The 143,199-nt window shown below is 47.6% G+C and overlaps 7 protein-coding genes, 2 long non-coding RNA genes and 1 pseudogene across 10 annotated transcripts; 7 read left to right on the top strand and 3 right to left on the bottom strand.

The window, feature by feature from the left end:
* Positions 1–34,136: 34,136 nt before the first annotated feature.
* On the bottom strand, positions 34,137–35,879 carry LOC120698278 (ubiquinol oxidase 2, mitochondrial-like). Its single transcript, XM_039981814.1, has 4 exons — positions 35,499–35,879; positions 35,249–35,377; positions 34,643–35,131; positions 34,137–34,529 (listed from the first exon to the last, which is right to left on the bottom strand). Exons 1-4 carry the CDS (start codon positions 35,823–35,825, stop codon positions 34,470–34,472), a joined length of 1,005 nt encoding a protein of 334 aa, XP_039837748.1. The 5' UTR covers positions 35,826–35,879; the 3' UTR covers positions 34,137–34,469.
* A 33,392-nt stretch (positions 35,880–69,271) lies between these two features.
* Positions 69,272–71,193, top strand: LOC120653557 (proline-rich protein HaeIII subfamily 1-like). Its single transcript, XM_039931278.1, has 3 exons — positions 69,272–69,398; positions 69,494–69,497; positions 70,593–71,193. Exons 1-3 carry the CDS (start codon positions 69,272–69,274, stop codon positions 71,191–71,193), a joined length of 732 nt encoding a protein of 243 aa, XP_039787212.1.
* Positions 71,194–83,659: 12,466 nt separating this feature from the next.
* Positions 83,660–86,265, bottom strand: LOC120698272. Its single transcript, XR_005684781.1, has 2 exons — positions 85,946–86,265; positions 83,660–85,320 (listed from the first exon to the last, which is right to left on the bottom strand). It is a non-coding gene; the product is annotated as an uncharacterized LOC120698272 (long non-coding RNA).
* A 5,978-nt stretch (positions 86,266–92,243) lies between these two features.
* On the top strand, positions 92,244–104,725 carry LOC120698262 (annotated as a pseudogene).
* Positions 93,440–94,501, top strand: LOC120647456. Its single transcript, XM_039924258.1, has 2 exons — positions 93,440–93,484; positions 93,773–94,501. The coding sequence occupies exons 1-2, from the start codon at positions 93,440–93,442 to the stop codon at positions 94,499–94,501; spliced, it is 774 nt and encodes a 257-aa protein (XP_039780192.1).
* Positions 104,726–104,928: 203 nt separating the features above from the next.
* LOC120651685 (serine/threonine-protein kinase RHS3-like) lies at positions 104,929–106,881 on the bottom strand. The gene is made up of 2 exons (XM_039929266.1): positions 105,992–106,881; positions 104,929–105,823 (listed from the first exon to the last, which is right to left on the bottom strand). Exons 1-2 carry the CDS (start codon positions 106,723–106,725, stop codon positions 104,929–104,931), a joined length of 1,629 nt encoding a protein of 542 aa, XP_039785200.1. The 5' UTR covers positions 106,726–106,881.
* A 4,772-nt stretch (positions 106,882–111,653) lies between these two features.
* Positions 111,654–113,341, top strand: LOC120698250 (plasma membrane-associated cation-binding protein 1-like). The gene is made up of 4 exons (XM_039981788.1): positions 111,654–112,025; positions 112,151–112,240; positions 112,421–112,508; positions 112,658–113,341. Exons 1-4 carry the CDS (start codon positions 111,912–111,914, stop codon positions 113,077–113,079), a joined length of 714 nt encoding a protein of 237 aa, XP_039837722.1. The 5' UTR covers positions 111,654–111,911; the 3' UTR covers positions 113,080–113,341.
* Positions 113,342–117,187: 3,846 nt separating this feature from the next.
* Positions 117,188–118,120, top strand: LOC120698244 (nucleolin-like). The gene has a single exon (XM_039981775.1). The coding sequence runs from the start codon at positions 117,404–117,406 to the stop codon at positions 117,788–117,790; it is 387 nt and encodes a 128-aa protein (XP_039837709.1). The 5' UTR covers positions 117,188–117,403; the 3' UTR covers positions 117,791–118,120.
* A 1,919-nt stretch (positions 118,121–120,039) lies between these two features.
* Positions 120,040–133,475, top strand: LOC120698232 (probable anion transporter 5, chloroplastic). Of its 2 annotated transcripts, none has more exons than XR_005684777.1 (15): positions 120,040–120,506; positions 120,830–120,975; positions 121,469–121,568; positions 122,076–122,128; positions 122,504–122,578; positions 129,140–129,220; positions 129,296–129,354; positions 130,083–130,183; positions 130,634–130,749; positions 131,239–131,275; positions 131,438–131,533; positions 132,284–132,425; positions 132,509–132,561; positions 132,884–133,017; positions 133,102–133,472. XR_005684777.1 is itself a non-coding variant. In XM_039981763.1 (15 exons), the coding sequence occupies exons 1-15, from the start codon at positions 120,099–120,101 to the stop codon at positions 133,210–133,212; spliced, it is 1,665 nt and encodes a 554-aa protein (XP_039837697.1). In that variant the 5' UTR covers positions 120,043–120,098; the 3' UTR covers positions 133,213–133,475. The 2 variants fall into 2 exon arrangements, 1 of the variants encoding a protein (XP_039837697.1); XM_039981763.1 differs by having other exon boundaries at positions 120,043–120,506; positions 132,931–133,017; positions 133,102–133,475.
* Positions 133,476–140,791: 7,316 nt separating this feature from the next.
* LOC120698223 lies at positions 140,792–141,511 on the top strand. Its single transcript, XR_005684775.1, has 2 exons — positions 140,792–141,197; positions 141,300–141,511. It is a non-coding gene; the product is annotated as an uncharacterized LOC120698223 (long non-coding RNA).
* The last annotated feature ends 1,688 nt before the right edge of the window (positions 141,512–143,199 follow it).

Here is a 143,199-nt window from a genome sequence, read left to right as displayed (position 1 = left end):
TCCAGTCTTGACAAAATTCTTGCTTGTAATCAGCAAAGCAGTCGAATTTGGCTTGGGCGGTCGTGACCAGCCTCCTTCTATGTCAGACCCGGGGCAGCGAGACTGCTCACAGGCGTGCAATATTCTAGAGTAAGGGATAGTACATGGATATACCTTACCCTATTGTAACTACTCGGATAGCAGTAGAACTAGTTGATGTACATGGAAACTACTCGACCTCATTGGAGTATGACTCTAATAGTACTCGGCTAGGACTTTCCATGTAACCCTGTCCCCCCCCCAGATTATATAAGGGTGGGCAGGGACCCCTCCAAAACAACGATCCCTAGATCAACACCTAAGGCAATACATGTTAGACCTGGGGCGGCAAGACTGCTCACCAGGACGGAATATTCTAGAGTAGAGAGTAGTACATGGTTACGCCATACCTCTTTTGTATCTACCCGAATAGGAGTAGAACTAGTTGACGGTCTCGGGAACTAGCCGAACCTCTCGGACTAGAATCCTAACAGAACTCGACTAGGACTTCCATGTAACCCTGCTCCCCCAGATCATATAAGGGCGAGCAGGGACCCCTCCAAAACATTGAACAATACCAGAGGGAATACAAACCACCACATAGGACGTAGGGTAGCTCCGGGGGCCTGAACCTGTCTAAATCCTTGTGTTCCTTGCAACATTGCGTTCTGATCTCAGCGAGTCCCTACTCATAACCACTCTCCTCGGGATACCTCTCGGAGAACCCGACAGTAAAACACCGACAGCTGGCGCCCACCATGGGGCCTCTCACCAACGATCGTCAAAAGAATTCGATGGCTTCTCTCGACGACAATCCTGTGCTTGAAAAAGGCACTTCCCTTTGCGTCGGCTCCTGGATCTTCATTGCCGACCGATCAGGCGGCTTCGAAAGCTGCTCAATCAATCAAGATCCTCCAGAAGTTTCAGAAGCTGCAAAACAACGATAATTTGACGAATTCATCGATCAACTCGAAGAAATCGGATTTTCGAACCACAACAATAAAGCCCGAATTCGACGCAATCAAAGCCAAAACACTCTCCGAATTGGAAGAGGACTTGGAAAAATTATTGGTAGATTCCAAGCAAGAAACTTCCACGAACGGAAAGACCACACTTTCCAGTTGCATCCGCGTTGCTGAACCAAGTCTTCAGAAGAAAAAGTCAAAGGCTAACTTCAAGAAGTCTACTCGCAAAAAGAAGAAGCCGAAAAACACTTTTTCAAACATCGATGATATTGATGAAAAGATCGAGCACTACCTCCAGAAAGCTGAAGACACGTTCGGCGTCAACACTTCTCTCGAGGAATTCTCCAACCAGTGGACTCTCAACTCTGCAGAGCTAGAACAAGACGAAGCTTTCATCAAATACCTCGAAAAATTGGACGAAACAATTTCCGAAGATGAACTAGCTGAATGGTCACACGACATTGACCTATTCATGGAAGGATTATCTAATCCCGACAAGCTTGAAGCTCTCTGGGAACAGTCTAAAGCGAAGAAGCTGTGGGATGACCCGCACAGGTCACTGGATCAACATCTATCGCAACACCACCCTGCAGAAGACTCTGTGTCGATTGAGGACTACATGAGTCGCTAGTGTAACATTGTTCAAACTCCAAATTCCCCTACCCCCAAGAAGATCACCGCATGCCACAGAAGAGTTCTTCAGAAAAACAGGACAATTTGGACAAATATGACAAATTCATAAACAAACTGTCAGTTCGAATCGAAGGCGGATGGCCCCTAGCGGACCAAATCCCATACGACGAAGACCTTCTACGACACACCCTGGGACTCCCTCCCCGAGTCAAGCAAGACAAGGAAGCCTACCTGGCTTTGATCTAAAACATTAACCGACTTGCACTACAACCCGATTCGGACAAGAGGACCGAACCCGACAAGGGGTCGATTTCCACAGTCACTATAAAAGGAGAACAACAACCCTCAATTCAGGAAGGGGGACAGCAATTCTCAGAAGACGAAGAACTACCATTCCAGCAAGGCTTCCCACTCAAAGAAGATATCGTCAATCCAAAAATTCGCAGCCACAATCGCAAAATTTTCATGGCCTTTCTCTCAGACGCCACGAACCAAAAAGCTAACTCCACAACATTGGAAGACCTAGACTATGATGATTTCCTTTCTGAACTAGAGGTGAATGAAGCAACAACAACTGGCTGCGAAATTCCTTCACCTCCACCAGGAATCACAGTCACTATTCATCTGGACAACAAGCCGAAGATGATCCTCAAAACAGAGCACCATCAACAACTCGGCGACTCCTTTGACTATTCCCACAGCGACTTACACAATGTTATCAACATTGGTCACAACACGAAAACAGTCATCATTAACAAAGGGGAAGACCATGAAGAAGTCGAAGCCTACAGTCCGACATCCAACTATCGGATACTCGATGTCTGCGGGTACAACTCGCGGAAAAGGCGCCGTGACAAAGCAGCACCTCCTTCCCAACCAAAGCAGTCGAAGATTGATTCCACTCACCAGAAGATTCACTCAAGATGCTTCATGCACCCCAAAGGAAAGCACTCGAGTTTCCAATGCATCACCCTTCGCAAAGCACTCGGAGCACCTCCAACTTCTGCCAACAAAGACAACATAGAAGAGAGCCAATACGAGCAATATCATGTCTAACAAATGAAGACAAATGTGCCAGTTACATATTGGAGTCATCTATAGGGCTTACCCCCGGCCTTACACCCAATAAAGGCTAGGATGGGTTCGCCCGAGCTCTGACTCGAGTCATCTATTGGACTTACCCCCGGTCTTATACCCAATAAAGGCTAGGATGGGTTCGCTCGAGCTCTGACTCAGTTAACAAACCACTCGTACTGGCAACCGAGTCATCTATAGGGCTTACCCCCGGTCTTATACCCAATAAAGGCTAGGATGGGTTCGCCCGAGCTCTGACTCGAGTCATCTATTGGGCTTACCGCCGGTCTTATACCCAATAAAGGCTAGGATGGGTTTGCCCGAGCTCTGACTCAGTTCACAAACCACTCGTACTGGCAACTGAGTCATCTAAAGGCTTAACCCCAGTCTTATACCCAATAAAGGCTAGGTTGGGTTCGCCCGAGCTCTGACTCGAGTCATCTATTGGGCTTACCCCCGGTCTTACACCCAATAAAGGCTAGAATGGGTTCGCCCGAGCTCTGACTCAGTTCACCACTCATGTTGGCAGAAGGCAAATACTCGAACCGATCCTTGGTCTCACACTCAATAAAGGCCAGGATGGATCCACCCTAGCAAAATTCTAATATAAAGAATTCGAGTGCTTCAAATTTGGATGAAAGAGAAGATTTCGTCGCCGGAGACATGTGCTCCCCCCTCCCAAGGGGTTACTTCTTCAGGAGTCGATACTCCATCAGTTACTCCCAGCCCCATACGAAGTATGTTTGGGATGCACTTTATATGGATGGAAAGATAATTTCAAGGAGCTTCCAATTGCACTGGTTTGAAGCCCAAATTCATTCGGAGTCGACGGGAATCGTCGAAACAAGTGAACGTCCAGAATCTGTCAAGTTGTTGCAACACCGTCTTTTGGGTTGTTGGCCCATGTACCGTGTTGGCCCAAGTGGTGAACGCCCCCTTGGCCTCCACCAGCAACCCTAGGACGTCCCTTAGGATATAAACTCAGTAGCCATCATCTTTTAGACTAGGGTTTTGTTTAGTTCTAATTTTCCTTGTGAAACTGAGATTGATTCGTTGTAACTGTGGCGACAAGACCTTTTACAGTGATCTAGGGCCCCCATTCTTGATCTCCTCCACTGTGTCAATTAGTCCTTTGGAACTAAGTTCTTGAACCCCTATTTTACGGAGCAGTGGTGTAATCAAGTTGTGCTTGGTTGATAACCAACGGAGCAGTGGTGTAATGGTTGCATGACTTCGAATCGTGCCGATTAGAAGCCGAATCACCAACGTCACACACTCCACCAATCGAATTTACCTCTACCTCTCGGAAGATCGGGCCTAGTCACATCAACTGGCAACTGGTATCAGGATTCCAGGTTGCCCGTGAGGTATTATCGTGTTTTTCCCCCTTTAGATTCGTTTTTGTTCTACACCCATAGTCCACAAAAAGCCCTAAAATTTTTTGTTTCCGCTGTCCTATAACCCTTTTGTGCCACACAATTTTTTAGTTCAGTTTGCTTTGCTGAATTTTAGTCCCTTGTTGTGTCGTTGTGTTTGTCGTGTCTAGATCTTGTTCGTGGTCTTTAGTGTCAACTCTGGTTTTTTAGTTTGCTGGTGCATGTGATTGTTGCACACCATATTTGATTGCTTCAGTTCTGAAAAAAAAAGAGAAAAAGGCAAAGAGGTGCTAATAAAAAGGAAAAGAAAAAGCCGCACCAACAAGAAAAAAAAACAAAGAAAGCAAAGGCAGCAAAGAAAAAAAATTCAGAAGTGCTTGCATCCTTTTGTGGTCTCGTGGTGAGTTGTTTTGTTGTTTGCTTGAACTAGGTCCAGGACGGGTTTAGGCTGGCGACATAGACAATCTTGGGATTACTTTTCAGTCTTGCAATTCTGAGTTGAATAATTGTTATTCCTTGCTACTATATTGTGCCTACCCAAAACTACACATATACTTCTATCAGCACAGGTTCATCTTGCAACTGTTACATCCACGCTGGACAACTGATTGTGCCGCCTATTGGCTTTGGTAAGAACACTTGCTAGACGGTGGTATACTACTTGAGATATTGCATTCCACTTTCACCACTACCTAGTAGTTGTTACTTGATAGGGATAATACTTTTGTGTTTTCTTTTGCTATCTTCTAACAATGACAGGTTCTTCGTATCCACCAACTTATGATGGCATTGGTGCTAATGAGTACATAGAGTGGGAAGTTGCTATAGATAACATATTTGCTACTCGCTTTATGTGTCCAAGGAGGAAGGTAAAAAATGCATCCAGTGTTTTGCGACATTTTATTTTATCTTGGTGGGAGTCTTTAGATCCTTCAGATAAACCTCAAACTTGGAATGATATGAAAATTCTCATGCGAGAAACCTTTATTAATACACCTCCTACTTTAAATTAATATGATGAGGTGCATAACTTAGAGGATCAGTCCATTGTTGTTTCTCTTGCTACGCCTAACCTTTTGTAGGATGCTGATCAAAACCAAGAGGACAAGAATGATGTAACATCCCGTAATTTTTACGGAATGTTATATTTTCCAAAAATACGAGTTTTCAAAAACTTTTTGTGTGATTGTGTCATTAGCTAGAATAATATAAGGTTGCCTTCTAATTCTCTCTAAATTCCTAGAAAATAAAAGCTTTTTAATATAAGGATCATATTGTTAGAGTGATTTATTTGGATTTTATTTGGAGTTATCGAATCTACCCTGTTTAAAATTATTTGTTGGAATTTATACAAATTGTTTTTAAGCTTGATTGAAAATGTGTGGATTTCAAGTTTGAATTGAGCCATTCAAACTTTGAAATCAAATGCTAATATCTAACTCTAAACCAGTAACCCCTAACTGGACCTAAACCTGCTAACCAAACCCAGCCCACCTAGCCTACCCAGCCTGTTGCCCTCCTCAGCCCGTTTCCACGCCAGCCCAGCACCACCGCTTGCACCGGCCTACCCTGCTCGCCTTCCCACGCCCAGCCCGTTTTTCCCGCTCCGGCCCGTTCAGCATGCCCCACGCGGATGGCCAGCCCGACACCATCACCCCAGCCCATCACACCCGCGCGCCTCCAGCCCAAACCGCCGCCTCGCATCTTTCCTCTACCCGCTGTCGCTGACAGGTCTACCCCACCTGCAGCTTTCCCCTCCCCTGTTCTTCTCCTCCGCACAGACGACGCTGCCCTGCTCCGCTCCACCTGCTCGCACGCGTGCCTCCGCTCCGCGCCAAGGAGGGCCAATGGCCTCGCCCGCCACGCCAGCAAACGCCCGCGATGCCCGCCGCGAAGCGCGCTGCCCTGTTCCCCTTGCCTTGCGTGCCAAGCCCCGCCGCGGAAGCCCTAGATGGCCACCACGTCGCCCCGCGCCACGGCCATCACATCACGACCGTCCCCCTCGGCGTCCGTGCTGCCGTGGGGCACAAGCCACCTCGCAGCGCCACCTATAAAGCCCCATCCGGCCGCTAGCCCTAAACCCTAGCCCGGGGAATTCTTTTCCCCATTCGTCGCCACTAATCGAGCCCAGAACCGAGGAGAGGAGAAGCAGAGGAAGGTGGGAGAAAGAAGGGGAAAGAGGAGAAGGACACCGCCGCCCGACGGAGCTTCGTCGAGCCAGCGCCCGTATGCCTACACCGCCGCAGCTGCTCGGCACGGCACCGCATCGAATCGCCATGGCCTCACCTCGCCTCTGCTTCGCCGTGTTCTTCCCCAATCCGAGAGGTAGGTCGTCGTTCCGCCACTCCTCGCCTTTCCCTTTGTGTGCTGCCGGTGTGCCTCTGCCGCCGAGGAACCTCGTAGCAAGCCCCCTAGGACCACCCACGCCCGTCTTGTGCAGGAGCCCCTCGACGCGCCGCCAAGGAACCACGCAGCCCGCCGCCTCCTTTTCCCAGCGCCACCGTGGCCACTTGGCCGCACGGCCGCACGCGGCCTCGGAAGGCCAAGGACCCGTGCGCGTGTGCGCACCCCCGCGAGCCCAGAGCAAGGCCGCTCCTCTTTAGCACTGGAGCCTGCCCAGCCCGCGTGGCGACCGTTCCGCCGGCCTTGGCCACGCGCCACGCTTTGCCGTGGCTACGCGCACATCGCACGACATCGCCTCATGACCTCGCCGCCATTGAACCACCGTAGAGCAACCCTTGGGCCCTCCTATCCCCTTGTGTGTGTACCTCGCCAGCAAGAGCCCGTCGCCAAGCGCCGCCGCCGTAACCCGTAACCTCGCTTGCGCCGCGCGTCACCGTGGCGGCATTGAACCTGGTGCGCGCTCACGCCGCATTCCACGCACACGCGCACACACTTTTCCACTCACACACACACACACACGCACGGCGCCCTCGCTGCCGCACGCGCACGCACCTATGGACCGGAGCCCCACGCACGACCGCGCCCATGCCAGGCAAGTCCCGGCCGCGCACGAGCACCTTCCACCCTCACCCGAACCTTACCAAAGCACCGCCGCGGACCTGGGATGCCAGGCCCCGCGCGCACACGGCCCTGCACATTCCCGCTTGCCGCACACGCCGCGCGATGTCGTGGCGTGGCACGTGCTGGTGCCTCGGCGATTTCCCGCCGAGCACCCCGCGGGCGTGCACGCGCACACCTTCGCCGTGTCGCCCTTGGCTCCGCCCTAGCCTTGAGCCGCCGCCGTGACCCTGTCCTGAACCCGCCTGCCATAGACCCGCTCCGCCGTCGCCGTCTCCGCCTCGCGGACGCGCACACACGCGCCAGCCGCCGCGTCGCCACGAGCCCGTGCCTGTCCGGCTTCACCTCGCCATCGCCGCCCGAAGACCCCGCCGCCATCGCCGCCTAGAGGGCGCACCATCGCCGCACCAAGCCGACAGAGGGAGGAGCAGCCGCCGACCCACGGGCCTGCGCGGTCATCAAGGGAAGGAGAGAAGAAGGAAGGTGGGAAGAAGATGGGCCGCCAGAGACCGATCCGGCCCAGCCAAGCGAGCCGGCCTGCCAGCCAAAGCCGATGCCGAGCCGGCCTTCCAAGCCGCTTCCCGAGTCAGCCCATGAAGCCGTGGACCGAGCTGAGTAGATGGGTTGTCGAGCCGGCCCGACCAACCTTTGAGCCCAGTACTGCTTCAGCTTCCTTTTTTTTCTTTTTCCTTTAACCAGACCTGACACGCGGGGCCCACTGGTCAGTGACCCGGTGCCGCTGACATGTGGACCCCACTTGGACGTGGACCCAGTTGACCGTTGACTTGGTCAATGTTGACCGAGTCAACGCTGACGTCATCAAAGGCCATGATGACGTCAGCATTTGGCGGACCCCGTGCTGACGTCAGCAGGACACATGGCACTCTTTGGTGCTGCCACGTGTCACGCTGTGTGTTTTTCTTTTTCCGAAAACCTTTTATTAATTCCAGAAAATTATTTTAAGCTTCAGAAAATCATAATAAATCAACCGGAGCTCCGAAAATTATGAAAGAAGTTTCATAATTCTTCTAAAATCATGATCTACGCGTTAGAGTAGGTCTTGTTTTGAGTTGGATCTTATTTGGGTAATTTTGTGCATTTTTGCACTTTGGCCCCTATAGTAATATGTAATTACGATTAGGTCCTGCTGCTGAAGAGAAGACCGACGACCAGGACTACCAGGAGTCTCAGGAGTTCTACGAGGAGCACCCAGGTTCACGCCCATCTATGATTTGAATTTCTATTTAGAAATTGCTTGCTAGAAATGCTAGTGCTCTACTTGTGTGTATGTGATATAAGCCTGCACAGCCTCCTTACTCATCCTATTCCTTGTACCCTATGACTCCTTGATGGATTCTTGAATGCTTTGGCTACTATGTGAGAGATTGGGTATGGGAATGCCATAATATGATAGTCTTTCATGCTTGAGGAGCCAGAGATAGGGCTTTTAGCGGGGGCAAGCTACTGGCCGGGAATGTGTTTTGGGCATATTCTGGGGAGCACCTGTGACGGGTGCGGGAAGAGAAGAAAAGGAGGGGCAATACCTGTTATGGGTGCCTTTGGCGGACCACTGCGGAGGACCGCGTGAAGAGTGCTTGCCCCGGCTCTTATGGACATATGCGGTAACTATGATTTGTGGGACTTTGTAAACGTGCACACCACTTATCCATTATGTGGGTGGACCCGGTCCGAACTAGCTATGCGCGTCACCAGACCTGTTAGAAGAAGGGTACGTGCGGGGGAGGCCCGATGCGGGAGTAGCATGGGCCTTATATAAACTCTGGATGGCAAGGGGTGGGGCCACACAACTCCAGGGCAACCTCTTGCGAGAGGATGCATCCCAACCTGGGGGGACAGGATGGTGTCGTAGAGGTTAGTCTCGTTCTCAATAGACCGGTGCCTCGGAGTCAGTCGGAGTTGTCTGCTGGCTAGCGACGGGGCGAGTGGGTACAGGTGTACAACCCCTGTAGGGTGAAAACTATATGTATAGCCGCGTACTCGGTCATGTACATTCCTACTCTTCTGTTACTTCATTTAGAGTAGTAAACCCAGCTTTCTACCTCCCTCTAGTCCACTTCCCCCTATGGAGTCAGCTGAGGTGCAGGGAGAGGGAGTTCCTGCACCGACCTGGGATGGGTGAGAGACATGATTATGGATATGAGTAGATATTTATATACTTGTGCTTGCATAGGAAACCTCAGCCTACCCTTGGTTACTTTTTATACCTTATTGCATCCACTTAAAGCTTGCATATGGATGGTGACGTGAACCTATCCCGTCCTTGGGGATAGTTTGGCAAGATGCAGGATCCGATCAGGAGTTCGACGCCAACACCGACGGATGGTACGACTGAAGCTTAGAAGCCCGTGCTACGCTCAAGTGCTGCCTGTGGAGTTGAAGTTCGAGATGAAGGATGGCCTGAAGACCAGCTACCGCTTCCGTTTTCTGTTTGATCCATTTAGCCCAATGGCTTGTAATAAATTCGTACTGCAGATCCTATGGATCATGTAATAATTAAATCCATGTTTGAACCTGTTTTAAGTGAGTATGAACTGATTTACTGCCTGAAATGAGTTCTGTATGTGATAGCTACAGATCCAGGGACTATCACGATGATACAGGGATTCGGGTTCTTCTTTCGAAAACCCGGGTCGTTTCAAATGACATGGAAGAAAATGAGGAGCTCACATCCTCATGTGCAAGTTCAGAACTATCACTTCACAATGCACCTATTACTACAACTGCAACATCCACGAAAGGTGAGAATTCTCTTGATGTGCTAAATTTTTCCACCAATCATGCTATGACAGAGCAACTATTAGGGGGACCAACTCTTGATTTACCGTTGTCACAAGATGATTTGCTTCATATTCCCTACGATAAAGATGACTTACCTAGTCATGAAAATGAGAGCACTGAACCACACATTTTTGCTGAATTTACAAATGTGATTCATGTTGCTAGTGATACAGATGAGATGAAATTATTGTCTTATTTACATACCTTGGGCTATATTGAATTTGATGTTTTGTGTAATCTAAGTAATTTAAAGGAGAAACTTTTTATGTGTGCAGATTGGCCATGGTTCTCTAGACATACATATCATGTTATTGGCAAATATAACAATAAAGGACAATATTTGATACGTCAGGTTTACATTTGTGCAAATCTGAATTATTCTTTTGTTGTTCAATATTGTAATCAACTAAGTGGATCCGACCCTAATAATATTCATACGCCATCTATTCCTATGCTGCCTTTTGTTAGTACTAATCTTTTGCAGGATAGTATTGACAAAGCTCATGTGGATTCGGATCAAGGAGCCTAAAGGATCAGTTTTGAGTACAATCGGCGCTGAGGACGGCTTTTCTTTCAAGAAGGGGAGGATGATGAGAGCACGAAGCCTTCGGATACGACCATTGATTATAAGGTGAGCTCGTTCCAAATATATTTGTCATCTGGATTTGAGAATAAATTACTACCTAATGATTTAATTATTGTTAGAAACTATGGAGATGATGAATAGGATGTTGGGGAGGAGTTTGGAGGTGTGGTGGACCAGCAAGGGCAGCCAAGCCGAGTTGGAGGCCCAATCCAAGTCGAGTTCGAGTCTGCTTCGGAGTCCAGGAGCAGCACGCACCAAAATCAACACCCAGGCCGCATATGGAGTCCGTTTGGGATGCTCTTTATATGGATGGAAAGATAATTTCAAGGAGCTTCCAATGGAACTGGTTTAAGGCCCAAATTCATTCGGAGTTGACAGGAATTGTCGAAACAAGTGAACGTCCAGAATCTGTCAAGTTGTTGCAACACCGTCTTTTGGGCTATTGGCCCGTGAACCGTGTTGGCCCAAGTGGTGGACGCCCCCTTGGCCTCCACCAGCAACCCTAGGACGTCCCTTAGGATATAAACTCAGTAGTCACCATCTTTTAGACTAGGGTTTTGTTTAGTTCTAGTTTTTCCTTGTGAAACTGAGATTGATTCATTGTAACTGTGGCGACAAGTCCTTTTACAGTGATCCAGGGCCCCCATTCTTGATCTCCTCCACTGTGTCGATTAGTCCTTTGGAATTGAGTTCATGAACCCCTATTTTACCTTCACTTCATTCATACTTGCAATTTCAGAATGCGCGTTTATACCTTCTTGCTTGTGTTCTTCGATTCGCTTGCAGGAAAAGCCTTCTCGGCGAGGTCAATCAAGTTGTGCTTGGTTGATAACCAATAGAGCAGTGGTATAACGGTTGCTTGACTTCGAATCATGCTGATTAGAAGCCGGATCACCAACGTCACACACTCCACCAATTGAATTTACCTCTACCTCTCGAAAGATCGGGCCTAATCACATCAATACCAACCTTTCTTTGTTCACTCAATGTCAAAGGCACGACGAATCGGGTAGCTGGGGCTAAGGGACATGTGCCTTGCGGCCCTAGAGACGAGTTCTCTACCCTCAGGAGTAAAAACCTAAGAGACATGAGCTCCCCCTCCCAAGGGGTGGTAACTCCTTCGACTACCTCGAATACAAACCTTTCTTTGTTTACTCAAAGTCAAAGGCATGGCGAATCGAGTAGTCAGGGCCTACGGCCCTAGAGATGAGTTCTCTATCCCCACCCACGAGGCGACAATTGATCGACTACTACGGCACTCGATCTTCGGATGGGGCAAGTTCCCTATTTCCCAAGAGGAATTCTTCATCCATGAGGCGACAATTGATCGACTACTACGGTACTCGATGGGGGTAAGTTCCCTATTTCCCAAGAGGAACTTCTTCATCCATGAGGCGACAATTGATCGACTACTACAGTACTCGATCTTCGGATGGGACAAGTTCCCTATTTCCCAAGAGGAATTCTTTGTCCATGAGGCGGCAATTGTTCGACTACTACGGTACTCGATGGGGGCAAGCTCCCTATTTCCCAAGAGGAACTTCTTCGTCCATGAGGCGACAATTGATCGACTACTACGGTACTCGATCTTCGGATGGGACAAGTTTCCTATTTCCCAAGAGGAATTCTTCGTCCATGAGGCGACAAATTATCGACTACTTCGGTAATCGATCTACGGATGGGACAAGTTCCCTATTTCCCAAGAGCAATTCTTCATCCATGAGGCGATAAATTATCGACTACTTCGGTACTTGATCTACGGATGGGACAAGTTCCCTATTTCCCAAGAGGAATCCTTCGTCCATGAGGGGACAAATTGATCGACTACTATGGTACTTGATCTACGGATGGGACAAGTTCCCTATTTCCTAAGAGGAATTCTTCGCCCATGAGGCGACAAATTATTGACTACTTTGGTACTCGACCTTTGGAGGGACAAGTTCCCTATCTCTCGAGAAGATTTTTTCTCGTCTATGAGACGACAATTGATCGACTACTTCGGTACTCGGCATTTGGAGGGACAGGTTCCCTATCTCTCAAGAGGATTTTCTTGTCCAAGTGACGACAACCAATCGTCTACTACGGTACTCGACCTTCAGAGGGACAAACTTCCTACCTCAAGAAGATACTCTCGACTATAAGACAACAACATGTCGACTACTACAGTATTCAATCTTTGGACGGGATAAGGTCCCCATCCCCAAAGACGAGACAAGCTCTCAATTAAAATATTCCTCACACGAGAAGACCTGCCCATTGCTATGGCTCTCAACAAAGAGGATTCAACCATCCACTAGGCAAGAAAAACCTCGACCACTATTCGAGTGACTATGGGAAAAGATCTCCTTTTCCTAAAAGGAAACATTCGACTACTATGGTACTCGGAGATGCAATCCAACAAAGCCGACGACAAGCTTCATAAAAAGGCAATCAGTCAAACCGTCGACAACTCAAGAGAAAAAAGTACTATACATACAAATGTTAAAAGTACTCAAGTGGACTAACACCCACACAAAAGCCAAGAGGATATTACAACAATTGTTTAAGCCTCAGGCACTGGCTCCAAGCTACTGATAACCTTATCAGCAATGGGTTTCATCTTTGCAACATATTCAAAGAATCGCTCCTCCGAATAGGCAACGGCAACCCCATCGCCAATAAAGGACAAGTTCACGAAAGGGAGAAAGGACTTAACTAATCCCTATTAGTGTCGGAGAAGAAGCTGCTGAGCCGCTGGGGGGCTTCACGAAGGCGATCCAACAAACTCTTGCCACCAGCTTCCACATCCTCGACCATGTCAACGACTACTTGAGCCGCCGCTTCAAGATCAGCCAGCTGCTGAGCCTTCTGATCACGATCAGCTACCAGTTCCTTGATCTGCTTCATATCGCTGACCATTTGCTTATCAGCGTCAGCCTTGATCTTCATCAGCTTCTCCAAAGCATCTGCGTGACGATACATAATATTGGTCAGATCAGTCACCTCATTATCCCTTCGCAACAAAAAGCTTTTAAGCTCTGTCAAAGCAAGAAAAACATGAGCACAGAAGAAAACTACTCGAAGGACAAGCATCAAAAAAAGGAAAAGAATACCTTTCTTTTCCTTGGCAGCAGCCTGGGCCTTCTCCTGCTGTAACACCTCAGGTGTTTAAAAATAATTAGTAAGGTCTTTAACCCTATAATCATGCATAATAATTAAGATTAAATTAAATAATGCCATTCTTGTATATCTACAAATGCATGTGTATGTATGTGTACATGTGTATGTGTGCAAGTATAGTGTGACTTTGAAACTTTCATAAATAACTCAAAAATGGCTAGTAAAATGCATCTACACATCCCTATTCATATGGTCTACAAAAGTCTAGTTGACATAATGATCAAAGTAATAATGACTCCACATGAAATGACAAATAAATTGAATCATAGTTTCTGAAAATTTAAAATAACTTTCAAATCATTGCTCGAATGAATTTTGGCCTAAAAGGAAAGTTGTAGGATTTTGAAATTTGAACAACTTTCGTGTTCAAACTTTTTCGAGCTTCCATGGAAAATTTTGAGAAAAAACGCGAGTCAAACCCGTTGACCTCTCTTCTCTCTCTTTCTTCCTCCTCTCGCTCCCTTCACTGTTTCTGCACGGCAGAGAAGAGCAGCAGCGCTAGCGGCGCTAGGCCTGCCGCCACTCGCTATGCCGTCACAGCAGCCACTGCCGGCCATTAGTGCCTCTCTTGCACGCCCCGCTGACCTTCCCTCCCATCCCATCATTGCTGTGCCCCTGCTCGGCTTCGATGGCACGCCGCAACGCCGCCATAGCGACAAATGAGCCCGGCCACGCACCTGCCCGAGCCGCTGCTCACGGCCGGCCTTCAATGCCGCGCGCCATCGACACCCCCGCACTCCCTCCCCTCTCCCTGGCCGCTATAAAGGCCAAGCCGAGCCTCGCACGCGCGCACCAGAGCTCACCGCAGTCCGCCATGGCCGGCCCCTAGCAGGTCGCCGTGGAGCTCCCCTCTGCAGCCTCTCTCCTCCCCGTTTACTTTGCCACCCCTCGTTCCCGCTCCTCCCCTCTCCATTCCACCCCAATCCAAGCCCCCACTCCCCTCCCTGCGCCTTGGACCTCCGCCGCCCACGCCATTGCCGCTGCCGAGCACCACCCCATTGCGGAGCCCCCTCCTCCACCCCACCTCGTCCCAAATCGACACCCCAAACACCTTCCCCACAGCCCACTGAAGCTCCCCGACCCGCTCGCCTCCGCCCAAGGCCGTCGGAGTAGCGCAGCCGCCGTCCGCCCCTGTTCTACCACCGACGACCCCCGTCCGGCCATCCCCGACCCCGATTCGACCCACCATGGGGTAGCCCTCGGTCTCCCCTTGCTGCCCCACCTCTTCCCCCTCGCCGCCGGCGAGCCTAGACACCAGAAAAGGGCCGGCCCCACCCACCCCTTCTTCTACCTCCGGCCAAGGACCTGGTTGTGATTTGTTTTTAGGTCCCAGGGGGTTTTGCGCTAAACTCAAGGGCCTGTCTGCAAATCTCATTTTTCAGTTTTCGGTTTCAAACAGAGAACTTGTAAATTCGTTTACAAATCGTAGAAAAATCAGAAAAATGCAAACTCAGCTGTTCTGGAATCCTTGTGACTAGATCTACAACTTTTGTTATATACACTTTTTCATTTGCTCAACATTTTTTGCTTTATTTAAAATACAAAGAATAGGTCGATTTATTGTATCTCAAGTTCTTTGCATGTTCTAGTAGCCATCTTTGGCCAGTGAGTTAGACACTAGAAGTTTAGCTTTGTGTAAAAGTTCCATAGTCAGTTATCATGCCTAGCTATAGGTTTATTTAGGTCTTGCTTTATGCCTAGGTTAAGTAGATTGATTTTTTCAAGTTTTTATGCTACGTTTCTTCAGCTACAAATTCTACAGTATATCTATGCCATGGTATAGTTATAGTAGAAAAAGTTTGTTATTTTTAGTTAAGTGTAACTGGCCCAACAAATTAATAGCATGAGTAAATGTGCTAATTTAAGAAAAATAGTTCATGCACATGTAAAATTCTAATAATTTTTATATGGGTTAACATTGAGTATAGAACCATGCTGGTAAAATATGAGGCTCTGGAACTTGGTATAACTGTTTATAGGATTTAAACATGATTAATGTAGCATTATATTGTCCTATTTATCATGCTCTATTACTTGCTCCTTTAAATATGAAAAATTTATAGTATACTTACCATAAGTTTAGGAGCACTCAGTAAAAATTGTAGCATCTTTACTTGTATGGTTTGATCTGTATAAATAAATCTTGACCCTAGCATTAGCTGATTAATGTATTTTTAATACTTAATATGATCAATGAAAATAGCTGAAAATTTTATGGTAGGTTTTTACTTAAGTAATCGGCTCTCCATAAAAATTTCATCTTCAGAAACTATACCTATCATCTGTTTTGAATATTCCATGCTTGCACTTGAAAATAATCATTTCTAAAAATAACAAAACCCTCACTTACTTGATGAGGTTAGTCAGTTTAAGTTAAACCCGATAAACAACTGCCCCAGTGAGTTATAACTAAATTGTTGTACAACTTTATTTGAGCTTGTTGGAGTGCAAACTTGTAGCGGAGTGCTTGATGTTTCTTTTCCAACAAAAACAACTCATGCATATGCATTTCATATAGATACAACTACTCTCGCCAACGGTACGTACGAGCTGGTGCTGGAGTCCGAGAGTGAGCAGGGTGAAGCTCAAGTCAATCTAACTGAAGCCACTAAAGACCCGAACCAAGTTTCAGAAGAGCCCAAGGCTAGCTACACTCAGGAAGACAAGCCCCGGAGCATGACCTATTACCTTCAACTTTATGCCACTTATTGATCTATATACTTGTGCATTTAAGTTTACAGGAGTTGACTGAAACCTTAGTAGCATGATCCTAGGTACCTATGTTTGAACACTAGTATGTGTAGGTCGCTAGATAGCTATGCTAATGATTCGGTAGAAGTCGAGTGATTTCCTGTCATTCGCGAGCTTATAGGAGTTGAATGTCTACTACATGCTGCAATCATAAGGTCCATGGGCGGGGCTATGGTACTTGTGGATGCCCCGTCTATTTAGTGAAAAATGTTAAGGCCGCAGTGTGTGGTAGTGGTGGTTAAGCGTTTGAACGTACTAACCACATGCAGAGAATATGGTAATTGGTAAGCTTAAGTACCCGATGGAACCGGCCGTGGAACATACTCCCCACTGTCTGGTCTTTGTTCACGCACGGGTGCAGGGCACCCTAGGACGGTGGGCCTGTTCCATGCCCGGGGGAAAAGGGGAAAAGTTGCGTGGGTGACTTCATTCCCCATGCGTGTGTTTAGGTCTGTCTGGCCAGGTTAACAAATTCGATTCGAATCGTTCGTTTCTCGCGGATATTGAGACTGTTTAACCCTTTTGCCACAAAGAGTAAGAAGTGGAACAATGATGAGGAGGAATATGGTTGAATGATGAAAAATAATTGTTTTCCACCATGTATGTTATTGGAAAGATGCTCACTTAGAATGGTCAATTGAACTAGAATTTTGAAGCTAAAATTGGAAATTAAGGATTTACTCTTAGTTGCTTTTTGGCGAAACAAACCCCTCCAGCCAAAAGCCTTGCATGTCTAGGTAGTGGGCTAAGTATACCCATAGTCGGGTAAGCCTTGCGGAGTATTAGTATACTAAGCCTTGCTTGTGGCACAACTTTGTTTTCAGGTGATACGTTTGAATATCAGATAGCTAGCTTGACTTGGCCGTGTACTTTACCTCCTGGTTGGTCGGTGGAGTGGAATCCGACTCCGGCCAACGATGACAATGCCGAGTGATGTCATGTAAAGGCTTCATCATGACATCTTGTATCGTCATTTAGAACTCGCTTTATTTCTGCTGCAATTGAACTCTGAACTACTTTAAGTTTGACTTTCAAGTACCTTTCTAAGATTTCGAACTCGGTTTGTAATATTAAGTTAAGACTCTGTAATGTAATATACTTTTGAAATGTTGTACTCTCTGGACTCACCTTCGTGTGAGTTGCATGTAAGCTTTGGGTTTCGAATGCAGCTCAGGTGGTTTTATCGGGACTTTACCCGACTGGACTGTCGGATTACTCTGTTTGAAGTGCGTGTTAGCTGGGATTACCTTTATGGTGATGGTTAGCGCACTTGAGCCGGATTAATTCGGGCGGTTTTGCCACACCTGCAGCTTGGAAGCCTTATCCTTCAAAGCAGAATTATCCTGCTCCAAAGTCTCAACCCGGGCCTCTAGTAGCCTGACCTTCTCTGACTGCTCATGAGAAAACTTCTCAAGAGCAGCCACCTTCTCAAGCTGCAACTCCTGGTCGGCTGTCAACTAGAGACCCTCTCCAGTCCGCCGAAGGAGCTCGGCCTGCTTAGCGACTTGTTTGGCCAGACACTACCAACAAAGCACGGTCAAGACAAAGTACTCGTTGACTCAACAAAAGTACCCGAGCACAAGAAGCTACATACAGCTAGAGCAGAATGACAGCCCAGAATCTCCTGGGCTACAGTAGTCGATCCCTCAACTGGCTTCTCCGCCTCCTATTGTGATGGCTCCAGCGGAATCGGATCAACATTTGCCGCAGGCGGAGGACTCTTCGGCCGATCCCCGGTCCGCTTGTCTGAAAAATGCAGAGACATCAGCGAAGTCCGATAGAAAAAACAGTCGATCGCAACTCACATTGACTCACTAGTGCCAGCAGCAGCAGACTCCTTGCCCGCCTCCCCGAGGACCCGATCCGCCGCCGAGCCAGCAGCGGAATCAGCCAATCGATCCCCCTCTTTCGGCGAATCCAGAGGCAGCCGAGCAATATTTTTAAGGGAACCAAAAATCCCTTTCTCCGACTCATCAAACCCAAGAGCATCGGGATTGCTACAAAAAGAAGTACTCGACACTTCAACAACAAAATCAAAGGAAAACAGAAAGCAGTCGATCAACAATCACACTTACTGAGAGGAGTGTTTGATCACAAACTTCCTCAGTTGAGTAAACTCCGGGACCATACTCAGCCCCGAAGCACTCTGTCCCTTAGCAGAGCCACTCCCACCGGACTCAGCCGGCGCTGCGGGAGTCGAGATAGCCGGGCTCACAACAGAGCCCACCGCCTATCTCTTGGAAGGAGAAGGAGGCCTAAGAAGAGGAAAAGCCATCAAAACCAAGCGCAACACCCCAGAAAAGTACAACCCGTACTCACATGTCACTACTCCCAGTAGAAGCGGCGCTCCGCTTCCGAGTCCTCACAGAATCAACGTCTGGCTCATCCTCCGCCCGCTCCTGGACATCCGATGCCATCTGACTAGCCGAAGGACCTGCAAAAAAGATACAACTGTGATCAAACAAGGATCCAACGGCAATTTCAAACCAAAATAAGATAAAGGAAGTCAGATGCACACTTGAGTCAGTATACGCCAAAGGCACATCCTCAGGCAGCGGAGACCTACTCTGATAGTTTTCGGGATTAATCTGCATGAAAGATACCAGATCAACTCGACTACTCGACAAAAGTACTCGAACTACACTTCAGTAGACTACTTGAAATAGTACCTCCCGAGGACGCCTGACAGCACTGAAAGTCCCAGCAACATTGGTCGTCCCTAGCACATTCTTCAGCAGTTCCAACACCCGATCCTTCAGCTCATCTTCAGTAATCTTGGTTCGGGTATAACGGGAAGGATCCGCCTCTCCCGTATACTGAAAGCCTAAATTGATCCGCCGCTACAGCGGCTGGATCCTGTGCATCGACCAGTGCGCAATTACAGAAGCACCGCAGATCTGGTGATCCACCTTCAGCCTCTCAATCTCCCCAAGGAGAAAGTTAACCTGATCCCCCCTCCCCTTGGAATTCCAACTCGCTCTCTTCATAGGAGGGCCAGGATTGCGAAGAGGAAGGGAAGAAGAAATGTTCCTAACATAAAACCACATCGACTTCCAGTCGATGACTTTGTCACTCAAATCATAAGGGATGTACTTGGGTTTCCTCCCTTGGCAGAATTGCAACCCAGCTCCCCCAACTACATCTACCTTCGAATGGTTCGGATGGGATTTCAGATGAAAGAAATACTAAAACAAGTCAAAGTGGGGCTCGATCCCCAGGAAAGCTTCGCACAAGTGGACGAAAATAGAGATGTGGAAAATGGAGTTAGGGGTCAAGTGATGCACCTGAACCCCCCAATGGAAAAAGGAGGCCCCGGAAGAAATCAGAAATAGGAAAACCGAGGCCCCAAAGAACATGAGGAAGGAAAACAACAGATTCGTTCCCTTCCTCATGGGGAAAAGATTCCCTTGCAGATCCACGCCAACGGATCACGCTGCGGGGTTGAAGAAGATGCTTTTCCAGCAGATTCAAAAGGTGGGAGTCGGAGCACTTACTTGACTTCCACCCATGGACCTCTCCCTCGCCAACGGCAACATCGTCAACTTCCCCTTCAAAGCAGATCTCTTCGGCGCCATGAGAACGAGTCTCTCTCACCTCACGCTCGGGGGGCTAGCGGTGGCTAGTTTCTTGCGGCACTCGAGGGCGAGAACAGATAAGTTCAGTGACGGAGAAGAAGAAAGATGAGGAAGCGTGCTAATCCTAGATTTACTCAAGAGGTTAAATAAACAAAGCCAGTGGCAGTATGGTAAAATAACAAGAAGCCCAAAGGACAGGCACCGGTTTCAGAGTTATTTCAGCCAACAAATCCCGGTTTTCTCCACAGAAAGGGCGGAACAAACACAAAAACAGAAATTTCCATTCAGGGATTACATTCCAACAAAGGAGAATACACAGATCTCAAGGGGTTTCACCACTCGAAACCACTCGATCTCAGCTACAAAGAGGACAGCCCAAGGGCTGATACAAAGATACAAAGTTCATTACTCCCAAAAGGGAGTAACCTAGATACATTGAAGGAGGAAAAGGCTTGTTGTAAGAAGATATGGATGGATCCAGAACATCGCAAATCCTCTTCTTGCATCTGCTCTTCTCCCTGATATATTTTGCAACAAAAACAATGCCATCTCTCCAGAAGCCATCGGGGGAGACAACCATAGTCCCCACCCGAAAAGGCTTCGGACACGGCTTCCACCAGCTCTCTATCAAGACAACTAGGATGGTTGCGATGTGAGGAGCAAAGGCGGCAGCCTAAGAGAAAACAAGTGTTTGTGCTGCTCGCAAACACTCTTCTAGCACCTACAAGGACAAATCAAGTACTCCCATCAGGAGGTCAAGTACTCTCAAGCAAAAAACTCCACTTGGAACCCATCGCTACAACTACAAAGATTGAGGAAACAGGTGCCAGAGACACTGCTTAAATAGGAGAAGCAATAGAGCCGCAGCGCAGCCCGTGACAACCAAAGGCAAGGAGACTCACGGGTGAAACAGAAAAGATCTACAGTAGTACTCGCCACGTGAACCCACGGGCAAACAGTACACCGCACTGCCACCTTTTCAGAAGATTCGCTGCAGCACTGATGAGCTCAGAAAAAATGTAGAGGACACGATATTATCTCCTGGACCCTTAACCCCAAATCACATATTTGAATTCAAGGCTCAGGGGCTGCGGAATACGTGTCATAAAAGGTAACTTTTTTGAAAAAGCTCCTGATTTCAAACAAAAGGTCAAAGAACCCAGATGGCATCTGATCCTCAGCCTGATTCATCGAATCAAACCAAGGCTTGGGGGCTACTCAATATGGAGCGCGAGTACATCGCGCACCATATACCAAGACCGACTCAGGACTTGAGCACCTCACAGCCTCGACACAGCCGAAGAAGCACTCGAAAGACTACACAAGCACTCGAAAGACTACACAAAGCACTCGATGGACTCCGAGGATGGACAACCCGCTCCAGAGGTATCCGAAACGTTCGACTACATGAACAGAAGTCCAGAAGGTCTCAGAGTACTCAAAGAACATCTTCAGAAGCGCACGACGCCTGCAGGACTCGACTACGAAGACCTCAGGGGGCTTGTCAAACCTGGGGCAGCAGGACTGCTCACCAGGATGGAATATTCTAGCGTAGGGAGTAGTACATGGTTACGCCCTACCTCTTTTGTATCTACCCGAATAGGAGTAGAACTAGTCGACGGTCTCGGAAACTAGCCGAACCTCTCGGACTAGAATCCTCATAGAATTCGACAAGGACTTCCATGTAACCCTGCTCCCCCAGATCATATAAGGGCGAGCAGGGACCCCTCCAAAACATCAAAAAATACCAGAGGGAATACAAACCACCACACAGGACGTAGGGTATTACGCTCCAGGGGCCCGAACCTATCTAAATCCTTGTGTTTCTTGCACCATCGAGTTCTAATCTCGCCGAGTCCCTACTCATAACCACTCTCCTCGGGATACCCCTCGGAAAACCCGACGGTAAAACACCGACAATACAAACAACCACATAGGACGTAGGGTATTACGCTCCGGCGGCCCGAACCTGTCTAAATCTCTATGTTCTTTGCACCATCACGTTCTGATCTCAGCGAGTCCCTGTCTACAATCAATCTCCTTGGAGTATACCTCGGAGAGCTTGGCGGTAAAACACCGACAGCTAGCGCGCCAGGTAGGGGTCATCGCCAACGATCGTCGAAAAGAATTCGATGGCACCTCTCGACAACAACGTGATGCCTACCAATGTGACACCTCAGTTATCTAGCTTTTAGTGTATGAATGATTGTGTGAAATTAGTGTTTTCTTTGTTGGACAGTTCAAAAATTTTAGTGCAAAATTAGGGGCATTTTTGTAATTATGAGAAATTACTAGCCCCTTTTTTCAAAAAGTTTTATTTTAGGTGGTATTTTCAAATTTGTGAAGGGCTTTTTTTTGCGTATATGCTAGTAATCATTACTTGGCAGCTTTATTGCATTTTAGCCCAAATTTGGTGTGAATTTGCAATCAAAAAGTAATTTTCCTTTATTAAATAGAGTTCCTTTGAAATTTTGAAAATTTTTCAAAATCCTTTGATCCAATGACAATTTGCACAACATGAAAGTTGTAGATCTTGAAAAACTGAACAACTTTCATTTTGGGCACTTTTTCATTTGAGCCCTAGATCAATGGGAATTTTTAGTTATAGACAACCCCCTACACTATTCTGTATTTGCAAAATGATCCCCCTGTTCATCTTCAACCTCCCGCACCGCCGGGATTCCTGCTGCGCTGCTGCCGCTAGTTCCCTGCCGCGGTCTGGCCCTGCACGGCCGAATGGAGTGCCACCAGGGCTCCCCAAGCCTCTCCTGGCCCTACCTCATCCCTCTGCTGGCATCCTTCCCCCTCTTCCACGCCGCACCGCCGAGCCGCCCCTGTTTCTTCCCATCCGGCGAGCGCGCCGCCACAGTTTCGCCAGCCCGCCGCCTCCAGCCGCTCTATGTGTCACGCCTGGAGCACCCCGTCACCTCGAACCGCCTCTTGCTGGCACCAAATGCTCGTGCCACGCCACTCGAACACCTCCTCCGCTTGACACATCGCCGACTGCCATGGAGAAACCACGCCGCCGCCAAAATCGCCCCTTCGGCAAGCCTATCTCCCACAAAACCCTTTTCCCGTGCTCATCCTTCCCGTATTTGGCCTATAAAAGGCCAGGCCAAGCCCCATCGCCGCCTTCCTCCAACTCCGATGAGTCCCTGCCACTGTGGATCTGCCGCTCCAAACCCTCCCTGATCCCCACGACCTCCCAGTTAGCTCCACCTTGCTCCCACGAAGCTCGCTAGCCCCTTCTCTTTGTTAATCCTTCACCGGAGCGCCGCCATCGCCGTTCACCTCTGCCGCCATTCCCTCCTCCCCGCCAACGAAGCTCCTCCGACCACCCCGCATTCCACCCAAGCCACCCTACAGGTGCGCCTTGAGCTCCTATAGCTCCCTGGGCCCTCGGCCCTCGCCGCTGGCAAGCTCCCTCACCAGAATCCGGCCGACCCATCCCCTGCTTCTTCTACCTTGGTCCAGGGACCCAATTGCAATGGATTGTAATTCTTCTGAGGTCCTTTCTGAAAAAAGACCTTTCCTTTTTATTCTTTTCAGTGAACTTTGAAAAATCCTAGGAAATTGTAGAAAAATCAGGAAAATACCAAACTAATTTTGTTTTGTTCCTTGTAAATAGCTCTACAAGTTTGATGTTGTGAAGTTTTGCTGAAACTTTGTGTATCAAACTCTAAAAATAGGATTAGCTAGAATCCCTTTTTAATTGTATTTAATGTTCCAAAAATTATTTTGCTTGTGAGCTTTTGACCATATGCTCTTTAGAGTATGTCAAGCTCTATAAAATTTTCTACACCCATTAATGAACTATAACTTTTGTTTTCAAAATTTTCTTTCTATGTTTTAAATTGTGTCTATAAGAAATTATTTACATAATTCTTGTGGATTGTTTTAGTGAAATAAAAACTCCTTTTCCATGTCATTTTATGAAGTTTCACTATATTTACTTTGACTCTATAAACATTTGCCCAATAAAGTAAAATTATTAAGATTAATCTTAATATTTACTTTATTGATTTTTTCAACTTTATAGTGAAGGAAAGCTATACTTAAGCACCTCACTATATTTTCAACTTTTGCATTTCATATAGAAGTCACCCCATTAGCAGACGGAACCTACGAGCTCATCCAGGATCCAGACCGTGATTTTTCTGAAGCTCAAATTAATACTGTGGAATTAACTGAAGACTCGAACTTCAATTCGGAAGAACCCCAATATACTGCCTCTATAGACACCTCTACAGGCAAGCCCCGGTGCATAATCCTATTAATTCAAATTATGCCACTTATAGTTACTTTTTATTTGTGAATTTAAGTTATTGGAGTTGAATGAAAACCTTAGGTGCATAATTCTAGCTTCCTATTAATTGAACACTAGAATCTGAGTTCGAATAGATGCTATGCTAATAGGACCGGTAAAAGTCGAGTGATTGCCTGTCACTCGCGAGCTTTATAGGAGTTGATTGTTTATTTTCTGTAATCACTATAAGGATCATGGACGGGTTTGGTTATAAGCTTCATATTGAAATCCGTCTGTGTTGATGAACTTGATAAGGCCGCAGTGTGTGGTAGCGGTGATTAAGCATTTAAAAGTACTAGCCACATGCCGTGAATTATGGGTAAGTGGCAAGCTTAGTAACTCCTCGGCCCGGCAAATGGACATACGCCACACTCTCTCTTAGAGATAGGAAGTTAATTTATAACTAAAATTTATTTTATGTTGCACAACAAACCACGGGTGCAGAGAAGAGCGGTTCTCTTGTAGTCGGGGAGAGTGGCGCTAATCCATGAACCGGAATGAGAAGCAAACGGTTGTTTGGGAGTGACTCAACAATGCTCCAAGCGTGTGTGTTAGGTTTATCCTTGCAAGGTTGGAAATTCGATTCAAAATCATCCGTTTCTCGCGGAAATTGAGACTGCTTGATCCCTTTGCCACATAGAGTAAGAAGTGGAACATTTATGATTCATAATATGGTTGAATGCAAATAAATCTTCTACCATGTTTGTGTAGATAGGTGCTTACCTAGACTGGTTAATCCAACTAGAACCTAAAAGCTAAAATTTGAAAGTAAGGATATACTCTTTGTTGCTTTTCAGCAAAAAAAACCCAGAGCCTTCATAAGCTTTGCATGTCTAGTTAAAGGGCTATGTTATACGCCTAGACGGGTCAGTCTTGCTGAGTATTAGTATACTCATACTTGCTTTTAACAATGTTTTCAGGAATGCCTTCTGATGATCACAACAATATTATGACTTCGCCTAGTGGTTTACCTACTGGCTGGTCTATGGAATGGGAACCTTCTACCAGCTATGGTTCGAATGAATGATGTCATGTTCGGGCTTATTATGACATCACCCCTATGACGTTGTGTAATATCGTGTTTTACTTTCCGTTGCAGAACTTCCCTTTTATACTTAGTTTTCCTTTGAAATAAATCTTGTAAAAGCTAAAGCTTCGGCTTACTAGTTACAAAACGCTGATGTAAATTACACCCCTTATCTATGTGATGAAATATTGTGGAATGTTGTATCTCTGACTCGCCTTCGTGCGGGATGTATACTTGTATTACAACCCGGTATCAAGTGGTTTCATCGGGATATTACCCGACATACCAATGATTATACCGGTTGAGGTGCGTAGTGCACTCAAACTGGTATATTTCAAACTGGTTCTGCCACAACCAAAGGCACCACCTTCTACGTCGGCTCTTGGGTTTTCGTCGCTAATGGCTCGGGTGGCTTCGACAATCACCTGATCGACCCCAGTGCACCAGAAACATTAGAAGCCGCACGACATCAGGAAGGCAATGGCTTCATTGACCAACTAGATGAGATTCCACTCCCGGTTCACGTCAAGGAAGCCCGGAATCAACCCGATTTCGACGTAACCACACCTAAAACCCTTTTCGAGCTGGAAGAGGACTTGGACAATCTTTTGGAAATTACCAGACAGGACGCCATCGTTGACCGAGAGGACCCCACGTCTGAAACCCAACAAGACCCTGTCCAAGACAGCATAGAGCTCCCAGCCAACACGGTTTCGCCCATTACGATCGAGAATTACCTCAAGGATCTAATGGCAATTCCGCGCCCACGAGTAGACAACTCCGAACTACTCGACAGCATTGATCATGTCTCCTCTAACCTCTCAGATTGCATCAATCTCGTAGAGTCAACTCTCCGCAAAAGAAAATCAGGCATCAAGCACAAAGAAACTAGTCCCCAATCACCAAAAACGCGCGACATCTTCTCGGGCCTTAATCGCATCGATGACAAAATTGCTTACTGCATTAAACTAGCAGAGGATACGCTCAACTCAGGGCGTTCCAGCGAGCAGGAAGAGCCAGGACTCATCAACCCATGGGCAATAGGAGAATACAACCCACGAACTGTTCGTTCGGGTACTATTTCCCCTGAGGCTAACTTGATTCACTCGCTGGGACCCTCCAGTGAGGACACCCTCCCAGAACTATCAGACATTGATCGCGACCAAGCATTCATCGACTACCTCGATGAACTTGACGGCCCAATCTCTAATGATGAGCTCGCCGAGTGGTCAGACGACATAGATCTTTTCATGGAAGGATTGTCAAATCCTGACAACCTCGAAGGACTCTAGGAACAGTCAAAAGCTAAGAAGCTTTGGGATGAGTCTCAATCTAGATTGCCAAGTTGACTGGATAAGTATCTGGCAACAACACATCCTCCTGACGACTCTGTTCTAATCGAAGCCTACATGGGGCGATGGTGCAACACTATTCACCAAACAACGAGTGACAGCCAAGACCCGCCATCGCCAACACCTGCGTTGCACCAACACATGCCATCGCTATTTTCTCCAGAAGAACTCGAAAACTTGGAAAAATACAATGGCTTCATGAACGACCTTTCCATCCGAGTAAAGGGAGGATGGCTTCCTCCAAACACTCCCTCGTATGATGAAGACCTTCTTCGCCACACCCTCGGACTATCACCCCGTATAGGTTCAAACACCAATTTCTGTCCTGATTCTGATAAAAATCAGGGGGCTTGGATTTCCAAAAATCAAATCCAATTCAGAGAAGGAAACAGAGTCCAACCAGAACTCTAGTCTCTGCAACCCTTTAAAAAGGCCCCTCCACGGACTGAAAAGGGAGAACAGGCTACAAGACCGCTAGTTTTCAGAAGACGTGGAACTCCCGTTCCAACAAGGTGTTCCGCTGCAAGAAGAAGACGACGACCAGAAGACCCACTTCAAGGACGCGAGATTTCCATGGCAATAATCTCTGAGATCTAGGAACACAACGACGACCCCATGGAACGAGTCGACCTCATCAACTACAATTCCAGCGACTACGACGAATTCCTCTCGATGCAGAGGCTACTGAGACAGAAGCCGTAAACTATGAGATTCCATCACTTCCTCTAGGTGTCACAGTCATCGTGCACCTGGATGATGAGCAGAACGAATTGAAGAAGATCCGCAATCAGAAGAGATGCATGAGGCGTCGCCTTCACAATAGAGCATCGTCAATAACTTGGCGACTCCTTTGACTACTCCAACAGTGATCTCCGCAACGACATCAACATCGGGCGTGATGCCCGCACAGTCATCATCAATATAAGGAAAGAACGTGAAGAAGCAGAAGCATACAATCCAACTTCTAACTTTCGACTACCCGACACCTGCGAGTGCAACTCGCGCAAGCGCCGCCATATCATTCCTACACCCCCTCCACCACCAAAGGAACTGAAGATTGACGCTATCCACCGCAGGCTCCATGCTAAGTGCTTTCTACACCCCAAGGTAAAGCACTTGAGTTCCCAGTGCATCAATCTGCGCAGAGCCCTAGGAACACCTCCGCCTCCTGCCGATGAGGGCGCAAGCGCATAGTGAAGATGGAACTCATGTTCCAAGTTACCATAAGTTTTTATCGCGACTAGCTATTTTTTTCTTGTACCGTATACAAGGGCCGATTTGCACTACCACCAAATGTTTGGTTGGGTTATGAAACACCTGTATCGAGTCAAGTGTCTACAAATTTCTTATCAAATACAAGGGCGTATTTCACTACCCCCAAAGTGTTTGGTTGGGGTATGAAACACCTGTATCGAATCTACTTCAAGATGAGATCAAGTACTTTATCCAAGTAGTAGTCGGTTGGGTCAAACCAACTCAGGGCCAACCCCCGGTCTCTCCGATGAAAAGACTAGGATGGGTCAACCCGAGTTAGGTTCAAGCCCCGAACTATTGTCAGAATCATGAAAAGTTTTTGAATAAGAGGATCATCGAATGCTTTATGCTCAAAAAGTCGACGTAACAAAAAGAAGGATCGTCTTCACGCTACTTGATTGCACTAGGCAAAGCGCTAAACCCTTCAGGGCTTAGTGAAATCGGGCCAAGCAATCTTATACTACTCGATTGCACAAGGCAGAGAGCTAAACCCTTCAGGACTTAGTGAAATCGGGCCAAGCAATCTTATACTACTCGATTGTACTACGAGAGCGCTACACCCTTTGGGGTTTAGTGAAATCAAGTAGTCAATCTCTTACTACTCAATTGTACTACGGGAGCGCTAAACCCTTTGGGGTTTAGTGAAATCAAGTAGGCAACCCTCTACGGCTACTCGATTGTACTACGGGAGCGCTAAACCCTTTGGAGTTTAGTGAAATCAAGTAGGCAATCTTCTACGGCTACTCGATTGTACTACGGGAGCGCTAAACCCTTTGGGGCTTAGTGAAATCAAGTAGGCAATCATTTATTACTAGATTGCAATAACAGAGCGCTAGATCCTTAAAGAGTCAGTGAAATCAAGTTAGGCAGCCTTATACTACTCGTCCGACATCGGCAGTTTTGTACCATTCGACTACCACGGTACTCGACAGATAGCCAAGAAAGGCATGCATCAACATACAATGGTATCAACTCAAGCCGGACGACTTACTCGACTACTTGTGACCTCTTCTTGCAAGAGAACATACTGCACAGATAAGTCGAGTGCTTCTCATATTCATATTACACATAACATATTTTTTGCCAAATTTCTCAAATTCTGTGCAGGACAAATATGTTCATGACAACAAAGAATATTACAACACAACTGTTTACGCCTCTCCATCTGAGGGCTGCTCCAATGAACACATAATCTTATCATTAATGGGTTTTACCTCCGCGACATATTCAGAGAATTTATCGTCTGAACATCCCTCAGCTAACCCATCGCCAATAAGAGCCAAGTTTGCTGTAGGCCAAAATGATTTCACTAATCCTAAGGCATGAGCCAGATATTGCTTTGAGGTATGAGACAGGAAGCTTGTGATCTTCTGGGGAGCTTCATGAAGACGTTTCACAAGAGTCTTGTCACCCGCTTCACTCTCCTCAACCATCTCGACAATCACCTGAGCTGCTGCCTCTAGATCGGCTAGTTGTTTAGCCTTAAGATCCCGATCAGCCGCCAAGTCTTTGATTTGCTTCATGATATCGACAAGCTGCTTATCTGAATCAGCCTGGATCTTGGTCAGCTTCTCCACAGCATCTGTATGACGGTACATAATATTCGTCAAATCGGTCACCAATTCCTCTTTTGTTACTAACAATTTTTTGAGTTCTGTGTGAATACAAGACGACTATAAGTATCAATACACAGAATACAAGGAGACATCGACTACTACGTGGCTACAAGAAAGGAATATACAAGGGAGTTACCTTTATTTTCCTTTACCAAATTCTTGTTCTTCTCCTGCAGTTTGTTGCTCCTCTCTTCGAGGACGCTCTTGTCTTTTCCTAGAGTATCCACTCTAGTCTGCAGGAGATCAACTTGTTTCTTGTGCTCGGCCTTCAGCTTCTCAAAAGCTTCTTGAAGATCTGCGGCTTCCTGGATTTGACATTTTTGATCCAGAGAAAGCCGCTGGCCCTCTTCAGCGTCTTGAAGTTTCTGGGCCTGGGAAGCAGCTTGTTTGGCCAGTTGCTGCAACAAGGAACTTGTCACGAATACTAATCATCTGATAAAAGATAAGTACTCGATAATCTAAGTACTTACAGCCAAGAACTTCTGACTTTCTGAGATTTTCTTTATACAAAAATCTGCCCCTTCTGTCGACTGCTTTATGTTTTCTTGCAGTTGTTTCTGCTTAGCTTGGTCGACTTCCAGAGCAGCTTCAGTGGATTTCGGCAGATCCACCAACTACACATCTGCAAGAATTAAGGAGTTAATAAAGGATGTACAAAACAAGTCGACTCCTACAAGACATCAACTCCGAGCTCTTACCAGTATCTGCAGAAGAAGTCTTCTCTGCCGTGACTTCCTTTCGCACACCCGTGGGAGTCTGCTCCGATTGGCCAGAAGGAGTATCCCTGGCCTTTGGCTCCGATTGAACTTAAGTGATTGGAGGATCTGGCAGGACCTGGGAGACATTATCGACTGGTTTAGTGGTCTGGGGATCTCCCAGATCCACAACCCTAAAGTCGGCGGGTTTGCTATAAAAGATAACAAGCATCAGAAAACAAGAATCCAACTAATGGTGATATAGCACGAATCAGAAAGGATTCACTTACTGAGTGGATTTCTTGACGGACAACTTCCTTGTCCTCAGCAGCTTGGAGACGACAACGGTTGTCCCCGACTGACCCTACTCTTTCGGCATCTGAACAGAGTCAGTCATCGCGCTACCCCCAGGGCCGAACTGGGCGAACGCAGCAGGACTGGCAGCCGAGCTGCGCCTCCATTTTTTTGATAGAGAGTGGGGCCTATCAAGCATAGTATGATTAGATATCAAAGCATGCTCTTTGGTATTCGAAGCCGGAATATATACTTGTCATCTCCATCGCCACCAGTCGACGGCGCCTTCCGCTTCCGTGTCCCCGCCGACTCGACTTGGGGCTCACTATCTGCCACATCATGTTGGGCAAGTAGAGTTCGGCTCCCAACATCATCACCGCCACCCGAAGGACCTGTCCATGCATCAACAACATATGGATCAAATTCAGTCTAAGTATTCGAAACAAAGGGAAACAAAAGCAAAGCTTTTAGATGCACACATGAGTCAGCATGTGCGCCAGGCACAACTTCAGGAAGAGGAGGCCTACTCTGATAATTTTTGGGGTTAATCTGCATGAAAAGTTCCAGATTAACATGACTACTGGAATGTAAAAGTACTCGCTACTCAATACAATTCGACTACTTGAACAGTACCTCCCGAGGACATCTGCCGGCTTTAAATGTCCCCTTGATACTGGCCTCTCCAGTAACACCCTTCAGCAGTCGATCCACTCAATGCTTGAGATCAGCGTGAGAGATCTTGAATCTAGTATAGCAAGTGGGGTCCTCTTCGCCGGTGAATTGGAATCCCAGATGCACTCGCTGTTGGAGCGGTTGAATCCTCCGGAGCGACCAATGTGTCACCACCGAAGCTCCGCTGATTAGTTCTTCTTCTTCAACAAATCTATCTCCCCGAGGAGAAAGTGAACTTGATCTACATTCTCCCCCTAGAATTCCAGCTAGCCCTATTAACCAGAGGACCAGCGGATCTTCGGGGTAGGGAAAGCGACTGGTTCTCGACATAGAACCAAAGGTCCTTACAGTCGATAACCCTATCAGGCATCTTATAAGGGATGTACTTTGGACCTACACCCTGACGCAACTGTAAATCCACACCCCCCACTACATCTATTTCGGATTCACTGGGATGTGGTTTCAAGTGGAAGAGGTGTTGGAAAAGATCAAAATGGGGTTCGATCCCTAGAAAAGCTTCACATAGATGAACAAAAATGGAAATATGAAGAATAGAATTTGGGATCAAGTGATGCACTTGAGTCCCCCAGTGATGCAAAAGACCTCGGAAGAAATCAGAAGTGGGGATTCCGAGGCCGCGAAGAACATGAGATTGAAAAATCACGGTTTCATTTGGTCCCTTATGCGGAACCAAATCTCCTACAGATTTTCGCCAGTGAACCACTTCACGCGGCTGGAGAAGATTCTCCTCTGCAATACCTAAGAGATGGAAGTCAGAGCACTTACTCGCTCTCCATCCCTCGGTCTCCACTTGGTCAGCCACACCGCCCGCCTTTGCCTTCCCCTGGACCTTCTTGGGCACCATAAGGATGAGGGGAGCAAACCCTATTGCTTCACGCTCGGGGGCTAGCGGTGGCTAGTTTCTCGTAGCAAGAAGAGGCAAGAGCAGAGGAAATGGCGGCGGCGGACTGAACTATGCTTGGAAGCGCACTTAACCTAGGTTTAACCGAGCGGTTAAATAACCTAGGTAATGGCAATTTTGTGAATATCTGGAAGCCAAAGGGCCACGCGCCAGTTAAAGAGTTATCTCAGGCGATAATTCAGGGATTTTGCAACAGAAACCAATCTGTCCCGGAAAATCAGAATTTTCTCATAAGTATTAGCACTTTTCTGAGATTACATTCTGAAAAAAGGAAGTACACAGATCTAAAGTACTAAAACTACTCGATTCTACTCGAGGTAGCTTACACAAGATACATCAGCCAATGGCTGTTAAAAAACCTCAAATCTTGTTATTCCCAAGAGGGAATAAACTTAGAACATTCAGGAAGAAGAAATTGGAAGAAAGAAAGACATGCAATCTTGAGAACATCGCAAATCCTCTTCTTGCATCTTGAAAAGGAATTTATCCTTCTTCCTGATATATTTCTGCAACAAAAACAATGCCATCTCCGGAGATGCCATTGAGGGGAAAACCATTCAGAGGATTCCCACAAGTATGACACCACTAGTCTGCTGCAACCTCTGAAACTCCATCTACCTCTGACCACCCAGGTACAAGATGCCTATGATGGTTCGGATGTATGAAGCAAGACCGACGGCTAGGAAGACAACAAGTATTCTTGTTGCTCGCAAATACTCTTCTAGCACCAGTTTCTAAACAAAAAACTACTCCTATTAGGAGGTTGAGAGCTTTCCAAAGAGAAACTCCAACTAAGAGCCATGGTTGCTAGGGGGGAATAACTCTGGAAGCAGCCTCACCCGTTCATTTATAGACAGGGGTAAGCTTCTGAGCATGAGCCTGGGACACTATAAGACAAGGCATTCACGGGTGGAGCAGGATAGATTCCATCTACAGTATGCAGCATGTGACTCTTATACAGATTCACTTTATCTCAAAAGTGACTTTATTCGAAAGATCACATCAGGTACTTTCGATGTAAAGATAAAAAGTATGTCACGACTTTGGGCCCTTAATTCCAAATCATGAGATTTAGATTCAAGGCTCGGGGGCTACTAGATATGTGTCATAAATGGCATATTTTTCAAAGGTAATTTGAATTTCAAATGAAGATTTGAAAGAATTTTGAAGACTAATTTGACCCTCAGCCTGATTCTATGATTCAACCTATAAGACTCGGGGGCTACTCTATATGGAGCGCGAGTACTTCGCGCACCATATATGAATGAAAGAAAATTCGGGGCGTGAGCACCTCATATCCTCGATGCAGCCAAAAAAGTACTCTGAAGACTACTCGAAGCACTCGATGAACATAAGACTAGGTGATGAACTCCATAAACAGTCGAAGCACTCGAAGACGCCTTTAGAAGCACTCGACGCATGCAGGATTCGACTACAAAGAGCTCGGGTGCTTGTCAAACCCGGGGCAGCGGGACTGCTCATAGGCGTGGAATATTCTAGAGTAAGTGATAGTACATGGATATACCTTACCCTATTGTAACTACTCAGATAGCAGTAGGACTAGTTGATGTACATGAAAACTACTCGACCTTATTGGAGTAGGACTCTAATAGTACTCGGCTAGAACTTTCCATGTAACTCTATCCCCCCAATATTATATAAGAGCGGGCAGGGACCCCTCCAAAACACAATGACTTTCCATGTAACCCTGCCCGCCCTTATATGGTCTGGGGAGACAGGGTTACATGGAAAGTCCTAGCCGATTACTAGTAGAGTCATACTACATCATAGTCGGGTAGTTTCCTAGTACATCAACTAGTTCTACGCCTAACCGGATAGTTACAAATAAGGTAAGGTACATCCATGCGCTATCCCTTACTCTAGAATATTCTACGCCTATGAGCAGTTCCGCTGCCCCGGATCTAACAGGGGGTGACGTTAGATTCCCTGCACTGTATTCTATGGTATTTAGTTTGAAAATCTTCGTAATCAAACAACAATTAGAATTCTAAGATAATAGAAAAATTGAAACTGAAGTTCGTAAAGTCGTAAACTTCTCAATTCTTAAGAGAAATAGAAAGCTTCACATCTCAAATATGGCATAAACTAAACTCCCAATATATACATTGATTTAGCTCAAATCGACGTCAAACGAAGACAGAGAATCAAACTCAAACAGAAGCAGGAAGCTCAAATCGACGTCAAACTAAGACTGGGAATCAAACTCCAAACGAAACTAATATACACAGGAAAGGAACAGGCAGATCTTGCAGGTATGTCCGGAAAGAGCAACGATCATTGCGTCCATCCGAATTTATTCAGTTTCTGACACGCCTTCGTGGTTTTTACTAGCTAGCTCCTGGTTCTTCTTTTCTCAGTGGTACCCTATCGGCGCCGCTATCTCCCGCAGCGCATGCCCCTGGTGATGGATGTCCTGCACGCGTTCCCGTGCAAAATTCAGAAAAAAACATTGCACAACGATTAGCGGCAGCGCACACCGTACCCCTGGATGGTCGGATGCATATGTTTGGTACGTAGCTAGCTTACCGATGCGTAGTGGTTGACGTCGCGGTGGTGCGCCTCGTCCGCTCGGACAACCTTGACGACGTCCCTGAGCGTCGCGCCGGCGGGGAGGCGCCAGTAGTCGATGGCAATGGCGGGCGCTGGCACGTCCTCGATCTTGCCGGCGTCGATGTCGCGGAGGAACTCGGTGTAGGAGTGCACGGCCTCCTCCTCGAGGTAGCCGACCATGCGGTGCGCGGTCGCGGGGGAGAGGAGGTAGGCAGCGAGGTACGCGTGGAGGAAGACGCCCTGCACGGCGACCACGAGCGCCCGCTCGTGCCACCGCGGCTGGGACACCTCCATGAAGGTCATAAGGTGCATGCGCTCGTTCTCGGCCTCCTCCAGCAGCGCCCGGATCCACCCGCCGCTCTGCTCGAAGCGCCGCAGCGACCGGAGGTGGAGCACCGCGCCGGCCACCATGCCAGGCACCGCGGCCACCGTCTCCAACATCATCGCGCGGCAGCCGTACCTCCTCTGCGTGCGAACATTATTCATTTCGAATTTAGTGAAGAAATCGTTTCGATTCGGGCGGGGGGCTGTTTGTAGTTTGGCAAGGGAGACAGCAGCTAGGCAGCTAGCGGTAGCGGGTACCTGGAAGAAGATGTCGGTCGGCCAGCGCATGGCCTTGACCGTCCACCGGGCCATCTTGTCCCCCAAGGTCACCGGCTCGTGGTGCTTCATCAGATCGATCGACACGTCCGCCTCGTAGGCGTCCCAAGGCTGCAGCCAAGAGATGCATCGGCCGGCCATGGATGAGTTCCACGGTGAAAAATGGAAATCGTTACAATTAATTAAACGGCACGAACTCACGACACGGCTGAAGCAGGACGACAACACGTACCCTGAAGCACGACCACTTCCACTTGGTGCCGTCGTCCTTGACGACCCGGGTCGGCGACACGCCCCAGTAGCTCGCCGTCTCTTTCTCGTGCTCCGTCTTCTTCTCCTTAGCGCTCACCGCCGGCTCCATGTCGAAGCTGCTGCCTGGCACTGGCGCCGCCGTCGCCGCCAAACGGGCGCGTGCTATGCAGTGCGTAGGCACCGCTGGGGCGCACATGGACATGGGCGAGTGGCCGGCGACCGACCCCATCGAGAGAAGACGCGATCCCGAGAGAGTGATCGTCGCCGCCGACCCCGCGGCACGCCGCGCTGACTGCAGCATGGTCATTTATTTCCTGCTGCTGCGGTGGTCTGCCTAGTTAAGACCAACTGTCTTGTCAATTGTGGTGTGGTCTAGAGATCAAGAGAAGGGGTTTATATAAGGCCGTCCAACAGTGGGCGGCGATTAAAAATTAATTCGCAGTCGCTGGCGATTCTTTCGTCGCCAGCTCATGAGACAGCGTGGCCCGTGCTGCTCTGTTTTTACGGCTTTGCATTGGGTTGTTGATTAAAAGGTTATTGAAGGGGTAGTCTTTTACGTTACCTCATTGTGTCGACATGGTATAGCTGAAACTGGAATGAGATGGCCTTTTCGAAGGGGAGCGAGAGAGATTGTAGCTGTCAAGTTGGCAGCTGGCCTGACTGGGGCCCACATGCAATTGCCAATTGGAGTTAGTAACATGAAAAAGGTGCATTCCTCTCTCTCCCTATTCTAATTTTACAGGATTGCTAGCAAATAATTTAAGCTTTCCTCCTCTTTATACTTGATTTTTTGGTGCCTTGAATGTGTGCCAAGATTGTGCTTAGCAATGGTCGCTAGAAGTCATGCATTTTAGATCATCCAATACATGAATTTTAATTTTCTTCATATCTTAGTTACAATCAGTTTGTAAAAGTTACTATTACTTTGTATGGAAGTTAAGACCAATTTCATTTACTATCGGTCATCTAATTAAATGGAACATTCGGGTATTGAGGTCACCAATAGCATTTGGTCCTTCTCTTTTACAAAGCCAGATCAAATCTTAGTTGCATCTCTTAGGGCCTGTTTGTTCAGCTATAGATTAAAAAAACAAAATATATGTATAGATAGCTAATGACCTCTGAAAGCTTGTAGATCTCAGATTGCTAGATTGGTATACGTTTATCTTGAGCAGACTACAGTTTCATGATTTTGTGGGACACCCAGACAGGTTCGTTTTATTTAGTGTCCTATTGACCAAATTTCCCATTACAGTTAGGGGTAGATTGTTATAATCTAGTATTGTAGGTAGTGTCGGTGTTTGTTTAAGCTTTGGATTGTGCAACTATAGTCTAGCATTTGCAAGGGTAAAAAAAAACTGAAAACCGCAAGAAAATTGGAAGGCTAAAAACATATATAGGTATTATAAACCATTTTTTGGGGAAAAAAGTAGGTGTTAGAAACCCTAAGATACGTAGGTCTTGCATTGGCAATGGATAAGACTAATAGCTACTCTTCGATAACGATAAGCATATATATATAAATTGCATTTATACATCTTTTGGGTTGGTGCTAGGGCATATTTTTGGCTAAAATGCCACACACCTTTTTTGTAAACCATGTGTAAAATATGGCTAATGATTTAATCACGACATCTTAACAAGGTTTTATTACCAAAATGAATTAAAGTATAATGTGTTGGGGTAAAAGTGCGGTGAGTCATAGTTGTGGTAGAAAATTGAACAGCCTAAGAGATTGTTGTTTCGTTTGACGAAAGAATACTTCTATTATTTTATCTCACTATCTTAGAAAATCCCTTGTGGCAATGTTAGAGTCGCCACAGGACGTCTTGTGTGACTGTTTGTATAAAAATCTTAAGGTCAAAGATACTTCTTTATTGGCTCCCTTATCAAAGCTTAATGCATTCTTCATTCTCCTCGAGTATGTACTCTCTTCATCTAAAGAAATAATACAATTCTAATTTTATGGTAAGTCACAATATTTTAATTTTAAGCAAGTTTATAAAGAAGAGTAACAATTATGATATTCAATAAGTGTTATTACATTTATCATCAAATACATTTTCGTTGTATATACCTATATATCTCGTGTTGTACTGTTGATACTATTATGTGTTCTTTATAAACTGCATCCAACTTATTAATGTAGTTTGATTTAGGATAATAGTATAATTGCACTTCTTTTCCGAAGGAGTAAGTGCGTCACATCAGCGATCTTATAAATTCATATCTCATATATATGCATGAATCGTAGATGGCGGCTGCAGAGACCAGCAGCTACCTTGCATTTGCATTGCTGACGTCGGCGATGACAATTTGTGAGAATGCAGAGCTGGGGACGGCAGACCACCGGTGACAGGAACATTCCAACAAGAATCGTATTTTAGTGCTGATGCTTGGTGATGACGGCGGTTCTTGATGGCTCTCGCCGTCAAATGATGAACAAAAAAGATAAGTACGTACCGACGAACGTAGAAGAGGAATGGCATATCGTTGGACCGGGTTCTGTTCACACTAGCTGCGTGACCAAGTGGAAGGTACATTCGCATGGTTCAGCGCATCTCGTTATTGTATTGTATTTGGAAGACTTCTGGCAGGTCAAATGTCAATAACCTAGAATAATCATATACTCCTCCCTCCTTCCATTTGGACCACTTTATGTTTTCTAAATTATGTATCTAGATACAGTATATATCTAAGTAAATTAATATTTAATATACTAAAGCTCCAAGAATCGGAGTGTTTCCGTGAATCGTGGCCCCACGTGGGACCCACGCACTGTTTATGCGGGTCCCACATACTATTCAGGTGGGACCCACATGGGACCCACGCGCTATTCAGGCAGGACCCACGTGGGACCCATGTGCTATTCAGACGAGACCCACGTGGAGCCCACGGTTCTATTAAGTGAGCCTTTTTTATCTTAAAAAAATTATTTTCCTTCTATTATTTAACAATACAAAATATATTTAACTACTTCCTACAAATAAAAATAATAACTAAACTTTGTTTACTACATTCACACGTGGTAGTTCTACTACTTTTTGGCTTTGGGTTTCCCTTCGTAAACTCACAAAATATACTTGAACTGTTCATTCATTTCTAATCTTTTTTTTCCTACTAAAGTAATCACAAAATATTCATTTTCTCGGTATAACTAGAAAAATACCATGATTAAAAGAAGTTCCCTACCATGAATTTTAATTTGTACTGCACGCATTACATAGAACAACTAGAAATGTAAGATAATATAATCTCTTGTTCTCGCGCGTCAAGAGAGAACTGATAATTGATGTTTGGCACGTGGGAGAGGCATGGCACTGCATAACGGTAGACAGCCAGCTAGTACATCATAAACAACGTGCGGAAGTAACAAAGTTGAGTACCACTTGGTGCGCCAAGCAACATTTAGTGATAACAAAAATTTAAGTTTATTTTATTGCCCATTTGCGCCACGGCTTTAGAAACTATTTATTGGCCATTTGGCAGGCAACAATGTTCATTTTTTATGACGCGCCCACATGATGGCACTACTAGAAAACGGCTTACCGTTCTCCGCCAAAAATACCAGCAGCTGTTCTAGCTAGCCGGTACTCAGAGAGGGCCTTTGGCACTAGGTCACCTGCTAGGTTCTGTAAGTATCGACTAATCTCTAGATTAATCTTTTAAACACAAATTCTGGGCTCAAACTGGGTGAACCTATCGCACCATGTCGCCCATTAATCCGCTAACCGTTGGATCCAGCGAGCTCACGATATGGACTGTTCGATCAAAGTGGGCGTGAGCATATCGCCCGTTAAGGCGTGAACCCGAGTGCTTCGCAAATCCCTGCGACCTCCCTACGTCATCGACCTCGTCTGGTCTCAAGCAATCCTTCCAGTGGCGGCGCAGGGCGGGAGTCCAGCAGCGGCGTAGGGTGGGAGTCCAACGGCCAAGCAATGCAGCTGTTCTTCTCCACCGACGGTCCTCCCCCTCCACCTACCATCAGTTAGGAGGAAATCACAGCTCAAAAGTCACCATCTCTCTCAGCAAGACTATTGACGCAAAATCTGGTCACACACACGAATGCGCTAGAACGCGCAGCAAGATCGTCAAAATGATCGACACCAGCAGCTACTATGGGCAGACCGGCTATGCCGACCGGTCTGACCGGTTCAAGCAGAGAAGCAGCAAAGACCTAAAACCTCAAGCTCGGGAGGGACCCGTCGGAGCTTAAAGATCTAGGGTTACTCTGAGGTCGGCAGGCCACTCAGAACACCCTCGAACGCCGTAGAGACGCAAGAAGAACAGCAGATAAGGTTGGAAAAGCTAGGGCTTGGAGAGAAAAGTAAAGGATAATGTGTTGAATCGATTGGGATTACCCACAATCGGCCGTGACCCTTCATATATATAGGGTGGGGAGGAATCGAAATCCTAATTAATTTTATGTCAAAATACTACTCCTAACTCGGACTGTATTGTCTGGACCGGTCTGACTGTTGGTATTTTGCAACGTTACGAATAAAATCCGCAAGCGCATGGATACCGATGTAGCTTTCACCCAAGAGTATTCTAGGGTATCGTATCCACTAAGGAACGTGAGTACGCTATCTACAGGTTTAGGCTCATCCAAGGACACAAACGCCGGTGTGGAGAAGACAGAAGAGAGGACTTTCTGTATCTAGAATCTATGCCAAGAAGAAGAGATCACGTCGTCGTTATACTTCGAGCTAAAGGTGTCGACCGGCTTATACAAGCCGATAGCTCCTAAATGATGCTCTATCCAATATCCGAAAGTGGAGGATTACTAAAAGGCTCGAACAGGGCTGTCACCACCAGGCGGCTACCTCTACAAACCGTGGGACTATCAGACAACTGAGTGGTATAGTCCAGCATAGACACCACGTCTACGCCTTTCCCTACTAACCTTAGCCCTGGCCAAGATTACCGTTTTCTATCCGGGGTCTTAAGCTAAGATCAAATGCTACTTGCTAGCATACACATCAACTAATATAAGGCAGAGATGATAACTTGCTATCTAAACTCTAATTCCAGATAAACAAAGAAAAAAAGTCTCGAACACTTACAACCGAATAAGCATCCATCGAGGTACAAGCGGAAAAGAGTGCCGACAAACCCGGCACTTTCCCCGACTCCTCCTCACTCTCCTCCTCTTCTTCTACACCTCCTAGTCTACCTAAGCATCTAGGATGAAGGCCTCAAGCTCCAAGGGAGGAAGGGTGATTTGAGGGGGTGAGATGTGTGTGTGTTCATTCCTCTACCCCTCTCCCCTTGTATTTATAGGAGGGAGCCACGGGGTGAGCTGCAGCCGAGCCTCATCAAACCGCCATCACCAGCTAATAAGAGACCTCCACGTGGAACCTGAAGGCGGTGGGGCCCACGGGTAGGTCGGCCAGCCTACTTGGTCGGCCGGCCTCCCAGTGGGCCCACCGACCTTGCATTTTGGCCTGTGGGTCGCTTCCTGGGCCCACTTGTCAATGGCATGAGGTTTATCTTTTATCATGTCGGTTCCTTGCTCTGGTGGGCCCTATACTCCATATTCTGACACGTGTCGCGTCCTGATTTGCCGGAACATTGTGTCTTGGATTAAACCACACCATTATGCTGCTAAATTAGCTCAAAATCACCTGCACATATTCTAGAACATCATCTATGGAATCTGTTAGTAATTAAATCTATCCTAGCATTTATTCCACATTTTTGTTCCTTTTTGTGCAAGAGTTGATGGTCAAAATTGGTCGTTAGTGACCGTCAACACTAACCGCCCTAGCCAACCGGTTTGACCGGTCCGGGTCTGGGTGAAGTCTTCCCGAAGTCATAACTCTCATCTGAAGTCCAAATCGGGCATTCTATATATGCATTTTGATCGTCTCGACTAGAGTTACGCAATAGTGAAGTCAAATTTGCATTTTGGCAAAGTCACCCAGACCGGTCTGACTGGTCCATGCATACCGGTCAGACCGGTACGCCAATCGTGCCAATTTTAGTTGTCAACATATGCCCCCCCTGTTTTTTGGCAAAGCTTGCGTGCCAAAAAATAACCTTCTGAACCAAAATTGTCTAAGGACGATGATTAACAATACATCGGCCATTTATTTATGCTACGGCCGATAAAAATTATCAGCCATGACTTGCTTTAATTCATGCTGATGGTGAAACAACTTGCTTCGGCCGCCACACCTTCTTTATAGTCGCTGACCTTACTGGCACAACCTCCGCTTGTTGCTCCACTGACTCTTTCTTGCGCATCCGTTGTAATCTTCTCTTTTGGGTGTGAGATAAGCCTGAGGGACACCACCTCGGCTGCAAACACTTGATATCTTGTGTTTTAGTCTTCTCACTCCCTTCATCATTGGTAAGTACACTTTTTGACCAGATTATTGTCAACAATAATCAGTCTTTGTGATGCAACATAATTTGGATATGTATAAGAATATTGAATGATATATGATCGCATATGCATTCTACTATAATCCAAAGGTGAATAACAGCAAGGATTTGGCCAAAACCATGGAGTAATCAATCCAAATAATAAGTATGGTGCAGCAGCACTGTTACCTTGATGTAGGCAAGAATTCGGTTGGTCTTGAGGTTTAGGTGATGATTTTGCATTTTCAACATGCCCCCTGCCTTTTGATGAGCTTTGCGCATCAAAGAACAACAACCAGAACTAGCACTTTTCTAAGGATGATGCTTAACACAGAACACCTCGGTCAAAAATAATTCTAAGGGCGATACTCATATATCGGCCATCTCCTTCTTCAAGAACCTTGCCATGCTCATTGTCAATCCGATGCTCAACAATAAAATCTGCTACAATTTGGCCTTTCATAGATTTTTAAGGTTCACAAGCCAAATCACACTTAACAAGTATATAAACACATTTGCCGATTCTTCCACTCAAATCGGCTTTCATAACATATGCCTAACCGGCATCGGTTTGAAGTGCTGTTATGTACATATTCGTCTCCACCTCAATAAGACATCGGTTCATATAAACGACCCGAATACAAGTTCACCACATTGACCTCCATATTGCTATTTTCTGGTGATACTTCAAAATCTACCAGTTCCTCATCATCCTGTGCTTAAGAAACTTATGTCACTTCTTCACCATGAGGAGCCGAAACGGGTGCCACCGATTCGGCTTGTTGCTGAACTGCAGACTCAACCGGTCTGACCGGTTGCTTCAGGCAGTCAAACCGGTCGGCTATACCGATCAGATCAGTGTTAGTGATGGTTAGACTGGTTTGTCCAGGATGTGCCCCCCTGCATTACAAAACATCGGTCTTTTTGTATGAAAAATACCTTTTGCACATAATGACCTGATGCCCATTGTTTTAGAGTACCAATCCTGCATGTTCATGTCTAAATATCTTCAACATCGAGCCATCAGATACCTCTACATGCTTTCTTACTGAAAATTTGCAAACTTTCTAGCTCGAATTGAAAAAACTTCTAATTTGGCTTTATTTGCTAATGTTAGATCTTTCAACTGGCTCAAGACCTCAAACATAATCAAAGTTTTGAGCACCATTTGCAAACTGATCTATTGAATAGAAACTTCATGAGGTAGATTATCATCTGCCAATATTTTGCCCCCCGTGCACTAAAATGTTGTTGAGCTCCATATTGCCGCATTCTTGGTGTAGCCTCATAATCCACTAGCTCCTCGTCGCCTTGTACTGAGAATGCTAGCGGTGTCTCTCCATCGTAAGGAGTCGAAACAGGCATTGCCAATTTGGCCTTCTGCTCTGCTGCAACCTCAACTGATCTGGCCGGTTGCTCTGGATGGTCAGATCGGTCGGTTGTACCGGTTAGACTGGTCGCCTAAGGCAGTTTGACCAGTCATGCTGGCCGGTCAGCTGCTTTGACCCTCCATACCTTGCCTTGAGGGACTAAGGGTCTGTGCTGGTTGAATTGTTCATCCCTCAGTCTCACAGACTCCTGCTCCTTCTTCTCTTGAAAATGTAAATGCTGTAGCTTCCTCTTTTGAGTACAAGTCAACCCTGGAGGACACCACCTTGGTTGAAAGTACTTTGATGTTGAACTACTGCTGCTGGCCTCATGATCATTAGCCATGATCAGCCTCTGGACAGAAGGATTGACCGATTTACCAAAAACCATCGGTCTTTTACTCATATCTTTAACTACCACCTTGACATCGCCGATTTGCACAACATTATCGGCTATGGTCTTCTCTGGGCCAACCTGCATAGGCTGTGCTTCCTCTTTCTTCTTCTCCTTGACACGATATTCTTGTCTCGAAGAACGAAGATGAGCTGGCCTCTGGTGAGACCGGTCTGATCGGTTTGCAACCGGTCTGACCGGTGTAGGCTGCCGCCTCTGACCTGATTGGTGGGGTCCCAATCGGTCATGCACTGGTCATGTCAACCTGTCAAATACAAACCTCTTCCCCTCTGATGAGATGGTGGATGCGACATCCGATAGCATTGCATCCAAATTCCCTCACGGTCTCCTGCAAGACATGGAAAATCCAATGCCGATGATGCCCATGGCATTGTAGCAAATACCTTCTGGGGAGGGAACAAAGATGTGACATCACCTCAGCGCTTATTGGGTCCTCCCCAAGGAGAGCCTGGTTTTCCTTGATGCTGAGGTGACCTCGGTCTCCTTTTTAATGAACGATCGTTTGGAACGGCCTTTGTGTACTAGTTTAGTAACTGATCAAAGGTGGGCTTCTGCTTTGCGAATTTCCCCAACAACTTTGTTTCATTAACCTTCCAAGTACCCACTTCCAGACGCTTAGGCTTGAAAGTCCTCAGACGGCCCCGAGTAGGACTGGTCTAGCCGGTTGAAGCAACCAGTCTGACTGGTTGTGCCTGAGCAGCAAGCCGACTCGTGTCTCGCAAGGAACTCTCTTGCCCCCCGGGTCTTGAAGTTTTGACTGTAATTTTTAGTGACTCTTTACCATCAGGAGTCTTCCCCAACATCACTTCCTTGGCCAGAATCTTGTCATTGTCATTCTTCGGCCTTGGTTCACCAATGATAATATTCTTTCCTTTTGCTCCTTCGGCTTATTCCGGCTGAATGAGTACCTTGATATTATCCAGACCAATGGTATGAATAGGGAACAACACCTTGTCAACTTGCATCTCATGCAAAGCTAATCGCCCTTCATTAACAAGCGATTGTATACGTTGACGAAATATATTGCAAACATTAGTTGCATGAGAAGAAGAATTATGCCACTTGCAATATGCACGCCGCTTCAACTCCTCAAGCGGCGGTATGGTATGAGATAACTTGATGTTTCCACTTCTAAGCAATTCATCAAATATGCGATCACGCTTAGAAACATCAAAAGTAAAGCGATATTGTTCTTGCCGATTCTTTTGAATCGGCTTATTCTAATGGCCATATGAATTCAGCAACATAAACTTCTTTTATCTCATCGTCCGAATCAGATTTACAATCAACATGCATGTTGGACTTATGAGTCATATGACTTTCTTTCGCATTTTTAAATCAATATTCCAAACTTATGGCTTTGACTTGCAAGTGATTAACCAAAAGAAAATCAAATCCCACGAGTTTCTCCTTATAATGCAAAAGCAAACCATCAAAAACCAAGCCAGCCAAATCTTTTTCAGAAATCGTCAAATTGAAACACTGGTTTTTAATGTCTTTAAATCTTCTAAAATAGCGAGAGATAGTTTCATCTCTACCCTGTCTAACCAATGTCAAATCCGACAATTTTGCCTCATTGTCCCCATTATAAAAATGATCATGAAACTTACATTCTAACTGATTCCAAGATTGAATAGAATTCGGGGCCAATGAAAAAAACCAAGAGAAATAAGTTTCAGTAAGAGATAAAGAAAACAAGCGAATGCGCAAAGCATCATGGAAACTAGCTTTTCCCAGTTGAACAATATACTAGCTAATGTGTTCCCAAGGAGTTCTACTATCATCACCACTAAATTTCACAAAGTCAGGAACACCCCAACCAGTAGGATAAGAAACCAAATCAAATTCAGCGGGATATGGTTTTTGGTACAATCTAGAATTACCCACATCCACACCAAGTTTGGTTTTCATCCCACCAGCCAGATCTTCTTTTAACTTAGCAAGATCGGTTTCATATCTACCGCTCGTAGATGCTTGTGTTGCAGAAGTAAGATGACATGTTATAGTATCATCTTCTACCTGAACCGAACTTATTGGTGCACGCCCTAAAGGATCTTCATGTACATTATCAAAAATCAGTTCATGTGGAAAACCAGATTCCTGCGAAGGGAAAGGCGGAACAAAATTTGTCAACTCATTTATTCGGCTGGGGGTTGCCAAATGTTTGACACGAAAAATATATATTGCGGGCATGCCAGTGTACTAAAGTACACAAATAAATAAGGGACAAAGATAGAGAACAAGTATTTCATTAATTCTTTGATCAACAAAATTTCAAGTTCCCTTCTCGTAATGCGCACCATAGCCATGAGGGCCATTCAACTCAAGTGATGTGGTATCATGGTTCCTGGGGCTTCGGAAAGCTCCAGTTACTCCGCAAATTAAATCCGCGGGACACCTCCGATTAAGCTGCGCCTGGTCATCGTCTTTGTCTTTGCTTCACTTCTTCCATGCATAACATGTGGATGGATGATGTATGTAGGTGCAGGTGTTGGCGTGATCCACGGCCTCGTCGGTCTGTGGTGCCATTGGTAGCGCGGCTTGCTCAAGCTGCGCCCGCCTTGTCGTCCGGTCTGGTCGGTCACGGGGGACGTGGAAAACATAGTTGGTGATTAGCATATGCATGGAGGAGAGGAGCTAGGCGCCGGCGACATCGTATCGCAGCATTGTTGTGTATGAACCAGTTGTGAATTTAAACTTGGTGGCCTTGCACGCGCGATAACTTGAAGATGCAGTGCTCGTGCGTGTGGAGGACTCGAATCGCTTTAGCGCAGCTAGGCAGTCCAGTGGACGGCTCCGGCAAGCAGGCAAATGGCCGCGAATACGCGGCGAGATGGACGAGACCGCGCCGGTGCGCCGGCGGCCAACTCCGTCGCAGGTTGATGCTAATAGCTGATATAGTAATCTCGTCATTTTAGGCAGCACAAGCATGCAAGTTAGGCACGAATGCATTTTGCTTGTCTTGGTAGTGTATGGCCCATGCACGTATACTTGTTTGCTACTCCTTGCAACTAATGACGTGAAGTAACTCTAGGTGGCTAGAGCTTCGGCGATCACTCCTGCTCTTGTAGTTCTTTACAGGTGCTGTGTTCGGCTCCCCCGTAGACTCCATGGGGCGCGGCGGACTCGGCGGCCGCCGTGGACGGCGAGTAATGGTTTCAACCAAGAGTTACGTTCAGGGCCGAGTGGCCGACGAACGCCGCGTTGATGCCGCCGGCTTTGGCGCCGCCGCTGCCGGCATGACCCTTCTTGGACGTGGTGAGCTCCGGCAAGCAGGCAAGTGGCCGCGAGTATGTGGCGAGATGACAGACCGCGCTGGCGCGCCGGCGGCAAGCTCTGTCGCAGGTTGATGCTAATAGCCGATATGGTAATCATCATTTTGGGCAGCACAAGCATGCAACTTGGACATGGATGCATATCTTGCTTGTCGTCGTACGTGCATGACCCATGCACGCATATTCCCGAGCTGCTCCACTGCTGTCCCGTCGACTCCACGGGGCGCGGTGAACTCGGTGGCCGCCGCGGACGTCGAGTTGGCCGATCTCCAAGAGTTGTGCTCAGGGCCGACGAACGCCGCGTTGGTGCCGGCTTCAACGTCGTCGCTGCCGGCGTGGCCCTTCTTAAGATGCTAAGAATGGAGAAGCTCCGGCGACTCGGCCACGGCCGACGTTGCTGGCTTTGATGTTGTAGCTGCCGGCGTGAGCCTCCTTGAACGTGATGGGCTCTGGCACCGCTCCGAAGATGCTAAGGACGGCGAAGCTCCAGCAGCTAGGCCGCGGCCGGCCGGCGTCCGCGTCGATGTCGTCGAGCTGGCCGATCTCCGCGGGCTCGGGGCCGGGTAGGTAGACAGCGGAGCCAGGCGTCACGAGGTCTTGAACTGGCCTAGACGCACGCCGTTGCAAGTGACGATGACGACCTCCACGACTCGGCGTCGACTCGGGCCGCGGCGGCGGTCATACTCCATGACGGCATCTCCGGCTCACAGGTTGCACGAGCGATTTCACCTTAAGCTCTCCCTAGCTGGCCATGCATGCATGAAACTTGGAGAGGGAGAGAGAAATGAATAGTGTTTTTAAACACCTGTGCCGGCCATGCTCAACTCCTCCGTGCGGCAGTGACTGACTGCCCCCGGCGCTCTTCCCGGCATCGCCGTGCACTGGATTGAGGTGGCGATGACTTCTTCTCTTTTCTTTGCTTGTATGTGGTGGATGTGGTGGATGGTTTCCGACAACTAGTAAGGTGCACGTGCCACACGTGTTTTAAAAATTCGTTAAACAAAATTTATATTGATAAAAAGTTAATAGATAATAGTTTTATTTTTGTAGAAAAGATGTACACATTGTAATTAAGGAATTTTTAAAATATAATCAATATCTCATATGGAACTAAGCCCCTCTCAATCATGGTTCATATGGTAAGGCCCTATTGATTGACCCATAAAAAATATAGTTGCTCAATTATTCAATTACTAATAAATTGTTTATTTTTATTTATTTCCTAAATATAGAGGCAATCAATTACCATCTCATAAAAGACTCTAAATCAACTACCATATGAGTTTTTCCCATGTATCTTATTTCTTTCCCAAAACATAGAGAACCAGCTACATGCATGTTTATATCTTCTGTTTATATCCAATATTCTAGACCAGTATACACACGTTTTTAACCAAACAAAATCAAAGAACATACAGTTCATTAAGTATATCATGTGGCATGCCCAGAGGCTGCCAAATGTCACTGACTGTGTTTTTCTTTTCCAAAAATCATTTATTAATTTCAGAAATAGATTTAAGCTTCAAAACTTCATAAGAAATTAACCGGAGCTCCGAAAATTATGAAACCAGTTTCATAATTTTTCTAAAATCATGATCTACCCGTTAGAATAGGTTTTGTTGTGAGTTGGATCTTATTTGAGCAGTTTTATGCATTCTTGCACTTTGGTTCCTGTGTTTATATGTAACTACGACTAGGTCCATACGAGGAGTGGATCGATGTCCCGGACGACCAGAGGATCCGGAAGAACGTACCAGACGACCAGAAGCCCCGGAGGACCAGGAAGACCATGAAGAGTTACTAGCTTCACGCCCATCTACGACTTGAATTCCTATTAGGCATTGCTTGCTAGAATTGCTATGGCTTTACTTTGTGTGTGTGAGATGAACCTGCATGGCTTATTTGTTTACCATATTCCTTGCATACCTATGTTACCTTGATTGATTCGTGAATGCTTTGGCTACCATGAGAGTGAATGGGTATGGGAATCCATGATATGATAGTCTTGGCATGCATGAAGATCCACCATATGAGGAGCCGGTGATTAGGGCTTTTTAGCGGGGGCAAACGACTGGCCGAGGATGTGGATTAGACACATCCTAAGGAGCACCTGTGGCGGGTGCGGGACGAGGAGGGGCAATACCTGTTATGGGTGCCCAAGGAGAGGCGATACCTGTTATGGGTGCCTTTTGGCGGACCACAGCGCGAGGAGATGCTTGCCCCGGCTCGTAAGGATATATGCGGTAACAATAATTTGTGGGACTTTGTAAACGTGCACGCCACTTATCCACTATGCGGATGGACCCAGTCTGAGCTAGCTGTGCGTGTCACCAGACCTATTAGTAGGATGGGATATCATTGTGAGGGGATGGTTCAGGTGCTGGGGTGGCACTGGCCTTGTAGAACTCCGAATGGCAATAAGGGGGAAAGCCTCACAACTCCAGGGCGACTTCTTGCGAGAGGATGCATCCCAACCTAGGGGGACAGGATGGTGCCGTAGCGGTTAGTTTTGTTCTCAGTAGACCGGTGCCTCGGGTTCAATCGGTCGACGGATCGGCTGGCATCGGGGCGAGTGGGTACAGGTGCGCAACCCCTGCAGGGTTAAAACTATACGTATAGCCGCGTACTCGGTCATGTACATTCCTACTCTTCTGTTACTTCATCTAGTTTAGTGTGCCTTGATATTTCTACCTCCCTCTAGTACCACTTTTCCTGCTCGGATAGCAGCTAAGGTGCAGGGAGAGGGAGTTCTTGCACCGACCTGGGCTTTTGTAGATGTAAGTTGACCTGTGCCGGTATGGCCGTGTCGAGGAGTTATGGATGACATATATATATATGCTTGCATAGGAAACCTTATCCTATCCATTGGCTACTTTTATACCTTATTGCATCCACTTAAAGCTTGCATATGGATGGTGATGCGAACCTATCCCGTCCTTGGGGATAGCCTGGTAGATGCAGGATCTGAGCGGAGGATCAACCAAGACGACGAAGGATGAAGCTAAGGACGGTTTGTGCTACGCTCGAGTTTTGCCTGTGGAGAGGAGACATCAAGACGAACGATGCCCAAAAGACTAACTACCGCTTCCGATTTCTGTTCGCTTCCCTTCAGCCCAAGGGGCTTGTACTCTGAATTTCATATTACAATCCTCTGGATTATGTAATAATTAAATCTATGTAATAATTTTTAACATTGTATGTCTATGATATCTAATTGAAATGAGTTCTGTATGTGATAGGTACTGATCCAGGGACTATCACGACGATACAGGGATTCGAGTTCTCCATTCGGAAACCCGGGTCGTTTCACTTCATATATATAGGGCGGGGAGGAGTTGAAACACTAATTAACTTCGTGTCAAAATACAACTCGTAACTCGGACTGGGCTATCTGGACCGGTTCGGGTCTTGGTCAAGTCTTTCCGAAGTCGTAACTCTCTCATCCGAATTTCAAATTGGACGTTCTGTATATGCATTTCGATCGTATCGACGAGAGCTACGCAATGGTGAAGTCAAATATGCATTTTGGCAAATTCAACCAGACCGGTCTGACCGGTTCATGCATATCGGTCAGACCGGTACGCCCAGTCGTGCCAATCTTGGTTGTCAACAAAGACATGAATAACAGTTCTCACCAAAATAATTAAAGTGAGTACCATTATCTGTTGCCAAGATCCACATTATGAAGCAAAGATTTGTGCAAGGGCTGAAGGGCCACCTGAAGAGTGCGATTCAATTATTCATTCACTAAATTAGATACTTTGCAAAAAAAATCTCAAAATGAGTTTCTACCATGAACTGTCAAACAACATCCTTTCAAGATGACTGGGAATTTCCTGGGGAAAAATGGATGTGATGTTTGTTTGTATAAATGTTCTCTAGCTTTTGAATGGTCTTGAAACCAATTTGCTACTGGTAAACTAAATTGGTTACCATTTTATTCCTGCCATATCATAAAATTTTGTCATGTAACTTTATGCAAATTCCACTAAAGGTTTCATGTTTTGTCTTTTTGTTTTTAGATGTGTGGGTACTGCTTTGATGCTTTTGAATATAGATCAATCACAAACCATTCCCATGAAGGGATATGGGTAGAGAAAACAAAACTTTTCTACCGCATAAACCAGGATCGTTGTAGTTATATGAGATTACCACTAGACGCGCGGGTGCGGAACTTCTGTAGCGCGTTGATGTAGTCAAACAGATCCTCGCCAGAGAATCCCACGAATGGTTCGTCCTTTGTGCCGCAGGTGCAACACCTCCAAGGTATCCACATGTATGGGAAGAAGTGTCGCACTTCAGACTGCTACGTCCGCAAGCGCAATCGCGAGCGTAGGCGCGAGAGGAGGAGCGACCAGCAGGGTAGGGAGAACTGTAGCACATGGCTACTGTATCGGTGGCGCTACTGTTCATATGTGCTGTAGCATGCCAGCCCGGTTAGGGCTAGGTTTGCCCCTGCCCTGCCCCTCCCTCGCTTATATAGCCCTTAGGGCGCCCCCTTTTGTGGGCCCCTTTAGGCACCCCCTAATGGGCTTTCCAGAGGCCCATTAGTGCACCTAAGTCCAGTGTAATTTGGATCTCATCCTTATCAAGCTTCTTTCCCTTAAGTGTGTGACCCTATAGGTTCATGTGCACCTAAGTATGGCCCAAGTACTCCTACTCGGCCCATTAGTTGCAGTGGTCTCTAGCAAGACGTGCCAACTCCTATGCCCACATAAAAATCAAACGAACCATCACAACATTATGTACATGCCATTCCCTTTTCCTCACGATATTTGGTCTAGCTCCAAGCTGACCTCTCTTTCTCGATGCCGTGATCCAGAATTCTTGGTTAACATTTAACCCCATATTTCTCTCAAATAGAGAGGGGCAAATCCCATCTTGATCAACCATACCTCACTACATGCTTCTCGAGAAACCCAAAAGCTACCTTTATGATTGCCCAGTTACGGTACAACGTTTGATAGCCCTTAGGTAGGTCGATTCACATCTTGAGAACATGCGTTAATCTCAGGTCTAAGGACAAAGCGTACACATTGTGTAAAGCGAGAACTATGTCTCATGTTGGGTCAGTCGAGCCACATGTCACACATGTGCCCACATTATTGGTTTGACATCTCCATGTCTATGACTTGTGAAACATAATCATCAACCAATACATGTACTACTCTAATATTCATATATGTCCTCACATGAACTCCGACTAGGGGCTTCTTTTAGAATAACCATACAAGTAAAGAGTCTCACAAACAATTCACATAATTGTTAATCAATACAAGTAACCACTGTTAGATATTCAATGAACACAATACAAATCATGGATATTATGGAATTACAATGATTGCCTCTAGTGCAAATCTCCAACAGTCTCCCACTTGCACTAGAGTCAATCTAAAATGTATCTAATACCCATTGCTATTATATGCGCCTCATGCTTAGGTTGTGGGAGAGGTTTCGTTAACGGACCTGAGACATTCAAATCCATGTGTATTTTGCATATCTTAATCTCACCCCGATCGATGAACTCTCGAATGAGATGAACTCGCCGCATAACATGTTTGCTCTTCTAGTGATTCCTTGGTTCCTTTGCTTCTGCAATGGCCCCACTGTTGTCACAGTAGAGATCCAATGGGCTAGAGGTATTAGGAAACACACCAAGCTGAATAAGGAATTTTCTTATCCAAACACCTTCCTTTGCAGCTTCCGAAGCTGCGATGTACTCGGCCTCTGTTGTAGAATCGGCCACCGTCTCCTACTTAGAACTCTTCCAGCTAACCGCACCACCGTTTGTTAATAACACAAAACCTAACTGGGACTTTGAATCATCTTTGTTGGTTTGGAAACTAGCATCGGTGTAACCCGTTACAACGAGCTCTTGCTCACCTCCATAGACTAGAAACACATCCTTAGTTCTTCTTAAGTATTTAAAAATATTTTTCACAGCTGTCCAATGACTTTCACCTGGATCAGACTGATACCTGCTCATAACGCTTAGAGCATATGAAACATCTGGGCGAGTACTTATCATTGCATACATGATAGATCCAATTGCTGAGGCATATGGAACCTTGCTCATGCGATCCCGCTCATTAGCTGTCGTAGGACATTGAGTCTTGCTAAGATGTATGCCATGTAACATAGGCAAGAAACATTTATTTGCCTCTTCCATGTTGAACCGTTTCAACACTTTGTCAATATAAGTATCTTGGCTTAATCATATAAGCATATTTGATCTATCTCTGTAGATCTTAATGCCCAGAATGTATGCTGCTTCCCCTAAATCCTTCATCGAAAAACTGTTTTTCGATGAAGTCTTTACGGACTCAAGCATAGGAATGTCATTTCCAATCAGCAATATGTCATCTACATACAGGATTAGAAATGCAACAGAGCTCCCACTTTTCTTCTTGTGCACACAAGCTTCTTCTTCGTTCTTGATGAAACCAAAACCTTTGACCACTTCATCAAAATGAATATTCCAATTCCGAGATGCTTTCTTCAATCCATAAATGGATCTGCGAAGTTTGTATATCTTTCCAGCATTGGTCGGATCGACAAACCCTCGAGCTGCATCATATACACGTCCTCGGTTAGATTTCCATTAAGGAAAGTTGTCTTAACATCCATCTGCCATCTTTCATAATCAAAATATGCAGCAATAGCTAGAATAATCCGAACAGATTTAAGCATCGCTACAGGCGAGAACGTCTCGTCGTAGTCAACTCCTTGAACTTGTCGAAAACCCTTTGCAACAAGTCGAGCTTTATAGATGTGAACATTTCCATCCATGTCTTTCTGTTTCTTATAGATCCATTTGCACTCTATGGTTTTGACACCATCAGGCGGGTCAATCAAGTTCCAAACTTGATTTTCTCTCATGGATTCAATTTCAGATTTCATGGCTTCTTGTCATTTCCCGGAGTCAGGGTCTGCCATCGCTTCTGCATATGTCGCAGGCTCATCATTGTCCAACAATACTAATTCCCGCGCTGCGCACAGCCTTGCCGACCTTCGTGGCTGTGGCGGTGCTTCTATTGCCATAGGTATCTCAACTTGTTCTGCTACATTAGCATCACTCGTAGAGTCTAGCCCTCCGAACTTGGCTCATCTCGAACTTCTTCGAGTTGAACTGTTCTTCCACTTTTCTCTCCTTTGAGAAACTCATTCTCTAAGAAAACTCCGTTCCGAGCGACAAACACTTTGCCCTCCGATCGGTTGTAGAAGTAATACCCCAAAGTCTCCTATGGGTATCCCACGAAAATGCACTTATCCGATTTGGGTGTAAGCTTGTCTGACTGGAGTCGCTTGACAAATGCTTCGCAACCCCAAATTTTAAGAAAAGACAAACTAGGAGTCTTCCCAGTCCATATCTCATATGGCGTCTTAACTACGGATTTAGATGGTACCCTGTCTAGTATGAAAGCTGCTGTTTCTAGAGCGTAACCCCAAAACGATAATGGTAGGTCCGGCTGGCTCATCATTGATCAAACCATGTCTAATAGAGTTCGATTACGTAGCTCAAAAACCCCGTTCCTTTGAGGTGTTCCAAGCGGCATAAGTTGTGAAACAATTTCACAACTCTTTAGATGACTGCTAAACTCGTGACTCAAATACTTGCCTCCACGATCCGATCGTAGGGCCTTAATTTTCTTGCCACGCTGATTTTCAACCTCATTCTAAAATTTTCTGAACTTTTCAAAAATTTCAGACTTATGCTTCATTAAGTAGATATATCCATATCTACTAAAATCATTAGTAAAAGTTATGAAGTATTGAAATCCTCCTCTGGCTGTCGTGCTCATTGGCCCGCATACATCAGTATGTATGAGTTCCAACAAGTTTGAAGCTCTCTCAGGAAAACCTGTGAAAGGTGTCTTAGTCATCTTTCCATGCAAGCAAGCCTCACATGTCTCATATGATTCAAAATCAAACGAAGTTAGAAGTCCATCAGAATGAAGCTTCTTCATGCGCTTCTCACTTATATGACCTAGACGACAATGCCACATATTGGTAGGATTAAAATCATTAAGCCGAGGCTTCTTAGCACTTATATTACAGATAGATGAATCATCAAGATTTAAAATGAATAGCCCATTCTTAATGGACGCAAAAGCCACAAACATTCCATTCTTAGAGATCACACAACCATTGTTCTCACTCGCAAATGAATAACTATCCTTCATCAAACATGAAGAAGATATAATGTTTCGACTCAAACTAGGAACAAAATAACAATTATTTAACTCCATGACGAATCCTGACAGGGGGTGAAGTTGCATCGCCACCACAATCAACACATCAACTCTTGCATTGTTGCCCACACGGAAGTCAACTTCTCCTCTTCCAACGCTTCTACTTCTTATCATTCCCTGCATCGAATTGCAAATATGAGCAACCGATCCGGTATCGAATACCCAAGAATTGATAATATAAGAGTCAACGAGAAAAATATCTGTAATGTAAACAGCAAGCGTACCTGATGCAGAAGTACCCTTACTTCCATCTTTCTTCAAAGATGCTAGGTAAAACTTGCAGTTTCTTTTCTAGTGACCAGGTTGGTGACAATGAAAGCACTCCTTGTCTGCAGCTAGTCTAGATTTAGCCTTGGGTGCTAGGTTTGTCTTGGGGTTCTCAACCTTAGCCTTGCCCTTCTTCTTCCAAGAAGAACCTTTCTTCTTGAAGGTAGGCTTATTCTGGACCGCCAACACATGGCAGCCACTAGCACTTTTCTTGATGTCACTCTCTGCTGTTTTGAGCATGCCACATTGCTCATTCAAGTCCTTTTCAACCCCGTGCATGTGGTAGTTCGAGACGAAGTTCTCATAGCTCGGCGGTAAAGACGCAAGAATAAAATCAGTGCCCAACTCTTGGCCAAGTGGGAAGCCCAGCTTCTCCAATCTCTGTGTGTAACCAACCATCTTGATTACATGCGGCCCTACTGCTGCGCCTTCTACTAGCTTGCACTCGACAAAGGCCTTGGACTCTTGGAACCTTTCAGTCCTAGCCTGAGTCTAGAACATGTCCTTAAGCGCCACGATCATATGATGCGCCTCATGGTTTGTCTCGAACTGCATCTGCAGTTCGGGTTCCATGCAACCAAGCATAAGGCAACTCACTTCAAGATTGTTGTCACATGCTTTCTTGTAAGCATTCTTGACAGCAATAGTGGCATCATCAGCAGGCTCTTCTGGTAATGGGGTATCCAGAACGTATTCCTTTTTCTCAGCCCTGAGAATGATTCTCAGGTTGCGGGTCCAATCCGTATAGTTAGTCCCATTCAACTTGTCCTTCCCAAGGACAGAACGTAAAGTAAATGATGAGGTGCTACTGGGTGCCATGGATCTACAACAAAATAGTAATGCAAAATACTAAGATAAAATATCCATGATGAAGTAAATTAAGGAACAAAATTTACTCCCACTAAAATCAACATCCGTCTATTGATACTTAGTGATTCAAGACCCACAACTAACACATCTACTAGTGAGCTTTTGCATCACTGCTAGGAGACGAGGTAGATCGGTAAGCAACTCCTTGCTAATCACATCTCATATGACTCTTGTTGTTGGGTGACATCTCTATGTCTGATGCCCAACCTTTATGCCCCAAGGTCCTTAACCGTTAAGATGACCTTGTCAAGCTAACCAACCCTTATGCGTGTGAGTATCCGATACAAACCTGTCTAGCCAAGGAAGACTGACGGTGCCTTAGTTTCATAGACCCACCATCAATCGTACATGACATGGGACAGTGCAAGTTTTAGTTGGTAGGGCATGATAACTTAAAATTTGTGAGGGGTCGATCGTTCTACTTCTACCGTATGCAGAAAACTTATTATCGCATGTGGAAGTAAAACGACAAGAACGACAAGCATATAGTTGTGAATCAGTATGACCCATGTTCCCATGGTGATCTTCCATCTCCATAGAACATGTTCACCATGTTGATCTCCATCTCCATGTCCCATGTGCGCCATCCTTCGGGCGATGAATCCTCCAAGAACTATAACTACCTCAATCTAGTTACATTGCTGGAATGGATCATCACAAGTAGGCGCGCAAGCCATTACACAAATTGGCAATACTCTTGGCTCCTGCCATATTGCATTAATCATGACACGCAGATCATGAAAATTACATACATGCATCACATATACATAAGGGTCATACCGATCACACATGATCCTGCCAAAAACAAGTTAATCGTTTACGACGTCTAAACTTGAATCGCAGAAAACTCGATCTTCCGAGCCGAATTTCACAAATCTAAATTTAGCGAAACCGCCACTAGCTATAGTTATGGCTGTAAAAATCGCCACAATTGTAAAATTTTCTGTCGATGAATTTTTATATAAAAATCGCCTCAATCCGAGTTCGTATGCAAAAGTTATGGCTATTTTACCGAACAGCATATTTTTGCCTCTCTTTTCCAACCCGGTTGGCATATCCAATCTGCCTCATGCATCATATGCATCTGGTGATCCATCCCCGGTTTCGATTCGACCAATCTCATTGATCTCCTCCTGCTGTGACTGGATTTATGTGTATCACTTAACTCAAATGGCGGTTACCCGACAGGTATGAGTAATTCGTTACATGACCATCACAGCAAGGACACGAAACAGGATTAGGGTTTCATCTACACCATGCATATCTCCATATGCACACATCAAAATCTATAACGATGCAGCATCGGCTCTGATACCACTGAAGGGATATGGGTAGCGAAAATAAAAAATTTCTACCGCATAAACCAAAATCACTACAGTTATAAATCACGGGATTACCACTAGACGCGCGGGTGCGGAACTTCTGTAGCGCGTCGATGTAGCCGAACAGATCCTCGCCGGAGAGTCCCACAAACGGTTCGTCCTTATGCCGCAGGTGCAACACCTACAAGGTATCCACACGTACGGGAAGAAGCGTCGCACTTCGAACTGCTAGGTCCGCGAGCGCAACCGCGAGCACAACACCTACTGTTCACAGGTACTATATCGCAACAGTCCGGTTAGGGTTCGGTTTGCCGCCGCCCCCCTCCCCTCCCTCGCTTATATAGCCCTTAGGGCGCCCCCTTTTGTGGACCCCTTTGGGCACCCCCTAACGGGCATCCCAGAGGCCCATTTGTGCATCTAAGCCAAGTCTAATTTGGATCTCATCCTTATTAGGCTTCTTTCCCTTAAGTGTGTGACCTTATAGGTTCATGTACGCCTAGGTATGGCCCAAGTACTCCTACTCGGCCCATTAGTTGCAGTGGTCTCTAGCAAGACGTGCCAACTCCTATGCGCACATAAAAATCAAACGAACCACCACAGCATTATGTACATGCTATTCTCTTTGCCTCACGATATTTGATCTAGCTCCAAGCTGACCTGTCTTTCTCGATGCCATGATCCGAAATTCTTGGTTGACACTTAACCCCAGCATGGTCATGCATGTCTTGATCCAATCACTCGAGGGGTCCAAAGATATCTCTCTCAAGTAGAGAGGGGCAAATCCCATCTTGATTAACCATGCCTCATAGCATGCTTCTCGAGAAACCCGAAAGCTACATTTATGATTGCCCAGTTACGGTACAACGTTTGATAGCCCCTAGGTAGGTCGATTCACATCTTGAGAACATGCGTCAATCTCAAGTCTAAGGACAAAGCGTACACGTTGTGTAAAGAGAGAACTATGTCTCATGTTGGGTCAGTCTAGCCACATGTCACACATGTGCCCACATTATTAATTTGACATCTCCATGTCCATGACTTGTGAAATATAGTCATCAACCAATACATGTACTAGTCTAATATTCATGTGTCCTCACATGAACTCCGACTAGGGACTTCTTTTAGAATAATCATACAAGTAAAGAGTCTCATAAACAATTAACATAATTATTAATCCATACAAGTAACCACTGTTGAATATTCAATGAATACAATACAAATTATGATGTTGAATATTCAATGAATACAATACAAATTATGAATATTATGGAATACAATGATTGCCTCTAGGGCTTATCTCCAACAACCCAAGCAGGCTGCTCCATTTCACTCTATTTTAGAGGCAAATTTCAGAGCATGTCCACATGTACAGCTCCAGTTATAACAGACCATGCAAATTCCTTAGTCTAGGCATTCAATTAGGTATATATTATTATTTGTAACCATTTATTCATACAAATTTTTTTATCTTAATTTTTTTATAATGAACTTATTTCTCACTTCATCACAGCTGGTAACCCGTTCTTAGCACATTTGTCTACATTCAACATATTCAAATAAGTGAATGATGTAGTAAAATTGAGAGCTTCAAGTTTCTTAACAGAGCTAGTAGTTCATACCTGATATATGTAGTGCTAGCTACAAATGGTGAAACGGAGAGAAATACTGGTACCTCAAACCAACTTACAGCATGAAGTTTGCTAATTTGTGTTATCAAGTACATATATGCTGTCTGTCATTATGGCTAAAAAAATTCTAGAAATACGCCAGGCACAATATCAAATTCCAAGGAAGATGCATACTCAAAAATGGCACGGCAATGTCGTGCCTAGGATTTTCTAGTATATTTAATTAACCAGCATAGTATTCTTTATGTACTATCTAATTTATATTGTATGGTGTAGTATGGAGATTAAAGATGCCGAAAAGAAGGATGACAGCATTAGGTGGGCTTCATGAATCCCCTGTTTATGAATGAGGAAAATTTATAGATGAAATATTAGGAAATGTGTATTAACATGTACAAAGTCATAACTGCACAATATTATAAATTCTATATACTCATACCCTACAACTTTAAGTAAGTGTTGATTGACTAGTAGCTCTTTTCTCCTAAATAAATGTTAAGTCTAATCTATGTACGTATATATGCTTGTATAACTATATGTGTAGGTTTCATTGGATTTTGCTCGTACTTGCATGGAGTCTAGCAAACATTTAGTGTTCGACTCAATCGAACACATCATAGACTCATTGAACAGGTAAGTTTAATTTGCATAATAAAATCCTTTGTATATTTAGATCAATTAAGCATCAAATATATCCTCAAGCGCTGGGTGTGGAAAAAATTGTGAAAAAGAACTAAGGTGGCGGTCAAAGAAAAGATAATTGAACGTAAGAATGAACTTTCCAGTATATGGGTTCGCTAATGTTTTGCATATCTCATTTGGTGTTCTCCGGTACTAATTTGTTTCTCCTATATATAGTGTTCGTGATAAGAAGGAAATAATTAGTGTGGGTACTACGTATGTGATTATATGCACACTCTAACCCATTGCAGGAGGGCTATGATGGAGGACCTAAGTAAGGATGGCAATAGTTCGGTTTCGGGACTAGCGATTTTGGGTTCGGGAATGATTTCCTACCTACGATTTTCGGGTTCGGGCCCCGAAAAGTTTCGGGTTTGGTTTTCACCCGTGGATACCCAATGGATATCTGTTTGGAACAAAAACTCATGTTTTATAGTATATCCTAATAATAACTTGTTTACTTAGATTATTAAATTTATTCTAGGTTGATTTAGGAAATTATTTACTATTTATTGCCTCTTTTTATACATGTGAATGTTATATATATCATGTATATATTTATATAAAGTACTTATTGCTCTTACTATATTACCATACAAAACAGGTTTCGGGTATCCAATAGGGTTTCGGGTATCCGCGGGTTTCGGTTTTGGTGATGGATTTTCACCCGAATCGGTGTTCGGGGCGGGTTCGGGTTTTAAGTTCGGGTTTCGGTTTTGGGTGCCCAGACACTCCGCCCGAGCTGAACCCGCCCCGTTGCCATCCCTAGACCTAAGAATACATACAAACCGAAGTCCTAATTATACTGATACGATGAATAAATGTGTTTTCCCTGTTATAAATGTTGTTCCTGCCAAATTTTTAAAATGGGATTCTCAATTAATTCATTCAGATCCAACGCTCAAATAACAATGTATATGCAATCCAATTATATAACCAATTTCTACCTCAATAAGAAAAGAGTAAGGGTACATCCATGCTACTGTTCTTACAATAGTTGGAGTTCGTACATCAATACATTAATTGGGTCTTAAGTTCATACATCGATCAATACTTAAGTTGGGACAAGTTAAAATCCACAAGAAAAAGATAGGGTTACATCCATGCATATTACAAATTTCATGCTACTACTCCAGCCCGCTTCTGCAGATATGCAAGATAGTTAAGGTCTCCAATCGTCCAGCCTAGAACTTCATCAAAATAAGCTGGAGCACGGACGAGTACACTCTCCTCTGCTTCCTAGTGATAGTCACATTCAATACTATATATATCGAACAATAGAGTGTTAAGCTGATTTGGCCTGTAGAAGGTAAGTTTTGCATGGAACTTCAAACCTCTAATGAAGAATGTTTGCTTGGAACTTCAAACCTCCTCTGATGAAGAATGTCTCTCCGCCCATGTAAGTTAAATCCAACTTTTCCAATACTTGATCCAAAATCGCCCAAAAGCTCAGTGCCGCATAGGTAGTACCATAGAGGAGATTCTGAAAGGTGATAATAACGTTATGAAAGCTTAAAGATGTAGCATAACTAAAATTAACAATGATAAAAAAAGAATATCTTAGACCCAATTTTGTTGATTAAGCTGACAAAGCCTCTCAGCAGTCTGAATAACATTGCTTTCTCTCAAATTGAGCTACTTAATTCGAAAATATAAAAAATCTAGCACAAAGTACCCATAATCATGAAGCTGTTGTAGGCAGGCCTCCACGGCTAGCCTCTCATAAGTTACCCAAATGGGTGCTACTCCATCCATTGCGGCAATTGAAACCATCAGGATGTCCTCTCCTGGTGCCATATGTTCGAAATCTATGTTTCGAACAGGTATTTGGAAAGAGATGTGTACTCTTTTGAAATGAGGTTGACAAACAACCTCAATTTGCACCCCAGGAGTAGGACCACCCAAACCTTCGACTATATCTTTAAGCCATCTAATAAGGTTGATATACTGCATTGTATCTGAGTAAATTTAGAAATTATTCATGCATTCTAAAAAATATATTAAAAGAAAGAATGAATATTATAGCATTGGAAATTGATCCGTGCATTCGATTACCAAATGGCAAATCAATTGCGCTATAAAAGTGTAGTCCTGTACATTTAGGCAACGGGTCCTCCACCATGCCTCCACGGCCGCCACCGTGACGGCCACCACCACGAAACATCAAGCTTTCAAAATAATGGACGAAAATTTACAATTGCATATGGAATCGAAATAGTAGAAGGTAACAATTTCTAAATTTACTGCCGTCTACCTAAGCATTAAATTTATAACACAGATTGAAATCCACCACACGATTGGTTTTGTTGTCCTGACATCTTACTAGATTAAAATCTCCACTAAAGAAGACTAATCGAAAAAATAACTAACTAGTTCCCTAAGGAAGACTAATTCAAATTCCACTAATGCACTAATGCACATTTTTCACTAATTTTCACTAACCGAATAAATCACTAAGTAGTTTTAACACTTTCACTAATAACATTAATGAAGAAAAGTAAAAAATAAAATAAAGAAACTCACCTTGTTGACTCGCCATGGGGAGGTGCAGCGTCGGTTGAGGAGTGAGAAGGGGCGGCGTGGGTGGATGAAAGAGGAGGGGCCAACGCGGGTGGAGGGAGGATGGAGGGTGAGGGGGATGGGGAGGGTCGGCGCGGGTGGAGGAGGGAGGAGGGGCCGCGCAGGGAGAGGCAAGCCTTCGGTACGGGGAGGAGGGCGCCGTCTGGTAGGAAGGGACTCAAAATTTTGGCAGCGTAGCAGCATCCGAGCGCAACTGCCAAAAATTTTCAAGTCCCAGGCTCCTCCCCCATATTTATAGGCAGCATTTCCAGGGGCGGGTGGTGACGTCACCCGCCCCTGGAAATCCATTTCACCTACCCTTGGAAATAGATTATGGGGACAGGTGACGCCCCCACCCCCTACAAAGGATTTTCTTTTTGGTATGAAATATTATTTAAATTATATAATATAGCAAAACACAGCAAAAAAATTAAAAATTATACAAAGGGTTATTGTGACCTATAGAACATAAAAAAATGGAAAAAGTCTATATTGTCTCCCTCAACTATCACAGAAGTTAGATTTTCCTCCCTCATCTACAAAACCGGGTACGCTGCCTCCTCGAACTACCCAACCCGGTACAAACATCCTCCCTTCCCGGTTTTGACGCCGGTTTCATCCGATTCAGTGCCACGTTGGATCTGACGGGTGGGCCCCGCTCACTCCATCTCCTTCCTCTCCCCCTCCCCTTCCACGTGGATCTCTCATCCATTCTCTCTCTCCTCTATCTCTTTCCTCTCTCCACCTCCCCTTGCACCGCTGGCTGGCTGACCGGCCTCTACCCATCTAGCTCACCACGAACCCGGCGACTCGTCCCCGCTGATGACGACACCCAAGCGCGGAGACGACGCTCGTTGCGGTGTCCGAATCCGGCCCGAACAGGCGGTACAGGGGTGGCCATCCATCGCGGGTGCGGCGGGGACGCGCAAGTCATCGGCGGGGTCCGACTGCAGCACACGGTCGCCGACAGGAGGCGCGGCAAGGACACAGCCGGGGTGCTGTTGCGGCCGGCGGCAACTGGCGTGACGGAGTAGGGCCCCGCCCCTGGCGGCGTGGCGGTGGCGGAGCAGGGCCCCGCCACCGGTGGCGTACCTCGGCGGCCACGGCGTGCCATGCACGGCGGCTCTCGAGCTCTCCAACCTCGAGCTTGGTCGATCTTAGCGGCGGCGCTCGAGCTCTACGGCTTGGAGCTCAGTGGATCTTGGCGGCGGCCTCCCTCCTCGGCGCCTCCGTCCCAAGATCCGCCACGCTGGCTCCGGCCCTCCTCCGACCGGACCCTCCTCCTCCCCTGCTCTCCTCAGCCCCGCGCCACTGTGCAGCCTCTGTCTGCCCCTACCTGCTCCTCCGCCGCTCCGAGCTGCGGTGCAGATCTGTGGCAGCGGCGGCTGTGCGGCTCTGCTCCGCGCGCGCTGCTGCTGCCGGCGGGAGGAGGCTTGGATCGGGGCGCTGTAGCTCCGCCCCGCCGCGCTCTCGGCGGCGGCCCTCACGGAGGCGGGGCGGCGGGCGTGGGCTGCGCGAGGGCGGCCGCGCGCTATCCGGCGCGTGGCCACGCGTGGGCGGTGGAGCGCGGCGTGGCCCTCCCCTGCTCCGCTGGCGTCGATCTGCGCGAGCTCGAGCTCGATGCGATGAAGAGCATGTGCATGTCCCTAGCGCTTCTCACTGTGGCATTGGGGAGCTACATGAGCTTGCTCATCTATGCCACGTGGACACACTGACAGCGACTGGCGGGCGGCCCGGGTGGATCGCCGACGACCTCGACGAGGGCCACCTGGACTACTTCTTCTGGACCATGGCAGCGCTGTGCATGCTCAACGGGCTCGGTCGGGGATGCCGGTGCCTAGATCCGATGCGGCGCGGGGATAGATATGCCGTGGGCCAGGCGCCCACCGGAGCCGGGTTGGGCAAGCAAGGGGCCCCGAGCAGGCAAGGTGGCACGGGCTCACACGGCTAGAGCTGGGCGATGGAGGGGCGGTGGCGCAGGGAGGAACCGGCGCGGGGCCGCCACCCGAGGTCGCCGGCCGCCGCCGCGCCCCATTGGGGAAGAGAAGTGGAGAAAGAGAGAGAAGGGAACCTGACATGGAGGGGGCCCACCTGTCAGATCCGACGTGGCGCTGAATCAGACGAAACCGGGGTCAAAACTGAGAAGGGAGGATGTTTGCACCGGTTTGGGTAGTTCGAGGAGGCAGCGTACCCGGTTTTGGAGATGAGGGAGGAAAATCAGACTTTTATGATAGTTGAGGGAGGCAATATAGACTTTTTCCTAAAAAAATATGATAAGCATCTTTCAAGCCATACTTTGTGGTTCTTGTGCCCTATAGAACACAAATTTAGATTAAGAGTGTGTTAATGTCTCTATATGGCTCTCCCACAATAGTATCTCATACTACTCAAGCCATACTTTGTGGTTCTCACACCCTTAAGCATTAAATGTCGTGAAATATGCTTAACATATTTTTTTCTTGTTCTATAGGACACAATAATCTTAGGGTGCAAGTTTCACCTTTTTTTGTTTTGTTGTTTTATTTTATTTTATATATTTTTCAGATTAAATTTAAAAATTATTTGTAGCGACGGGTAAAGGGGTCATCCGCCCCTAGAAATCGATTTTTAGAGACGGTGACACCATCACCCGCCCCTAATGGGGCCATTATCAGGGGCGGGTCACGACGTTACCAGTCCCTAAAAAAATATTTCCTGAGGCGGGTCGTGGGGTCACCTGTCTAAAAAACATTTTCAGAGGCGGACCACTACTACAATACCAACATTTCATCTATAGGAATGGGTTATTTTTTGACCCACTCCTGAAAAAAAACGATGTTGCTACACATCATTTTTGTAGTAGTCTAAAATAAAATAGGATTTGGAAATAAAAAAGAAAAACCATTTGCTACCGGTTGTAAAGGCCAACCAGTACTAAAGGAGCTGCCAACTTGCGTCAACATGGAAGCCCCTTTCATATCGGTTGGCCTTTCCAACCGGTATCGAAAGGTGCCTTTAGCATTAGGAAAAATACCTGGTGAGGAAGACAGAGACTTTCAGGCTTGGTCTCCTAGCACCGGTTGGGGAACCGGAACTATACCTGGTTTCCAATCGGTACTGATCAAGGTTTTTCCAGTAGTGTGGAAGATAAAAAAAATGGTGCTCAAACCATTTTACCAAACCAAATAACCCGATCGAGGAACAACGACCTCGTAGCATGGGCATAGCACAGATCTGCTTTGCAAACGACACTACTGGAAAATACAAATTTAGTACTTGTTAGAAATTTTTAATAGTATCGTATTCGACTAAAAGTGCTGATCTTTGCTACCAATTGCATGATCCAGTACTAAAGGGTACAATATCCAAAAAAAATCAAAACAATATTTCAAACATAGAAAGAGATTTGTATTTGAAACAGCCAAAAGTTACAAGTCACACGATTTTTCGTGCTAAATATGCAGACGTGTGGTGATGTAGTCTTCAAACCCAGGACCTCTCTTGTCTTACACGTAACTTTCTTACCATCCAACCTATACAATAAATATGACTTGAAAAAGATATACTTTTATTTTGAATTCACCCGTGAAGAACCTTTTACGTACTAGTTAGTGTTACCAATCAATAGTAATAAAGATCTCTAGAGCCTTCCATCCACCGCAATTCCCACCGTTATTTTTACCGTGGATGGAATGCAGTTTCTCTACTAGTGTAGCTAATGATTTTAGGGCAAATTCCGTCCATGCCATCAGCTAAACTTCCAATCCCGTGTACGCCACCGAGAAGACTCAAATTCCGTGTACGCCATCCGCGCTAAAATTTGCACCTGTGAGAGCCATCGCGGTTCAGTCGTCCGTTACTCCGTCATCTTTCCTTCTCTTCTTCCAGGCAGAACAGGACACCCCCTCTCTCCCCCCGGCCCTATTCTCCACCTGTGCGTGTGCAAGTGAATCGAGCCGGTCCTGCTCCTCTCCGCCGGCGGCAGCAAGGACAAGGTGGCCGTGCTCCTGTCTGCCTAGCACAGGAGGCCCCTCCGCTACTCCGGCCACCACCAGGGCCCGCGATGCGCCACCACCGCCTCGAGACCCTGCCGCGCGAGCTCCACCAGCACGCGAGACCCCGCCGGCCCGCAACCCCCTGCCGCCGCGGGCTCGAGCTCCGCCCCAAGGGCGAGCTCCGTGCGGGCGAGCCGCGGCCAGCTGTCGCGAGCGTGGGCTAGCCACCGCAGGCCGCGCGCGAGTGCGGGCGAGCCGCGGCCGGCAGCCGCGGGCGTAGATGAGCCACCGCAGGCCGCGGGCGAGCCGCGGCCGGTCCCCGCGCCCCTCTTCGGCGAGCTTCGCAGCGGGCGCAAGCACCGCCGCCGGTGCGAGCTGCCGCGGCTGTGGGCGAGCTCCGAAAACAGAGGAGGCGGCGCGACCCGGCAGCGGCGAAGGCCCTCGGCCCAGCAACCCGCCACCTCCCTCCTTGAGGCCACGCGCCTCCTCTCCTCCCTGCTCCCTCGCCCGCGCCCGGCCCTCCTCCCGCCCTCCGTGCCCACAGCCGCGGGGCAGGAGAAGGAAGGCGAACTGGCACGGACCCAGCTGCTCCTCGCCCTCGACGCACTCCGGAGGTCCGTGCTCGACTCGCTCGCGGCGCTCAAGCAGCCCGCGCTCGCGCTCCTCCTGGCTGGCGCGCTGCTCGCCGCGGCGTCCTATCCGGCCGGCCACCGAAGGAGGGACGGTGACGGATGACTGAACGGCGATGGCTCTCACGGGTGCGAAGTTTAGCGCGGATGTCGTACACGGGATTTGAGTTTTCTCGGTGGCGTACACGGGATTGGAAGTTTAGCTGATGGCATGGAGGGAATTTGCCCATGATTTTAACATCAGGAGCAGTAGCATGCATAAGCATAATGTAGTTCAAAAGGGAGAAATGATGTTGAAAGTGTAATCGATCATAAACCTAAGTCTTCCTTACGAAGGCTAATCTATTTTATTACCATGCATAGAGCAGGTTGAGTTCTCCACCAATACGCGTGTAACTGTGCCCCACCTTTTACTTTTTTTTAGAAATATGGGGTAGCAAAACAAAAATTTTCTAGCGCATAAATCAGAATTACTGCAGTTATAGATCACGAAATTACCACTAAACGCGCAGTTGCGGAACTTCTGTAGCGCGTTGGTGCAGTGCAGATGGAAGTCGGCAGTGCAGTTGCGAGATCCTCCTTACGTGCGGCTCTTCCTTGTGAGCAGATGTAGCACCTCCAAGATATCCATACGTACAGGAAGAAGCGTCGCGCTCCGGCTGCTAGATCCGTGAGAGCGGCCTAGGGCTTCGGGGCGGCCAACAAAGGGGGCGCTACAGTACCGCGGATACTGTTCACTGTGTTGCCTGGCCTCGGCCGTTTTGCAGCATGTTGCAGATTGCTTCCGTCTCGGGCCGGTTGATTTTGACATCCTCCTGGGCTTGGCCTAACGTGCTTGCAGGGCGAGGATGCGATGTGCATGCGGGTGTTTACGGCCTTAGAGCAACTCCAGTCCAAGCCTCTACTTGAGCCTCTACTCTAAATTTTGAGGGTTTAGAAAGAAAACAAACTCCAGCGGACCTCTTAAATAGACTCTCATTTTAAATGAGCTCTCAAATTAGCACCTCAAACCCCTGGCAATAGGAGCCTCCCATCTCAATGCCCCCCCCCCCCCCCCCCCCCCCCGGCGCCAGCCCGTCCCCCGACGAGCCGCCGCGCCTCCTCATCGCCTGCACCTCCACCTCCGCCCAGCGCCTCCTCGGGCGTCCTCGGCCGCGCCTCCCTGTCGCGCCCGGCCGCGCTTCCTCGCGGCGTCCGCGGCCTCCGTGTCGCGGCGTCTCTGTCCGTGGCTGCTCGGGAAGCCCCTCCGCGCCGGCGGCAGTAGCAGCGCGTCGTCGCTCCGCGTCTCGCCCCGCGGCAGGCCGGCCAGCAGGGTGGCCGTCGTCCGGGCGTCGTCCGCGCAGAGCCGGCCAAGGAGTGGGCGACCGCGGCGGCGCTGGTGCTGCCGGAGGTCGCGGAGGCCGCGCAGCCGGGGATCTCGCCCTCTCTCAAAAACTTCCTCCTCAGCATCGTCTCCAGCGGGGTCGTGCTCGTCGCCATCCTTGGCGCCGTCGTCGTGGTCTCCAACTTCGACCCCGTCAAGCGGGGCTGAGCTCCACCACAAGCAGGAACGGCAGCGGCACCCGGCCGCCGTGCCGCGCAGCCACTGCGTTGCCGCCGTGGCCATGGCGCGGATCGATGAGGACGGGCCATGTGACTTCGCCTCCGCTGCTGTGTTCCCAAGGAGCAGGAGTTGCGCCGCCCCCGGGACTGGACGTGCCGCCGGACGCAGGGCCAGGGTCGCCGCTCTTGCCTCCTGATGATGTTGAAGCTTCTCCCTCCTCGTGTCCCTGTGATTGATTGATCGATGAACAAAATTTTCCTTTGTTTTTTCACCGAAACTTGGAATTGATCTGAGCTCACCGACTCTTGAAGAACAAGCAGGGAAGCAAGAGGCAAACGAAGAGAAGAAGAGCAACCGCAGCAGCAGCTTTCCTGCTCCGGAAGCACGAACCGGAGAAGGCAAAGAACACCCACCTCAAGCTGCCATGGCGACTCCGAAACCAGACCAAATCAGATCAAAATGGCAGCAACCGCAAGCATCGCCAGCACTTCCGAACTAAATCACCGGGCCCGTCGGTGGACAATCGCAAACAGGGACAAAGTATATTCAAGGACGAACAGGGACAAACGGTTTCAAGGGCTTGGGGTCGCTCACCTCGATAGATGGGGACGCGGCACCGGAAGTTCGAGCAACAGCAAGATTCTGATGCTCCAGGGCGGGAGGTCGCCGGATCGGGACGCGGGGGCCGCGAAGTTCGAGCGACGGGCGGGAGGTCGCCGGTGGCGGCGCGTGAGGCTCTGTCGTAGCTGCGAATCTTGGAATATTGGGTTGGATAGGGTCTTGGGCTGGAGTAAGAGTTAATTTTGGGTCTCTATTTTTTGCAGGCCAGTAAGCAAATGAAAAAAATAGGGATCCAATATGCATGGTGGGCTGGAGATGCTCTTACGGGGACGTGTGCAAGAGGTCAGTCAGTGTGTAATACATTTTTCGGTTATACGCGGCAGTAGAAATAATACTCCATCCATTTCAGATTATATTTTGTTTGATTTTTTATCTCAAATTTGATCACTCATCTTATTTAAAAAATTTATACAAACATAGTCAAATTTAAATCAATCTTGAAGAACTTTTATTATCAAAGCAAGTCATAACAAAAGAATGAATATTTCACATAAATTTTTTAATAAAACGAGTGGTCAAACTTTGAAGTAAAAAAAACAAATTATAATATAGAATGAATAAAGTATTTAGACTCGGTCTCTTTCTAGATATTTCCAGCACCGCTCTTACCATTCGTCTCATTCAAAAAGCACTACTACAAAAACGATATGTAGCAACACCTTTTTTTCCTCAACGGGTCAAAAGATAACCCACTCTTATAAAGGGAGCGTGATTACTGTAGCAACTGATCCGCTCCCAGAAAAAAAAAGAAGGAAGTTCATAGATTTGAATGGTTGCATCATGCAGTGCAAATCGTGGCAATAGAAAGAAAGGAAGATTCAGTCAAAATACGTACTTACAGTATAATCACGTGTTGCACTTGGCTTTATTTTCCCAAATTACATAAATTATAATATATAAAATTCCTTGTGCGAAAGGGAAAAAAAAAGAAAATGGGACAGCATGCCCTTGTTGCCAGTTCGTTCCTACTTAATCTTCTTTGTCGCCTCTATCTCTACCTAGCCTATTCTTGGATAAAGAGACTGGTCAGAAGGCATCTATTGTAGTTAGAGACAGCATCTATTTATCAGATTTTGCATAGCATATAAATATAGCAAAATAAAAAATTTGTACTCCCTCCGGATATTTTTTAGATGTTATATTTCCCTGGTCTACATAGACCAAGGAGATGCCGCGGCTCCAGAGCGGAATATTCCCGTAGATTCTGGGATGAGCTCGCTCCAAAAATAGAGCCGGACGAGCTCGCTCCCGTCGGACGGCGTGAGCTCCGTCTCGCTCTCGCTGGGTGCTGTCCTCGCGTAGTCGTCGCTGCCCGCCGGGCGCCGCCGCCCTCGCGCGTCGCCGCTGCTCGCCGGACCGCACCTCCCCTCAGCTCGTCGGCCGCGCCGCCCCCTGCGCGCCAATCCGCCCTCGGCCGCGCGAATCCGGATGCCGCTCGTCGGGCCGCGACGCCCCTCGGCCGGCTGCGCTGGCGCTCGGCACGCGGTGCCGCCCCTCGACCGGCTGCGCTGGCGCTCGGCAGGCGGTGCCGCCCTTCCGCAGGCCGCACCGCCGCTCCGCGTGCTCGGCCGCGCCGGCCCTCCGCAGGCCGCGCCGCCGCTCCGTGTACCCCGCCACGCCGCCACTCGTCGGGGCAGACCGCGTCGGGCCCCGGCCGGCCGCGCCGCCGCTCGTCTGGTCCGGACGCGCTGTCCCCCGGCAGGCCGCGCCGCCTGTCCGCCTGCTGCCAGGACTCCGGCAGGCCGCGCTGCTGCTCCGCGGGCCGGGCCGCACCAGCCCTCCGCAGGCCGCACCGCCGCTCGTCGGGAGGATGCGCTGTCCCCCGGCAGGCCGCGCTGCTGCTCCGCGAGCCACAGGCCGCACCGGCCCTCGAGAAGCGACGGCGGCGGGCAGCGGCTCTTAGGAACTGGAGTGGAGGGAGAAGGTAGTGTATGACAGGTGGGCCACACAAAACTGAGTGGTTAACGGAGCGAGAACAGGTAGATCCTTAGAATGGAGTCATTTCATACTACTCCGCTCTCCAACTAAACATACCCTAAGAGCATCTCCAACAGCTCTATTATCTTGGGTGAGTTAGCTGAAAAAAGAAAAGAAAAATAAAAAAACTTCATCCAATAGAAATTCTATCTACATCATCTTCTATTCTTGTTTTCTATTCAGAGGGTGTCACTGGACATCTTTGCCTAGCACTGAGCGCTAGCTATTTCTTTTTGGATTTTGGAAAATCTGTTGAATTTTATTTCTTTTTCGCTAGCTATTTCATTTTATAGAATAGTTATATCAAAATATTAGTTATTCATAGATACAAGAGTTTTTGGAGATGCTTTGAATCTCTCTCCCCCGGAATTACTCTCCCTCGATTACTACTCTGCCCAATTAATTCTGCATGCCAGCATGCAAAGTCCGTCGCTTGGCCTCCCTACATGTTTTTTTTTAGCAAAGAGCGTGCCCACACTAACTGCGTCGTCTCGTTCCACCCAAGCGTTACAGAGGCAGACACAAATACAACATCCTTTTCCGACGTTTTTTAAAAACGAAATACGACATCTAACAAACCGGAGGCAGTATAATGGATTGTCTTTACACTTTAAAGCTATACCTTTGTAGTAGTTCTGTGCTATTGTTAAATAGAGAAGACACATACTCCCTCCTTCCCTGTTTATAAGGCATACACGTATATCAAGATTCAAACCTTGTCATCTTTGACCAATAATTTGACTATTAAATTTTTATTTTTATAATGCAAATTTCATATGATTGGATTCATAATCAAATATATTTTACAATGATTATAAGTTTATAATCAAAAGTGATATAATATATGATAAATAAATAGTCAAAGTGTTGTTTAGAAGACCGTGTCATGTTCCACCATGCCTTATAAACGGGGAAGGAGGGAGTATATACAATGAGTGGTTTGGGCTTGCGATTATATTAAAAAGTATAATGAACTCAGGCTAGAAAGTAGAACTAGGGATGTCAACGGGGATCCGATCACCGCATGTAATTTTTCTCTATTAGAGCTTGTTCGGTTGATCCTCTCAACAAGAGAATTGAGGAGGATTGAAGGGGATTGAAATGAATTTTGATTTGTTAGGGATTTAATTCTTTTCAACCTCCTAATTCTCTTCAATCCCCTCCAGACGGAACAAGCCCTAGGGATGGGATCTGGAGAATTTCAATGGGCCAAAAACCACTTCCCCGTCGTCAGGTATGTGGAGCAGGGTATGGTCTAGCAGACACACACTCGGCGGTCGATTAGCTCGATCTCACCACCCCCAGAGCGCTGCAGAAGATGTTCCACACTAAGCCCACCACTGCCACGCAGGGTTCGTCACCACGGAACGCCACTAAATGAAAAACGAAATTAATTTGGATCTGATCTTTGGGCTTACGTGCGGAGGCCCATTGCGTATTGATTTGGGATAAAATCAATACGGGGTGAGGGTGCTGGCCAGTCGTTGTGACGGCCCAGATTCTTCCAGAGAGGTGAAGATAACTAGTGACTAAAACTTTACATGGAAATTATCTAAAAAAAGCCCTTCACATGGAAAAGAACATTGGACGCAAGAGAAGTGAGGAAATAAAAAGTGAACATACCCTCTTACTAGAATTACAACTATATAAATTTTGGCCCAACAACTCGAAATTTGGGTATGCATCCATACGTGTTCATGCCGGTGCTATTGGAACCGGCAGTGGAAGCTATGATCCCTGCCGGTTTGAACTCAGCCCAGTGGTGAAAATTGAAACCGTCATCACCGCTGGTTTTAAACTAAACCAGTGCCAATAGTCTTGGTCATCACCGTTGGTTATATCACAAACCCACAGTGATGATAGGGTTTCACCGTAGGTTCATAAATAGGCAGCAATGACCTACCCCATTACTATCAACCCTGATCCAACACTCTCCGAAACTGGCGGTGAAAGGGTTTCACAACCTGCGGTGATGGGTCCTGCAGTAGTGTTGTACTCTCTAGGGTGATGTTGTTTCCTGTCTTGGGATCATATCCTTCCTGTTTGGGATCTCCACACCGTACCTTTTCTCATACTCCATTCGTTCCAAATTATAAGTCGTTTTGGGTTTTCTAGATTCATAGATATTATTGTGCATCTAGACATAATATATATCTAAATGCGTAACATCATTTATGAATCTAATAAAACCAAAACGACCTATAATTTGGAACGGAGGGAGTAGTACTCAGGCGCTAACGTATAAGCAGTTGAAGTCATCAGAGAGATTCTATCTCCAGTTTCCTTATATATAATCATATTAAATATAATATTGGACATACCTTACCAGATTTACTAGTAATCTTCGCATAATATCTTCAAATACCATATCCCACATATATTCGGGCCCTTTGTGTATATACCCTAATATATTCCTATATTAACTTGTCACTTGTTTAAACTCAAGTGTCCATGCTGTCAGCCCATTAGATGTGCCAATATTATAAAGAAAAATGAAAACAAAAGAGCAGCTACTAGCTAGTCGGACTGATTGATGAATTAGTAGTTTAGCATCATATTTGCCCTAATCTTGAGGGATATATTTATGTCGGGTCCAGATTTTGACAGGTGGTTGATGAGTGGAATGTTATAGGAGGATGACAACTGTGCGTGCGTAATAAGGCCTTGACCAAAGGCTTGATGACAACGGTCATTTTGTGCCCTCCCTGCTTTGCTGGTCCAAAAACGGCTGATTCACGGCCCCATTCTACGCCACACATTTTCCTGCTCCTGTTCAGCGCTTGGAGGGGTTGGAGACCGCAGCGATCTTGTTGAGCGTATATGCAACTATTACTAATTACTTAGTCGCATATTCCGTGTCGTTATCAAAGTCGTCATCTTGGGCCCTCAGTCTTTGTCCAGTCTTCACACACCAGCGAAGCGAAGTCGCTGTTCAGTTTAGTTAGGTTTCTATAATCCTGTCTACTCGTTTTGTGTCTTACACTTAACATTGGTTTATGTCTTTCGGCTCTAGGTTTTTTTAACTGAGAAGCCCAAGGACATAAGATACTAATACCGTCAATAGGGCAATATATATGTCACCATTGTTTACATATATAGGTATGAAGCCAAGTAGGGTACGGTCTAGCAGTGGCGGAGCTAGGGTATAAATCAAGGGGGGGGGGGGGGGGGGCAATTCCAGGCTAATGACTAGTTAACAGTTATATATGCAAGGCCGTAGTAAGCGTGCTATAGTTCTCCTAAACAAATATATTTGATTGTGTCATCGTGTGTGTAGGCAGTAGGCACACCTTCATATGTATATATACTTGTGAGTTTGTGATCCACGCGAAAGGTCGTGCTATAGTTGCCGTATTCATATGTAGAAAAATAACACAACTAATGAATGTAAGAGTAATGTGTGTGAGAGAATGTATATAGTCATGAAGAACTTGCAGGTGTGCTCTCTAATTTAGACATGCTCACATGCATGCAGCCACAGGGTCCTTTGAAAATTGTTGAACACAAGGGGGGGCAGAGCCCACTTTGGCCCCCACGTAGCTCCTCCAGTGCGGTCTAGGGCAATATTTCCCCACTCTAATTCAGGGTGGCAAAATTCCCGTGGTACCGGGGCTATGCGGGGATCCACCCCGTTAACGGCAGCGACGGGGGCACATTTTTCCCTGCGGGGGACTCGGGGCGGGGCGGGGGGCAATTTTACGCCGTGGAGGCCTATGGGATCTGAAATAGTACCTAGTCCATGGAAAACTCGGCCCAAGATGGGTCCAATTGGGAACCCTAGAAGCCTCACGCACAGTGCATCCTGCGCCCGCTCCTTTCATCGCCGCACCCCAAGCCTCCCGCATCCCGCATCCCGCCGCCCCGCTCCTCTCCTCGGCTCCTCGCCGCGCGCCCCAGCCTTGAGCCACGAGCTCTCGCCTCCTCCTCACTCCTCTCCTCTCCTTGCCGCATGCCGCCCTGCCCTCGAGCCGGGGAGCTCTCGCCTCCTCCACACTCCTCTCAACTGGCCGTCGGCTGCTGCATACCTCCCGCCCTACCTCAAGCTGGATCCGTTGACCGGGCGCACTACACCCCTGCTCGCTGGGCGCTGCGGCCGTTCACTGCCACCGTTCACCGGTGCCCGCCCGACGCGTCAACCCCAGCTCCTGGACACCACCGTACCTGTGCGTCGGCGCTGCAGCTCGCCCGGACGATGAGGCTGTGCGTCGGTGTAACACCCTGAAAAAAAAAGAAAGAAAAAAAAGAAAAGAAAAAAATGAAAGAATAGTCGGCCCATCTCTTTCTCTCTTTTCCTCTCTCCCCAGCCGGCCCAACCCACCTCTCCTCCCTCTCTCTTTTCTCCCTCCCGTTCGGGAAGCAACACCTCTGCAGTACTGCCCCCTCACTGATGTGTGGGGCTGGACCCACACATCAGTGACTCAACTACGGAGGATCATCATGGCCCGTTCGGCACACTCACCGGCCCAGCACCCAGCCCCGCCTCCCTCCTTTCTCCTGCCACCGACAGGTGGGCCCCACCTATCGGGCCCGTCTCCTACCTCCAGCCCGCCCCTTTCTTCTCCCCCACTACGGCAAGCGCTGCCGCCTGCCCGTGTCTCCCGCGCCCGCCGCCTCCCTCCTCTCTGAGCCCACCGCCCTCTTCAATGCCCTTGATGACCGATATCACTCCTCACCTCCCCTCCACTCTTTCCCCGGCCGTAACTGTCGCAGCCATAATGGCCATCAAGGCCGGCCATCGAGCTCCGCCACGCCCCCTCTTTTGCCGCCCCTTCTCCTCCCTCATTCCCTCTATAAAAACGCACCCCCGAGCTTCAACACGCCCTTTTCGCCACCCCCTGCTCCTCGCGCCCGCACCGCCTGCAAGCACTTTGCCACCGCCGCTGCCTTGCACGGCATTGCCGCCGATCCGCCGCTTGGCCGCGCCCCTATCGCCCACGACCGCCGCCGGAGCTCCACACCATGGTGAGCTTCGACGTCAGCCCCATTTCCCCCTCCCTCACTCTCTCCCGTGGGCGAGATTGCTCACCGGAGTAGCCTCGCCGCGCCTCACCGTCGTGCACCATCTTCGCCGCACCACCTCGCCCTCCCAATCGTGCCATCGAGTTCACCCTCTCTCTCCTCGGCCAAACCCGAGCCAAAAAGGTGGCCGGAATCGCGTTCTTGCGATTTCCGGCGAACCGCCGCCACGACACTCGCCGCCGGCGTCTAGCGCCGCCACCGAGCCGCTGAGCTACTTGCTCGAGCCAAGCCGAGCCGCCAGCCGCTCCCGAGCCGCCCCGCCAAAGCCGCAACCTTTCGAGTCAAGCCGACCCAACCACCGTGAGCCGTCCGATCGAAATCCGACGAATCAGGATCTAACCAAAGCCAATAAAACCCATACCGGTCAACACTCCACCTTTTTGCAAAAGAGCCCTTATGTTTTCTTGAAATCAACATGCACTCCACCGCAGTTCTAAACTATTTACAAAATAGCCCTTTCTCTTCTGTTTAAGCCCATGATCTTCTTCAAAATAGAACCCGCAGTCCATCACTTTGATGTTTTTCAACCTAACCCCTGTATCTTTAGTTCATTCATGTTTTAGCCCTTAGTTTTCTTCTGTTAGCCCTTGTAACTTTCAAATCTTTCACAGATAAGCCCCTGGAACCTTGTTTTAGCCATATCTTCCTCATTTTAGCTTCGTTTTCAGCGATTATCGCGCTCATGCGATCCTTGCATCATGCTCAACATCTTTATCACCTTATCCTTCTCTGTTTGTACTATTTGTTGTGCTATTTTCTTATTTTGTGTACGTTTTGCTTGTGTGATCGTGTTGACAACGTGTCTTTCAAGGAAAATCAAGAGCTGCAATTCGAGGAAGAGACACAACAGTTTGGTGAGGAAGTCAAGTGGACTTCTCCCCCTGCATAATCTATTTTGTCCCAATAACAGCATGATAATTCACTTTACTTTATGTATGTATTGCATAAACTTGACGGGATGCCTATTAAGGACTTACCTAGTCTTTTACTCATGAAACCTTGAACACCGGGTTTATCTTTCTTGTTGGGTAGAAATGCTTAGATGCTTTATCTTGGGATGGTTATGATATAATCTTTGGAATGATAAATAGATTTTAATTACATTGCTATATCTGGTTAAATGCAAGATCACTTTCTTTAATTGGAACATGGAGAACCACCCAAGAAAACCATACAACCACAATTGTCACATAGCGCTGACCTTAGCCAATTAATTAGGCATGTGGTTAACTGATAGCCTTACCGAAAGGGCAAAGAGGGGGTCGGTGTAGGGGGTTGTAGCCCGATCCTCTTGGGGTAGCAGCCTTTACTAAGGTGCTGACTATTAGGGAGGGTTATGGACCACACCGCTACTGAAACTCTAGCGGGGTATCTAGTTGCCTGCGTATCTTTGTAAAGGCTTCGTAGTGAATCCTTGCCACTCACCTCGAAAGTGTTTAAGAGGCTAGCTATCTCGGGCATCAAGGGAGACACGAATTGTGGTGAAAGTGTATAACCACTGCAGAGTGTAAAACTATTATAATAGCTGTGCTCATGGTCAAGAGTGGCTTGGACCCTCACATGATAATTGAACTTAAAGAACAATTTAATCTATGGTTTCTTTGGTTTTGTTATGATGATGTTGTTGATATATCCTTTATGCTTAAGTGGGTTGGTATAAACTTATACCTAGTTAATAGGTGCTTGCTAATAAAATATGACCAACTAAAAATGCTAACTGTTATGAGCCTATCAACCTTTCTTGATGGCCTTGCATTCTTCCCCCACTTGCTGAGTATCAACCATAAGTATAGTCACCCTTGCCTAAATGTTGTTAAGAAGAGAACGTTGAAGTGGAGAACTACAATGAGTTTGAGGAGTTCTAGGCGTACGTTCACCAGTCGACTGCCTGTGGAGGAAGCCGCTACTGCAGTGATCGATTAGGATATCGGTGAAATGTTTATAAAATTCGGAGTGTAATAAAGTTGTTTACTCTATCTTGTTTACTTTTTGAATATTGTCTTTTGATATATTCACTTATGACGTCTATCATATGCGTGTAAACTGATCCTGCCGCACATATGAGATGCATTCGGTTTTGTTATAAAAATCGGGGGTGGCAGAAGTGGTATCAGAGCTTTGTTGACTGTAGGACGCTAGCCTAGATAGAAATAGTCAAAATTAAGGATTTATTTTCTAGCAAGCCATGTCAGCTTCCAAAAATATCTTATTTTCGCATGAAAATCTACTTTATTCTTTGTTCTTTGTCTGTATTTTGATTTTAAAATTTTTCGAGTTCTGGTTCTCGCTCCATCGGATGACCAAGACCAAGAAGACTACTAGCAAGAGTACCAGATGTCCTTAGGTTTGCATCGCCCCGCTTAGCCAGCACCTCAATTTCCCGTTCCAGCTCAGCCATGGAAGAAGTTGAGAACGACTCAGAGAAGGTCTTTTTCTATGTTGACAAGGACAATGGTCGCGTCACGGCGATCGACTCAGATGGAAACCTCATGACCCCGGCAACATCACCAGCACCGTCCGCACTGATATTTTAGATTACGTTCTTAGGTTGGTTTCTTCCTAAAGTTTGTTTCATTAGAACCGTTTTTGCGAGGACGTGTGATGTGTTAATGCTTGCTTGTAAATAAGTGTTTGTTTTCTTTTCTTTTCTTTTGTTTTGAGGAGTTCCAATAGTTAGTTAAAGTCTGCTCAAGTTCAAGTTTTGGCTCCCTTCTGCTTTATCCATCTTTATCAATCCATTGTTTTTATCCAAGGTTCACTTCTCTAACAATCAGATGGCAAACACTAGGTCAGGAGCAGGACAAGACATCCCGAGTCAGAGACGTGCTCATAGAGTTAATCAATAGAATCAAGCAGCACCCCCACCCCCAAACTCAGTAATGGATCAGTTTCTGGCAGCTTACATGCAACTATTGCAGAATCTCACCGCCACAGTCACAAACCTGCAAGCACAACAGACCCAGCAACAGCCTCAAGCAAACCAACAACCCAGAGACAAGCATCGGAAGTTTATGAGCCACCACCCTCCTACTTACTCTCACTCGGTGGATCCTTTGGACGCTAATGACTGGCTGAAGGTCGTTAGTAAGAAGCTGGAGATAACGTAGTGCAACGACCGCGAGAAGGTCTTGTACGCTGTAGGATGTCTGGAAGGATCTACAGCCGATTGGCGGGATGCATACACCGCTGCACACGCAGACGCCAACGCCATCACTTGGGATGAATTCAAGAATAGCTTCCGCTCACACCACATCCCAGCTGGTGTGATGAAGCTCAAGCAGAAAGAATTCTTGGCTCTCAAGCAAGGTAACATGTCAGTCAGCAAGTACCGAGACAAGTTCACTCAATTGTCCCGATACGCGCCCAATGAAGTTGAAACAGATGAGAAATGACAGGAACGCTTTCTGGATGGTCTGGTAGGGCTGCTCAACTATCAACTGCAGAGTCACACGTTCCCAAACTTCCAAACTCTACTGAATAAAGCTATAGGCTTGGAAAGCAAGCGCAATGAACTTGGCGAACAAAAGCGAAAGTTCCAATCTCAAGGGCAATCCAGTAGCAATACTCGCCCCCGCTACAATTTGTCACAAGGAATTCAATCTTGCTCTAGAGGACAAAGTGGAGGTTATCAACAGAGCCAGCAGAGTCCACGTACTCCTTAGTAGTCCCAGCACTTCAACCCGCAAATGCAGCACAACTCCAACCAGCAATAGAAGCATTCAAGAAATGCAACAGGAGCACCAGTACGGACCAACAATCCTGTCACGCCAGTTCAACCCAATGGTTGTTTCAGGTGTGGTGAATAGGGACACTATGCCAACATCTGCCCGACGCGCAACATGCAGACTCCTCAAACCAAAAGAACAGTGGTCAGAGGACTGGACAACAATCGTCTCAAGTATGCAATGGAAATCCCAACTCTCAGGGCAACAAAGGTCAACATAACTACATGCATGGTCGAGTGAATCACGTGACAGCTGAGTTAGCTCAAGACACTCCAGATGTTGTGCATGGTACGTTTCTTGTCAATTCTGTACCTGCATCAATTTTATTTGATTCCGGAGCATCACACTACCGAACAAGCTACGTGGAAAAGAGAAGATGAGCTTATCACACAGATCTCTTAGTTGTTCTTCAATCTTTCCGAATCTCGAGGACGAGATTCTCTTTAAGGGGGCAGGTTTGTAACACCCTGAAAAAAAGAAAAAAAAGAGAAAGAAAAGAAAGAAAAGAAAAAAAAGAGAAAATAGTTGGCCCATCTCTTTCTCTCTTTTCCTCTCTCCCCAGCTGGCCCAACCCACCTCCCAATCTCTCCTCCCTCTCTCTTTTCTCCCTCCCATTCGGCCCACTCACCGGCCCAGCACCCAGCCCCTCCTCCCTCCTCTCTCCTGCCACCGACAGGTGGGCCCCACTTATCGGGCCAGTCTCCTACCTCCAGCCCGCCCCTTTCCTCTCCGCTACTGCAGCAAGCGCTGCCGCCTGCCCATGTCTCCCGCGCCCGCCGCCTCCCTCCTCTCCGCGCCCATCGCCCTCTTTAATGCCCTTGATGGCCACCATCACTCCTCGCCTCCCTTCCCCTCTTTCCCCGGCCGTAACTGGTGCCGCCATAATGGCCATCAAGGCCAGCCACCGAGCTCCGCCACGCCCCCTCTTCTGCCGCCCCTTCTCCTCCCTCATTCCCTCTATAAAACGCACCCCCGATCTCCAACACGTCTTTTCCACCACCCACTGCTCCTCACGCCCGCACTGCCTGTTTGCACTTCGCCACCGCTGCCGCCTTGCCCGGCCTCGCCGCCAATCCACCGTTTGGCTGCACCCCTGTCGCCCACGACCGCCGCCGGAGCTCCGCACCATAGTGAGCTTTGACGTCGGCCCCATTTCCCCCTACCTCCCTCTCTCCCGTGGGTGAGATTGCTTCCCGGAGTAGCCTCACCACCGTGCGCCATCTTCGTCGCACCACCTTGCCCTCCCTTCCGCGCCATCGAGTTCACCCTCTCTCTCCTCGGCCAAACCCAAGCCGAAACGATGGCTGGAATCGCGTTCTTGTGATTTTCCGGTGAACCGCAGCCGCGCTGCTCGTCGCCGGCGCCTAGCGCCGCCACCGAGCCGCTGAGCTGCTTGCCTGAGCCAAGCCAAGCTGCCAGCCACTCCCGAGCCACCCCACCTAAGCCGTAACCTTCCGAGCCAAGCCGACCCAACCGCCGTGAGCCATCTGATCGAAATCCGATAAATCAGATTCGATCTGACCAAAGTCAATAAAACCCATACCGGTCAATCCTCCACCTTTCTGCAAAAGAGCCCTTATGTTTTCCAGAAATCAACCTGCACTCCACCGCAGTTCAAAACTATTTACAAAATAGCCCTTTCTCTTCTGTTTAAGCCCCTGATCTTCTTCAAAATAGAACCCGCAGTCCAATACTTGCTAATTTTAAACCCAACCCCTGTATCTATAGTTTATTCATGTTTTAGCCCTTAGTTTTCTTCTGTTAGCCCCTGTAACTTTCAAATCTATCATAGATAAGCCCCTGGAACCTTGTTTTAGCCATATCTTCCCCGTTTTAGCTCCGTTTTCAGTGATTCTCGTGCTCACGCGATCCTTGCATCATGCTCAACATCTTTATCACGGTATCTTTCTTTGTTTGTACTATTTGTTGTGCTGTTCTCTTATTTTGTGTATATTTTGCTTGTGTGATCGAGTTGACAATGCGTCGTTCGAGGAAAATCAAGAGCTGCAATTCGAGGAAGAGACACAACAGTTTGGCGAGGAAGGCAAGTGGACTTCTTCCCTTGCATAATCTATTTTGTCCCAGTAATAGCATGATAATTCACTTTACTTTATATATGTATTGCATAAACTTGACGGGATGCCTATTAAGGACTTACCTAGTCTTTTACTCATGAAACCTTGAACACCGGATTTATCTTTCTTATTGGGTAGAAATGCTTAGATGCTTTATCTTGGGATGATTATGATATAATCATTGGAATGATAAATATGTTTTATTTACATTGCTATATCTGGTTAATTGCAAGATCACTTTGTTTAATTAGAACATGAAGAACCACCCAAGAAAATTGTACAACCACAATTGTCACATGGCTCTGACCTTAGCCAATTAATTAGGCATGTGGTTAACTGATAGCCTTACCGAAAGGGCAAAGAGGGGGTCGGTGTAGGGGTTATAGCCCGGTCCTCTTAGGGTAGCAGCCTTTGCTAAGGTGCTGACCATTAGGGAGGGTTATGGACCACACCGCTACTGAAACTCTAGCGTGCTATCTAGTTGCCTACATGTCTTTGTAAAGGTTTTGTAGTGAATCCCTATCACTCACCTCGGAAGTGTTTAAGAGGCTAGCTACCTCGGGCATCAAGGGAGACATGAATTGTGGTGAAAGTGTACAACCTCTGCAGAGTATAAAACTGTTATAACAACCGTGCTCACGGTCAAGAGCGGCTTAGACCCTCACATGATAATTAAACTTAAAGAATAATTTAATCTGTGGTTTCTTTGGTTTTGTTATGATGATGTTGTTGATATATCCTTTATGCTTAAGTGGGTTGGTATAAACTTATACCTAGTTAATAGGTGCTTGCTAATCAAATATGACCATCTAAAAATGCTAAACGCTATGAGCCTATCAGCCTTTCTTGATGGCCTTGCATTCTTTCCCCACTTACTAAGTACCAACCATAAGTGTACTCACCCTTGTCTAAATGTTGTTCAGAAGAGAACGTTGAAGTGGAGAACTACAATGAGTTTGAGGAGTTCTAGGCGTGTGTTCACCAGACGACTGCTTGTGGAGGAAGCCGCTGCTGTAGTGATTGATTAGGATATCGGTGAAATGTTTACAATATTTGGAGTGTGATAAAGTTGTTTACTCTATCTTGTTTACTTTTCGAACATTGTCTTTTGATATATTCACTTATGACGTCTATCATACATGTGTAAACTGATCCTGGCGTACATATGAGATGCATTCGGTTTTGCTATAAAAATCGGGTGTGGCAATCGGCCGTCCTCACGGGGCCCCATCGGGGATCGGGGATCCGCGGGGAATGGGACCGGGGGACGTTTTAGCCCCGTTAAACATTTCGGGTCCGGGGCGGGGACTCCATGTTGGGGATTGGGGCGGGGTTGGGGATCGCTCCCCGGCCCCGCCCCGCCCGTTGCCAACCTGAACTCTAACGTCGGTCATAATCTTACACGTCCTCGATGTCATCACACTATACAAATACGTGTGTTTAGCCAGATCCAGATAACAAGATCATCAAGGAATGCTGCTGACTGCCATTAGTGCTTGTCCATGCACATTCACTACTACGGAAAAGGTTTTTAAGGTGAAGCGCCCCCATTTGCATAGGGACTAAATGTGATAAAAATACCAGTCCCAGGAAGGCTGGCACACATTTATTACATGAGATGATTCAGTCTTGATACAAATCCCTCGGTAAAGGCCGAGCGATCCAAAGCCAAATAAGAAACAACCAGAACAAACTGAAGCTACTCATTAAGAAGATAAAGATCCTCCAACAGCATTCAGGACTACACGGCAGCGGAAACATCCTTAGCCCAATGCCACAGGCAAGTTGGGTGCGGATGCAACGAACTACTCGAAATCTCCACCGGCGATGAAGTCTGGATCTTCCTCTGTAATAGAACAAGGGTGAGTACAAACGTACTCAGCAAATCCAACCCCATCCTACGGAGGGGGTATAAGAATGCATGCATAAGGATAATTCAAGGAATAGGCTGAGGTTTTATTTTTGCATAAAGCCATCTTTTGTACACATGCAAGGGTTGCTTAGTAATTTATTTATTTTAGCAAAACAAGTGGTTACCATAAAGACGGTAGTTATGAAGAGTGGGGGTGATCCTACACAAAGGATCCAAATTTTAGTTGCTACCAGATACCCAGTCCACAGCAGCACACGGCACACTTGCTGGAGTTTCTAAAATCAACACACGCTTAACTCACACCAATGGATTCTCCCAAATTCCCAAAACTAGTCAAAGTGACCAAGCCATAACTCGTCCACGATCGTGGACACAGCTATTCGAATAGATCTTAACTCTGCAGAGATGTACACTTTATCCACAAGTAGGGTACCGCAACATGATCACCTTAGTGTCAGTACGGATCCATCAAAGCCATTACCCACCATAGCATCACCCTGATTAGTCATCCACGAGAGCAAACTAAGGGATTCCTGACCTTCCAACGAGGCCTACAACCAGGTCACTAAGCCTGCACTTGCTCACGCCCGCTCCTTAGCCTCTCGCTGCACACCTGCCTACGGACGACTAACAGATTAGCTAGTGAGATTTAGACTAAGCCCTTGCCACATACAAGGGTCGAGTGGTTGTACGATAAATTGGGTTAGGCAAGATGATACAATAACTCGGTACTTAAAACATGACAAGGCGGATATCTTCCATACTCGACCACAAAGGCACTAGCCAAACTTCTAGGCATTCCACACAAGGAACCCTGATCTGCCCCATCTCAAGGTAATCACTGACACTTAGTTGTTCATAAACACTTTTCCAGAATCCCAACCCATTTGTACACCAACAACACAATCAACACATTTTTCTGGTTTGAAAACAATTGCATTTGTAAAGTGAGTAGTATAAATGTTGAATAACATATCCTAAGCATTTAGCTAATATCAAGGTGATCCCATAAACAGAGCACATCATGTCTAGCGATAAATCCTAGGTTATATATATCATCAGCGAGGTAATGATAAACAAGGAGTGGCTATCCAATAGGGTTTATAACTAAATCAAGCAGTAAAATAGTTCAGGCATATATTTAACTGGATGCAAATAATATTAGGCTTCTACGGGTTGTGTTTGAAAACTGGAATAAATATGATCAAGTGGGAATAGGTTGGACTTGCCGTCTTCAAAGCTTTCGGGCAGCTCCAGCTCACGGTATGGGGCTTCTGGCTCCTGCGCGCGATACTGGCCTTCGTACTCCGGCTCGCACTGCTAGCCTTCAAGCTCGTTCTCCTTCTCGATCACTCCGTCGGCTACGGCGACAACGGCGCAATGACAAACAAACACAAACAAGTATAATATAAAATAAAATGAGCTCAGGAGGAGATGAAAATAGAAGTAATGGATAGTCTATGATTTTGTAGGAATTTAGAAAAAAGAACTAAATGTCTTGGAGCTTTGAAGAGTGAAATATGTAGAACAGGCTGGTGATTAAATCTGAAAACAAAATGAATCGGCACAATTCATTTGCTTGTACGTGAGGGGATGGATGTGGGCTTTGTATGTGCTGCCAGTGCTTGGGCTTTAGGCCTTACTAGAGTTTTGGGCATGGGAAGAAAGGAACATAAGTGGACACGGGTGGACAGGAGCTTCGTGCTCCTTAGGCACGGCAACCATGGAAGACAGTGGAAGCTTCCTGCAGCTTGCCGAACGGCAGCACGGGCCACCATTCATGAAACCGAGAACATGGGGAGATAGAGGAGGACGAGGGGGTTCTATCATGGCGACTTCGGGCATGGGAAACGAAGGTCGGCTCCGGCCGCTTGGCAGCCATGGCCGTGGCTTCGGAGCTCGTTGGGCTCGGCTCAGGTGTGGGAGGTTGGGATGGGGCAGTGGGGTGTGTGGAGCTGATGGTAGAAAAGCTTCCTGGGGTCTCACCTTGGCGGGGGAACAGCTCCAGAGAGAGGTCGACCGGCGGCTTGTTCTTCTGTGCAAGAACAGAGAGGAGAAGCAAGAAGAAGGTTGGAGCTGGGAAGGAGATGAGCGGTGGAGCTGGACGGTTCGGCAAGCTCGGGATGGCGAGGGAGAGCAGCTTGGGGCCGCCTTTTATAGGCGGGGAGTGGAGAAGTGGTTGGGCAAGTGCGGCCGAGCGCGGCGCTGTGCATGACGGCGATGGCGACGAGGCCGGGCAAAGGCCGGCGAGGGCGCTGGGCATTGACGATGCTGTAGCTACGCGTGCGTGGGGCTGCTGGCGTGGAGCGGCGAGCTGGTGGTCGGCAGCGTGATGCGCGGCTGTCTGCGGCGATGCGACTGTGCGGCAGGACGTCAGGGGCCTACTGTGTCGCGCGTGGTCGCGAGCGACGAGCAGGTGAGCCCAAGGCAGGAAAGGGGGCCGGCGACGCTGCGCTGAGCGCCCACGTGCGTGCTGTTGCTGTGCCAGCGAGAGCGAGCATAGCGAAAGCCTCGGTCTGCAAAGCTTGCATGCACGCGTAGGTGCTAGCTTGATGCTAAGGCTGCATGCAGGTGATTAAGAGCTGCTAAGTGAGGGCAACTCGTGTACGTGAGAGTGCACAGGTGAAAAACAAAACAAGAGAGATTAGGGAGGAAAGAAGCTGATTAGCTGGAGTGTGCACGAGAGAGAATAGCTAAATGGAGATTAGGCAAAAGATGGAATTTAGATGACAAGGAAATTTGAGCTCAAGAGATGAATTTATGCAAATAGGTTTTTAAAAATAGTTTTTATTTCGAATGATTTTTGAATATGAATTTTCGAGCTGTTACACAAGGAAAGGTAAAAACGTATTTTTAGGGGCGGGTGTAGTACCCACCACTAGTTCTCGTAGCTAAAAATGTTATTTTTATGGGTGGGTAACACGCCCACCCCTGAAAATAATTTTTAGAGGCGGGTCATGCCATGCCATGACCCACCCCTACAAATCCACGTCCAGAAAAAAAATTCAAAAACAGTAAAAGAAAAAAGAAAAAATATTGCAGCCAACCAGCCACCACCACAAGCCCATTTACTGTCGAGTTACAATATGTTTTACAAAATATACACACTTGCATCACCCGGGATTCGAAAACCGCATACCTCAAGCCTCGCGTGTACTTCCTTTCCACCATACTACACAATCATTTGTGATTCTATGATGTATACTATTTTTTTATATTAACTCCGAAATTGATTTGTAGGGATATTCCAAAAATTCATTTAAATCTTTACATATAACAAAACAAATAAAAAAGTGAAACTTTTACACAATGGTTATTGTGAACCTATAGATAAAAAAATATACCAAGTATATTTCATTGTATATAAAGATTAAGATTGTTGAAATCTCAATGTATAACTTGAGTTGTATGAGATACTATATAATCATAACCATATGTAGGTTCATAATAATTTTTTGGACTATTAAATGACCTTAAATGAAAATGTTATCAACTATTCAGTTTTAGACCTCGTCATTCTCTACAATTTTGATATAAAGTTTGACTTCATCCAAGATCATATGAAAAAGTTATAATTTTTTTATGTGGAGCCATTTTTAGAGGCAGATTTATGTCATCACCCGTCCCTAAAAATGTATTTTTAGGGACGGGTGATGCCATCACCCGCCCCTAGAAACGGTGGTGTTTCTAGGGGCTGGTGGTGGCATCACATATCCCTAATTATACTATTTTTAGGGGAGGGTCATACCATCACTCGCCCCTAAAAATAATGCCTATTTCCAAGAGCGGGTGATGGCATAAACTGCCCCTAAAATGCTTTTCTGGGGGCGGGGCGGATGCTACAGTACCCCCGCTCCATTTGTAGGAGCGGGTTACCTTTTGACTCGCCTCTAGAGAAAAAAATAGGACGGTGCTACAAATCGTTTTTGTAGTAGTGATTGTTATATATGAAGAGCTATACATCAGTCTCTGTGTCATGGGCTCCAGTTGGATGGTACCACCATGGATCAGAGCTGTTATTATATATATTAGAAAGATGACAGCAGGTTGCACATGACTGCATGAGGAGCGAAAAGGGATGTGACCGATGCTATTTGCACTGACCAAGCTAGAGCAAATTGGAGGGGGGTGCACTTGCCTTGTGGGTGCATAGAGTTGAGTCATGGGAGGAGCAAATATTATGAAAATTTGGACATAATCACTATTTTCTTAATTTTTATCTCTGTATAGCTTGGCTCCTGGCTACGTGGGGAGGAGATGAGGGTCTAGCTAATCTGCCGGCGCTGTTCGCACGGCGATCAGCGCTCGATTTCCGACAATCCCGTGAGTTTCCTTTTATAAAAAAGATTTTATTTCCACAACTTTCCACTTTCAGAAAATTATAACTTATATGCATAGGTTTTTTTTAATTAATATTTTTTAATGCAAAAAGTTATGCTCATAACTTTATGGAAAATAACTTTTGACACGTAACTTTTGAAGACAAATTTGTCATAACATTTTCAAAATACAACTTTTGCACATAATTTTTTTGAACAAATCTATCATTACAACTTCTTTGACATAATTTTTCTAGCATAATATTTTTAATATTATACATGCACAGTTTCTTTGTTAAGCATAATTAAAAACTTGTAGACATAACTTACTTAGGATAACTTTTATGTATAAGTATTTCTGAATAAGTTCTCAGACATATAAAAATTGATTATAGCACAAAAATAAAATAGGCAGGTACAGTTAAATATGGGAAAGGGTAAATAAAAAGGAAAAGGAAGAAACGTTCAGATTTAGATCCACGCTAATGATTCTAACCACCCGTGTGCCGATGAAGGATTCATGCTAATCACCAGTTGAAAAGGAAAGAAACACGGTTATAGAAGGACAGCTTACCATGAGTAGTTAAAATCAGTTGCATACGGAGGTCACGTTTATTAGCTATATGTATACTGCAAAATACGTAGCGTGTTAGAGCATCTCCAAGTGTTTTCAATCTCACTTCCCCATCCTTGTTTTTTTAGGAAAAAAAAACTATCTCCAATAGTTCCCTATTCTACCTCTCCATCTCTTAACAATTGGCAAATTGTCCTCTGTGCGTAAATATACGCACTATTCCGTTCCTCCCGATCGCGACTCCCATCGGGAGTTTTTTTTGTCGCCCTTGTTCTTCCCGCGTGAAGCTTATCCGTCTTGCCGCCGGCGTCCATGGAGATCCGGCGTCCGGCGTACATCGGCGCCCAGCACGGATCGGCTCCGTCTCAGTTTGCCTCCCGGTAAACAAGAGGACAGTTTGTGGCGTGGTTGCCGGAGGAGCCGGCGGCGGCCGTCCCGTTCTTGCCGGCCCCGGTGTGCCTCCCCGCCAAGAAGCACACCTACGCGCTGCCGGCGGATGCGGTCTTGCCGCCGTGCCAAGGAGCGCGCGAGTGCACAGCCGCCGAAGGATGTGGTCGCTTCCACATGCGAGCGCGTCCACGAGCCGGGGCCTCGGCAGAAGGGCGTGTGTTCCGTCCCCATTTGCTTACCGGCCAACAAGCGTGTGATGCCGCCTCCATCCATGGACTCAGATGGTTCTCGATTTGGCACTGCCAAAGAAGCCAGGCCTCGAGGATCCAACAAACACGGTGTGGCGCCATCATTCCGAGAGCAAATGCCAAGGATCGTGCTCGATCGGCAAAACAAGATGCGCCATGCTCAAACTAGGGTAGTGCATGTGCATGCATTGCTCACTCGTGGGAGTAGCCGGCTGGAGGGATGGGCGACCGAGAGGAAGCGCTGACGAGGAATCCTGGGAGCAGGAAACGTTTCTGCAGAGTTCATCTCGTGGGGTCACAATTTTTCAATTTTGAAAGTAAAAATGGGGTACTCTTGGAGATGATCTCATTTTTGCCTCTCCATATCTATTTGGGGAGTTGGCAAACAACAAGAATTGGGAAGAAAAAATTAGGAACTCTTGGAGATGCTCTTAGCTGGTAGAAACTTGTGAGCACTTGCACGGGGAACCGGAAACTGCGGGAGGCACGCGGGGAAAAAATGTAGGGCGCAGAGCGCCCAGCCAAATCGAGAAAGAAGCTGCCAGTCCGAACGCTCGCTTGTTCTGAAACTAACGAGCGGCTGCGGAATTGGATTTGCAGGAGGAGATGGAGCTATAGTCATCTCTCCTATATATCAATCTGGCTCGGATCCACCGGAGCCTACCACCACAAGAGAAAGAGAGGTCTTGTTTAGATAAACTCATTCCTTTCTTTTAATTTTTTTTTTGAGAATCACACAGTACAACGAAGAAGCCCACAACACGCACGCACACTCACACCCTATGAATACACGTACGCAAACCCTACCTCTATGAGCACCTCCGAAGGACTGAGCACCGGCAGATCTGAAGATTCCCGAAGTCACCACTGGCGCCTCGTCATCGACGGGAACGTCGCTTACCACTTAACCCGAAGTCACCACTGGCGCCTCGTCATCGATGGGAACGTCGCTTACCACTTAACGTGTAACACCGGTAAATCCTAGGAAAATCCAAGGAAAAGATGCGAGCACCAGGATTTGAATCCTGGTGGGTAGCGTCCCACTGGACCGTCCTACCATTGGACTACAAGCCAATTTGCATTCCTTTCTTTTAATGGTATCTAGATGAGGGTGGGCAATGAACTAAGGCTCCGTTTGGATCCATACACTTAAACTTTAGGCCCAAAGTCTAGTCCATTAAGTGATCCAAATAGGTGGATAAAGTTTCGTCCATTAACCCACAAAACCCACCTAATTTGGACTAAACTAACCCACGAACTGCGAAAAGATCAAACTACGCCTCACTATGTGCATGCATGTACATCAGCATTAACAGACAAGGGCAAAAATGATATTTCTATATATATGTGTGATCCATTTAAAGTTTAGTCCATGGACCCAAATAGGTAGAGGACTTTTACATACTACCACAAGCGGTAGTATTGTGCGCTGTAAAAAACCTCAACAAGTATGGACTAAAGTTTAGTCACCTAAACTTTAATCCGGACTAAAGTTTGGTCTTAGATGATCCAAACAGTGTATAATTGACTAATTTTCTAGTCCTCCTAATACATATATAGATTAGATGTGATTAGGACGTGTTCAAACAAAGTTTGAGAGAGCGTGGCATTTGGTGCAATGGCAGTTGGACGAGGAAAAGTAGGGACTAGTAAGGATGGATTCGGATCGGATACGGATGAAATCAGATCCAAATGTCACCTTTTACCACATTTTAATTTGAATACGAATACGAATGCGGATCTCATCGGATATGAATACAAAACAGATAGTTCGAATCCGGATTCGAACCCGGATACCTTCTCGATTTGAAACATAGAGCTATCACGAGTATCAGTTTATTTTGTCAATAATTTTATAGTAGATTGACAAAATTTTATAGTAGATCAAAATCATTATACACGTAGGGAGTAAAGGATTAGAAGATAACTAATAAAAAATAATATAATTATCTATATATAGCTTTTATATTAAATATATAATACTAATTTTAAAGGTAAAATAAATAAATATTTAAATACTTAATAATTAAGATATATAAAAAAGATTTTATCATTAAATAATTAATTAATTTGACTCGTATAAAATAATTTTAATCATGAAATAAATGTATTAAATAGTTAAAGTTAATTTTTATATTATTACTAATTTTAATAAATATATTATTAGTTATCTAGCTTTCTAAATAATTTAAATAGTATACATCATTAAATAATTAGGTATAAAGATAAGTTTAAAATTGTCTCACTAGTCACTTTTTCTTTGTGGATGCAGACGAATACGGATGTGATCAGATATTCCTCGAATACGAATATGGAATCGGATAGAGAAAAGTTTTCAAAATCGGATTCGGATGCATCCATATGACATCCATATTAAAATCGAATACGAATACGGATATCCATATTTACATTTTAAACAGATACGAATACGGATAATTCGGATGTTCAGCCATCCGAATCCATCCTTAGGGACTAGGGAGGCGAGTATGTGACGGTTTGACGCTGGATCCGGAGGAAGAGAGAGGGCAGCGTGTTGGAGAGGTAGGTATAAAGGAGTGAAAAGGATGGATTGAATCATTGAAAATAAGTGAACGAAGAAATACCGATGGTAGGAGTAGGTCCCTTGGTAGCATTGGACATACAGTCGACAATGTGGTACCGCTGGACAGCTGAAGAATTGACCCCCGGCCCAGTGCTATATCTCTATTTGAGGAAGATGTGTGACATGCATCCACGGCTGGACCATTGGATCGGAGCTGCTTTTCCTCCCACGACTCTACCATCCGATCCTTTTCCTCTTCTTTCATTCTGCTTTTTCCTTCCTGTTAGCATCGATGCCATCAAAAAAAAGATGTCTTCATTACCTAGCTAGTAGAGTAGTGGCTATTCTAGTGCCGTCTAGCTAGTGTTCTTGTCGAGTACTTGAACCATGGTGACGAACTGTGGACAGTTTTCCTCCCCTGTGCTTGTGCTCCTCGCCTTTCTGTTCCTGCATGGAGCTCCGTCGCGGGCAGCTGATGACACCATCGCCGACGGCCAGGCGTTGTACGGTGGCCAGAGTCTGGTGTCCAAACGTGGCAAATTCGAGCTCGGCTTTTTCCAGCCAGGTACGTACCCTTCAAGGAATCAAATTCCAAAAATTATAGCTAGGGTCTATAGAAGTTTAGCATAGGAAAGAGGTGGGCCCACAAACTAAGCTAAACGCCAGCCACTGACGAGCGCGCCCCGCTTACCTGGGATATGCTCGCGTACGATGCTCAGCGGGTGGACTCGCTCAAGTTTTGTCTTGTTGAAATCTTTATTTCGGGGCTGTTAGCATCCGGACATCGGACGCTCCGTCGCAACATTTAGAATAGACTCTTGCAACATAAAAAATTAATGTTTACAACATCAAAAATACATATTGAAACGCATAAACATATTTGGATGTGAAGATTAAAATTCCCGCCGCAACACCATAGCTTTGTTCCATGCAACATCCATTAAAATTCATGCAACATCAAAACAAGGTTACTGCAACATCAAATTTATGCAGGTGCAACATGAAAAAAACTGCATTCACAAAATCAACCAGCAAGAAGAGCACCCCTATAGTAACATAAATCTTGACCTCAACATCTCGAATCAATTATTGCAACATTAAAAAAATTGTAGTGCAACATCAATGGAGCCTCGCCGTCCCCGATGTCTCACCGCCGGCTTGGAGTTCGCTGCCTGCCGGACGAAACACGACCCCCCCCCCCCCCCACCCGCGTTTGGCCCTTCGAATAAGGCTTGCAGCGCGGAGCTTTGCTCCTTGTGTGGCTTCTCGAGCCTGCGGCTCCGGAGCTCGAGGTACTCCCCAACGACCTCGCCCACCTCCCTCTTGTCGGGCGGCCTCTGCGCCCGCTGCAGCGTGAGCGTGCGGGAGCGCGTGCGGACGCTGAGCAGCGCGCCGCCGGGGACCTCCATGACGGCGACCTCCCCGGACACCTTCCCCCTGCGCTGGCCCTGGGTCGGGTTGTTTTGGTTTTTTTTGGATCGGATATTGACGTGGATCTAATTGATATGGGTGGGAATGGGTTTTAAGATCTATTGGGTTGGGTGCGGGTTTTGATGGGGCTGGGTAGCCCTGCTAATGGGTTGAAACCCACCCCTAACTCATCCCTACCCACAGCCAATTAAGATATATAACCAACCCAACCCAACCCATAAATTTAATTTACCTACCCACCCCAACCCGCACCATTAGAGATGGATTGCCCATGGGTTATTACGGTAGCGCACTCCACCCATCAATTAGAGCTTTAAAGAACATGTCTCGTCAAAGCGACCAAACAACCGCAGCGAGCAAAACCAAACCGCTCTCCCTCCCCTAGCTAGCTCCCCAGCAGCCCGCAAGCAAGGCAACAAGGCGGCCACGAGCGTGGTGGTCCTGGACGGCTCGACGGTGCGCGCCTTCATGGCGGACGAGGCGGCCTTCGCGCGCAGCGTGGACGCGCGCTTTGCGGCGCTGGACGCCAACGGCGACGGCGTGCTGTCGCGCGCCGAGCTCCGGCGCACGCTCGAGTCGTTCCGCCTCCTCGACGGCGCCGGCTTCGGGTCCGCCCGGCCCGCGCCGCTCCCCGCCGAGGTCACCGCGCTCTACGACGCCGTCTTCGAGCAGTTCGACGCCGACCACAGCGGCGCCGTCGACCGCACCGAATTTCGTGATGAGATGCGCCGCATCATGCTCGCCGTCGCCGAGGGGCTCGGCTCGCAGCCGCTCCAGGTCTGCGCCTCTAAGGAGCTCGCACTGCTCCGCTCCCTCGTCGCCACGCATGTGCCGTGCAGGCTGCTGGTGTTCGGCCTCTCCCCGCAGCTCCTCGCGCTCGCCAGGCTCAACTCTGGCGTCGGCGCCGGCTCCGGGGCCGCCACGGCCTTCGTCACCGACAGCGCTGACGACACGGACGCCGCGCGCCACGTGCTCATCTCCGGGCGCCAGGCCGGCGGCGAGCAGCTGGCCAGCGAGGAGGGTGGCCGGCGAAGATGACAGCCTGTGCTCCCGCGCCCTGCGACTGCGACGGCGATGGACGGGCAGAGCCTCCATGCTGTGCGGGAGGACTCGGGTGGAGTCACGAGTACTCGCCGTCACCGAGCCCTAGCCCTGCTAGTGGGTCGGGTTGTTTTGGGTTTTTTGGATCGGATATTGACGTGGATCTAATTGGTATGGGTGGGAATGGGTTTTAGGATCTATTGGGTTGGGGCGGGTTGGGTCTTTATTGAGTGCGGGTTGGGTGCGGGTTTTGATGGGGCTTGGCCTGCGCATGTACTTCCCTATGGCCTAGTCCCGTCTCCAGAACCCCTGCTGGCTGCTGCGGTCGCCGCTCGTTCAAAGATTGCTCAGAAGTGAAGCGAGGAGGAGAAGCAGGCAGGCAGCGGTAAGTGCACAGGTGGGTGGGGCGGACCGTTGTCGCTGTCGTAGCAACAGTGGGAAGGAAGGAATCCCGAGAATAGAATAATGGAGATGGGATCATGGGAAGACGAGGCTCGCTGAGATAGGCGTCCGACGCATCGGACGTCTTATCTGTAGTACTAGGACATCAGCGCGCTCCGCCGCGCCCCGTCTCTCCCTCCACTCACCTCCCCGTGCGCGGATGGCGGCACGGCTGCCCTCCCCTCCCTCCCCCTCCCGTCTCTCCCTCCACTCCCCCGTGCGCGGATGGCGGCGTGGCGGCGCGGGACCGGTCGAGGCGGGGATGGCAGCGCGGGCGCGGCCGAAGCGGCGGCGCACGGACGGCGGAGCCATGCGCGCACCGTGGTCGCTCAGCTCGCACCCCAACGCCGCGCACGTCACGTCCTCGGCCATCCCCGGCGTCGACGCCCACACAGCCTCCTCCGCAGGAGCACCCGCACCCACACCGCCCCGCTCGCCCTCTCCCGGCGACCCTCCGCCGTGCCCCGCCTCCTCGCCCGGGCGCCGCCATCCCGCTCGCCCTCTCCTCGCGACCCTCCGCCGTGCCCCGCCATGTCGCCCCGGCGCCGCCGCCCTGCTCGCCCTCTGCCCCTCTCCTCGCGAACCTCCGCCATGCCCCGCCTCCTCGCCCGGGTGAGGCCGCCGCCGTCCCTCCGCCCCGCCCAGGCCACCTGCACAACCCGCACCGCCGCCTCCATCTCCCTGGCGTAATCCCTCGCCCCGCTGCCGCGGCAGTCCCACAGCCATTCGTGCTCTGCCCCGGCCCGGAGGTGCCCCGCGGCGCCGACGCCGAGAGAGGACGCCACCGCCGGAGCCAGCGTCGGGGCGCAGCGGGGGCGCGGCAGCGGCAACCCGTGGCGGCAGCGGCGGGGGCAGCGGCGCAAGCCCCACTCGGCGAATCAGTGCGGCCGGCGGACGCCCGGAGACGGCGGGGTCCGCCGCGCAGGCGAGGCGGTGGCATGTCAGCGCGAGAAATCCACGCCTCGCGTCGGCCGTCTCTCTACGGGGCCGGTGTTGGGTCCCACAAAAATAGACACGCGTCGCCCCACGAACAACCGGTGCTTCCAAGGCCTCCCACTCCACGCTGTATAGAAGTTAGAGTATTACCGAATCTTTATTGCTTTTCTCCAATCATGAACGCATACAATTTTTTTTTGGATTTTATTATCAGTCGGTCAAATATTTTATCTTGACAATCATTGAATAAAAGTTCAAGAAATTAGAAATATAAGATTGATGTTATTAAATTAAGGATTTGGCTAAATTACACCTTTGGGCGGTCTATTTTAAGGAAGTCAAAACACAATGTAACTTGCTTTTCCCTTTTCGGCAAAAAAGGCTGACAGCTGCATTGCGTTTTTCTCTATGGCTGACTCCACATGCACTACCAAACAAAATAGATGACATCAACGCATGCATATCAATTTCAAATTTAAAAAAGCTATAACTTTATAATCGAGCATCAAAATTAAAATCCAATTGCACCATTATGTTGCCCCAATCAAAACGATCAAAACAAGATCTCACTTCAATATATTTTGATAATATTTTTCTCATACAATTGCAAAAGCACTTTTGTTGAAAGTTAAAAGCATATCACAATAAACTCCAAGGCAATTTAGAATAAATGTACAAGCAAATAAAACAGATTGATCCAAAGCAAGTTAGAATAAATATACAAGCAAATAAAACATATTTACAATAATATTGTTTCATCGGTCATTAGGTAACTACTAGATACACCCTGCTTATACTTTACCTTAGCTGCACATGACCTATAAATATAATGTAGTGAATTGATCAGGTATCAGGTTGTTTGATTTCAGGCTTAAAGAAGCATCAAAATATTATTAGGTATCTTAAAACACGACTATGGAGCAAATTAAAACATACATGCTGAGGCAACTCAGAACACCATACTGTCATCCAACACATCAACAACCCCTCAACACCCCCCTGAAAAGAACACATACATCAGACATCATAATACATTTCGAACAAGAAGGGACTGTCCAAACATATAAAAAACAAGTCTTCGCACCTCTAGAACCTAGAACCAAGCAAGAATTTGAATCAGTACAAACAAAAGATGGTAGGTACTCAGTTTTCTTTACAAACACTGATAACCATATCGGAAATGGCAAACTGTTGTAATATGAGAAAATGCCAAGGCCAGAACACAAAAATGCTAATCTAAAAGAATAAATTGCTTGTTCATATTAGAGTTGCCTAATAATGAATTCCACTAGAACCAATAGATAATTCATGAAAATATGGAAAAATAATACTACCCAAAACAAGAAAAAACTTAGCTAATATGAATAATTTACTTGTTGATTTAGCTTAAGCTGCCTACAAGTTGTAATTAAATTAAAATGCTTATGAGTTTTACCAAAATGCTAGTTGATTTAGCATAAGTTGCCTAAAAAAATGTCCAGCGATTTAGCATAAAGTAGATTGATCTCTACTTTGTGGTACTGACAGTCAAAGACAGGCGGTGCATAAGAAGAAATTAGAGAAGAAAAAATATTGTAAAAATTCCCCAAAGCCAGTTCACTTCGCAACAAAAAAAAGGAAGAGCATCGATGAAAATTTATAGAAATAATGGGGAACCTTTGTACGTGTCCTCTTGCCTCTCTACCTCCGATCTATGCTCCCAACCATGCAAAATCGCTGGATCAGAGGAAACACAAGTGACATAGGATAGAGAGACTAACCCTAGAAGGGAAATGTGAGGATGCCAAATAAAAGCACGCACACCTCAGGAGTCTGGACGAATGCACCTCCGTGCTGCTCGATGCGCATGTCGCTCCGCTTGTCGCGGCCGCACTGCCGGACCCTCCACGCCACCTGTCCCAGCACAGACCCGCTCGTGCCCCTCCATGTTGCGCCCCTCCACGCCGCTTGCTCAGCTTGCCGGGCCGCTTGCTCAGCTCTGATTAAAGTCATATTAATGCCTCAAGGGTGATGTAAAAAAATTGAATCCAGAAACTATGGAATGCACATCCCTGAATTGAAAAATACAGAAAATGGCAACACATAAGGAATGCGCAATGTAGGCTCGGCAGCCTAATTTGACACCTCTAATTTGATATGGTACTTTGCCTGAGTAATAGATCACCACTATGTCATTGAAAAAAGGGAAAAGTCTGTTTTTCAACCCTAAACTATCACGATAGTCCGATTTTGGCCCTTGAACTATGAAACCGGACATCCTACACCTCCAACTAACGAAATCGTTTGAAAAACAACCCTGGCTCAGCCAAAGGCGGTTTTGCTACAGTAAAATTTCCGAATTTCTAGAATTTCACACATCTCTCAATTAAATAATAAAGAAAGCATAATTAATATTGTCTAAAACTCATGATATTTTTTGGGAGGTAGATCAAAAGACAAGGAATCTATTTTGTCTAGATGTACTACAATAGACATAAAGGAATTTGAATTATAAAATTTTAAAAATAGGTAGAATTCAAAATTCCTTGAATTTTTAGGTCAGCTAAACCTATGATAAAAATGCATTAAAAATATGATAATTCATAATTTTTTATTTAGTTTAGTTAGACACTTTTTATTGGCCCAAGTTCTATAGAAAATTCATAAATTAAAATTTGAGGAATCAAATTTGATTCAAATTTGAGCATTGCGAAGGAATTCAAAAAAATTCATAAAAACTTGGGCCAATAAAAAATACCTTATTAAACTAAATAAAAAATCATGAATTATCATATTTTTATTTCATTTTTATCAAAGGTTTAGCTAACTCAAAAATTCAAGAAATTTTGAATTCTACCCATTTTTAAAATTTTATAATTCAAATTTCATTATGTTTAATGTATCACATCTATCCAAAATAAATTCCTTGTCTTTTTATCTACCTCCTAAAAAAATATCATGATTTTTAGACAATATTAACTATGCTTTCTTTATTATTTAATTGAGAGAGGTGTGAAATTCCAGAAATTCGGAAATTTTACTGTAGCAAAACCGCCTTTGGCTGAGCCAGGGTTGTTTTTCAAACGGTTTCGTTAGTTGGAGGTGTAGGATGTCCGGTTTCGTAGTTCAAGGGCCAAAATCGGACTATCGTGATAGTTCAGGGTTGAAAAACAGACTTTACCCTTGAAAAAACAATACCTTACTTTCACGGTTTGTGATGGAGGGGGAATGGAGAGGGCTTAGGATGCCGCGCTGTGACGAGATCGGATGCTGAACCGAATGCTTAAACTTGGGCAGTGTTGCGACGAGATCGGATGCTGAACCGAATGCTTAAACTTGGGCAGTGCCGTGTCCCGTCGTGCCGAAGAGCAAGGCTCAGAGGTTCAGGCATTTTAGAGGAGTTCTTTCTGCAGAAAAAAATATCTATTATAACCTATATTATTGCCTATCAAAGAACAATATTATTGTCTAATTCCTACAAATATTATTGCCTAGTTCTGAAAATACTTCTAGTATTTGACATATTTGCTTATTGGAAAGTATTGAAATGCTTCTAGTATTTGATGGATTTGCCTACTGGGAAGTAATGAAATGCTTCTAGTAACTGATATAATTCTCTATAGTAAAATACTGCAAATGCTTCTATTTTTTGATAGAAATGGCTATTGCAAAGTACTGAAATGCTTATGCCGACGTGAATAAGAACCAGACAACCATTTCAAACCAAACTAAAGCTTCGTACCTGAAACTCAAATTAACAGCGTCGCCCCTTCTAGACCGATGGCCAGGCATTGATTAGGACCTGCTCCCTCGGCCGGGACTACGAGCCTGTCAATGATGATGTTATAACTGGCCATGGAGAAGTGCGGCGCCAGGAGCGGCATCGTCGACGGCCACAACCGGAGGCGTCTCCTTCGTGACGGCTCGCAGGTAGGCCACGCCGCTCAGATCATCCTCGCCGACGAGTTCCCGTCCTCTGTCCTCTGCCTGGCCGCGCTGCCACCAGAGCCGGCTGTCGGAAGTCCGTGTGGTGGCGAGGACGGTGGCGGCGAGGCATTTCTGAAACACCAGAGCCTCCTCCGATGTCGGTGGCGACAGATCATGTGCGGCCGGAGCCGGATCTACCTCCTCCAACCACGGATCTAGGGCAGCGGGACCCGCTTCATGCGCGGTGGCGACGGCTCGCAAGGGAGCATGCCGGCGGTGACTCTGCGCGGGCGCTCGTCCAAGTCCGCGCCGCAGCCACCGGGGGGCGAGCGCCCGCCCAGTCCGCGCCGCCGCCGCTGGCCTCCATTCGTGGGTCGGTGGTGACCGGGTCCGGCATTGGACAAAGCAGGGGGCACGCCGCCACCGGGGCGCAGGCAGTCGCCCAGTCCTAGACACTGTAGCAACCGGGCCCCTTAGAGCAACTCCAATAGATTGATTTTCTCCTTTCCTCTTTCTCACCATATAGAGAAATCACCTTTCTTAATTTCAACATATATGAAAGAAGTGCTCCAGCAGATTGATTTTCCCCCCTTTCTATATGGAAAGGGAGATGCGATGTCTCCTCTTTCTATTGAGGATTGGAAAGGAATTATTGGGGATTGAGAAAAAATAAAGAGGAAAGGGTGATGGAAAATCAATCTGCTGGAGTAGTTTTTTCAACATCAATCCCCTATATTGAAAAAAGTAGAAAGAAGAAAGAGGAAGATCAATCTGTTGGAGTTGCTCCTAGATTGACTGCACGCTCCGCCACTGCCATCAACCCCACCCCCGGCGGCCGCAGTGAGAGGAGCAGTGGAGCTCCAGGTGCGAGCGCGGTGGTTGGGCCTCCCTGCGGTGGCGGAGCATGGAGCTCAGGCTGCCCGTGGTCTCCATCGGCTCCGACGGAAGAGAGAGAGACGAAATGAATGAGTGGTTTGGGCATCATCGCTTAGCGGATAACTTTTCACACCGCACATGGATTTTTTTTTAAGGACACATGGATATCTCGAGTGATAGAAGATGCAAGTGGCCGTAACGACGCGCAATCGCACGGCCGCCCTAAAACTAGTCATTACCTTAAATTAATGATGAAAAGCAACATCATAGCTTTTCAAACTCATTCATTTTGACCCGGGGCAGACCGGGAAAAGGGCTCCGGGACCCCGGCTAAACCACTATATTATCCTATACCCCGATTAGAGATCACACATGGCAAATATATAATAATCACCACCCAAAGAAAAAACAATTATTCAAGGAAAAGAATATATATTAGTAATTCTCTAAAACAAAAAGAAAACTGTACATGTAAGAAATTTTCCTAAACCTAAATGGAAAACAGTACATATAAGAAAATTTTCTAGAACAAAATGGAAGCAGATAATTTTGAAAGGTTAAGCTAACATCGGTAGAGGTCTTTATGGTGCACAATACTAGTCCATACTAGTGCTTGAAAATGACTAGTATAGAAATATATGACGTTTATTAATTATACACTACTGAAAAGTTCCAGATAGTATATGTAAATAGTATCGGATCTATAGGTAGTATAACTGTATAAGAGTATTATGGGAAAAAAATATTAATGGAATCAGGACCCATTTTATTTGGACATTCTAATTCGATCTCTTCATTTTCATTTATAACTGAAAAATAATTATAAACTTACCTTTACTAATGAAGTGTTAGATCTTCGCTATACTATATACCATGGTATCGTGCACCATAAAAGATTTCCATCGGGTTAGTCACAATTTTGAATTAAATTCATCAAACTTTGTACATCATAAGTACACAACTATGAATTGGTCGTTAACACTTCGTACCCGTTAAGCTTCAAACTCCATCCGTCAGACTTCAACTTTGAAATATTGTGCGACTTTGAATGCTGATTCATATATTACTATTCTCTCCAATAATATGGATTTTTCATAGCTGACTACTCCATCCGTCCTGAAATATAAGATATATTGGTTTGTCTTAAGTCAAAATAGTATAAGTTTGACCAAAATTATAGACAAATATTAGCCTCTAACGTATAAATAAGTAAATTATGAAAATACATTTCATACTGCATCTAATTATTCTCATTTGATATTAAAAATATTATTATTTTTCTATAAACTTTGTCGAACTTAGAACATTTTAATTTAGAACAAACAAAAATGCAATATATTTCAGAACGGAGGGAGTAGTAGTTGAGGTATTTGGCACAAATCCGAAGTGCTTTCCACCGTTCAAGTTTATGATTTAATAGGGTCAATAGATATGACTTGATTCAAGTCTAAACTATATGTATTTACCAAGGGGGGGGGGGGAGAGAGAGAGAGAGTATAACCATTTCTGCAGGATGAAAATGATATATGAGTGTGTGAATTATCGTTGGATCACCTTGTGACCCTTTTCTTGCATATGCAACAGATAACTCCTCCCAACGCGGGTACGTGGGCATTCGGTACAACCAAATCTCAGCACGCGACATCGTGTGGGTTGCAAACAGAGAGGCCCCAATCACCGACCTCGAGTCTTCACAGCTTTCCATAGCAAGGGACGGCAACATGGTCCTTCTCGACCATCGCAACTCCCCAATCTGGTCAACAAACGTCACCAGCATCGCCTCCTCCGCCGTCCCGACGGTCGGCGTCATCCTCGACACCGGCAACCTTGTCCTGGCAGCAGCTTCCAACACCTGCGCCGTGCTGTGGCAGAGCTTCGACCACTTCTCCGACACCTGGCTCCCCGGCGGGAAGCTCGGCCGCAAAAGGCTCACCGGCAAGGTGGACCGCCTGGTCGCGTGGAGAGGCTACAATGACCCGTCGCCGAGCATGTTCTCCCTGGAGCTCGACCCGCGCGGTACCAGCCAGTACCTGCTCAACTGGAACGGCAGCGAGCAGTACTGGACCAGCGGCAACTGGAGCACCGCCGGCCACATCTTCACTGGCGTGCCGGAGATGACGGCCGCCGACCCCTCCCACGGGTTCCCCTACGCCTTCGGCTACGTCGACGCCGGCAACGAGAGCTACTTCGCCTACCACGTCGAGGGCGACGCCGTGGTGGCGCACTTCCGGATGGACGTGGCGGGGCAGGTCAAGTTCCTCATGTGGGTGGAGGGCGCCGGCAACGGCGAGTGGCAGCAGTTCTGGTCGGAGCCCAAGGCGCAGTGCGACGTCTACGCGCTGTGCGGGCCGTCCGGCGTGTGCGCCGAGAACGCCCTGCCGTCCTGCAGCTGCCCCCGGGGCTTCCGCCCCCGGCGGCCGCTCGAGTGGGCGCAGGGCGACCACACGTCGGGCTGCGCCAGGGACGCCGGCCTGCGATGCGGTGGCGCTCGGGACGTGAACGGCGGCGAGGACAGGTTCTACACCATGGACAACGTGAGGCTGCCGAGCGACGCGCGGAGCGCGGTGGCCGCGAGCGCCGGCGACTGCGAGCGCGCGTGCATCGGCAGCTGCTCCTGCACGGCCTACTCTTACAACGGGAGCTGTTCGGTGTGGCACGGCGACCTCATCAACCTCCGCGACACGAGCGGCATGGGCGCGGCCACCGTCGGCAGCACCATATCGATCCGCCTGGCCGCGTCCGAGTTCTCCAGCGCCGGCGACCGTAGCCGGAAACTAGTCGTCGGACTCGCCGTCGTGGGGTTCGTCGCTGCAGCTACCATCATTGCTCTTATCTCAATCGCCGTCATCCGGGGAAGAAGCCGGAGGGCGAGGAGGGTGGTCGAAGGGCCTTGGTGGCGTTCACGTACCGCGACCTGCAACTCGCGACCAAGAACTTCTCGGACAAGCTCGGCGCCGGCGCCTTCGGCTCGGTGTTCAAAGGCTCGCTGTCGCTGGCCGACGGCGGCGCAGCTCCAAGGCCGGTCGCCGTGAAGAAACTCGAGGGCCATCTCCAGGGCGAGAAGCAGTTCCGCGCGGAGGTGAGCACGATCGGCACGGTCCAGCACGTGAACCTCATCAGGCTGCTCGGCTTCTGCTGCGAGGGCACCAGGCGGCTGCTCGTCTACGAGCACATGCCCAACGGCTCCCTGGACAGGCACCTGTTCGGGGCCACCACCGGCAGCAGCCACCTGAGCTGGGAGGCACGGTACCAGGTGGCCCTGGGCATCGCGAGGGGGCTCGACTACCTGCACGGGAAGTGCAGGGACCGTATCATCCACTGCGACATCAAGCCCGAGAACATCCTCCTCGACGGCGCGCTCGCGCCCAAGGTCGCCGACTTCGGGCTCGCCAAGCTCATCGGCCGCGACGCCAGCCGCGTGCTCCCCACCGTGCGGGGCACGGCCGGGTACCTGGCGCCGGAGTGGGTCGCCGGCACGGCCGTCACGGCCAAGGCCGACGTGTTCAGCTACGGCATGGTGCTGTTCGAGGTCGTGTCGGGCCGGAGGAACACGAGGCAGCGGCCGGACGGCACGGTGGACTTCTTCCCGGCGGCGGCCGCGAGCCTGCTCGCCGGCGGGGGTGATCTGACGGGCGCGGTGGACGGCCGGGTCCGCGGCGACGCCGACATGGCCGAGGTGGAGAGGGCGTGCAAGGTCGCGTGCTGGTGCGTCCAGGACGACGAGAGGGCGAGGCCGAGCATGGGGACGGTGGTGCAGGTGCTCGAGGGCCTGCTTGAGGTCAGTGTCCCGCCGATCCCGACGTCGTTCAAAATGCTCGCCATCCCGTCCAAGAAACACGTTGACTTCTTTGAATGTTTGCCGTCGGCCTGATCTAGGTTGCTCAAATTTGATCAAACTAGCTAAGTTTGACTTAGAAGTAAATAAAAAAATAGAGCGGACGAAACTAGTTATTGAAATAAGTTACGCTATTACAAAGCAAGTTGCAGGGATCGTACGTTTATTAACTCTGTGTGTTCCCTTGATTGTAATAAATTTGGGAATATCTTGTATTGTAATTTAAACCTAGCACTTCATGACAATCCAAAATGCTTGCAAACATATGACATTCAGGTGTGTTGAAAGATTTTAGCCAACAAATCATGTGACAAAATGAATCGCAAAATTCTTGTAAAAGTATAAACATAAATCTGTATTCAGGACACGCAACTTGCAAGCCTAGCAAAAGATACAAATGGAGCGAGAGATCATCACTTTTGATGACACCCTAAAAGTACTCAAAATCGACATGCGATGAATCAGTGTGACGCGAGCTGGTCTTCCGGCCGGCGCTCTTGGGCGTGCCGCCCGGCGGCGGCGCCCCGGCCGCGACGTCGTCGGCGAGCTGGGAGCAGTGGTCGACGGCGGCGTCGGGGATGTAGGGCGGCTGGGCGCTCCTGACAAGCGCCCAGTTGACGCCGTCGAAGAAGGGGTGCTGCTTCACCTCGGCGGCGCCGCGGCGGTACGCGAGCCGGCTCTGCGGCTCCTTGGCCAGCAGGCCGCGGATGAGGTCCCTGGCGGCGGCGCTGACCGCCGGCGCGTCGGGGAACCGCAGCGGCTGTGCGACGACGTTGAAGAGCGTGGCGCGGTTGCCGGAGCCCTTGAACGGCGTGGCGCCGTGCAGGAGCTCGTACAGAAAGACGCCGAAGGTCCACCAGTCGACGGCGCTGCCGTGGCCCTCGCCGCGGATGATCTCCGGCGCCAGGTACTCGTGCGTGCCCACGAACGACATCGACCGCGCGCCCGTCGGCTCGGCCGTGAACTCCAGCGGCGGCGGCGGCTTCTTCTTCCCGTGGCCGCCGCCGCCGCCGCTGGTCACCGGCGGCTCGTCCAGCTCGGTCTTGTCCCTGTCCCCCTTGCTCTTCTTCTTCTTGCTCTTCTTGGCCGGGAGGATGCGCGGGAGCATGCAGACGTGGGCGAGGCCGCCGCCGCCGCCGCCGACACGGCCGGACGGGGAGCGGACGAGCGCCGGGCTGACGGAGCACCGCAGGGAGAGGTCGAAGTCGGAGAGCATGATGTGGCCTTCCTCCCTGACCAGCACGTTCTCGGGTTTCAGGTCCCGGTACACCACGCCCAGCATGTGCAGGTACTCCAGCGCGAGAAGCACTTCGGACGCGTAGAACCTGCATGCACCAAGTTTCCCTTTATTTACTCGATCACAATTTGAATTTGTCACCAAGATTTCATTTATCCCCCCCCCCCCCTCGATCATGCATTTCAAGATTCAAAAACGAGCCAAAATTCATCGAAATTTCAGACGATGACTGAGTAGTATTTTTAATTGTTATTACCTGGCCGCGTCCTCTGTGAATCGCTTGTTGGGCTGCTTCTGCCTGAGCGAGTGGAGGTTGCCGCCGCAGCAGTACTCCATGAGGAGGCAGCAGAATTTGTCGGTCTCGAAGTGGGAGTAGAGCGTGGGGAGGAAGGGGTGGTCGAGCAGGCCGAGGATCTCGCGCTCCGTCTGCGCGCGGGCCAGCTTGTTCCGCCCGGCGAGGGAGCCCTTGTCCATGACCTTCATGGCGAAGAGCGCGCCGCGGCCGGCGCCCGCGCGGAGCTCCACGAGGTACACGCTGCCGATGTCGCCGTAGCCAAGGCGCCGGAGGAGGCGGAAGTGGCCCAGGCTCAGCGGCGGCTGCGCGGCGCGGACGGCCTCCCACCGGCTGTCCCCGCCGCCGGTGTGCCGCCGCGCGGGCGCCGTCGTCGCCGCCATGGCCGGCGCCGTGGCGGCGTCCTCGTCGTGGTCCGCCGCGGCCGACGACGACAAGGAGTCCGATGCTGCGGTCATCGTGGTGGTGGTGGAAGAAGGGCCGCTCGCCGCCGTGGCGTCGTGGGCATCGGCGTAGATCGGGTTGAGGCTCTTCCGGAAGCTCGACGGCGGCTCGCGCCGCGGAGAGCGGATCGGCTCCCGCTCGGCGGCCAGCATCCTCGGGCTCGGCAGCGTCGACGGGTACGCGGCGGCGGCGTCGAAGCTCCCGATCCTGACGTCCTCCATCATGCCGCCGCTGATGGTGGTACTAGTAGTCATGCCCTCATCGTACACTATGATGCATACCGGCGGCAGGCAGGCGATCGAGCTGCCGAGCGTCACAAATTCACTCGCGGCGGCGCCTTGCAGGAAGGAAGAAGGCAACCTGCCTGCACGCAGGTCTTCGGAGAACCCCAGCTATGGCTCTCAAGTTAAGGAGGACGAGAGGGGAGCGATCTGGCCGGCGTGGCGTGGCGTGGCGATCGTGGCCGCCACGCAGCGAGACGCTCATTAATCCGAGACAGGGATGGACGCGAGGACGTGCTGGGGGTGAGGTGAGCCGTTGGTTGGTCGATCGTGCCGGGATGGACATGGGAGATACGAGTAACTGATAAGGATCGGAGGAGGAATGTCAACCCGGCTGCCGGTCGCTGCCGGGTCGTTGGTGATCGTTCAGTTCCTGACGACGATGCGTAGCGTGGGCACTTTCAGTTGGGCCGGCGGCCGGTTTTTCGAACCGGAAGAGTTTTGATCTCAGTAGGGGTGACGATCTGAGACAGGGACCGGCGGCCGTTGAGCGCCATTGACGCCGCTTTTCCATCGGCAGCTTGAGTTGCTAGTTGAAACCGGGGGGCAGCGCCCGTGTTCGCAATGTGGGGGGCGCGGACAATAATCCCGCGGGCAAAAGATGTGGCCATGTGGTTCATGTCGGATTCGATGTACGTCACAGAGTAAATTTTACTATTTCATTATTAATTTTTTAACCATCAAATTAGTGGTTCGAAGATTTTCTTTGCTCTTGTCCAAATACCATGCTTGTTTCACCATGGTTTCGACATAGCTAGGTATTTTCTAATCTTTATTAAAGGCGGAATAGCCATTTTGATCCCTAAACTATCGCGCAAGGCTCCATTTGGCCCATGAACAATCAAAACGTCCATTTTGGCTCTTAAACTTCTGATTTCCAACTCAATCTTATCTATGCTCCTTCATTGCTCGACACGTGGACAGTTGAAGACGCAAAATGACTCTCCTGCCTTCCCTAATAATGTTTAGACACAGAGCCATTGTCCACCTTTCACTGTTACTCCTATTTTCTTGGATTCTTCTAGTCACTTGGATCCAGATGTCCTCTAACATAGTAATGATAGGCTTGAACCTTGATTCAATAATACAACTATTGAAGGATTCACTCATATTGTTGTCAACTGATTCACAATTTGAACCAAGTTTAAACCAAGCTCAAGACCAATGGACAGGATCTCGCCTTGTTTGTTTCGCTGACTGGCGAGTAATGCAGCTTACAGTACCACTACAGCTACAGTACCAGTGCAATTTTGGTTCCCACGCGTAATCTTGTCTCTACCGCAAATAGCTCAGTAACTAGGCGCTACAGTACCTATCCTCTCACAAAGATCGGCTGCTACAGTACCAGCCAGCCAAAATCAGTGAAACAAACAGGCTGTCTGTTTTCTCCAAATCCAGCCATCCCCATGGAGTTTTTGCAGCAAGCTTATTCTTGTAATGATTAAATAATTGCTCATTAGGTGCCTTCGCAATCTTCCAAAACCTCTTTTGGTACTCTTGCAGCCTATGTTTCTTCGACTGTTGCCATGAGGTAAAGGAATTAGGGATGGGCAGGAGAGTCATTTTGCGTCTTCAACAGTCCACATGTCGAGCAATGAAGGAGGATGTATGAGATTGAGTTGGAAATCAGAAGTTTAAGGGTCAAATTGAACATTTTAATAGTTTAGGGGCCAATTTGAGCCTTGCATGATAGTTTAGGGGTCAAAATGGCTATTCCGCCTTTATTAAATCATTGCTTCCATTGATGTTAAGACTTGCTTACTCATCACAACTGCATGGCATTGCTGTGGGGTCCCTATGTGTCTTCCGAAAGGTAGATAAAACAATCATATATAAAGCCCGTTGAAGCCCATTAACACTAAACTCTGGCCTGGGTAGCTTTTTTTCACCTTCTTCGGCGCCTGTGGTGGCGATGCGGCAGGGAGGGTGGCGGCGGCGGAGGAGGTGGAGGTGGAGGAGCATGTGGTGGTGGTGGCGGCGGAGGAGGAGCAGGCGGCGAAGCATGCGGCGGCGGTAGAGGAGGAGGAGCAGGCGGACGGCGCCGAAGGAGCAAGCGGGCGACGCGTGGAGCAACAGACGGTTGCGGCGCAGCACGCGTGGAGCAAGAGAGAATGTGAGAGAGGAAGTTAGGGTTTGGAGTGGATCCAAAAACTGTGGTTGTTTGCACAAATCTACAGTAGAATATGGGGATGAAAAATTATCCAAAGACCTTGTGAATTTCACATCGAGTCCGTCAATGGGCAAGCAGCAGCAATGAGGGAATCCTATATACTCCCAAATGGTTTGGGCCCACCATGCCCTGAGCTGAACAGCACAATCTTCCATGGGCCGAATTCTGTGGCGACGGCAGAATCCCACAGCTATTTTGCGGCAGTTTGGACTAAGGCCTACTTGAACGCCCGAGCTTTGTCCTGAAATTTGTTTTGTGCTTTCGGCTTATCTTGGGCTCGGCTCTGTGTGTGGCCTTATCGTGCGCATGCAACCTCCCCCACCCCTCACCCCACATTGGAGCTCAAAATCAGTGCACAGGTGGTCTGAAAAAAAAATCCAAACAAAACATTTCAGTACCAAATCTCGGCCCCCCAGCCAAGCACGGAATATTCGCAGCATGGCTGGCTGCTGAATCCAGACTAACGACTTTGTAACAAGCATTGGTCTCGGTCCAGCTAGCCAAGCAAGGGCAAGTTTGCGGATGTGCCAAAGACAGTTGAGGTTGGGGTAGCTCCAAGCTGGCTGGCTCAGCTCTCTCATGCGTGCATGCTGAAGCAGAGTCCAATAATCCAAGCTGCTGCTCACGAAGACGCCAACTGTTGTCTGTACTATATCAATGGGTAGGAGAACATACAGAGAGAAGTAAGTGTGGAGCTGGATTAGGACTAATGATGCTGCTAATCCACTCATTATATCAGTAGAATAAGCTAACGCCTCATGATGATTAGCTTTATGCATGCGTTGGTGTAGTAACCACCACCAGCTACAGTTGGCTAAGCATGCAGCGAATCCCTCTCCGTCGACAGCAGTGGCGGAACTTGAGCAAGTAATCGGGGGTGGGGGGTGGGCAGCTATGGTACTTTGTCTTGAAAATCAATGAATAGTAGCTGGTTTACTGTTCATTTGGTGCAGATTTTCAAAAGTTAGGGGGGCTATGACCTCTTTTCAAATGCACTAAGCTCAGCCAGTGGTCGATAGCTTGAGTTTCTCTCGCAGAGAGATGCATGCTAGTCCTTGCGTACTTTTGTTTATATAATATAATTTCTATCTCTGCTATTGCTAAATCAAATATCAATTCACTGGTAACAAGACACAAAAAGACACTTCACCAGATCAATCCCCTCTCGTGCTTGTGTGATCCTCTCGGTTCCGGCCAAGAACTCGTGCCAAGATCACGATTTAGGAAACATCTGCAAACATCAGACCACGGGAATAATACCAGTTCAGATCAGAGAGCACTCTCCCGTTATACAGTTCTGAATCGCTCGAGCCGAGGATCCCGAGCCGTGCACGGAAGCGGGGGAGGGGGGGGGGGACACGGCAGCTGCGCGCCACGCTGGCGGCGCCAGCGAGGCCACGTGGTCGGCGGTCTCTCCCCCGCGCGGGCCCCCCACCGGCCCGGTCCGCACGACCGTTGCCGCCTCTACCTGACGACCCCGCCACGCGCGCTCCGTCCGGCGCCGCTCCCCCGGCCCATCGCCCGCCACTGCCGCGTGGGTCCAGAGCACGTGGGGCCCACCGGTCCGTGCACTGTGGATCGACACCGCACCAGCGCGCCGTTGCAGGCGGGCTCGGCTGCTCGCGCGTATCCCGCGTAAATCTTGGGGACACCGTGGCGTGGGGTCCGCGGCTCCGGGACCTACCAGCTGCGGGCGACTGGCAGCGCGGCGCCAGCGGAGCGGTGCCCTGCCACTGGGCCACGGCCATGCCCCTGGGCTTCCTCCTATTCACGCCCCTGCCACCGTCGAATGTTGATCGTCCTACGCTGAGGTGGGAAACACACAGATGCAGCATCCCCGGGGCTTAAAACTGCATGGTGACGTGGCTGTCAATCTCCTAAGTACTTTCCAGTCGCTTGATGAGTGAATACTACAAATTTGAAACTAGCGAACGGTTTCAGGACAGCGATCGGAGTACTTGACAGTATGGTTTTACCATATTTGTCATGGAAGTCAGGCAGCCGGATGAAGATAGTAGTGTCCTTACTGTTGACATGTGTTTGGCTACTGGATTATCGTTATTATTTTACTAACTGTTACTGCAGTTTTCACCGGTAATGTGTTGCAATTTGCCTTTTTTTCTACGATGTTTTTCTTGCTTGTCCCACGCAGCCACACTCCTCAATTATCATCTCAAGCAACTCTCACACCATTTGATGAGTACCTATAGCATGTGACATGGCGTTTCTATACGTCACCAGTGTGTGCTGGTGACGTTCCTCAACACAAACTTCTTATTACATTAATATAGTATTGAGCCACTCTCGGCCGTCTACACTAGTTTAGCCGCAATGTTGAGTTAGGCACCAAGTCAATCCCAGCTCGTGAAACTAAACCGTGTTTTATATGGTCAATCGAAGCATGTAGGCTGGCCGCAACAGTTACACAATTTTTATTTTGTCAACGATCCAGTTTGAGAAATGAATAATGTCACACAACACATCTGCTGCAAAAAAAAAAAAGAGAGAAGAGCTACTAATAAGTTTTTCAAGGAAAAAAAATAAGAGCATTTTACTCAGAAACAAAGGTAGAGCTATCAGATAACTCCTGATGCAGCCTATCATTTGATCAGAGCCCATCCATGGACAATTTGGTAATTTCAGGCACCCGCAAAATTCCCCTCACGGCAATCACGCTAACCCCTGCTCCTCTCTCCTCTGCTCTGCTGGCCGTGTCGTTCCGCCCCCCGCCGCCCAATAATTAGGCGCGCGCGGGCAGTGGCATTCCCGCAAATCCCTCGCAACACCGGAGCTCTTGTGGCGGCGGCGAGCCCTATAAACCGGGGGCGGCGTACCCTAGCCGCCATTAACACTGCCACAGCAGCCGTGTCCACCTCACGTATGATCTGTAGCCACTGATAGACACCAGCTGCTAGCCTGTGCTACTGCCGCTGCTGCTACCTGTCGTGTCCTTTTCCTCTGCCTGATTGCCTCTCTGCTCTGAGCCGCCATGGATATCTGGAAGTCCAAGGTGCTGCCCAAGATCAAGCTCGTCTTCGCCAAGTCCGGCGGCAAGAAGGCCGCCGCCGCCGCCGAGCTCGTCAAGTCCTTCGACGAGTCCAAGGTCAGCCGTCGTCGTTTTTAATTTTGTCGCCTTCGGTTCTTCGCCGTCACCATTTCGGTCACCCTCCAACGCGAGGTGGATGGATGATCTGATGACATTGTTTGTGGCTGTCCGTGCATGTGCAGGAGGGGATCAATGGCGAGTTCGAGGAGAAGAAGGCGGATCTCCAGCCTAAGGTCGTCGAGATCTACGAGTCTGTTCCTGCCCCGCTCAAGGTACAAACTTTACATTATTGTCTCTTGAAAATAATTTGAATTCTTTTAATCTTTGCTGCGCGTACGAATTCCGGCCGTACGTTGTCAGAGAAAGGTGACATATATGCAGCACTGAATCTGAGAGACTGGAACTACTTCTTTTGTAATCTGTATGTACATCTCGTGTCTGAACAATAGCAGGTTCTGATCAAGGAGAGGAGCAAGGTGTCCGGGATCAAGAAGAACTCGGCCGCCATCACCAAGTTCTTCGAGGAACTGGCCAAGATCGGTGAGTAGTAGGCCAGCCAGCCATACAGCTATACACGACAACATCTCGCATCAATGAACTGTTAGGCCAGTGCATGATACACGCACCGGCATTGTACTGAATTACTGATTACTGACGAGCTGGTGCTACATGCGCGTGATGATGATCAGAGTTTCCTGGCGCCAAGCAAGTGAGCGAGGGCATCTCCAAGGTCGGCCCGGCCCTGCTGTCCGGCCCCATCTTCGCCACGTTCGAGAAGGTCTCCTCCCTGCTCCCTGTCGCCGCCGAGGAGGCGCCCAAGGAGGCTCCGGTCGTGGCCGCCGCCGCCGCTGAGGAGGCAGCCGAGAAGAAGGACGCCGCCGCTGCTGAAGCGCCGGCCGGCGAGAAGAAGGAAGAGGCTCCGGCAGCCGTCGAGGAGAAGAAAGAAGAGGCGGCTCCTGCAGCCGCCGAGGAGACCGCCGCCGCAGCGGAGACTGCGCCCCCTGCTGCCGATGCACCTGCCGCAGAGCCCGCTGCGGAGGCGGCGCCGGCCGAGGCAGCGGCCCCAGCCGAGCCGGCGGCGAAGGCCGAGGAGGAGACGCCCAAGGCCTAGCCTAGCTAGGGTTCAGATTCATCTTGCAGCCCGCAGCTAGGTAGAGAGATCCTTCCCCGCGTGCAACCATGCTCTACCATCACCCGTTCGTTGTTCTTGCATATATGCAACCTGTACGTTTCTGCGCAGACCGGTTAGACATGTATGTATATGTAAGCCTATAATTTTTGTATGTACCTATTATTCATTTGAAGTGTGAGGACATGTATATTATTCTCAGTTTTGGTTCAATTCAATCAGTAATTAATTCTTTGTTGTTTCATGATCGATCAATAGACCAGGGAAATTTCAGCAACATTTATTACATATCACAATCGATCAGCAGTTGTTCCAATCCCAAACATCAAACCATTCGCGTGCCGTTTATGTAAATTATTTTTGAGATAAATGCCCACAAAAGAATACAAGTAAGTTTTGTTTTCCAAACTTTTTTGTTAGGCATCAACCCTTAGAGTACAAGTTGTAGTATTTGAAGTCTGAACTCACATGCAACTTACAACAAGTTTTGCTTTTGAAACTTAAATCTTGAAGAACTTTGTTTCGCTAGCTAGTAGCAACTTTTTTTATTTTTTATTTTTTGAAAAAGAACTAGCAACTTGTATGTACGTACCTCTGCCATGGTAGTGGGGCCAGGACGTGGTGTTGATGTGTTTGTTTTCGGGCCCTAACTGGTTTGTGCTCTTCCGCGGCACTGGGCCCCCGCGTGCCAGTTTGAGCTAGGCCCACTGCTGCAGTGCGCCTGCATGTGGTGTTGGTGCATTGGATTCCTTTTCACCAGCCATGCAATGCGACGAATGGATCCCGCTGGCGCTTTTTTCATTTTTATATTTTTTAAAAAAAAACAAAATTTCAAAAATATATGCCGAATAGGAAATTTTTAAAAATGGGTGTCTGTCCCCCCACTAATGGGCGACAGGTGGCGACAGGACCTAAATGTAAATTTTAGGTCCTGGCGCCCAGGGCGCATTAAATAGTGAATTTGTAAAATCAATATAAAATCGACGAAAAATCAAAAAAATACAAACTCAATTGTTCTGGATTCTATGAAACAAGATCTACAACTTTTGTTACATAAAGTTTTTCATTTGATCAATATATCTTTCTTTTTTAAAATACCAATTTAATACATTTTTATTTAAATATCAAGATCCATCCTTTGGATGTATGTCATCTTTGGCCAGAGTGTTGCATATGGTGAGAATAGGATTGTACAAAATTGGTAGGCCCAGAAAATATTTCTAGAATAAGGTTTTAAATTAGATCTTGCAATATGTCTAGTTTAAATGGGTTATTTATCCATTCCGCTATACTGATTATTAGAATCCATAACTTTTACAGTACCATTATTTTATTTCCTGAGAGCTATAAAAAAGTTTGGTAAATTTTAGATAAGCACAACTAGACCAAATGAATTATTTTAGATTTTTCTAGGTACAAGAACTATTTTTCTTGATTTAGATACATTGATCAAATGAAAAAATTTATGTAACAATATTTGTAGATCTTATTTCATAAAATCCAGAACAGTTGAGTTTGTATTTTTCCGATTTTATATTTATTTTACAAGTTCACTGTTTAATGCATCCTGGCGCCTAGATGGGTGACAGGCACCCTGTCGCCCATTAGGAGGGCGACAGACACCCATTTTTAAAAATTTTCCTGTTTGACATATATTTTTGAAATTTTGTTTTTTAATGTAAAAATGAAAAAAGGCGATCCCGCTATGTGTCCGGCACAAAGTCGGAAGCGAAAACGTACCAAAACAAAGGCCGTGTTTAGATGAAGCGCATAATTTTTTTTGCATTGGAATCTTGTTAATTTGAAGTACTAAATGAAGTCTATTTATAAAACTTTTTGCACAGATGAGGTTGTGTTTAGATGTTTTGCAAAAAAAAATTGCGATGGAATCTTGCTAATTTGAAGTACTCAATGAAGTCTATTTACAAAACTTTTTGCACAGATGGGTTGTAAATCGCGAGACGAATCTAATGATGCTAATTAATTCATGATTAATTAATAATTAGTGGATGGTTATTGTAGCATCACTGTTGCAAATCATGGATTAAGTAGCCTCATTAGATTGGTCTCGCGATTTACATCCCATCCATGCAAAAAGTTTTGTAAATAGACTTCATTTAGTACTCCATGCATGTGTCGAAACATTCGATGTGACGTTTTTTTGTGTTTCCGGAGTTTATGAGGTGGGAACTAAACAGGGCATGAGTTGTAAATCGCGAGACGAATCTAATGATGCTAATTAATTCATAATTAATTCATAATTAGCGGATAATTACTGTAGCATTACTGTTACAAATCATGGATTAAGTAGGCTTATTAGATTCGTCTCGTGATTTACAGCCCATCCATACAAAAAGTTTTATAAATAGACTTCATTTAGTACTCCATGCATATATCAAAATATTCGATGTGATATTTTTTTTGCGATTACGAGGTTTACAGATAAAGATCTAAACAGAGCCAAAGTTTGAAAACAAGACAGAGAACAGAGAGAACAGATGGGAGGGATCTGCGGACTGGGGGCCCGACCACCGCACGTACGGCGACGTCATGCCCGTTCTTCGTCGTTTTCGCTACTAAGGTCTTGTTTATATGTGTAAATTTTTGGGTGTAAAGTATTGTAATATTTTCGTTTGTATTTGGTAATTATTATTCTGTCATGGGTTAATTAGGCTTAAAAGATTCGTCTCGTAAATTATACACAAACTGTGTAATTAGTTATTTTATTTAGCTACAATTAATATTTAATGTATGTGTTGAAATATTTGATGTGATGAAGAATTTTATAAAATTTTAAAATTTTGAAGACAACTAAACAGGGCCTAAGAGCAGACCACCATGCGTGCATGGCCAGCTCAGCCTGGCCGCCTTGCTTGACTGGACGGCCTCTTGGGCCTTGGCCAGCTCGGTTCGGCTGTCGGCTGGCCAGATGTTGTCGCCGCCGTTTGGATCGACGGCCGGTGGGCACGCAACGTACACCTACATCGTCAGCGACAGTTGGCAAAGGTCTGTCGCTGAGCTGTGGGACGCCGTCGGGCCACTGGTTAGTTTGACCAACATCGCCGGGAGCTCGCTTGCGGACCACGTCCGGACCACCTCCGTCCTCCTCCGATCCACAAATTTAAAAGCAGTCGGAGTTGCGTCCACCGGATTGGTATGGACTTTGAGCTGGACTAGAGTTATATAAATCACTCCAGACCATCTTACAGCACGTGAAAATTAAGTGACACCACCCATCAAATGTACTCCCTCTGTCCATGAAAAAAAAATACAATTTTAACATTCTTCACGTAAACCAATGCATAGTAAAATGACGCATGTGCCTCTAGTATATTATCTGAACTGCGGTGGATAAGAATGGATTCTAGATGGTTCGGGGGCCTACTGGAAAAATGAAGCCAGGTGCTTGTGGGCGGCTTCCACTACCATGTGCAACAATAATTGAAATTGCTATGTACCGTACACACTATTTTTTTCGGTGATTTTTTTAGCTAGTTCATTCATTAGTGGATCCCATGCTAATTGATGTATTATACTAGAGTTGCATTCTTTTATGGACAACTTTCAAATCCTAAAATTGCATTCTTTCGTGGACAGAGAGAGTAGATAGGAAGGTAGAGACCTGCAAGTAGTGCAGGAGGGTGCACATCAGCAGTTCAGTGCTATATTAGCTAGCGTTCCGAACTAAGATAAACCGTTTTTCTTGTGAAACCAAATCAATCGAGACTGATCGCTGGAGCAACCATTTTCCACCAAATGGAAGTAGGATCAATGCAAAATCCAAACCGCTACAACCGGTTTCCACTAAACCATTAGCAGCCTCAACTATTACAGTAATAAGAAACTTAACTTAGATAACATTCACACATGAAAAATACAAAAAGATACCAAAATACAGGTAACGCTAAATTAAAATAACAGAAAAAATATATAAAACTAGAGGGAAAATGTACAAAAAATTAATAAATTCGATAGCCGTTAAAAAACGGACATGTTACAGAAGTAGGTAGGGATTTGGGAAGTTTAAACGGCCCAATATCAGTACCAGCCCAACCCAAGCTCGGAAGCAACAAAAGAAAAGAAATGACCAGCTCGCCGGCCGCGGCATGGCGCAGTCGCGCAGATGGGCGAAGGCGGCGGCCGACCGACCGAGAGAGCGAACCCTCCTCGCTTGTCTGGAAGCTTCCCTCAAGTCCCTCTCATCCGGCTCCATTAAAACCCGCTCCAAAACCCTAGCCGCCACCCCCTTACCCAGCAGCACAAGGCCACCCCGCCCGCGCCGCACCCTCTCCGATCCACAGCCCAGATGGCCATGCGCCGCGCCGCCGCGCTCGCCCTCCGCAGCCTCAACGCCACCGCGGCGGCGGCCTCCCCGAGCTCGGCGCTCCTCCTAGCCCCTCTCCGGCCGGCGGCGGCAGCCACCAGCTCCAGATTTCTCCTGCAGCCCACTGCCGCTACGGCCGGGGCGGCGGCTCTGTGCGCCCGGCGCGGTTACGCGGCACGCGGCATCGCGGGCCGGAAGGCGGCCAGGGCGGCGAGCGAGAGCGAGGAAGATGAGGATGAGGAGTTCGAGGCCGTGGGCAGCGACGGGGAGTTCGACGACGACTTTGACGACGAGGATATTGACGAATTCGACGGCGAGGATGAGGACGAGGACGACTACGACGCCGCGCCCAAGCGCGGGAGGCTCTAGGCCGCGAAGCTCGGCTCGGTGCTCTGCTTGTTGTGCTTGTTTGGTTTCCTTGCTGAGATAGAGAAGGAAAAAACACAAGAAAACAATAAATTCAGAAGTCATTGCTTCAAACAAAAAATTTTAGAAGGTAAACGGATCGATCAGTCGGCGTTGATCCGCCTGTTGTAATCTCATTGCTTGATTGGGTTAAACAGACTTGGTCACTTTGTCACATTGGATCGTGAAGTTGTATGACGTCGAAGAACAGGAACTCAAATCTTTGGGAGTGCTGTACTTGTTTACTTCGTGATTGTTGCTCTTATTAAAAAAAAGGGAAAAACCTTGTGGTAATCAGCATCGTGCTTACAACTTGGCTCGGTGATCACCTTGGATTCAGTAACTCTGTTAGTTTAGTTACAGGTGCAGTATGGTTGCATCCATTAGCAGAGGCGGAGCTCCCTATGGGGCAGCTGCCCCACCTACCGGCGGAATAGCACCACTAGCACCCCCTCTATCTTCCTCCCTTCCGGCGAGCCGGTGAGCGTCGCGGCGGGCGGCGGCGGCTATCCTCCTCTGCTCCGTGATGACTTACCAGAGGAGCCAAGTGAAAATGAGAGGGAAATAAAGGCCCAGTAAGCCCAATAGCTGCCGGCCCAAGAAGTAGTTCCCCCAAATTCTCAATCCGGCAATCCCTAATTGTCCCGACCTCCCTGTGCCTGTAGGCTGCAGCCCCGCACCCCCGCTCCAATCCGCGCCGGCGCTGCGCCTCCGGCTCCGACGGTCCGGCCTCCAGCCCTCCGCCGCTCGCCACCTCCTCTGACTGGAGCATCGTCGCGTCAAGTCGCCTCGGCCAGAGGCGCCCCGGCTGACCGGCCGCCGAGCTGCGCGGCACCGGCGGGTGGCTGCGCCTCTGATGGTGGAGGAGAGCGACGCCGGCGAGCCGATGAGCGCCGCTGGCGAGCCGACGAGCGTCGGAGGACCAAAGGTGAGTTTTGCCCCAGCTAAAATTCCTGGCGAACTCCGCCACTGTCCATTAGTGACGGGGGCGGCTTCAGCTAGGCTAGTCACCTTCTTGTCAGGCTCAACGATGCGTAGAAGTTCAGACGAAGTAGGCGCCACACGCGGAGACTTCGGGGGCGTTTAGTTCCCACCCATCATATCAAATTTTCGGACACATGTATGGAGCATTAAATGTAGTTGAAAAAAATAACTAATTACACAGTTTAACTGATTCATACGAGATAAATCTAATGATATTAATTAATTTATGATTGGACATTAATTATCAAGTAACAACGAAACGTATTACCGTACCCAAACCTAAACTTTTTCATCAACTAAACACCCCTTCATTGCCGACTTCAGTTTAACTGCGATGACCTCCCGCTAACGGCTAACTGACAGCTCTGCACTGCAAAATGGATCCGAGCGTTTCCAAAGTTCCATTTCATTAGAAAGTGAGAAATGTCTGGATCACTGAGAGTTCTGTCTTTGGCCGGAATTTTTTTCTCTACTTGTCAAAGCCAGGAAACTGTCCCAACATAGGAAAAGAGAAACAAATTTGACGGAAATAACATATCTTGACGGTTTTAGTTGGATGATCATTGTTTGAAGGTGCTTTTCAGATCATAATGCTAATTCATCTTTCTTGGAGCGCTTGCCTGGTGGCTGGTGGGCTACAGCTGCTGAGCCGCGTGGCCCTTTCTGCTCCGAGTGACCGGGTTCTTGCTTGTTCTCTGCAACAGGAGCCAAGAGTTCCCTCCCATCAAGACCTTAAGCCCTCAACCGACGACAAATCACAAACGTCTGCATCCGGCCGCAGCGTACGACACTCGCCGAACCACACGCGCTACGCAGGCTGACGAGGCTCTTTAGAGCGTCCGTAAGGATAATAGATAGTACTAGTTATTAGTCTATTGATGTAGAAATAACATATTTCATGTTTTTGAACTACGTAAAATAGACTATCTATTTATTTATCGCTAGTAACTACTCTTTCTCCTACTTTTTTATTACCACATCACATCTAACTAGCTAAATAGCTAGCTATTGCGGACACTCTTATGGTTGACAGATCACACGTGGAGATGCGCTGGAGGCTCGTCATCAAGAATTTATTTGGGGATAAAATCCTCGGACCATCCCCTGACTCTTCTTACGTGGACGTCAGAGGATCTAGGTGCGCTACGTGTCTTCCTCTCCGCTGCGCAATTTTTCCAGAGAAGGAAAAAGCAAACAGTTTCGCAACCCCCCCGCTCGATAGTACTATTCCCCCACCAAAAATTCGAATTCCACGCCCCCCCTCGCTCCCAGCGCCCAGCCCCCAGCCATGGCGGCGATCCCCGCGCTGCATCCCGATCGCCACCTCGTCCTCCTCCTCACCGCCCGCCACCGGGCCCTCCCGCCATGCGCGCCCCTCCTGCGGCGCCCGGGCCGGGGCCGCGGCCGCGCCGTGAGGGTGGTGCCGTCCGGCGACGGCGCGGGCGTGGGAGGCTTCGCGAGCGTCGTGGAGGTGGAGGCGCGGCCGGCCCTGGGGCCGGTGGGGGCGGAGGAACAGGGAGCGTTGGGAGGCGGGGAGGGGGAGGGGGAGGGGGAGGGGGAGGGGGAGGGGGAGGGGGAGGAGGCGGCGGGCGGGGCGGCGTTGGGGCCGAGGTGGCCGTCGTGGGAGGGGTTACCCGAGCGGTACAAGCTGATCGGCGCCACCTCCCTCGCCTTCGCCATCTGCAACATGGACAAGGTGTGAGACTGCGATTACCCCCATTCTGTTTCCGCTTGATTTGGATTTGGACGGTGTTGTGGTGCACATGGGCATACAACCTGCCAGTTATACTACTGTGAAATTAAATGAGGCCGAGATGATATTGCGCATTGTTTTGCTCATATGCAAGATATGCTCATGGAGAATTTGGGATGTGAATTTAGTTTTTACAAGTGCAACGGTAGTACCTCTTCTAAAAAGTTGCACACATTTGGAAAAAAAAATCTTCAAAGATGCAGGATGAATGGTCCGTCCTTTCTCGGCAGGAACTTTTGCTAATCACAAGTGTTCCAGTTTTTCAGGTTAACTTGAGTGTTGCAATCATTCCAATGGCACATCAGTATGGTTGGAACTCATCAACTGCTGGCTTAGTTCAGTCCTCATTCTTTTGGGGTTTTGCATTGAGTCAACTACCAGGAGGGTGGCTGGCAAAATTGTTTGGCGGAAGGTTAGTTGTTGGGGGTAACAAAAGCTTGTTGAATTTTACCAAATAGGCCAACTGCAAAATAAGACTAATACAAAGTGCTTAATGCTATTGTATGGGCTTATAATTGGAAAACAACACTATGGAATGCAAAGTGCTTAATTCAAGACATATTTATTATCTGTTCTAACCCTTTCAAGAATTTAAATACTTTATATTACCATTATGACTAGAATTTTTGGTTGAATTCTAGTCACAAGAATTTAAATTCAAAATAATAGTAGATTAATTGTTGAAAATTAGAACATCAATTTTGAAACTTCTAACTTCATGAACCTGATTAAAAACTCCTAAATTCATGACCCTGATTCATCACTATTGCATATCTCAAAGGTCTTCCTGTAGCTGGATCTCATGTCCTTTCTCATTATATTAGTTTACCGTACAGCACATAATGTCTATTTATCTGTTGTCGTATTGTACTCATTTAATGTTGCTGTTTTTGTGCTGATTGCAGGAAAGTGCTTGTGGCCGGTATTGCAACATGGTCATTGGCAACTTCTATTATTCCTTTTGTAGCTGGGTTTATGCCAGGACTTGTGTTGTCAAGGATTCTGGTAACATTTGCTCAGTAAAAGTCTCTCTTAGAGATTTATTGTATGATAAAAAAATGTTGCAGCGCTTTATTCCATTATTGCATTCATCAGAATTTATTTAGCATGCTTTATAGAGTCTTTCTTTCTTTATATCTTTATCTTAAGAGAAAAAAATCCTTATGAACCATCCTTTGATATGATAGAGTGGGGGTTGTGCTGAATAGCATAGTCGACATTTGTGTGGATTTTGGAGCGCAGGCAGTCCCTATATTTGTAACTAGGATTTAGGAGAAACCAAGTTATGTGTGAAGAACCTAACTTAATGTGCGCGTATGTGCACGCGCGTGTATATTATTTGACAAAGTAAATTTCCAGAAGTGCCAGGAATCATACAATCGGTCTGCACTAAAAAGTGACATCCAATTTTAAATGCATTTCTCCTGTTGCAAGTGTGTAATCAACAAACAAAAAAAGTCTACCACTTCTATTTTATTTGCATCTTATTCCTTGTCTGTGTTGCTATGCTAGGTAGGCATTGGAGAAGGTGTGTCACCATCATCTGCTGCAGATTTAATTGCAAGGCAAGATTCTCCTTAGAATCAGTTATACCATTTTCATATGCTACTTTGGTTCCTTGTCATTTCATATATTTAGTGGACTTTACTTGTGAACTTATAACTGTTTGCATCAAACTCATTTTCTAGATAATGTTGACTCATTTGGTTATAAGTTCAAGAACTATGTAGGCAGCTACTATATGGTCATTTTTAATCCCTCTTTTAATCATTGGAAGATGAATTCTTCCATAGCTACTTGTGCAGAATCGCAGGTGGTGGCTATATTTGTAACAAACTTCCAGCAAATGCTATTATTATACACAATTTTCATACAACATGTATTGTAGCATTGCAATGCTAGGTTTAGAACTTCTGACTACCATTGGCATTCACATGCAGGTTCATTCCCTTGGGAGAACGATCAAGAGCAGTTTCTGTTGTTTATGATGGTTCAAGCTTTGGCAGTGTTTTAGGGTATGTTTTCTCAAGTATTTCACTATTTCTGTAGGTACATATGCTCATGTTCCTTTTTGCTACATTTCACATGCTAAATGTAGAACTCAAAACAAGCTGGAATTTCCATCTACATTCATCTCTAAACAGCTGTTTGCATCTTTCCTGAGATACTACTCCTGATCTCAAATGTAAGTCCATTTAGGATTGTCAGTCAAACCTTTCTAGCTTTGACCACCATTTTAACACATTAGATTTTATATGAGAGACAGAGAGCATAAGTTTGATACTACTAGATTCTACATGAAAAATGCCTTCTAATATATAACTCTTTCCAAACAAATATTCCATTTCTATAAACTTTGGTTGGTGGTGTGTGTTTGTAAGGGTTCTTCCGTTTTTTTCTTAATATAATGAAAACACAGCTCTCCTTGCGTGTTCGAAAAAAAACTGTTATGCTTATCCATGCTAATCATTTGATCCCCCCAAAGCCCCAGGCCCCAACCCATCCACACACACCACCACCACCACCACCAATCATGCAAGCAAAGGTTTAAATGGTATTCTGCTGTAGCCTGTAGGTGCTGGAAACGTAGAAGAATGCGGAATTAGACATACTTAGAAATTTGAAATACAAAATGTTTTTCTTGTTATTGGTGTATATGTGTGGCCCATATGGCCCGTGTGTTAAGGCCCATCTAGTGGCCCATGTACAGCTACTATATTACCCACCCTTCTAGGGTTTGGAGGAATACACTGAATATTCTCTCCTACATGGTATCAGTTTAGCCATCTCCTCCTCCCCTCCCTCTCCAGCCGCCGCCCCTCTTCTCCTTCCCTCCCCTTTTCTCTGTGGCCGGCGGCTCCTCCTCCTTCCCCTCCTCCTCTGCTCCCGCTCGGGCCCCAGATTTGGGCGCTTGGGCCCTTGGCGCCGGCGCTCGGCCGCCGGCGCTCGCCTCCACCGCTGCCACCTTCACCGCCGCAGCAGGGGCCGCCGGGGCACCTCCTCCTCCCCCTTCGACCCTGGGAGCGGGCGCAGCCCAAGCCGCTGCCGCCGCCGTTGCTCAGGGCGCGGGCGCGGCCCAGGCCGCCGCCGCCGCCGCCCATGGCGCACTTGCAGGGGGTGACCCCGCCGCCGCCGCCGCTGCCCAAGGCGCAGCCGTGGGGGGCGCCGCCGCTGCCGCCGCCCAGGGTGCAGCCGCGGGGGCGCCGCCGCTCTGGGTGCAGGAGCGAGGGCCGCGGGCGCCGCCGCCCATGCTCCTCCTCCTCCATGGACTGGGCTCGGTATGCCTCCTGCGGACGCGCCGTTTGCCGCCGCTGCCTTCCGCGGGCAGCAGATCGTCGCTGGGGCTGCTACGGCCGACGCTGCTCTTGCCGCGGCCCTCCTCACCGCCAAGACCGAGGCTGCGGCGGCTCAGGAGTTGGTCCGCGCGGCTGCCCTCGCTTGGGAGCGCGAGCACTCCGCGGCCGATACTCTCACTCGTCGGGTCGTCGAGGCGGAGCACTACTTCCTTGTCTCCTCCGGTAAGCAGCCCGTCGTCCCCTTCACCGAGCACGGCTCTTCTTCCCACCAGGCTCCGCCCTCTGGATCTGGACCTCGGCTCGACCCGACCGACCCCATGGTCGTCCAACTCCACCTCCAGGCCGCCGGCATCCAGAACATCAAGGCACTGGTCTCCGTCCTTCTCGACCCTACGTCCTCCTACGGGCGCTGGCGGGACCAGGCCCTCCTCGCCCTCCGCCGCTACGCCCTCGACAACCATGTCTTCCTCGACACGCCGGTCGAGGCGAGGGACCTGGTGTGGCTGCGCCTCGACAGCGTCACCATGTCCTGGATCTTTGGGACCATCTCCCTAGATCTGCAGGACATCGTCAGGACTTACGGCGGCACCGCGCGAGAGGCCTGGCTGGCGCTCGAGGGGCAGTTCCTGGGCAACGCCGAGGCTCGTGCTCTCCAGCTCGACGCCTCCTTCTGCACCTTCGAGCAGGGGGACTTCTCTGTTGGGGAGTTCTGCAGGAGGATGAAGGGCATGGCTGATGCTCTTCACGATCTCGGGAGTCTGGTGCCCGACCGGATCTTGGTGCTCAATGTCCTGCAGGGTCTCAACAGCACCTATGACCACATGCGGACATGGATCACCCGCCAGAGGCCCTTCCCCTCCTTCCTACAGGTCCGGAACGACCTCGTTCTCGAGATCACCAGGGGTCCCGCGATCGGCTCGTCCTCGTCCAACTCCACCGCGCTCATGGCTGCTCCACCGGCTTCCTCCGCCTCGCCAGCCACCTCCCTCCTTGGTGCTCCTCCCACTGGGCAGACCGGGGGTGGGGGGGGGGGGGGGCGTGGTGGACGTCGGCGGGGGGGGGGGGGGGGGTGGCGTGGTGGTGGTACTGGTGGCCCTGCTTCTGGTGGTGCTGGTACCGGTGGTGGTGGTGCTGGTGGGGGTCGTCGAGGCACGCCGACTCCGGCTCCATCTCCGGCTCCTGCCCCTACCCCTGGAGGTACGCCCTGGCCATCCTTTAGCAACCCATGGTCAGGGCGCATCTCGATGTGGCCATTTCAGGGTCAGGGGGGCCCTCGTCCTCAGCTCCAGCCGACGGCCATGTTCACCGGTACTGCTCCCCTTTTCGCGCCGTCCTGGACTCCACCCGCTCAGCCCAGCTAGTCACTGACCTGGCCTGGGGGGTGAGACCAGGCCGTGCTGACGCAGTCCTTCAGCACCGAGTGAATCGCCGACTTGGGTGCCTCCTTCCACACCACCCCAGATGCCTGTATTCTCTCTTCTGTCTGACCCCCACATCCCTCTTGTCCTTCTTTCATCATGGTTGGCGATGGGTCTTATCTTCCTATCACCGCCGTGAATTTTGCTCCTAGTTCTTTCCGTCTTCCCAATGTTCTTGTTGCTCCTCAGATGATTCATAATCTTCTTTCCATTCGCCAGTTTACTGCTGACAATTTTTGTTCCATCGAATTTGACTCCTTTGGTCTTACTGTGAAGGATTCGGCTTCCCGGCGTCCGCTTCACCGATGTGACAGCTCGGGGCCCCTTTACACCCTTCGTCTTCCTGCTTCCGCTGCTGCGCATTCGACTTCTTCTTCGTCTGCTGCCTTCGCCGCGACGCCGTCTTCCACCACCTAGCACCGTCGACTTGGTCACCCCGGCAGCGACGTTTTGGCTCAGTTTAGTCGTAGTACCGATGTTCCTTGTACTAGGGCTCCTGCTGAGCACCTCTGTCATGCGTGCCAGCTAGGTCGTATGTTAGACTTCTTTTTTCTTCTTCTTCGTATGCGACGCATGTCTTTGATCTTGTTCACTGTGACCTGTGGACTTCTCATGTAGCCAGCATTTCTGGTTATAAATACTATCTGGTGGTAGTTGGTGATTTCTCTCATTACTCTTGGACTTTTCCTTTGCGCGCCAAGTCTGAGACTTTTCCCACCCTCCTCCACTTTTTTGTCTGGGTGTCCACTCAGTTCGGCCTCACCATTAAGGCCGTCCAGTGTGACAACGGGCGTGAGTTCGACAACACCACCTCCCGTTCTTTCTTCCTCTCTCGGGGTGTTCAACTGCGTATGTCTTGTCCGTATACCTCTCCCTAGAACGGCAAGGCTAAGCAGATGATTCGCACGACGAATGACGTCATGCGCACCCTTCTGATCCAGGCCTCTCTGCCTCCCCGCTTCTGGGCTGAGAGTCTCCACACCGCCACCTACTTGCTCAACCGCCTTCCATCCACGCTTCCCCTGCTCCCACTCCACACCACGCTCTTTTCGGTACCCCTCCTCGCTACTACCACCTTCGTGTCTTAGGATGTTCATGTTATCCTAACATCTCCGTCACTGCTCCTCACAAGCTGGCGCCCCGCTCGACTCGTGTGTTTCTTGGTTACTCCCCTGACCACAAGGGGTACCTATGCTTTGACCTCACCTCTCGCCGGGTCCTCATCTCCCGACACGTTGTGTTTGACGAGTCGGATTTCCCCTACTCCACCTCCTCTACACCTTCCCCTGACCCCGAGTTGGAGTCTCTGTTTTCGCCTGACCCGGTGGTTCAACCACCTTTGCCCGTCAGTCCTTTTTCTACATATTTTCCTGGTACACCGACACCGCCTCCGGTGATCTTTGCTGCGCCTCGCGCGGCTCCGGTGCCTTCTGTCGCGCCACGCGCGGTCTCGGTGCCTTATGTCGTGCCACGCGCGGCCCTAGTGTCTCCTACTGCGCCACGCGCGGCCCCGGTGCCTCCTCCTGCGCTTCCGCGCTACGCTCAGCCGGTGCAGGTGTACTGGCGTCGTTCGGTGCCGGCACCGGCGCCGACTCTGGCTCCGGAGGCTCTTGCGTCGCCTACACCAGAGCCGTCGCCGCCGCCACATACACCGGATCCGTCGCCACCGCCGCCTCCACCGCATCGCTCTCGTGTCGAGTCGGCGGCGTACCACCCGCCCATCATCCATCGGGACCCTGGTCATATTCATCGCATGGTGACTCGGCGGATGGCTTCTCGGCCCGCGACTCTCTCCGCCACTGAGGGAGAGCCGCGGATCTCTCCGGTACCCTCCTCTGTCCGCGACGCCCTGGCGGATCCTCACTGGCGTCGCGTGATGGAAGAGGCGTATGCGGCTCTTCTTGCCAACCAGATGTGGGACCTCGTGCCACGTCCGTCTGGTTGCAATGTGGTCACTGGCAAGTGGATCTGGACGCATAAGCGTCGGGCGGATGGTACACTGGATCGCTATAAGACTCACTGGGTTCTCCGGGGTTTCACCCAGCGGCCTGGTGTGGACTATGATGAGACCTTTAGTCCAGTGGTGAAGCCTGCTATAGTGCGCACGGTCCTCGCACTCGCTCTCTCTCGCTCTTGGCCTGTGCACCAGCTGGATGTGAAGAATGCGTTTCTCCATGACACTTTGTCCGAGACAGTGTACTGTACTCAGCCAGCGGGATTTGTGGACTCCAGTCGTCCGAACATGGTTTGCAGGCTCAACAAGTCTCTCTATGGTCTGAAGCAGGCTCCTCGGGCTTGATATTCTCTCGGTTCGCCACGTTCTTGCTGACATTGGGGTTCACCGAGGCCAAGTCTGACACTTCTCTGTTCATCTACTACCATGGAGATGAGACTGCCTACCTGCTACTCTATGTTGATGACATTATGCTCACATCCTCCAGTCAGCAGTTGTTTCAGTGCATCATCTCCTCTCTGCAGTAGGAGTTTGCTATGAAGGATCTTGGTCAGCTCCATCACTTCTTGGGTGTTACTGTTGAGCCTCGCCCTTCTGGCCTTCTCCTTCACCAGCGGCAGTATGCACTTGATATTCTGGAGCGGGCTGGGATGACTGATTGCAAGCCATGCTCCACTCCTATCGACACTCAGGCGAAGCTGTCTACTGTTCTGGATGATCCCTTGACTGATCCTACTGCCTACCGGAGTCTTGCTGGAGCATTGCAGTACCTCACTTTCATCAGGCCGGACCTCACATATGCCATTCAGCAGGTCTGCCTTCATATGCAAGATCCCCGGGAGTCACATCTTGCTGCACTGAAGCGTCTCCTCCGCTACGTCCGTGGCACTGTTGACTTCGGCCTGGTTCTTCACCGATCTCCCTCTGCTGAGCTGGTTGTCTACACCGACGCTGACTGGGTTGGCTGTCCGGACACTCGCCGCTCCACTTCCGGCTATGCCGTCTTCCTGGGACGCAACCTTGTCTCCTGGTCGTCCAAGCGGCAGCCGGTTGTCTCCTGCTCCAGTGCCGAGGCGGAGTACCTTGCTGTCGCTAACGGCGTGGCGGAGACGTCCTAGCTTCGACAGCTCTTGGCGGAGCTCCATAGCCCACTCGCCAAGAGCACGCTCGTCTACTGCGACAACGTCAGCGCCGTGTATCTCTCCACCAACCCCGTTCAGCATCAGCGGACGAAGCATGTGGAGATCGACTTGCACTTCGTTCGCGACAGGGTCGCTATCGGCGATGTTCGGGTCCTCCATATCCCAATTTGCTGACATCTTCACCAAGGGTCTCCCTTCCTCGACTTTCTCGGAGTTTCGCTCCAGCCTCAACGTAGCAGGTGGCTAGTTGTGGCTTCGGGGGGGGGGGGTGTTGTCCCTGTGTGTGCTTTCTTTGTTGTCCAGTCTTGAACTCCGCTGCGCTGGTAGTTCAGACTGCGGGGGGGGGGGGGGGGGTGTTGGTGTATATGTGTGGCCCATATGGCCCGTGTGTTAAGGCCCATCTAGTGGCCCATGTACAGCTACTATATTACCCACCCTTCTAGGGTTTGGAGGAATACACTGAATATTCTCTCCTACACTTGTGAACTGCTTTCAACTCTTCTATTGGTTTCATCTTTTTGCCATTCAAATATGGGTTAGTTACTTTTGGTATCCAAATTCCTAAGCATGATGTTCGACTTGATTGTCTTATTTGTCATCTTAAATTTTGATAGCACCCAAGATTACCTTAATAGACAGATGCAACTTATTTCTTATATATCAGAGGAATATTGTCTCACATTTTGTCTGTGCGACCATGCAGCGTGAAGTTATAGTGACAATGTTGCTATGAAGATAACTTTTTGCACATTCTATTATATTACAGACTTCTGTTTGCCCCTCCCATCATTCAGAACCTTGGATGGGAGTCCTCCTTTTACATACTTGGCCTTCTTGGGATTGTTTGGTAAGCAGATATTTCTAATAAGTAAATAGAAGACAGTTAATTCTAGCTTAGCTTTATTTTCTGTTTTATCCACAGGTGTCTAGGGTTTGAATCTCTTAAAGAACAAAAGTTAGGTGACAATGAAGGCACACTAAGTAAGTTGTGATCACCATGATGAAACTATGGTTATTAATTCTATTGATGTCTTCTCTACGATTTTGAATAATCATATTTACTTATGCAATAAAACCAACTAGGGCATGAATATTTAGGTGGAGTCATGGTATAATCATATATTCAATTATTCATTCTTATGTGAATAGATGGTTTCTTTCATGAGAATGTACCATTTAACTAGTGCATACCATTCTATTCTTGTAAAGACATTAACCCGCTTGTTAGAACATCAAAGGAACTTGAATTTTTCTCAGAAAGAAACAACCACTAGTTGTCCTTATAATCACTATCTAACAACATTTGTTGATAGAACCAAAAGGATAAGGTTTATGTGGATATGGATAAAGGACACAATTTATAGTAAATTTAACCTTCTGCTCTTTTTTACGAAGCAAATAGGATTCAGAGTTTAAAACTATACTGTTGGTTTATTGCATGAAGAACTACCTCCTCAAATCTCCATGTGTCAAGTTGATTTATTATGTACTAACCATGATGGTTCAGATGAGTATACCTGGTCTGGTTTATGGTACATTTGTGCCTTCCTTTAAAAATTATTTATAGTGAGTATGCAATATCTTCAGTATTGAATAATCATTGAGCTAAATTGTGTCTAAATTTGCTTGTTTGAAACTTCTTTTTTCCACCTAACTCCTTAGCTCAGATAATTCATTAAAACAACCCATACATTTCCTGTACTATGCAGATTTGGGTCCATGTTCTTCTGGATCTGATGGCCTTATCTCATCAGCTGTTTCTTCAAAATCATCAAACTCGTCATTGGAAGATACGCAAAATTCACTAAAGGTTGTCTTCTAAATACAGAGATCGCAAAAGAAAAGTTTTATCAGGTTGTCACACTGGTGAAATTTGAATGTTTTGGTTTTAAATCAAGAACAACCAATATTATCTAATGTATAGTTTGTGTTGTTCACAAAATACATGCAGCAAATACTAACTAGCAAATACTAACTAGTGCCATTTGATTTGTTCGAATGGATTTCATCAGTTATACGAATCACTTTGTTTACATATGATTTTTGGTCATCTTACATGCAAGACATGTTGGATTCTTCATAGTTAGTCAACACATACTGTGCTTTCAATGGATAACTTCAACAACATGCCACTTCACTCTATAAATTATGTGATGCAATGCGAAGCATCTTAGGAAATTGGGCCACATACACGTAATTTTCTATGTAATAAGTGATTTTCTTACATCCCCAGATAACATGGCCATTGCTTGTTTTGTAGGATGTGCCATGGGGAGCATTTTTTAAAAGCAAGGCAGTGTGGGCAATGATATATGCGCATTTTTGTGGAAGCTGGGGGCATTATACATGCTTGTCTTGGCTTCCAACATTCTTTAGGTTTGATGCCCGGCATTTCTTTCTCAAGTTATCTTATATACTTTATGTATCATTTTAGATAAACTCTAGTTTTTTTAAGAGAATAGATGGAGAACAAGTGTCTTGTAGTATCCAGCCTTTTGTAGTTCTATGAATTTTCAACTCTGAAGTGCCTAGTTCCATTTGCCATCTTTTAATTGTGCTAACCTCTTATTTCAAGGATTTCTTGCACCCACATGCATATTCTAAATGCTTATTTCAGTTTCGTGAAAGTGGATTGTCTCCAGTTCGGATAAGATCAAACAAAAAATACTAGCAATTATTGAACTTAAGTGCTATTGTGAGCAAGCCCTGTTAATGTTTTTCTAATATTCGATAGTATGTTCTATGCTCTAGAACTCTAGGAGGTGTTGATGCCAATTTAATATGCTGATGTCTGTTCATTACATTACGTCAAACATATGTATCAATCACTTCTTGTCATGATTTCCCCCAACTTTTTTCTTACAGTGAAGAGCTGAACCTGAGCTTGACAGAAGCAGCATGGGTATGTAAATGCTTCCTTTCTTAAGTTATATTGAGACCATTCTACTGAAATCCCCAATCCAGCCACAATAGTTGATCTCGGTCTGCCTTTGTTTTGCATTGATGCCTAGCTTTTACTCCATCTCCATGTAGACATTTTGAATTTACAATTTTTTTTCTGTAGGTGTCAGTCCTTCCTCCTTTGGGTTCAATGGTCGTTACATCTATTGTTGCACCTTTTGCTGATAACATGATATCAAGTGGAGTTGACACCACAAAGGTAATTCATTCTTTGATCAGCCTTCCCTTTATGAGGTGAATGTGTTGTGCGTGCCATTGCTACAGAGATTATGGGGTTGCTGTGTAAGTGCCATGTGTTGGCCCAAATGAAATTCTGTTTCTCTCAAGCCCAATAGATGGCAGTCTTAGGCACATATATAGTCCAACCATGGGTTGGTGGCTTAAAAGCTAAGCAAAGCATCTAAAGAGCATCTAAGGTGCGCATAGGCACTAGCAAAGCATAATTGGTGATAAGGTGCACACAGGCACTACTAACAGATTATTCTAATTTACCATCAGGACTTAATTCTATCACCATGGTTCAAGTTTAGAGAAGGTAGTTGGAGACTAGGGGTATAAGAAATAAATTAGAGGGGCTGGCAATGCTAGATGGAAGGAAGTAGGGTAGTATTTTCCTTGCTTCATTGAATCTGACACTGCCCCTCTGTCTATCAGAGATATCCTTAACACACCGTATTGGACCTGGACACTTACTGCTAGTAGTATAGTAGATACTCAAACGCCATACAATGGGCATGATTCTTACAGTCCCTGCTGCTTGAAGGTAACGCTGCAACACAGCTACTCCCTGGACTCTTAAGCTGCCACGTCAGATGTAAACCCTAGCAATTGTTATGAGTGAATATAATATAACGCTCTGTCGTAACCCAATGGTATTTTCATTCAGCTCATAATATAAGACATCTATTATAGGACAACTGAAAAAATGAGTCTATTTTAATTTCTGCAGGTACGGAAAATATGTCAAACAATTTCCTTTGTGTCACCTGCAGTCTTCTTGATGCTTTCCTCCGTGGATCTTGGACTACCTCCCTGGGGAATAGTTGCTTTTCTTACAACTGGCCTGGCACTCTCCAACTTCGCATTGTCAGGTCATGGTGTTAAGCTTACCATCACAGTTCCCATTTTCATCATGGTTCCAAGGTCCAAACCTAATATTTTTGTTGATAAACAGGGCTTTATTGCACCCATCAAGACATCTCTCGTGAATATGCTAGCATTCTCCTGGTAAGGCATTATGGTCCTGCCTTCTTGAATTCTTCTCATTTATCTTTTGGAACAGAAATAGGAAACATACATTCTTCCAGCTTGGGGTCTGTTTGGATCCACCAGCTAATCGGTAAGTACCTAATTTTAACTTGGGGTGGATCAGCTAAAATCCTTCTATCTACTTGGATAGTAACTATCCAGTTAGCTGGTACCTAATTTCAGTTAGCCGACTAATGGATTAGCTGACTGGATCCAAACAAGCCCTTGGTTTGAAGAAAGATTACTGGTGGACAGTTTGTGGTTGATGCTGGCTGCATTTATGTTACCCTGCACTCTTTAGGTTCTGCCATGAGTGGATTTTGTTGATTTGTTGCCTCTGCACTCCAGGGAATCACAACCACCGTAGGCTCTGTGCCTGGAATTGTAGGCATTGCACTGACAGGCTATCTTCTGGATTCAACTCATTCTTGGAGTGTATGGCATCAATCCATTCTCGTAAACTATTTTTTCTTTTATGAATTGTTTCTAATCCCCATAGTCGTATAATTTTGTCTGCAGATATCACTCTTTGCACCAGCTATATTCTTCTACTTAACCGGTACAGCAGTATGGTTAGCGTTTGCCAGCAGTGAACCCCAGGACTTTGGCAAGTCGGAACGGGAGTCATGACGTATGGTTTCCCCTTCAGCACAGAAGGGCTCATTTCGAAAGGAAATTAATCTCCTCTTAGGCATAAGTATGGGGCTCTTGGGCACTTGACCGATGTATATTATGTTCCTTTGTTGTCAGTTGTCACATAGGAGAAGACCAGTGCATGAGGGCAAACACATGTAGTCTGTAAATTGCAACTGTAAATACGGTTGTGCATTCAATGACATATATATATAGGACTTATTTATGATCAATTTTCACATTCCTAGAATTCAACAGTAGGGGAGGAATATCTTTGTTATGGAGAGTTTTAAATTTTTTGTACATCCTGTTGCAAAACATTATAAATATGCAGGCCAGACAGCATTGCGTCCTTGGTCAGCACAATACAGAAATAGAGTCAGTAAATCGAGCAGGGAATCCTCAATTTGTTCAGTACTCCCTACGGTCATTTTTACACGCGCTGGGTAGGCTTTTGGATTTGTTCATAAAAACCATCCGTTCCACGTATCGGAACCATTCTCGCGGCCTCGTGCGAGTGATGAAGGCAGAAGAACGGGAGTGTCCGGGTGTATCGACTCACTATATGTGGCAGATGGAAAGAATAATCAAATTTCTTATCGGGCAAGCTCGCCCCCTCTACCAAACTAGCAGCGAACGGATATGTGTTAGCTAACAGACGGCACACTCTTATCCAGTTGAGCACAGGGTTTTATTTCCCGACCGGTAACCGGTAACCGCCGGGCTCCGGTCCCGGTTTACCGGACCGGTTTGACCGGTTACCGGTCGGAACCGGTGGAATTCAAATTTGAATTCAAAAGGCGCAGTTCAACCGGTTCCTACCGGTATACCGGCCGGTTTGATTGGTAATCGGTCGGTTTGCCTGGTAACCGGTCAAATCCAATTTTTTTTTGTTTAAATTCAAATGCCCGCAAAGTATACTAAATAAATATTTGTATAACATATTTTAGTCTAAATGAACGTTTCAATCCTCTTTTGTACTACTTTTACATTGTATTTGTATACTTTTGTATGCACGTTTTTTTGTTTAACTTCAAATCCCTCAAACTATACTAAATGAACGAATTTTTGAGAAAATTCGACACCATTAGATTTGTCGCACCTTAAAGTATTTTTAGGAATTTTTTATTTTTTAAATTTAAATTTAAATTTTGAATTTCGACCGGTTTCATACCGGACCATACCGGAACCGGTCCGGACCGGTAACCGGTCAAACCGGTCCGGACCGGTAACCGGTCAAACCAGTCCGGTTACCGACGGTTTGGTTAACCCTGGTTGAGCACCAAGCGGCACCTCTTCTTGTGTCATATTCTTCCCTACGCTCACGCCCTTTCTCCTTCTCTTAGAATCGGTCTCTCAAATCCCATCGCCCCCTCCCCCTCCCCCTCCCCCTCTTTGCAAAAAAAAAAAAAAAAATCGATGGCACTAGTGATTACCAGCGGGCGAATTCTCGTTGCTGCATCAGAGAACAATGGCTGGATTAGGGTCTTTAGGGTTGAGGGATTCATGCAAAAGTATTTGTTATATAATTCTTTTGTGTAAACGGATTTGATCACTAACATAAAAAGCGATTTAGGTAACGTATCATTAGTAACGGGCATAAGTTATCTGTTATAAGAAAACTTAAAGGTAACAGATGTTGATAATGCTCGGTACCAATAAAACCCCTGCTAGCATTTCTTAGCATCACCAGTAGGTTTTGTGTTCCTAGGAACGCCGGCAGGAAATGCTGGTGGTATGTCTCAACATTTATAAATCCGCAAGCACATGGATATACTATTATAGCATTTCACATGTGAGTATTCATGGGCATGTTATTTATATTTTTCCAAAAGATAGCATGTGTAAAGATGCTTTACTTAGTATATAATCAGGACAATATGCTTAAGTTATAGACCACATTTTATACAGGGATATGTCATGATAAATGATAATAAGGGTAATATGACACACACTTAATCCAAATTCAAGGATAAAGAAAGAATAAAAGAAAAAGCCTAAGGTTAGCGGGAGCCAGGGATGCAACGGGTCGGGTTCGGGTCGGGTGGAGTGTTTGGGCACCCAAAATCGAAACCTGAACTTAAAACCCGAACCTGCTCTGAACACGGATTCGGGATAAAATCCACCCCCAAAACCGAAATTCGCGGATCCCTGAAACACGATTGGATACTCGAAACCCGTTTTATATGGCAACATAGCAAGAGCAATAAGTACTTCTTATAAATATATACATGATATATATAACATTCACATATATAAATAAGAGGCAATAAATAGTAAATAATTTCCTAAGTCAACTTATTATAATAAATTTAATAGTCTAAGTAAATAAATTTATTATTAAGTATACTATAAAACATGAGTTTTTTTGTTCCAAACGGTTATCCATTAGGTATCCATAGGTGAAAAACCAAACCCGAAACCGAACCTGATTGGTTTCAGGGCCCCGAACCCGAAAACCGTGGGTGAAAAATCATCCCCGAACCCGAAAACCGTGGGTGAAAAATCATCCCCGAACTAGAGGCTGAGGATATCCGACCCAAAACTGAACCATTGCCATCCTTAACAGGAGCATAGGCAGACAAACAGAGTCCTAAGGCATCTATTCATGTTAGCAAAAGCTACACTAGATACATGGTTAGGACTTAGGTGCTAAGACTCCAGACATCAGGGAGAAAGGTCCAACCAGCCCCGTTATATCTTTCGGAACTCCTACATCGTACCTGAATGTGGGGGATTTCGTAAAACACGTTGTCACCACCTGCCGCCTGCCCCACTACTCCGTGGAGCATGATCATATCCGTAGGATCCTGCATACCCGAGCACCACGCCCATGTATGAGGTCACTACCCTAGCTCCCCCGGGTCTCCCACCCTTCGGATGGACAAGTAAAGAGCTAGAGCAAGCCCGAAAGCACAATAAATTGATATCCTTACTTGGATCATCTGGTCTAACCACATATTTAGCATAACTTATGATAAAATGAGGCATGGTATGATAGACTATCAAGATAGCGTAACAACCATGAATATACTCTTTATTATGAATAGAGCTCTGACAAGACGAATACAGAGCCATACTAGAGGCTGAGGATTGATCTCCAACCCCGTGGACAACTTGCACTACCTGAAGAAGAAGTCTAGCCTAGCTCTACTAGCCTAAGGTTACAAGCCACAAGAGCAGAGAGGGGGAGAGGCTCATATGTGGTGTGTGGAATGAGGGCCTTCAACTCCTCCTTTTATAGCTTGAGAGGCTGATTCCCGCCATCTCTTTGTATGGTAACCTTTATAACTGACCTTGGGAGGATAAGAGCAAATCTTCCGTCAAAGTGCACCTAGATAGGGGCTAGGCTAGGTATACGGCCGACCCTAGGGGTTGGCCGACCCCTAGGTGGGCCCCCTTGCTACCGCCTTTATCCAGTGCACTGACATGTGGGTCCTTGTGTTGATCTTCGATGATTTGTACTCTGGTAAGGCCGTTTGCTCTGTCAGGTGGACTCTTTTTATAAGTATGACGCAGGGTGGAATCTTCTGTGTTGTTCTTCCGCATCTTCTACATGTTTTCTTATTATTTTGACCTTGTGAACCTGAAATGGCTAGATAGACAAAATAATTGTGGAAATAGGTTAGTGAAATAAATATGAGAGTAAGATGTATAGTTTTCTTTTATTCATGAGTATAGTTAATGGTTGAATTTCACATTTATGGACCGTCAACAGCCCTAGGTCCATGCCCGATCTGGGCAATAATGTTGTTCGTTACCAATAACAAGTTATTGGTAATGGACTTTATCTACTCATGTTACCAATGATAGTGGTCACGGGCGTTGTTAATGTCTTTTACCAATATTGTGAATAATGATAATAGTAATTTGTTGCCTTTTACAAATAGTTGTTTATTTGTAACTGGCAATTATTGGCCGTTACAAATGAGTTCACTCTATGTTATATGGTGGAGCGGCTTCTTCATTTCAGAATAAAGAAGAAGCTCGATGCCCTCAATGCTGATGTTGCGCCCTGGTAGATACGGGATGCGGCTGGCCTTGCCGCTCCTCCTCCACCACCGGCTCGGCCTCCTCCACCGCTGCGGCTCGTCCACCAACGGCCTCCTCCATCGGCGGCCTCCTGCAGTGATGCACCTTCTCTGTGATTCCTCCACCACCGGCACGCGTGGGGTCTAAGCCCCCACAGCCGGCCATCTTCCTCTTAGCAGGGGCGGCGTGCGTGGAGTCCGAGCCCTCGCCGCCAGCCCTCTTCCTCTTGGTGGGGGCAAAGGCGGGGCACGTTGGCTTCGAGGCGCTGCCGCTGCGGCCGCAGCACGCGGACCTCCCCTGACCGTCGCGCAGTGGCGGATGCAGAACAGAATCGAAGGGGGGGGCTGATCTCTTCTTCTTCCACCATCTCTCCATTTTTTCTTCTTTCTTCCACCTCTTCTTCTCCCTCACCCTCTCCATATTTCCATTGATGCACCAGCAGTAGGGGGGCTGGAGCCCCCCAGCCCCCCCTTTGGATCCGCCCCTGCCGTCGCGGAGAGGAGAGATGGGAAGCAGAGAGAAGGTAATAGAAGAAATGGGAAGTGGAGAGACAGGAAGAGGAGACTTGAAGAGGGTTGGGCATATTTATACGCTGAGAGGAGAGACATTGGTAACAAGCAATGATAGATGTCCATTACCAATGACAATACCGGTATCGGGCAATGATAGATGCCCGTTACCAATGACATTTCAATGGTAATGGGCATCAATGTTGCCCGTTACACATGACTCATCAATGGTACCGGGCATCAATATAATGTTGCCCGTTACACCAATGTGATTTGGTATATAGAATGCGGATCCACCCCGTCAAATTTGCTCAGGCCCTAAATTGTACTCAGTTTCCCGCAGCCTTATCCGCCGTGCCTCCTTGCTCCGCCCGTGCCTCCGGCTATCCTCCACGCCGGCACTCTTCCTCCCTTGCACGCCAGCCCTCCTCCGTGCTAGGGCCTCTAAAATGACTCGAGTTTCCAAAAGGAGAACCTGAATCCTTGTATCGTCGTGATAGTCTCTGGATCAGTAGCTATCACATATAGAACTCATTTCAATTAGATATCACAGACATACAACGGTGAAAATCATTACATGGATTTAATTAATACATAATCCATAGGATTGCGGTACGAGATTCAGAGTACAAGCCCCTTGGGCTAAAGGAAAACAAATAGAAATCGGAAGCGGTAGCTAATCTTCTGGGCATCCTTCATCTTGAAGTCTCCTCTCCACAGGAAAAACTCGAGCGTAGCACGAACCGTCCATAACTTCATCCTTCATCTTCGGGCTTGTTCCATGAGTCGATTCCTGCATCTAACAGTCTATCCCCAAGGACGGGATAAGTTCACGTCACCATCCGTATGCAAGCTTTATGTGGATGCAAACGGTATAAAAGTATAGTCAAAGGATAAGGCAAGGATTTCCTATGCAAGCAGCAAGCAAAAATATATGCCATCCATAACACCTCGACACGGGCCATTCTGGCACCGGTCGACTTCACATCTTTGAAAACCCATCCCAGGTCGGTGCGGGAACTCCCTCTCCCCGCACCTCAACTACTATCCGAGCAGGAAAAGTGGTACTAGAGGGAGGTAGAAATCAAGTAACACTAAACTAGATGAAGTAACAGAAGAGTAGGAATGTACATGACCGAGTATGCGGCTATACGTATAGTTTTCACCCTGCAGGGGTTGCGCACCTGTACCCACTCGCCCCGACGCCAGCCGATCCGTCGACCGACTGACCCTGAGGCACCGCTCTACTGAGAACGAGACTAACCGCTACGGCACCATCCTGTTCCCCCAGGTCTGGGATGCGTCCTCCCGTAAGAGGTCGCCCTGGAGTTGTGAGGCCCCCTCTTGCCATTCGGAGTATCGCGAGGCCAGTACCACCCCAGCACTGAACCTTCCCCGTACAATGATCCCCTATCCTACCAACAGGTCTGGTGACCCGCATAGCTAGCTCGCATCGGGTCCACCCGCATAGTGGATTAGTGGCGTGCACGTTTGACAAAGTCTCACAAATCATAGTTACCGCATATGTCCTTAAAGCCGGGGCAAGCATCTTCGTCCAAGTGATCCGCCGCAGAGGTCCGCCAAAGCCACCCATAATAGGTATCGCCTCTCCATTCGCCGCAAGTACCGCACCCACCACAGGTGCTCCTTAGGATGTGCCCAACACTCATCCCCAGCCAGTCGCTCGCCCCCGCTAAAAAGCCATAATCACCGACTCCTTATATGGTGGATCTTCGCTCATACCAAGACTATCATATCACGAATTCCCATACCCATTCACACTCATGGTAGCCAAAGCATTCACTAAATCAAGGTAATCATGGGAAGGCAAGGAATATGGTAAATAAAATAGGCTATGCAGGCTCATATCATCATAACAGTAAAGCGTAGTATTTCTAGCAAGCAATGCCTAATAGGTATTCAAATCGTAGATGGGCGTGAACCTAGTAACTCTTCGTAGTCTTCCGGGTTCTCGGGGGCTTCTCGTAGTCCGGGACGTCCTCTTGGGTCTTCTGGGCGTCCGGGGCGTCGATCATCTCCTTCTCGTAGGGACCTAATCGTAAATACATATAAAGATAGGGACCAAAGTGCAAAAATATACAAAACTGCTCAAATAAGGTCCAACTCACAACAAAACCTATTCTAACGGGTAGAGCATGATTTTAGAATTCGGAGCTCCGATTGATTTATTATGAATTTTCAAATGTTAAAACATTTTTTGAAATTAAAAAATGTTTTTTTTTGGAAAAAGAAAACACTCAGTCAGTGACACGTGGGCTGTGCCACATGGCATGACGTCATTCAGGGGGGTCGGGTCTGCTGACATCAGCAGTGGGCCCTGCTGACATCAGCGTTGACCAGGTCAACGGGTCGTCGGTGGGGTCCGCAGTCAGCGGGGTCCCGCTGGTCAGTGGCATAGAGTGGTTGACAGGCGGGGTCCACACATCAGCACCGGTTGTGGAAAAAGAAAAACGGCAGCTCAGCTGTGGGCTCGAAGTGCAGTTGGGCTGGATCGTGCAAGCCAACATTGGCTCGGTTCGGCTTCGGCTAACAAGGCCGGCTCGGGCTTGACTTCACAGCTTCGGCGGATTTGGTCGCGGCTTGGCTTCCGGCCCAACTTCTCCTTCTTCTTCTCTTTTTCTTCCTTTTCTTCTCTCGCTGACATCTCGGTCCCGCACGTCGGCGTCTCTTTCTTCCTCTAGTGTGTGGGCCCCTCATGTCATTCTCCGCGGGATCGGCTGCGGCCGGGGTCTCACTCGGGTGTGGCACCAACACGTGTGGGTGTGCGTGTGCCTAAGCTCGCGCGCAAAACAGTGGTGGTGGCGACGGCAGCGGCGGAGCGGGTAGCAGGGCCACAGCGGCGAGGGCATGGCGACGATGGCCGGGACGGTGACGCGACTGGGGTCTAACGGTGGCGAGCGGCGGCTCAAACAGCGCGGCGACGGTGAATGGTGGTTCAGCAAGGCACGTGCGGAATCCGACGGCGAGGACACGGCGAAGCGGAACCGTCTTCCATTCCGAGTTGGCCGATTTCATTCCTTTCTCGTGTCTGCTCCCAAACGATTTTTCTTCCATTCCAAGGCTGGTCCCCTCGGTCTTTCTCGTCGGATTCATTTCCCCATTCCCCTTCCATGTCCCCCAACTAGCTTGCCTGGCTCCTACCCCTCTTCGGCTCCCTAGTCCTCCTCTTCTCCGGCGACCCTCCCTGTAGATCTGGTGAAGGTAGACGCAACTTGGTTCAGGTCTGCAGATCCGTGTCCGATTCCATTTGTTGTAGCTTTGTTGCTGCTCGATCTGCCTGCATCTTCTTGCTCGTTTGCTTAATAGTCGTAACATCTTGCTTCTTCGATTACGATTATTCTTTCTGGTCCATTTTAGCAGAAAAAATGGATGGCGTTGCTGAATCTTTTTCTACTTCTGTAGCGATGAGACTACCTGCGGGTCTGCGCCCCTCCCTCCCTCTCATGCGGATCTGTCTTGAATCTTCTCCATTTCATTTTTCTCATTTTTACTTACTAGCATATAAATTCTTCCTTTCTGAAGGACATTGGCCCTTTATGGCGATTCAGTTGTGAGAAAAAGATGATATGGTTGCGGAATCATGGTCTAGTTCAGCCATGCATCAATATGGTTGCCTTTCAGCCTTTGTTTCAGATTTTCAGATCCTGAACATGGAAGCACGCAGTTAGGACCAGCCCATTGGCCATTGTTGCTCTCAGCCGCCAACTAAATACTGTTGTGTTATCCATGTTGAATGTTGGATTTCATGGGACCTTCTAAGTTCTAACTCTTTTATCAACTCTAATTTGCAGATATATAAGTTGTGAATATGAGAGGATGTACTATATCAGTACATTTAAAATATATGGTATTGTACTCCACTCTGTTATTATCAATTCGTATGAGCTGATGAGCCATACGATGAAGCTATGGGAGAGGGTTATTGAGCACGGTCTAAGAAGAGTGACAAGTGTGACCCAAAATCAATTTGGGTTCATGCCTGGTAGGTCGACCATGGAGGCGATTTTCTTAATACGAAAATTGATGGAGAGTTATAGGAAGCAAAAGAAGGACTTGCACATGGTCTTTATTGACCTCGAGAAGGCGTATGACAAAGTACCTCGAGAAGGCGTATGACAAAGTACCGAGAAATGTTATGTGGTGGGTCTTGGAGAAACACAAAGTCCCAACTAAGTACATTACCCTCACCAAGGATATGTACAAGTATGTGATGACGTTTGTCCGGACATGTGATGGCGACACCACTGACTTTTCTATTAACATAGGCCTACATCAGGGATCAGCATTGAGCCCTTATTTATTTGCTTTGGTGATGGATGAGGTCACAAGGGACATACAAGGTGATATCCCTTGGTGTGTGCTCTTTGCTGATGTTGTGGTGCTAGTTGATGAGAGTAGGGTAGGGGTTAATAGGAAGTTAGAGCTGTGGAGACGTACGTTAGAGTCGAATGGGTTCATGCTTAGTAGGACCAAGACCGAGTACATGATGTGCGATTTCAGCGCAACTATGCATGAGGGTGGAGATGTTAGTCTCGATGGGCAAGTGGTGGCCCAGAAGGATAATTTTCGGTATTTAGGATCGATGCTATAAAAGGATGGCGACATTGATGAAGATGTTAGCCATAGAATCTCAGCTGGCTGGTTGAAATGGTGTAAAGTTTCTGGCATCCTCTGTGACAGGAGGGTGCCACAAAAGCTAAAAGGCAAGTTCTATAGGACAGAGATTCGCTCGGCGATGTTATATGGTGCTGAATGTTGGCCCACAAAAAGACGATATATCCAGCAACTGAGTGTTGCAGAGATGCGGATGTTGCGGTGGTTTTGCGGGCACACAAGAAGGGATAGAGTCCGGAACAAAGTTATTCGGGAAAGGGTAGGGGTGGCACCAGTTGAAATCCGTGTGCACCTTGCATATCTTCACATCACCTCTATCAATGATCTCACGGATAAGGTGATATCGCCGCAACACGTGTTTGGACTTTTGGTGTGATCTAGGCTCCTTTGCTTGTGCAATGGCACCACTATTATCACAATAGAGGTCCATTGGACTGGACGCACTAGGAACAACTCCCAACTCAGAAAGAAACTTTCTGATCCAAACAGCCTCCTTCGCAGCTTCCGAAGCTGCTATGTACTCGACCTCCGTCGTGGAATCTGCTACCGTTTCTTGCTTGGAACTTTTCCAGCTCGCTGCCCCTCCATTGAGGCAGAACACAAAACCAGACTGCGATCTAAAATTGTCCTTGTCGGTTTGGAAGCTAGCATCGGTGTAACCATTTACAACGAGCTCCTCCTCACCTCCATAGACTAGGAACTTATCCTTAGTTCTTCTAAAGTACTTCATGATATTCTTGGTCGCTACCCAGTGAGCCTCTCCTAGGTTTGATTGGTATCTACTTGCAACACGTAGAGCATATGCTAT

Source organism: Panicum virgatum, chromosome 1K (genome assembly GCF_016808335.1).
Source record: "Panicum virgatum strain AP13 chromosome 1K, P.virgatum_v5, whole genome shotgun sequence".
In the NCBI taxonomy this organism is placed as follows: Eukaryota; Viridiplantae; Streptophyta; class Magnoliopsida; order Poales; family Poaceae; genus Panicum; species Panicum virgatum.
The sequence above is the reverse complement of the archived record's forward strand: the minus strand, read 5'-3'. Positions and strand labels throughout refer to the sequence as shown.

Coding starts and splice junctions, on each gene's coding strand:
- LOC120698278 (XM_039981814.1), bottom strand. CDS start 35,825: ATGACCATGCTGCAGTCAGCGCGGCGTGCCGCGGGGTCGGCGGCGACG. Junction 35,378..35,498: donor GGAAGTGGTCGTGCTTCAGG/GTACGTGTTGTC, acceptor TCTTGGCTGCAG/CCTTGGGACGCCTACGAGGC. Junction 35,132..35,248: donor CGACCGACATCTTCTTCCAG/GTACCCGCTACC, acceptor GTTCGCACGCAG/AGGAGGTACGGCTGCCGCGC.
- LOC120653557 (XM_039931278.1), top strand. CDS start 69,272: ATGGGGACGCGGCACCGGAAGTTCGAGCAACAGCAAGATTCTGATGCT.
- LOC120647456 (XM_039924258.1), top strand. CDS start 93,440: ATGACGGCGACCTCCCCGGACACCTTCCCCCTGCGCTGGCCCTGG. Junction 93,485..93,772: donor TCCCCCTGCGCTGGCCCTGG/GTCGGGTTGTTT, acceptor CCCATCAATTAG/AGCTTTAAAGAACATGTCTC.
- LOC120651685 (XM_039929266.1), bottom strand. CDS start 106,725: ATGACTACTAGTACCACCATCAGCGGCGGCATGATGGAGGACGTCAGG. Junction 105,824..105,991: donor TTCACAGAGGACGCGGCCAG/GTAATAACAATT, acceptor TGGTGCATGCAG/GTTCTACGCGTCCGAAGTGC.
- LOC120698250 (XM_039981788.1), top strand. CDS start 111,912: ATGGATATCTGGAAGTCCAAGGTGCTGCCCAAGATCAAGCTCGTCTTC. Junction 112,026..112,150: donor AGTCCTTCGACGAGTCCAAG/GTCAGCCGTCGT, acceptor GTGCATGTGCAG/GAGGGGATCAATGGCGAGTT. Junction 112,509..112,657: donor CGAGGAACTGGCCAAGATCG/GTGAGTAGTAGG, acceptor GATGATGATCAG/AGTTTCCTGGCGCCAAGCAA.
- LOC120698244 (XM_039981775.1), top strand. CDS start 117,404: ATGGCCATGCGCCGCGCCGCCGCGCTCGCCCTCCGCAGCCTCAACGCC.
- LOC120698232 (XM_039981763.1), top strand. CDS start 120,099: ATGGCGGCGATCCCCGCGCTGCATCCCGATCGCCACCTCGTCCTCCTC. Junction 120,976..121,468: donor GCAAAATTGTTTGGCGGAAG/GTTAGTTGTTGG, acceptor TGCTGATTGCAG/GAAAGTGCTTGTGGCCGGTA. Junction 129,355..130,082: donor TGACAATGAAGGCACACTAA/GTAAGTTGTGAT, acceptor TGTACTATGCAG/ATTTGGGTCCATGTTCTTCT.